Raw genomic sequence first — 132,664 nt, 5'->3', positions numbered from 1 at the left:
TCTATTCAAATTCACCGCTCTCTTTAAGTTGGTTGTAATTGTTTTATTGGCTGGAGTTTTTCATATTATTTTATATATTTATTTAAACCCTTAACAGGAGTTGGGGGTGTCGTTCGGGTGGTACTTTCCCTTGTGTACAGAAGACCCCGGGATCCATCTCCAGTACCACAAAACAAGCACCTTGAAAAAAAAAACCCTTATAAGATACACTCACCCATGCTGTAGGAGTAAGTTGTCTTTTCATTGTAGCAGGCTTTTACCTTTAGGCAACCAACCTGCTCCCAATCACGACACGGAGACTTATTATTCATTATAAATGCATGGCCTACCTTAGGCTCGTTCCTGGCTAGCTCTTTTAACTTGACTAGTTTCTCTTTGTCTACCTTTTGCCTCGTGGCTTTTTACCTTTTATTCTTTCTGTCTAGCTTACTTTCCTACTGTCTCCAGGTCTGGCTGATGGCTGCCTGACTTCTGCCCCGGGCCAGTCCCTCTCTTTCTCCCTCATTCTGTCCTGTCTTCTCAAGCCTACATTTCTCCTCGTACTTATTCTTTCTGCCCACCAGCCCCACCTATCCCTTTTCGGGCTCGGCCATTCAGCTTCTTATTAGACCAATAATCAAGTGCCTTAGGAAAGCAAGGTAGAAACAGCAACACATGTTTTCATAATTTAACGAATGAAGTATAAACAAATGTAACACAGCCTTACATTGTTAAATGCAGCAGAAATAAAAGTAAAACACCTTCACATAATATTCAAAGCAGAAACAAATGTAACACATCTCGGCCCAGTCAAAATAATATTCCACCATATTTCACTTATTGATAATACCCTTTGATGCACAAGGTGTTTTTTTTTTTTAAACCCTAACCCCCTTTGGGTTTTTGAGACAGGGTCTCCCTTTGTAACCCTAGCTCTCTGGAATTCGCTGGCCAGGACAGCCTCAAACTCACAGAGATCCTCCTGCCTCCACTTCCTGAGTGCAGGGATTAAAGGCCTGTGCCACCACTGTCAGGCCAGGTTTATTTATTTCTATTTTCTGTGTATTTTGCCTCCAGGTACCTATACACCAGGTGCATGCAGTTCATGGAGAGACCAGAAGAGGGCATGGGATTCCCTGGCACTGGAGTGACAAGTGGTTGTAAGTCACTCCATGTGATTGCTGGGAATTGAAGACAGGTCCTCTTCAAGAGCAGCAAGTACTCTTAACTACAAAGTCATCTCTCCAGGCCTTGCTTCAGGTATTACAGCGTACATATTTCCTTTATCTTTGTATTTAAGCGACATTATTTTACTTCACATAGAGTGTAGAACTCTAAGCAATAGTTTACTTCTTTTTTCCTTGTCTAATAGAAGCTTCTTGAATTTGCCATTGCTTGCTTTGTGGACCAGACTGGCTTCAAGCTCACAGAAATCAGGCTGCTTCAGCTTCTAGGTACTGATATTAAAGGTGTACACCACAATGCCCAGCCCTACTCCTTATTATTTTTTTTTAACTTTTGTTTTCTGGCTTCTAACCAGACACTACAGAGGAGAATCCTATACACAAAAATATATCCATCGTTTTAAACCTTCAACATCTGCCACACTCGTCTTGTTCTCAACACAGCACATCTAAACATCACGAATATTATACTGAGAACACTGTCACACAGTGATCACAGAAATGTATGCCTAACCTAGCACATCCTGTTTTCCACAGTTACACTCGGAGAAACATACACAAAGACACAGAAGGTCTGCTATTTATTCTCAAAATCCCAGTTGTGAGTTGTGAAAGGATTTTTTTCCTGAAGAAAAATGCTATGTGTTCAAATGAAGTGTAGAGTCAGATAAAAAAGATACTGAGGGCATGGCAGAGTGGCAAAGTGCTTGCCTGGTGTGCTTGGGGATCTGGGCTCCATCCCCCAAAAAAGATCTATGGAAGGACAAGAGAAATGGCTCAGCAATTAAGAGCACTCTGGGGACCGATGCCCTCTTCTGGCCTCTCCTGGCATACTCCTGGCGAACATTCATAAATGTAGGCAAAAACGCATGCAAAGTAAAAATAAATACATACATACTTTAATTTATTTTATGTGCATGGGTGCTCTGCTTGCATGGATGTCTGCATGTGGTTTGGCCGCGGAAAGCCAGTGATAGAGACATTGGGACTGAACCTGTCTGTGCAGAGAAACACCTTGGTGCTACTGCGCTTTCCGTCCGAACTACATTTCCCAATGGCCCCAGCGGTAGCTGGGCCGTCGCCCCTTTGTGTCCTCCAGGATCCCAGGCAACAGAGGTTCTTCTTTCCCGTCCCTTTCCCCCTGAGGCTAAATTCCCTCAACCTGAGGTCAGAGGGTTTGGAGATTCCAGAGCCTTCCAGGAAGAAACGGAAGGGAATCTTCCCGCAGTTGGTTCTGCCGGAGTGGAGTGGGCCGGGGAGTGGCCCGCGCGCGTCTCTCGGACACCGGTCATCAGGCACTCTGGGTGACCCTCGGAACAGGACAGTTTTGGCTATGGTACGGCGACACTGTCACCTGATGTGCGAGTCCACTCTGTGACGGGGTGCGAGTGAATCCACATCTGATACTTTTCTCTTTAATCCCTTGTGCACGGACGTGCAGCTTCTTTGTGACTAGAGCGTGAGACCTTGTTCATGATGCCAGCCTGTGGTACCCGAGTGTTTGAGAATTGGGAGTGTAGGAGAGGGTGAACATTTGATACTGTTTACACACAGGGCCTTTAACCGTGGCATATGTGTGGCAGTGGCTGGCAATGTCGTCTTTGAGACTTTGGGTATGTGAGGGTCTTGAGACTGTCAGCCAGTGTCTTTTTTGTCAAGCTAGTCAAGTGGTGACAGCATGCTACCAAGTTTCTGAATCACTCTCCTGTTGTGCAGAAGAATGGTCAAGTTCAGCAACTTCATTTAATCTTAATGGCTTATTTATTCGAGCTGTATCTTTAATCAATCGTATTTCTCTTTGTTTGTAATCTCTTCGTATTTGCTGCCCAAGTAACAAATTGGAAAGGACTTAGGCATGAATTATATTGGATGCAAATAAATTGCTAGGTCTCCATCAATGCTGTTATTGGAGGGAAGGTTGCAGCAGGAGGGAACAAACTCCTAAAATGGTAGGTAACTCAGGATGCTGAGAGGAACACCTGATTATTCACGTTCTTTCCCTATCTCAGTTATCGGGGCTTGCCAGTTCTTAAGAGAAGAGTCGAGAGGAAAAAAAGAATGGCTCTTGGCTTCTCAAGATCGTGTGTTAGGTGAGGTGGTGTGTTCTTCCTTTCATTGCCTTCCTGCTTTCAAAGTGAACAGGCATCAACTTTTCTTCCTGAACCCATTTCAGGAGCCAGCAGGTGGCATCCACAGCCCTTGGGTGGGATTCCCAATTCTCCGATCCCTGGCTAGCTCATTTGACCGCATCTAATTTCTTTCACTCTGTGGGAAATTCTTTCAGTCAGCTCACGCGTCCTTAAAATTTTTAATTTAAATTTTTCGGCCTTTTCAATAGTTTTTTTTTTTAAGTGTATGTGTGTTTATCCATGAGTGTGTGCCAGGTGTGTGGCACTGCCCGCAGAGCCCAGAAGAGGGAGTCTGATCCTCTGGTGCTGGCGGTACAGGCACTGGGAGGCGCTGACCTGGATGCTGGAAACTGAATTTGGATCCTCTGAAAGAGCTTACCAATGTTGTTAACTATGGCCCACCTCCCCACCCCTATATACACTGTGGGGAGGGGTTGAAACAGGTTTCTCTCTGTAGCCTTAGCTGTCCTGGAATGCACTCTGTAGACCAGGCTGGCCTCGAACTCATGGGGATCTGTTGTGGTAATTTTGTCAATGTGGTCTGATGTTCAGTGAAGTCAGACATTGATTCAAGAGGCAGGGTTCACAGAGAGTCCCCCAGTGGGGAGAAAGGCCTCCAGTGAAGTGGGCCTCTCTTGGCCTGGGGGTGGGGAGGACAGTGACGGTGTGTGTTGCAGTTGTCGTGTTTGTCTCAAGGTTATTCTTATATTTGTCCTGGAGTTTTATTATATAGTAAACAGCAAAAGAAATCACGATAGAGATCCGCCTGCCTCTGCCTCCCAAGTGCTGGGATCAAAGGTGTGTAGCGCTATATATGTTTTTAATGTGTGCTCCTACACATAGGTTCCCTCCTCCTAGCATGCCATTCCCCCACATACAAGATAAAGGCCAGATTAATTCTATTTACTTCCAAGCATTCACAGATCAACAAACTTTAAGTTCCTGTTGACATTGGGTACCGCAGGATGTAGTCTCGGGCCTCTTCCTCCTTCATCCACACTCACTGATTTGGTAATGTCATCTTGTCTCATGGCTTGTATATGAGTATGTGTATGTGTATGCCCACAGCTGCCAGACTATATCTAAACCTTTTTATTTTCATAAGGGGTTGCTCTGCATAGACCAGGCAGGCTTTGAATTCGCAGAGGTCCACCGGCCTCTGCCTTCTGAGGACTGTGACTGAAGGTGTGCGCCACCACACCTGAGTAGATTGCATCCCTGAACCCAACTTTCATCTCTGACTGCCTACTGAACGTGTTCACGAGGTTGCATAATCACCACCTCAAATGCAAGCATCTTTCAAACTGAGTAAAATCCACGAGTGGGAGAGTGTCATGGTCTGATTCTCAGTTTAGTAGGACCACTCTCCCGCTGTTGATGATAAACAGAATGGGTTGCAGATAAAATGGGGACGTGAACTCAGGAGCTCTTGCTCTTCCATCGCGGAGCGGTTTGTTCAGCCTTTGAATCATAGCTAGAATCAGCCAGCTTTCCGCTGCCGCCACTACTTCTGTTCTGTTCTGAACTGACATCTCTCATGTGGATAGCTGCTATATTCTCCTGGCTTGGCTCTCTACTTCCGTTCTTCCTGCTCCTTTTGGTTTCACCCCCTCTCTCTGACCGTGATTGACTCCTTAAACTTAAAATTCTCCTGCCTCAGCTTCCCGAGTGCAGTGATTGCAGATGTTACACGCCGTGCCCAGCTTCTCCTGATATTTTTATTTTTTTGGTTTTTCGAGACAGGGTTTCTCTGTGGCTTTCGAGCCTTTCTCCTGATATTTTGATCACGGTTGGTTGACTCTACATGTGTAGACCATGGAAGCACAGAGGCCAAGTACACTGTCATCATTTGTCAGGGGCCAAATTAATTTCCAATTTGGGATTTAAGCCCTCTTTGAAACTGCAATGCTGTTGCTCAAACCCAGGCCCTTGCACAGGGAGGCAAGCACTCTTACCACTAAGCTATGCCTGCAGTTGACCTTGCGATAATTTTTGTTGATTATATAGATGAACAGCCTGGGAAAAAGAGGGTGAGGGCTGGAGGATGCTCGGCAGTTAAGAGCATATACTGCTCCTGCTCAGGACCTAAATCTGGTCTCCAGTATCCATGTCAGGCAGCTCACAACTGCCAGTACTCCGGCTCTAAGAGGCTTGTGACAGCCTCTTCTGGCCTCCATAGGCACCTGCACTCGTATACACACACAGACATAGACACACAATTAAATCCTTAAAAAGATTTGAAGAACTATGGATGTCATATGTGCATTATTAGATATGAATTTATTTTATGTACATACGTGTTTTGTCTGCATGTATGTATGTGTGCATGTGGTATCTCCAGGTGTTGGAAGAAGGTGTTGGGTCCCCTAGAACAGGATTTACTCACAGCTCTGAGCTCCATGGAGGTGCAGGGAACCAAACCTGGGTCCTCTGCAAGAGCAACAAGGGCTCCTCACTGCTGAGCCACCCCTGCTTCCCTTTCTTTCTTATTATATAGTTTTATATAGACTAAGGGAAACTTCTTGGGGAGCATATGTACCTCACCAACCCAACTGTTAGCAGAAGCAGAACGGGAGCAGTTCCCTTATAACCTCGTGTATTTAAATAAGAGGACTGTTGCTGCATGTTGGGGCCTCTAGAATCCTTTCCTTTCTGAGACCATTTCTTTTCCTCTATTCCTAAACAACAAAAACATGGGCTTTTTATGTGCCCCAGGCTAGCCTAAAACTCGGAGTTTTCCTGCGTCAGCCTCCTAAATGCTGAGCGTTTCAGCCAGTGCCTTTCCTGTGCTGAGCATCACAGCCAGTGCCTTTCCTGTGCTGAGCATCACAGCCAGTGCCTTTCCTGTGCTGAGCATCACAGCCAGTGCCTTTCCTGTGCTGAGCATCACAGCCAGTGCCTTTCCTGTGCTGAGCATCACAGCCAGTGCCTTTCCTGTGCTGAGCATCACAGCCAGTGCCTTTCCTGTGCTGGGCATCACAGCCAGTGCCTTTCCTGTGCTGAGCATCACAGCCAGTGCCTTTCCTGTGCTGGGCAGGTCCTGTACCCCCTGAGCTGCATGTCTAGCCCTTGGTGTGTTGACATAAGGTCTTTCTGTGTACCCAGGCTGACCATAAACTTTCTGTCTTGTTTCTGCCCCTGGGGTGTTAGGATTTCAGGCCTGTGCTGCTCTGCCTGGTTTGAGACAGGTCTGTTGTTGCTGCTGCTGCTGTTGTTGTTGTTGTTTTCTTGGGTTTTACTGTTTTGTTTTGTTTTTTGAGACAAGGTCTTTATTGTTGTCCTTGCTGTCTTGAAACTGGATATGTAGACTAAACTGGCCTCAAAATCATAGTACTTCTACCACCTGAGTGCTGGGATTAAAAGTATGCGCCACCATACCCAATTTATTTTGTTTTTATGGGGACAAAATTGAATCAAATATGAAGAAGGTGGTGGTAGAATACTGCTTAGAATTCACAAAGCCCTTAGTTTGATTCTATGTTACACACACACACACACACACCATACAAAATGTGAAACAAGTCACATCCTTGTCTATTGCTTTGACAACAGGTCACACAGCTTTTGTTTTGGTGAGCTATTAACTTTTGTTTGAGAACACATACATGGAACATTTATTTGGTTCATCAGCAGCGGTCACATAAAGAAAACTGGAGTGCAAATGAATCCCAGCTTAGCCCCAGAGTTTTAAGAACTTTGCCCTGCTCCGGAGACAAGCAAAATTATGAATGAAACTTCTATTTCTCTACACAAAAACTATTTACTCTGCCCAGTCTAGCACAATTCTCCGAGTTGTAGCACGTAACTGTGGGCCATCTTTTATCGCCTTCTTGAAATGTTCAACCCTTCCTTCTTCATTCAAGTGGTCCAGGGAGTATTATTTGGTTTGATTTAGTTTTTTGTTGTTTTGTTCTTCGAGGTTTCTCTGTGTAGCTTTGGTGTCTGTCCTGGAACTCACTCTGTAGACCAGGCTGGCCTCGAACTCACAGAGATCCACCCGCCTCTGCCTCCCAAGCACTGGGATTACAGGCATGTGTCTGGCTGGATCATTGAGTATTTGAATGTCTCATGAGTACCAGTTCTGTTCCATTGTAAAGCGCAGCATCTGTTCTATACTCTACGGTATGTGAACCAGGGAACCAGGCTAGAGAGTTAAAAACACATGCACACAGACAGACAGAGACACGGGGACACGGGTCATTCTTGAAACAAGAATGCCAACTTTATTGTGCTCCAGGGAAGCTTATATAGGGATCCTTAATCGATAACCACACCCCAGCTCTCGGGATCTTTCAGCTGCAGGCCTCACCAGAATCCACTCCCCTGTCATCAGGGTCTCATGCTCAGAGCAGCTGCAGGCACAGGTAAACAAGTTGTTTTGCTCAGTTCACTCCAGCAGGCAAAGGGTCTGAGGAGGCAAAGCAAGTCAAGGGGCCAGGGGTCTGCAGCCCCCAACATCCCATCACTGGGAATGGAGCAGTGAGCAAAACACACTGAATTCGTGGTGCTTACATTTTAGTCATCAGGGGAGGGAACAGGAAATAAATGAAGCAAGCAGAGGGCTGAGTTGTAGCCCAGTGTCTGCCTAGCATGCACTAATCCCTGAGCTTAAACCCAGGACCTCAAAAACCTGGTGTGATAGTGTACACTTGTTATCCCAGCACTTTAGAGTTGGGGCAGAAGGATCAGGAGTTCCAGGTCATCTTCAGCTACACAGAATTTGAAACCAGCCTGGGATACATTAAACTATGTCACAAAAAATAAAGTACAGAGCTGAGGATGTAGCTTACTAAAGAACCTTGCTTCACACATGCAAAGTTCTGAATTCAAACCCAGCACCTCTGATCTGGGGCTGGAGAGATGGCTCAGTGGTTAGGAGCACTGGCTGCTCTTGCAGAGACTGACCACACCCACATTGCCGCTCAGGATATCCAACACCCTCTTGTGGCCTCTGAGGACACTGCATTCACGTGATGTGCAGGCAAAGCCCTCCCACACATAACTTACAAGTAAATATAGTGAGCATAGCCAGAGGAGTAGGGAATTGAGGTGGGTATGTTGTTCTGTGTTGCTCAAGGGGATCAAGAAAGGAGACTCACTCCAGGGTACAGTCTTGGCTCTCTGGCAGCAAGGAAGCCCAGCCTCTGATGGACTGAACCGCCAACTGCTGTTCAGAGCATATTATTGGTTGCCACACAAAGGCCATTTTTTTTGTGTGTGTGTCAAACGACGTCCCTTTGATCTGTGTGTTCTCTGAAGAAAATCACCACACCCCTTATTGTGTGCTGCTTGCCCTTGCTGTGCACTGTTTGCAGTACCCAGTAATTCAAGGTGCTCCAAGGGTGCCAGGCCAGTCTTGTGACCACAGTCATGCAACAGATGGGAAACGCCCTCAGAAAAACAACCTGTGAATCATAAGAAGCGACCGCTGTTCTCTACTGTGATTTCTTTCAGGTCTAAGCACCTCCAACTATCACATCCTCATGTTGTTAGATAGTGAGAAAGGACGGTTTCATTCTAATGTTCAGCCATGACACAATGACTCTGCTAGGTCCCCACTATGTTGGAGCACTGTTCGGAATGATCTGAGAAATATAGGGGCCCCAAGAGGGAACGTGGCTGATGTCTTTGGGGGTGTCATCTCAGAGAGAGCACACCATCCCAGTGCTGGGTAAGCGAGGTGAACGTGGTGAGGGAGGAGGTCATTTCCTTTCATTTCTTTCACTTCAGGAGATGGTGACCTTCAGAGATGTGGCAGTAGACTTCTCCCGGGAGGAATGGGATTGTCTGAATTCTTCTCAAAGGCATTTGTACAGCCACGTGATGTTGGAGAACTACAGGACCCTGGTGTCTCTGGGTAAGTATGTGCAATAGTTTTATGTCAACTTGACACAATCTAAAGTTATCTGAAAGAAGGGAACTTCAATTAAGAAAATGTCTCCATAAGATCAGACTGCAGGGCATTTTCTTAATTAGTGATTGATGGGGGAAGGAGCATCCCATTGTGGGTGGCGCCATCCCTGGGCTGATGGTCCTGGGTTCTATAAGAAAGCAGGCTGAGCAAGCCATGTGGAGCAAGCCAGTAAGCAGCACCCCTCCATGGCCTCTGCATCAGCTCCCGCCTCCAGGATCCTGCTCTATTTGAGTCTCTGCCCTGACTTCCTTCAGTGATGGGCTAAGATGTAGAAATGTAAGCCCTCTGTTTCAGTCACTGTTCTGTTGCTATGAAGAGACATTCTGTCCAAGTCAGCTATTATAAAGCTAAGCATTTGACTGGCGATTGCTTACAGTTCCAGAGGTCCCATTGACATCATGGCAGGAAGCATGGTGGCGCACAGGCAGAAATGGTCCTGGAGAAGTAGCTGAGAATTCAAAAAAAGAAAGAAAAACAAACAAATCAAGAACCTACCAACAGCAACAACAACAACAAAAAATCACAAAAACAAAAATCAAAATGAACAGACAAAATACCATAAGAAAAAAAGCAAAAGCAAACAAAAGGAAAGAAAACTGCTATTGCATTCATTTTGTGGTTGCTAACTCCTGGGCATGGGGCCTGCCCAGCGGTGTGGCTGGTACCAGACGTGCGCCATGGGCTGCTCTCGGCATAACCAAGTCATTTCTTTCCACATGCTTAGGACTTTGCTTTTCCAAGCCAAGTGTGATAGTCTTGTTGGAACAAGGAAAAGAGCCGTGGACAGTGAAGACCGAACTGACAGACAGTTTGTCCACAGGTGAGTGGGGGCCGGACTAGAAAGGCAGAGACCTTTGAAGGTGACAGCTGAATCAGACTCAAGAAAGCATCACTGGGTTCTTTTTTGTGGCATGTTCCTAAATGTTTTAGGCCTAAAAGAGACGTGGGGCTTTCCCGGATATTCTCCCCACTGGCCAACCTTGCTCTCTCCTCCCTCATGCTTCCCTTCTTCCTAATGACTTATTCCATCTGTTTTCCGACTTCTGTTGCTTCTCATTTCATAATTCGCGTCTAGATTTAAATAGTCTTTTCCTGATTTGATGAATGCCATACCGAGAGTAAATGAGGTACCAGGTTCAAATTCTGGTTCTCACGTGTGGTGAAATTCTAGGACAGTCACTTCATCTCTTTGTTTTGTCACCGCTATAACAATGCGTTTGAAGTACCGTGGACTTTTCTGCTGTGTGGTGTGACCTCCACCAGTGGTCTCTCCCCAAGTGCCTCATCTTCTCTATCAGTTCACGCATTCTCATTCCGCTAATCAACACCAACATTGCTCAGCTGCCCTTCAGACATGGTTACCTGCAGCGGCCTCCTCCCCGCCCCCCACCCTGGGGTCCTAGAGTGCTGCACGTGTGCACTAATAACAAGTGCCGGGCGAGCCAGGCGGTGGTGGCACACGCCTTTAATCCCAGCACTCGGAGGCAGAGGCAGGCGGATCTCTGTGAGTTCGAGGCCAGCCTGGTCTACAAGAGCTAGTTCCAGGACAGGAACCAAAAGCTACAGAGAAACCCTGTCTCGAAAAATCAAAAAAAAAAAAAAAGTGCCGGGCGGCAGTAAATATGTGATAGAGCTATAGATGCACAGACAAAAAGGAAACCCACAGAAAGGGTGAGAGAGGGGACTCTGGTAGCGGGAAGACGACAGTCTTTAACAACAGCAAAGATAAGCAGCTGGAGAATATTTGGGGAACAAAGGAATAAGAGCTTGGGTTTGTGGTGCAGAAAGGATTTGCAGACAGACAGGAAACACTGAGGAAACATGAAGGACAAGTATTCTGTCATCGTAAATCCTTCTCTCAAACCCACATCCCACACCGTCTCAGCCAGTGTTTTATGTCCGCAGTCTGTTTTCTGGGAAGACATTTTGATGGGTAACTGTAGTATCAAACGATACAGAATTAAATTTTATGTGTTATTATTAAAGAATCACTCACATAAAGAGACATTATCACATATATGGAGTCTAGAAAGTATTTCATTTTTAAAGTGTGCTTGTGTGTGTGCACACGTGTGTGCGTGCCTTAGTTCCTTTCCTCTTGCTGTGAAGAGACACCATGATCATCTGGAGTTGCAGGCAGTTGTAAGCCTGGGTGCTGGCAGCCAGTTTTGGGTCCTCTGGAAGAACAGTAAGTGCTCTTACTCACCTGGGCCATCTCTCCATCCCCTATATGAAGTTTAAATAGAACAAAAACCCATTTAGTTACTTCTTAGCTTAAGAAATGGATAACTGGGGCTGCTGAGATGTCTCCGTGGGGAGCAACACTTACTTTCAAGCCTGGCAATCTGAGTTCCATCCCTAGGACCCAAATGGTGGACAGAGAGAACTAACTCTAGCAAGTTGTCCTCTGACATCCACATGGTGAGTAGCATGGGCATGCATGTGCATGTGTGTGTGTGTGCGTGCACGCACACACACACACACAAAATAATTTTTTCTGTTGTTTTTTGAGACAGGATTTCTCTGTGTTAGGCCTGGTTGTCCTATAACTTGCTCTGTAGACCAGGCTGGCCTTGAACTCAGAGATCTGCCTGCCTCTGCCTCGAGTCCTGGGATTAAACACATGTGCCATCACTGCCCAGCAGAATAAGTTTAACAATGTAATAAAAATTTTAAACAAGGTAAGAGAAAATTTTATCTGTTGATTATTTTGTACAATTTAAGTTATAATGAAGTAAAACGTAAAATAGACAATTGTCAATGTCATTTTAGGACCTTGATGAACTCTGTACAGATACATGGCTGCTTACCCTTCCTTTTTCTGTAGCACTTAGTACATTCATGTTGGAGGCCTCCAACACATTTAACATGCAACTAAAGTTCCCTGATTGCTTTTCATCTCTGCTAAGGAAATAAGATCCATGAAAGCAGTGGTCATGATACCAGAAGCTTCCACAAGAGCGTCTTAAATCAGATAATTATTTTTCAATGAATGTCCTTCGATGAAGCAATTGTGGGAATGCAGACTATTTTAGTGTCCAGAATTACAGCCAAGTCCGGTTATAGCCGTTCTTTCTCACCCTGTGGCTTGCCGTGCTGCTGGTTTTCAAATTCTAGCCACTCCGCATAGATCCTTATGACCAATTTTCAGTTTGTTATATACTTCAGAACTGTGAGAATAAGTGTTCATTGGAGGTTTTATTTGATACTAAGTTTACACATTTCGCTTTACAAATGTTCTTTCATGATCCTATTTTCTTGATATATAATAAAGAAGACACTTTTTTATTACTTTTAGATTGGGAGTCTATGTATGTGAATGAAGGATTAATCCCAAAGCAGGAACTTTATGAAGAACAGTCATCCAGAAAGATAATTGAAGAACTTAGAAGTATCAGCCTTGATTGTCCCAGTTTGATGGGAGAATGGGACCATGAGCATCATTTTGAGAGACAATCTGAAAATCTAAAAGCATATTTCAAGGAAGAGACCATTGCTCTTGAAGCTCTGATTGATAACAGATCCTGGGGAGGTCTCTATCAGAACACATTGCTTCATACACGACAGACAACCTCCAAAGAGAAGAGTGCATTTAAACAAGACACACACAAGAAAAGCTTGAAGACTGTCAAGCCCAAGAGCACCTACACAGAGAAGAAACTTCTGAAATGCAGCGATTGTGAGAAAGTCTTCAGCCAGAGCTCCTCCCTCACCCTCCATCAGAGAACCCACACTGGAGAGAAGCCCTACGCATGCACGGAGTGTGGGAAAGCCTTCAGCCAGAGGTCAAACCTCCTTCAGCATCACAGGATTCATACCGGAGAGAAGCCCTACGAATGTAAGGAATGCCGGAAAGCGTTCAGCCAGAACGCGCATCTAGTTCAACACCTGCGAGTTCATACTGGAGAAAAGCCATATGAGTGTAAGGTGTGCAGGAAGGCCTTCAGCCAGTTCGCCTACCTCGCTCAGCATCAGAGGGTTCATACTGGAGAGAAACCCTATGAATGTATTGAGTGTGGAAAAACCTTTAGCAATAGGTCATCTGTTGTTCAACACCAGAGAGTTCACACTGGAGAGAAACCTTTTGAGTGCAGGGTGTGTAAGAAAGCCTTCAGCCTTCGCGCATACCTTACTGTGCACCAGAGAACACACACGGGGGAGAGACCCTACAAATGCAAGGAATGTGGGAAAGCCTTCAGCCAAAATTCCCACCTTGCTCAGCATCAGAGAATCCATACAGGTGAAAAACCTTATAAATGCCAGGAATGTAGGAAGGCCTTCAGCCAGATCGCCTATCTTGCTCAACATCAAAGAGTTCACACGGGGGAGAAACCTTATGAATGTATTAAGTGTGGGAAGACTTTTTGCAATGACTCGTCTCTTACTCAGCACCAGAGAGTGCATACTGGAGAGAAGCCTTATGAATGTAATATTTGTGGGAAGGCCTTCAGTTACTGTGGATCCCTTACCCAGCATCAGAGAATCCACACAGGAGAGAGACCCTATGAGTGTAAGGAGTGTAAGAAAACCTTCAGGCAGCACGCACATCTTGCTCATCACCAGAGAGTTCACACTGGGGAGTCACTCTTACCCCCCAATCCAGGCAATCACCAAGTCCTGTAAATCCCAGCTCCTAAATATTTCTGAAATCTGTGTTCTTTTCTGTCTTTAGTGATGATCACTGCTATATTGTTCTAATGGGTTTCCAGTATCTATTATTACTATCTCCAAGTGATTTTCCAGTAATGTACCCAAAATGATTTTATTTTGAAGTGGAATCTTGTGTTAAAAAAAAAAAGCTGGCCTTAGACTCATTATGTAGCCAAGGTTGGCCTCAATTCATTACCTTCCTGTCTCTGCCCCTCAAGTGCAAGTGCCGAGATTACAGAAGTGTGGTACCATACCCAGCAATTTTTTTAAGGTGTAAAGATTAACACATCACCATCTCCACCTAAAACTGTCCTTTCCTGCTATTGTTTTTAGACTAATCAACACCCTTAAAATTGTATATAAGACTCTTTTTTTGTATGATCCAAACATATCATTCAGCTTTATTTTCTCCCTGCCTGCTTTAGGCACTAGACTCTTCTTAACACTGTGAGCTTAGTTCTGGGAAATCGTAGCTCTGCCATTACTATGGCACTGTGTGAGTTTGAACAACTCATTTAACTTGTCTAAACCTCATGGTTTTAATCTTAAAATAGGGATATTAAAGGCTACTGTATTGTGGAAATGTATTACATGAAAGTATCTGTTGAAAATTAATCCATACTGAGATGAGGAATTTGCATGCAGAGCACTTAACATAGGACATCGACTCTAGCAGAGCCTCAGTAAATAGGTGCATGCCAGGACCTGGCACTGTTCAATACAGTTAGCATACTTTAGTTCATTTACTTCTCACAGCTGAGATAAGATTCGCTGAACCTCTTTGGGAAGCACCCGATCAGAATTGAAAAAAACTTAAATATTTTAGAACATAAATGGGAGTTTTCATCCTCTTGGCGAATAATCATTATAGACACAGGTAGTAAACAAAAATTGATTATTAGTGTTTTATCAAGTTTCTAAAGAGAATGGAGTAAATCAAACTGGGCTTTCTAGTGTATTATGAATCATTTTGTGGTGTTTTTTTTTAATGTGTGGCATGTTGGACCTTCATGAATCAGTTCCTTATGAAATTCCAATAAAATACTTCACTGAAGCTAAAATTTTCATAATGAACACACAAAATAAAAACCAAAAGCAATCATGGAAATTTTTTTATTGAAATTAAAGTTGAACTAGGAGCTGGAGCAATGACTCAGCAGTTAAGAGCAGTAGCTGCTCTTGCAGAGGACCCAGGTTCAGTTTCTAGCACCCACATGGCAGCTCACAACCATCAGTTGCTCCAGTTCCTGGAGGGCAGTGGCAGATGCACTCTGTTGGCCTCTGTGGGCAACATATGCATGTGGAGGCAAAATGTTCAGATAGATAGATGGGTAGATAGACAGACAGATAGATAGACAGACAGACAGATAGATCTTCGAACTTGTATTACTAAATCTTCGAGCTTGTATTCATGAAATCTGAATATGCAGAGGTAAGTGCTAGGCATGCTGCCACACCTTTAATCTTAGGATCAGGAAGTATATAGTTACAAACCAAAAAGAGTCACACAGTGAGCCCTGTCTCAGAGTAAAATGAAAAGGTGGTTGAGACAAGACTTAAAAATATGCTAACCGGGCTGGAGAGATGGCTCAGCGGTTAAGAGCATTGCCTGCTCTTCCAAAGGTCCTGAGTTCAATTCCCAGCAACCACATGGTGGCTCACAACCATCTGGAATGAGGTCTGGTGACCTCTTCTGGCCTGCAGGCATACACACAGAGAGAATGTTGTATACATAATAAATAAATAAATAAATAAATATTTTAAAAAAATATGCTAACCATTCTTCTAATAAAAGAGTGCATTGTTTTTAAAATTATCAATCATCATCATTATTTTTGAGATATCACCATACAGCCCTAGTTGCCCCAGAACTTGCTATGTAGACAAGGCTAGCCTCAAAGGGCAGCATTCTTTCTTAAAGGTTAAGATAGAATGCACATATAGCCACTGTTTTCTTGAAACAGAGTGTCACAATGTAGTTCTGGCTGGCCTGGAACTCTATATATAGACCAGACTGGTCTTGAACTCACAAAGATCTACCTGCCTCTGCTTCCCAAATGTTGGAATTAAAGGCATGAGCAACCATGCCCAGCCAGAACTTCTCTTTGAAATCCTAGCTAGCTTTGTAGGCTCTTTGTATGTACTTTTACATTTACAACTAGCCCAGGGAGTAATACTGAATCAGTGCTTGTCATGCCATAACACACTGAATCACCTGGGTATCTTCCTAAAATACAGGATCTGATTCAGTAGATTTCAAGTGAGTTCTGTCATTCAGTATATCTCAAAATTTTCCAAATAAGGCCAAAGTTGTTCCTTAAAGGCATTTCACATTGAATACCAAGGTGCTGTATTGTATTTGTTTAGAGTATTCTTTGTTAAAAGTAACAAGGATCAGCAAGTCACAGCCTTAGTTGGCCAACCATTTTTTATTGTTGCATTTGAAAACTGGTCTCTCTATGTAGCACAGACTGGCATGCAACTTACTGTGTAGCCCAGGCTGGCCACTAATTCATAAAGATCTACTTGCCTTTCCTTTTGGGTGCTGGGTTTAAAGGCATAAACCACCACATCCAGTCCATAACTACATTCTTTTTTTTTCTTTTTCTTTTCTTTTTTTTTTTTGGTTTTTCAAGACAGGGTTTCTCAGTGGTTTTGGAGCCTGTCCTGGAATTCTCTCTATAGATGAGGCTGGTCTCAAACTCACAGAGATCCGCCTGCCTCTGCCTCCTGAGTGCTGGTATTAAAGGCGTGTGCCACCACCGCCCGGCAATAACTACATTCTTATAGTTCGGTATTGTCTAGGTTTTCCCTCTACAATGGGAAAGCTGAATAACTGCAACAGTAACCACCTGGTTCATAAAACATAAACTATTTGGTCTTCCACACTCTTAAGAACAAGTCTGCCAGCTCCCGTTCTTTAGTGTCATCTCATCTTCTTTCACATTCTCCCTCTCCATGAGCCCTGAGATCTAATTCAATCCATTTGTGCCAGTGTTCTGGGTCTTCTCTTCTCATAGAACACTGTCTTCTGACTTATGCTTTTGGCTATGGTGCATCACCTTTATTCATGTACTGTGCACCCTTTAAATCTTGAAGTTGTTTCTTAAATCGCTTCATTCCAGATTATCATAATCATAAAGACTCATAAGAGATCATTGTAACTTTCTTCAGAAGACAGGCAGCAGGTTGATGTCTAGAGGAAAGGACAGCAAGACATGCTTCCAGACAAGATGACCTCACCAGGAAGAAAACATCGTCCAACGGGGAAAACTCAGGAATGTAATAAATTTGAGACAATATCATTTCTGAGTACTGATCCTTTTCCTTCAATTCAAAACCCCAATAACTGGGATCGTTGCGAAGAAAGTTGAAACCATCATTTAAACTCGATGGGTTTTAAGAGAAACTATGCAAAAAAGATGATGGTATGGATTTGGGAAGTGGTTACAGTATAAAAACCATAATAGAAAATCTAATGAAGAAAACATATACATAGTATAATGTAGTAATATGGGGCGGCGGCGGGGCTGCGTCCCCCAACACCCCAGCCGCCGGCCCGGCTAGCTCAGTCGGTAGAGCATGAGACTCTTAATCTCAGGGTCGTGGGTTCGAGCCCCACGTTGGGCGCCATTTGTAGTAATATGGAGTGGCGGGGCTGCGGGGTTGAGTCCCCAAAACCCCAGCCGCCTGCCCGGCTAGCTCTTGCCCCGAAATAATTACACAGACACTGTATTCATTTAAACGCTGCTTGGCTCATCTACCTAGCATCTTCTAGGCTAACTCTCCCACCTGGACTAGCCCATTTCTTATCATCTGTATAGCACCGGTCTTACCGGGAAGATTCTAGCCTAAGTCCATCCTGGGTCGGAGCTTCATAGCGTGCGTCTTCCCTGGAGCAGGTAGCATGGCGTCTCTCCTCCGTCTGCTCCCGAGAGGAGAGCTGCGGAGTCTGCCCTCACTTCCTCTTCCTCCCGGCATTCTGTTCTGTTTTCTCCACCCACCTAAGGGTGGGCCTATCCAATGGGCCTAGCAGTTTCTTTATTGCTTAGCCAATGAAATCAACAGATTGATATATGACACTCCCACATCAGTATAACAAATCTACCTTAAATTTGTACCAATAGATCAAGATCCATACCAATGCAATATATTCATCTCTATTATAACATATCCTCCTTTAAATGTAAACAAACATTTATAAACAATATTTGGGAATTTGGTGTAATTCTCTTCAAACTGCTTCCTGCTTTTTGTTGGGCAAAGAATTTCTTTGTGGGTTCACAGAGACCTTTCAGGAGATCTTGGTCCATTGAACCACATTGGTCTGGAAAGAATCCACATGTTCTTATCCTCTGTGGAAACAAAAGCAAAACCTCTTTTCCAAAGTAACATATCCTTACACCCAAATTTCGAGATCAAGATACTTTTAAAGTATATGTTTATTTAGCTTAGCAGCCCATACAATGAAACGTCTCTCTGCAGTCAAAACATGAAAAGAAAACATAATAATATACATAATCCAGATTCTCTGCGCACATTCCATCTTTACATAGCTTATTTTTCTTTACTCCATTAATCTATGACTGTCTTACTCTTTTATACTACTTTTTTCCTTTTTATTGTTTTTACTGAGGTATATACTTTTTCTCTGCTCTCCTCCCTTCTTATCCCCTCCCCCTCTACCCTCTCTCATGGTCCCCATGTTCCCAATTCACTCAGGAGATCTTGTTGTTTTCTGTTACATGTAGTTTAGATCCATGTACGTCTCTCTCAGTATGCTCATTGTTGCCTAGGTTCTCTGGAATTGTGAATTGTAGGCTGATTTTTCTTTCCTTTATGTCTAAAAGCCACTTATGAATGAGTACATATGATATTTGTCTGTCTGGGTCTGGGTTACCTCACTCAATATGATGTTTTCTAGATCCATCCATTTGCCTGCAAATTTCAAAATGCCATTATTTTTTCTCTGCTATGTAGTATTCCATTGTGTAAATGTACCACATTTTCCTTATCCATTCTTTGGTTGAGGGGCATTTCGGTTTGTTTCCAGGTTCTGGCTATGACAAACAATGCTGCTATGAACATGGTTGATTACATGTTCTTGTATGATTGAGTATCCTTTGGGTATATACCCAAAAGTGGTATTGCTGGATCTTGAGAAAAGTTGTTCCTTAATCTTCTGAGAAATCAGCGTACTGATGATAATCAAAGGGGCTGTACCAGCTTGCATTCCCACCAGCAATGCAGAAGTGTTCCCTTTACCCCACATCCTCTCCAGCATAAGTTGTCATCAGTGTTTTTGATCTTGGCCATTCTTACAGGTATAAGATTGAATCTCAGAGTTGTTTTGATTTGCATTTTTCTGATGACTAAGGATGTTGAACATTTCCTTAAGTGTTGTTCAGCCATTTGTGATTTCTCTTTTGAGAGTTCTTTGTTTAGGTCTGTACTCCACTTTTTTTATTGGATTACTTGGACTTTTGATGACCAATTTCTTGAGTTCTTTGTATATTTTAGAAATCAGCCCTCTGTTCAATGTGGGGTTGGTCAAGATCTTTTCCCATTCTGTAGGCAGCAGTTTTGTCTTGTTGACTGTGTCCTTTGCTTTACAGAAGCTTCTCAGTTTCAGAAGGTCCCATTTATTAATTGTTGCTCTCAATGTCTGTGCTACCAGGGTTATATTTTAAAAGTGATCTCCTATGCCAATGCATTCAAAGTACTTCCCACTGTCTCTTCTTTTAGGTTTAGTGTGGTTGGTTTTATGTTGAGGTCTTTAATCTGTTTAGACTGGAGTTCTGTGCATGGTGATAGATATGGATCTATTTTCATTCTTCTACATGTTGCTATCCAGTTATGCCAGCACCATTTGTTGAATATACTTTCTTTTTTCCATTTTATGTCTTTTGCTTCTTTGTCAAAAATCAGGTGATCTTCAGTGTGTGGATTGATATCTTCGATTCGGTTCTATTGGTCCTCCTGTCTGTTCTTATGCCAATACCAGGCTGTTTTCAGTACTGTAGCTCTGTAGTAGAGTTTGAAGTCAGGGATTGTGATGCTTCCAGAAGTTCCTTTATTGTATGTACAGGATTGTTTTGGCTACCCTGGGTTTTTTGCTTTTCCATATGAAGTTGAGTATTGTTCATTCGAGGTCTGTGAAGAATTTTGCTGGACATTGCATTGAATCTGTAGATTGCTTTTGGTAAGATTGCCATTTTTACTATACTAATTCTACCTACCAAAGAGCATAGGAGATCTTTCAATTTTCAGATATCTTCTCAATTTCTTTCCTCAAAGATTTAAAGTTCTTGTCATACAAGTCTTCCACTTGTTTGGTTAGAGTTACTCAAAGATATTTTATGCTATTTGTGGCTATTGTGAAGGGTGATGTTTCTCTAATTTTTTTTCTTGGCCCATTTATTATCTGTGTAAAGGAGGGCTACTGATTTTTTTGAGTTAATCTTGTGTCCTGCTATATTACTGATGGTGTTTATGAGTTGAAAAGTTCCTTGGTAGAATTTTTGGGGTTGCTTATGTAAACTATTATATCATCAGCAAATAGTGAGAGTTTGACTTCTCCAATTTATATCTCTTCGATCTCTTTTTGTTGTCTTGTTGCTCTAGCTAGAACTTCAAGTAGTATATTGAATAGATGTGGAGAGACTGGACAGCCTTGTCTTGTTCCTGATATCCATGAGATCGTTTTGAGTTTCTCTCCATTTAGTTTGATGTTGGCTATTGGCTTGCTGTATATTGCCTTTATTATGTTAGGTATGTTTCTTGTATCCCTGCTCTCTCCAAGACCTTTATCATGAAGGAGTACTGTATTTTATCAAAGGCTTTTTCAGCATCTAATGAGATGATCATTTTTTTCAGTTTGTTTATATGGTGGATTACACTGATAGACTTTCGTATGTTGAATCATCCATGCATCTCTGGGATGAAGTCGACTTGACTATGGTGGATGGTTTTCCTGATGTGTTTTTGGATTCAGTTTGCCAGTGTTTTATTAAGTATTTTTGCATCAATGTTCATGAGGGAGATTGGTCTGTAATTCTCTTTCTTAGTAATGTCTTTATGTGGTCTGGGTAATTGTAGCCTCATAAAGAGAGTTTGCCAATGTTCCTTCCTGTTTCTATTGTGTGGAATGATTTGAGGAGTATTGGTATTAGTTCTTCTTTGAAAATCTTGTTGAATTCTGTGCTGAAACCATCTGGTCTTTGGCTTGCTTTGGTTGAGATCCTTTTGATGACTGTTTCTATTTCTTCAGCAGTTGTAGGTCTTAATTTGCTTTTCTTGTCTTGATTTAATTTTGGTAAGTGATATTTTTCCAGAAAGTTGTCCATTTCCTTTAAGTTTTCCAATTTTGTTGAATACAAGTTTTCAAAATATGATTTCATGATTCTTTGGATTTCCTTCGTGTCTGTTGTTATGTCCCCCTTTTCATTTCTGATTCTGTTAATTTGGATATTCTCTCTCTGCCTTTTGGTAGTTTGGATAAAGGTTTGTCTATTTTGTTTATTTTCTCAATGAACCAACTCTTAGTCTTGTTTCTTTGTATTGTTTTGTTTCTATTTTGTTGATTTCAGCTCTCAATTTGATTATTTCCTGCTATCTAGTCCTCATGGGTACATTTGCTTCTTTTTGTTCTAGAGTTTTCAAATGTTCTGTTAACTCACTACTGTGGAGTTTTTCCAGCTTCTTTATGTAGGTATTTAATGCTATGAACTTTCCTCTTAACACTGCTTTCACTGTGTCCCATAAATTTGGGTATGTTGTCTGGTCATTTTTATTGAAATTTAGGAAATCCTTAATTTCTTTATTTCTTCCTTGACCCATTGATGATTCAGATGAACATTGTTTAATTTCAATGTGTTTGTGGGCTCTCTGGAATTAGTGTTGCTGTTAAATTCTAGTTTTGAGCCATGGTGATCTGATAAGATACATGGGATTATTCCAATTTATTTTGTATCTGTTGAGGTTTGCTTTTTTACTGAGTATGTGGTCAATTTTTTTTTTTTTTTTTTTTTTTTTTTTGTTTTTGTTTTCTGAGACAGGGTTTCTCTGTGGCTTTGGAGCCTGTCCTGGAACTCCCTTGGTAGACCAGGCTGGTCTCGAACTCACAGAGATCCGCCAGTCTCTGCCTCCCAAGTGCTGGGATTACAGGCGTGCGCCACCACCGCCCGGCTATGTGGTCAATTTTTAAGAAGGTTCCATGAGTTGCTGAGAAGGTAAATTCTTTTATGTTTGGATGGAATGTTCTATAGATGTCTGTTAAGTCCATTTGAGTCATAATATCTGTTAATTCCCTTATTTCTCTGTTCAAATTTTGTCTGACAGACTTGTCTAGTGATGACAGTGGGGTATTGAAGTCTCCCACTATTAGTGTGTGGGGCTTAATGTGTGATTTAAGCTTGAGAAGTGTTTCTTTTACAGTACTGAAAACTGTATTTGGGGCATAGATGTTCAGTATTCAGATTTCCTCTTGATGTATTTTCCTGTGACTAATATGAAATGTCCTTCTCTGTCTCTTTTGATTTTAATTTGAAGCCTATTTTGTTAAATATTAGGATAGGTATAGCAGCTTGTTTCTTATGCCCATTTGACTGGAAAATTCTTTGCCAACCCTTTACTCTGAGGCAATATCTGTCTTTGAGGTTGAGGTGTGTTTCTTGTATGCAGCAGAAGGATGGATTCTGTTTTCATATCCAATCTGTTAGCCTGTCTCTCTCTTTTTTTTTAATTTTTATTTATTTATTATGTATACAATATTCTGTCTGTATGTATGCCTGTAGGCCAGAAGACGGCACCAGACCCCATTACAGATGGTTGTGAGCCACCATGTGGTTGCTGGGAATTGAACTCAGGACCTTTGGAAGAGCAGGCAATGCTCTTAACCTCTGAGCCATCTCTCCAGCCCCCTGTCTCTTTTTTTAAAAAATATTTATTTATTTATTATGTATACACTATTCTGTCTGTGTGTATGCCTGCAGGCCAGAAGAGGGCACCCGACCCCATTACAGATGGTTGTGAGCCACCATGTGGTTGCTGGGAATTGAACTCAGGACCTTTGGAAGAGCAGGCAGTGCTCTTAACCTCTGAGCCATCTCTCCAGCCCAGCCTGTCTCTTTTTATAGGTGAATTGAGTCCATTTATATTAAGGGATATTAATGACCAGTGATTGCTAGCTCCTGTTATTTTAGTTTTCATTGTTGATTTTATTGTGTGTGTTTTTTCCCTTCTTTGAGATTTGCTGCTGTGAGATCATCTATTGTCTGTGGAGGCCCCAAAATGCCTATTTCCACATTGACCAAAGGTCAGACAGTTGGGACTTACCTCTAGTTCCTTCGAAGTTAGTGTGCTTCTACCACAGACAAAGGTCCCACCTAGTTGTAAATCAGAGGGTTCTCTCGCAAGGTAATTGTCAACAGGTGTGACTAATTGAAGAACTTGTGCTCCTAGAATAGAAAAGTAGATTGTTCTGACCTCAAACAAAAGTCTAAGGATCAAATAAGTTCCATTCCCCTTTATGGAGATAACTTGGGATTCTACCCAGGGAGTGGTTTGCCTACAGAGTGTTTTGGTCTAGGGCATGAGTGTGACTTGGCAACTTGTTTTGTTCTAGCAACAGAATACAACTATGAATGTAGACTTTCTATTGGTATGTTCATTTCCTTGTATCATGTTAATGCAGTCTTTTGTCTTACTCTTACCTCTTGGGGTCAAGGGTATTTTAAGCAGTTGAAAATTAAACAGCAGGCGAACTTCAGTATTCATGGAAATTCCCTCCCAAAACTATCGTGTATGTTTCTCCATTTTATTATTTTCATTCATGTCTTCATATTCTTTACGGTATTTCTAAATCCCCATGGCCTTACCCTGGCGAGAGGTATTTTTGTTGAGGCTTGTCCCTGTCAATTGTGTTTTTGTGAATGTAGCCAACTTCCTTGGGTTGGAGTTTTCCTTCTAGTAATTTCTGTAGGGCTGTTTTTGTGACTAATATTGTTAAATCTGGTTCTGTCATGGAATATCTTGTTTTGTCTGTCTATGGTGAATGAAAGTTTTGCTGTGTATATTAGTCTGGGCTGGCATCCCTGATCTCTTAATTTCTGCATAACATTTGACCAGGACCTTCTGGCTTTCATTATTTCCATTGAGAAGTCAGGTGTAATTCTGATACGTCTGCCTTTATATGTTACTTGGCCTTTTTCCTTTGTAGCTCTTAATATTCTTTCTTTATTCTGTATGTTTAGTTTTGAATATGTGGCAAGAGGACTTTTTTTGGATCCAGTCTATTTGGTGTACTGTAATCTTCTTGATTCTTCATATGCATATCTTTCTTTAGGATGAGCAAGTTTTCTTCTATGATTTTGTTGAATATACTTTCTGTGCCTTTGAGCTGGATTTCTTCTCCTTCTTCTATCCTGGTTATTCTTAGGTTTGGTCTTTTAATGTTGTCCCATATTTCCTGAATGTGTGTGTTAAGCTTTTGTTAAATTTAATGTTTTCTTTGACTGGTGAGTCCATTTCCTCTATTGTATCTTCAGCGCTTGAGATTCTCCCTCCCATCTTCTGTATTCTGCTGTTTATGTGAAAGACCTGGATAAATCCAGACCCCTGTAGCAGAAAAAAATAGAGCAAAAATTCTAAGCAGGAAGAGAAGAGCCAAAAATTTAGGTTAGCCAGTTCAGTGACTCTGTTTTAGGAACTAGCTGAAGATAAAGTTAGATTATAATCTTGAGAAACAGGGAGTTACCCCCTCATGATTATCATTGGTGTTTTCAGAATTTTTCAATGATTACTGGTATTTCAGGAATTTTCCAATGATGCCCTCCCTACCCCCTTTGGATTACTGGGCTGTGGTTTTTTTCTCTTAAATACCCCTTCTCCTACCTACTTGGGGTCTAACTCTCTACCCCTGTGTGGGAAATGAGTTTCAGCCCCAGGGCACTCGTTCCTGTCCTGTCAATAAACCTCGTGTGATTGCAGCAAGGACGGTCTCTTGTGAATTCCTCGGGGGTCGTGTTATCCTGAGACCTGAGTGAGAGTCTCCCCGCTCCAGAGGTCTTTCATATGTTTGTATTTTTGGTTCCTGATCATTTTGTCATAATTTCCATTTCTATAATTCCCTCATTTTCTGTTTTCTTTATTGTCTCTATTTTGGTTTTCAAGTCTTGAATCATTTCTTTCACCTGTTTGTTTTTTCTTGGTTTTATTTAAGAGATTTGTTGATTTCTTCCAATTTTTTGTTTGTCTTCTCCTCCATTTCTTTGAGGAAATTTTTTTTTGTTTCAAATATTTATTTATTTATTTATTTATTTATTATGTATACAATATTCTGTCTGTGTGTATCCCTGCAGGCCAGAAGAGGGCACCAGACCTCATTCCAGATGGTTGTGAGCCACCATGTGGTTGCCAGGAATTGAACTCAGGACCTTTGGAAGAGCAGGCAATGCTCTTAACCTCTGAGCCATCTCTCCAGCCCCCGAGGAAATTTTTCATTTCCTCTTTAAGGGCCTCAAACATTTTAACATCAGATTATATCCATTTAGATACTAATCATATGTTGGAAACGGTTCAAATACTTTACATTTTTTAATCTTTGTGACATACATTATAAATTTATATAAAATAAGTATATGAAGCAACTCTGTGTGTGTCTGTGTGTGTGTGTGTACATGTCATTATAGTAAAAGGACTCTATAAGGGAAAACAAATTGATAACAAGGGTTATAGTAAGGATTGGAAAGCTATTAGCCATACTTCTTTTTCTTTAGGAAGGAAAAGTTTATTGAGTATACTACAAGGAACTATGGGCTGGAAAGAATCTAGATTACTGCCTGTCAACTGGCAATGTTTTATAGGAAGAAAATGTTCATTAGTTATTAGTTCATTAGTTAATCACACACACACACACACACACACACACATTTGGCTTTTTTGAGACAGGGTTTCTCTCTGTTGTAATAGGAATGGCGGGGCTGCGTCCCCAGCACCCCGGCCGCCTGCTAGCTTATGCCTCGAAATAATTACACGGACACTGTATTCTTTTAAACACTGCTTGGCACATTAACTCTAGCCCTTACAGGCTAATTCTCATATCCCGATCAACCCATCTCTAATAATCTGTGTAGCATCAGTCTTACCGGGAAAGATTCTAGCCTACGTCCATCCTGGGTCTGAGCTTCATGTGTCTGCCTCAGAGAGCAGAACTATCGCATCTGCCCGGGAGAGGGGAGCATGGCATCTCTCTGAGCTCATTTCCTCTTCCTCCCAGCATTCTGTTCTGTTTACTCCTCCCACCTATGTTTTAACCTATCAGGGCCAAGCAGTTTCTTTATTGCTTAACCAATGAAATCAACAGATTGATATATGACACTCCCACATCATCTCTCTATAGAAACGTGGCTGTCCTGGAACTAGCTCCATAGATCAGGCTGGCCTCAAACTCACAGAGATCCGCCTGCCTCTGCATACTGAGTGCTGGGCTTAAAGACGTGTGCCACCACCACCTGGCTCAAAATATAATTTTTAAGGGTCTGTAGAAATGTCTCAATGGTTAAGAGATTAGCTGCTGCAGAAGACCCAGGCTCAATTCCGAGCACCCATATCAAGCAGCTCACCACTGTCTATAACTCAATTCCAGGGCAACTTGGCACACTCTTCTGGCCTCTATGAATACCTGCATAAATGTGGCACACATACATACATGTAGACACATACACATAAAATAAATTGAATAAATAAACTTTTCAAATATATATGTTTTAAAAGATAAAGGCATTGCAATTTCAATTAGAGGGTATTTATGTAGTTTGGGGTTAGAATTTTTTCTTCTAGGGGAAGGAGAGAGTTTTAATTTAGACTTTAAATTCACATTTTAAAATACATTTAACAGGCCTTGATCCTGTACCAGAAGATCCATTGGAGGGCAACATGAATAGTTTCCCAAGGCTTCAAGAAATGAAAGATCACCTGTAAACATCTTTTGAACTCACTACAAAAATAAGACATCAAATGTTGCTTTAAAATTTGTCTCTTCCTCGTTTTCTCTTGGATATGAAGTAGAAAAGACTGGTTTTCAGAAGAAGATGTAGTTTGGAGAACAAAGCCTGGGAAGCAGACAGGGGCCTTTTGTCAGGCTTCCTGGAACCTCTGTGAGAATGTCCAAGATGTGGAGAGGCTTCAAGCAATACCAAGGATGGCTAGCAGTACTTAAATGAATCTCTACCAAGGCAGATGCTATGAACACTTGTAACCAAAAACCAATAGTATCAAACAGCTTAATATTAGAAGAAATTAGCATTACAAATAAATGAAATTGGAGCATTAAAAATACACTTAACAAATTATATATAGAAGAAAATTATAAATATATTAGATAAAATAGTATTAATAGAATATAGTTTAGAACTGTACTATTCTTCTCAACCTCAGCTCTCTCTGAGAGAGATGAAGACATGATGAAGCCTTACCTCCTGGTATGAATGATAAGATTTGTCATGGAAATAAGGTTTTTGTAGATAAAGCCAAAATGATTAGGAGACCTTAATCCAGTATGACGGGTATCCATATGAAAAGAAATATTCCAAGAACAATGTGAGGATAGAGGCAGAGTGGAATGGTGCATCTACAGAAGTGTCAAGAATTGCTGATTGTTACCAGAAACTAGAAGAGTGGGGGGGTCCTTGCAAACACCAGGGCAGGCAGAGTAAGATCCTTGTGGGGCAAGGGAATCTGGCTCAACACGACTCAGTAGCCAGTGTTGGTCCAAACTTCTGGAGTCTAACATCAGGCAGTTTATGTGTGCAACTGTTGCGGCCACCCTCATCCCACAAGGAAGACGCACGACACACCGGAGCTCTTCTCACTGCAGTTTATTCCAGGACTTTATTCACTTTCTCTCTCTCTCTCTCTCTCTCTCTCTCTCTCTCTCTCTCTCTCTCCTTCCTTTCTCTCTCTCTCTCTCCATCCTTTCTCTCTCTCTCCCCTCCCCTCCCCTCCCCTCCCCTCCCCTCCCCTCCCCTCCCCTCCCCTCCCCTCCCCTCCCCTCCCCTCCCCTCCCCTCCCCTCCCCTCCCCTCCCCTCCCCTCCCCTCCCCTCCCCTCCCCTCCCCTCCCCTCCCCTCCCCTCCCCTCCCCTCCCCTCCCCTCCCCTCCCCTCCCCTCCCCTCCCCTCCCCTCCCCTCCCCTCCCCTCCCCTCCCCTCCCCTCCCCTCCCCTCCCCTCCCCTCCCCTCCCCTCCCCTCCCCTCTCCTCTCCTCTCCTCTCCTCTCCGGGCAAACCTCTCCCAGCCCTTAAAAAGGCACGGGCTGGACTATACCTTGCCGGGCGGTGGTGGCGCACGCCTTTAATCCCAGCACTCGGGAGGCAGAGGCAGGAGGATCTCTGTGAGTTCGAGGCCAGCCTGGTCTACAAGAGCTAGTTCCAGGACAGGAACCAAAAGCTACAGAGAAACCCTGTCTCGAAAAATAAAAAAAAAGGCACGGGCTGCCAACCCCGGACTGCCAGGTGGGCACCGCCCATAGGTCCACACATATGCAAGCAGCTGATAATCATTGCGTGATCAGGCCCCAGCCAATATTAGGAGCTGAGTATCAGGTGTGGCTTCACGCAGCTCGCTACATACAACACTGTTTAAGACATGTTAACACCGAAACTCCTGACAAAATGCAAATGGCCCCTTCCACGATGGGCTCTGTTGATTGAAAACAACGCTCAAGAAAAGGATCGAGGGAGAATGAGTGGGAGTTAGGAGCGGCCTGGCCCTACAGATAACACAGAAGTTACCTAGCCTGTGGTAAAGTACAAGTGACATCTCCTATAAGGATGTTTCTTATTGACCGAGAAAGAATGCTCAAAATTTAGGGAGGAAGAGTCTGGGATGCAAAAACATAATAGTCTAAGGGGATTTAGATGAGGGAGGCCTGACCTACAGATAGTAAAGATCACCAGGCTAGAAAATAAAACCATCCTCAGTTTTTCAGGCGTAAAACAGGTAAACATAGCCCTGCTGAAAAGAAAAGCCTCTGTGTTTAACATTCCTGGTTTCCTTAGTTGCCTATCTGTGGTCCCAAGCACCAAATACCCTCTACATAGAAGAAATACAGAAAACACGTGTAGACTTCTCAGAAAGGATTAACTTTGCCAGCACCTTCTTGAGATTCTGGGATCCAAAAATATGATTACAAATTTCTGTTTTTTTAATAAACCAAAATGATACATAGTTCTTTGTTAAGGTAGGCACAGAAGAACCTACACGTCCTCGTCTGCTTTCGTTACCTGCTTTGAAAAATCTGATTTTTAAAAGCACCTTACTTCCTGTTTACCTAGTGGGAATTGAAGTCAGGACCTTTGGAAGAGCAGGCAATGCTCTTAACCACTGAGCCATCTCTCCAGCCCCAGAAGGCCTTTCTATACTCTTGAAAGTCATAAGGTTTCTCACCAGCAGTGTGAATCCTCTGATGTCGGGTAAGGTTTGAACCTTTGTTAGAAGCCTTCCCACATTTATTACATTCATATGGTCTTTCATTTGTAGGATTCTCTGATGTTGAAGGAGTCTTGACCCTGAATAAAGGCCCTTCCACATTCTTTACATTCATAGAGTTTCTAGTGCGGAGCCACTACCGAAGGTCTTTCCACACTCCTGGCATTCATAAGGTTTCCCACCAGTATAAATTCTCAGATGTGGAAAAAGTTGTGAACTTTTAGTAAAGGCTTCCCCACAGACTCTACACCTATAAGGTTTCTCTCCTGTGGGGATTCTTTGGTGATCATTACGGTTTGAGCAGTAATTAAAGTTTTTCCACATTCTTTATATTTATAGGGGTTTCTTGCCAATGTGAATCCTTTGATGTTGGGGAAAACATAAACTACAACTAAGTGTCTTGCCACACTCTTTACATTCATAGGGTTTTTCACTAGTATAAACACGCTTATGTTGACTAAAGGCTTTCCCACACTCCTTACATTCATAGGGTTTTTCACTAGTATAAACACGCTTATGTTGACTAAAGGCTTTCCCACACTCCTTACATTCATAGGGTTTTTCACTAGTATAAACACACTTATGTTGACTAAAGGCTTTCCCACACTCCTTACATTCATAGGGTTTTTCACTAGTATAAACACACTTATGTTGACTAAAGGCTTTCATACACTCCTTACATTCATAGGGTTTTTCACTAGTATAAACACACTTATGTTGACTAAAGGCTTTCACACACTCCTTACATTCATAGGGTTTTTCACTAGTATAAACACACTTAGGTTGACTAAAGGCTTTCCCACACTCCTTACATTCATAGGGTTTTTCACTAGTATAAACACGCTTATGTTGACTAAAGGCTTTCCCACACTCCTTACATTCATAGGGTTTTTCACTAGTATAAACACACTTAGGTTGACTAAAGGCTTTCCCACACTCCTTACATTCATAGGGTTTTTCACTAGTATAAACACGCTTATGTTGACTAAAGGCTTTCCCACACTCCTTACATTCATAGGGTTTTTCACTAGTATAAACACGCTTATGTTGACTAAAGGCTTTCCCACACTCTTTACATTCATAGGGTTTTTCACTAGTATAAATTCTCTGGTGTTGTATTAGTTCTAAGTTCTGATTGAAAGTCTGCCCACATGTCTTACATTTATGTAGTGAGCCGGACAGGATCGCCATTACAAGATGGCACCGACATCCTGTCTTGTTGGAAATAAACAACTCCATATTTGGCTATGCCTTTGAGAGCTGCCTGTCCCCCGCTACCCGCATGCGTGGTGGATGAGGATCCTTGAGCCTATCCCGATGCAGTCTGGTGTCAGCTGTTGGTGGCAGCCAATCACAGGGCGACCCGTGTGCCAATTCCCTATTTAAGCAGCTGCCTAAGTGCCCTTCGTCCCTTCGCTTCATGCTGTCTCTCTCGCTTTCCCTCCTTCGCTTCATGCTCTCTCTCCCCTTAGCTTCCTGCCCTTCCCTTCCTGCCCCTCGTTTCCTGCCCCTCTCGTTTCCTGCTCCCCATCAATCAAGGGCACTCCAGTAAAGTGTGATCTGAGTAGAATCCTGATGTGGTGGTTGTTCTTCCTCGCTGGTCGAGAGGTCCGCCACACATTTATAGGATTTATCTTCATGGTTAGTTTTGTGTGGAATAAGAAATGCAGGTTGACTAAAACTGGGCATGTCTTTAGAATAAGTATACTTGACTAACATGTCTATTCTTTAGTGACAATATCTTGGTTTCACAATCAATTCCAGAGCTGAAAGAAAAAAAAGGCACATATTAAATTCTTCCTCTTCTGGGGAAGTTCAATTCTGAAAAAGAAACAGAAGGAATAAGCTAAATAATACTGAAGTGGAAAGGGACCCTCATGGGAACAAGAAATGGGCTAATTTGTAAAACCTTGGTTCCTTTCCTTATAAAAATTAAAAACTGTCCCTTCTTTCTCCTGCTGACAACAGATGGATCATGCCTTCCTATCTTACTGCTCTTGGCTCAGAGAAAAAAGCCTACTAGATGTCATAAAGCTTCCCCAAATAAACCATCCACTAAACTGTATCTTACATGAAAAAATTTTATAAATATACTATTTTATGTATGTGTGATGTTGGAGTCCCCTCTGTGTGTTGCTTGTATTGGTTAATGAATAAAGAAACTGCCTTCGCCTGATAGGGCAAAACTTAGGTAGGCGAAGAAGACAGAACTGAATTCTGGGAGGAAGAAAGCAGAGTGAGGTGAAGCCATAGAACCACCGCCAGAGATAGACATGCTGAAACTTTACTGGTAGGCCACAACCTCATTGTGATATACAGATTAATAGAAATGGATTAAACTAACATGTAATTGTTAGCCAATAAGAAGTTAGAGCTAATGGGCCAAGCAGTGATTTAATAAACGCAATTTCTGTGTGGTTATTTCAGAGCTAAACTAGCCAGGCTGCCAGGACAAACAAATGGGCCCCACCTTGCAACATATGTTTATGATTTTGTGTATATGTACATGCACCACATGTGTGTAGGTGCTTGTGGGAGTCAGAAGAGGGGAAGAGAGGGTCAGATACTCAGGAACTGGAGTTACAGATGACTGAGAGTCATCTGATGTAGATGCTGGGAACTGAACCCAGGTCCTTTGGAAAAGTAGCAAGTGCTCTTAACTGCAGAACCATCTCATCAGTACCCCATTCCTAATCTTTTTTTTTTAAAAAAATATTTATTTATTTATTATGGACACACTGTTCTGTTTGCATATATGTCTGTAGGCCAGAAGAGGACACCAGACCTCATTACAGATAGTTGTGAGCCACCATGTGGTTGCTGGGAATCGAACTCGGGTCCTTTGGAAGAGCACGCAATGCTCTTAACCGCTGAGCCATCTCTCCAACCCCCCCCCCCCATTCCTAATCTTAAGAGGGAAGAAACTTCTTTAAAATGCTATCCTCATGACTAGAAGATAATTACCTGACCCAAAATCACTCCAGAAACCTGAAGAAAAAATAAAAGGACCTATCACACCCATAGTCTCACCACTGGGAAAAAGATAAGACCCTGTTCTCAAAACTTAAGACAAAAACAGCCTGTTCTTTTCCATGATAGGCTAATGTCTCTCTTTGCCAGACCTGTTTCCACATCACTTTTCCATACCCTTTTCTTGTTTCCCTTCTCTTGTTCATGTGGGAAAGTCCCCATATTAAAGTTTCTGACTGTGTGCTCATTTTCTCCCTGCCTCTGTTTTAATGCCTGTCTTCTCTGGGATAGAAGTTACCACACATTCTATTGTTGACAGAGGTTTCTATCCCACCCAGTCCCTCAGCCATTTGGTTCAAAAGAAACACACAGAGGTCTACATTAATCATAAACTGGTTGGTATATTAGGTCAGGTTTCTTGTTAACTAATTCTTACATCTTAAATTAGCCCATAATTCTTATCTGTGTTAGCCACGTGGCTTGGTACCTTTCATCAGTGAGGCGTTCTCATCTTGCTTCCTCTGTGTTTGGGTGACAACTGCAGACTGAATCTTTCCTCTTCCCAGAATTCTCCTGTTCTCGTTGCCCCATTTATACTTCCTGCCTGGCTACTGGCCAATAAGTGTTTTATTAAAATAAAAGTGACAAATCTTTACAAAGTACAAGATCATTGTCCCACAGCATTCTATATCAATGCCTAGAGAATTAAATGCTTAGGTAGTTTTCAAATAAGACTAAGCAATTTTTAAAACTGATAAAGCAGACATTAAAAAGAGCTCATGAGAAAGCTAATCAAAGAAGCATATGATTTTTAAAATTTGGTACAGACCAAGACATTACTGAATTATTGAATTCTTGGCCAACAGTTGTATAGCTCATATCCAAGCACATTTATACATTTGTTTTTTTCCATAAAGACACCACACAGTCTTTTTTTTTTTTGGTATTTTGAGTCAGGGTTTCTCTGTAGTATTGGTGCCTATCCTGGAACTAGCTCTTGTAGACCAGGCTGGCCTCAAACTCACAAAGATCCACCTGCCTCTGTCTCCTGGTGTGTCTTCTTAGTCTTATCTTTGGAAATTGTTATCATTTTGCTGACCTTCCCTATCACCTGGGTACCCTGTCCCTTTAATAAACAAGTTCTTCCCATCCCCAATTAGGACCCGCTTCCTTCCCAGGCAAGCTGATCTTGCCTTGTTCTCCTCCTCAGCTCTCTCTCTGCCTGTTGTCTCTCTTCTAAAGAAGCAACTACTGCCTCTCCCTCCCCTCTCTCCCTGTCTCCCCCTTCATCTCTCTCTCTAGTTCTCTCTTCCTTCTGCTCCATAATCCCCTATCCATATACTCTTTCCAATAACCACTAAATAAACTCTATACCCAAGCTCTCTCCACATAGCATATCTGTATGTCTCCCACCCACCAGGGGACCTACCAGGGTCACGGCCGCCATGAATCTTTGAGAAATAATATAAGCACCCTAGCACTATATTTGGGCCATTTTGTCTATTTGTTTTTGTGGTGCTGGGGACTGAAGCAAGAGCTGCATGTGCTAGGTAAATGCTCTGCCACTGAGTTATATGATAACAAGTGTGAAGTGAGCGCTTTCATACAGTCATCACTGGGGACAAAAAAAAGACACAATTAGCATTACAACAACTCCCAGAACTCACTTCACACATTTTACCATGGTGTGTATGATAAAATGAACTGTCCAGCACCCACATCAGGTGGCTCACAGTCATCCTCAACTCCAGCTCCTGAGGGTCTGACACCTCTTTCCCTCTTCTGGTCCCTACAAGCACCTGCACATGTGGTGCACATACATATACTTAGACATAGAATAAGATAATAAATCTTTTTATAAAGAGAAATTTTCATGTAAGATACAGTTTAGTGGAAAGTTCATTTAGGTTCAGTCCATAATCATTTTATTTTCGGAATATATGTTACACTTAATTTTTTTTTCAGATAGGATCTCACTGATACAGTCCTGAGCTTAAAATCACAAGAACAGTTTTCAAATGACAGCCTTTGCTGGAGAGGCTGTGGAGAGAGGGGTACCCTCATCCATTGCTGGTGGGAATGCAAATTTGTGCAACTACTTTGGAAAGCAGTGTGGCGGTTTCTCAGGAAATTCGGGATCAACCTACCCCTGGACCCAGCAATACCACTCTTGGAAATATACCCAAGAGATGCCCTATCATACAACAAAAGTATATGCTCAACTATGTTCATAGCAGCATGTTTGTAATAGCCAGAACCTGGAAACAACCTAGATGCCCTTCAATGGAAGAATGGATGAAGAAAGTATGGAATATATACATATTAGAGTACTACTCAGCAGTAAAAAACAATAACTTCTTGAATTTTGCATGCAAATGGACGGAAATAGAAAACACTATCCTGAGTGAGGTAAGCCAGACCCAAAAAGAGGAACATGGGATGTACTCACTCATAATTGGTTTCTAGCCATAAATAAAGGACATTGAGCCTATAGTTCATGATCCTAGAGAAGCTAAATAAGAAGGTGAACCCAAAGAAAAACATATAGTCATCCTCCTGTATATTAACCTTCATCAGGCGATGAAAGGAGACAGAGACAGAGACCCACATTGGAGCACCAGACTGAAACCCCAAGGTCCAAATCAGGAGCAGAAGGAGAGAGATCACGAGCAAGGAACTCAGGACAGCGAGGGGTGCACCCACACACTGAGACAATGGGGATGTTCTATCAGGAACTCACCAAGGCCAGCTGGACTGGGTCTGAAAAAGCATGGGATAAACTGGACTCACTGAACATAGCGGACAATGAGGACTGCTGAGAAGTCAAGAACAATGGCACTGGGTTTTGATCCTACTGCACGTACTGGCTTTGTGGGAGCCTAGGCTGTTTGGATGCTCACCTTACTAGACCTGGAAGGAGGTGGGAGGTCCTTGGACTTCCCACAGGGCAGGGAACCCTGACTGCTCTTTGGGCTGATGAGGGAGGGGAACTTTATTGGGGGAGGGGGAGGGAAATGGGAGGCAGTGGCGGGGAGGAGACAGAAATCTTAAATAAATAAATAAATAAATAGAACAGTTTTCACCAGGTTGTGGCGTGTTTACATACACCTAAAATAAACAACTCAGTGTCATACTCCTGAAGTTCGAGCCAACACTGGCTTTGAGCCGTATTACACCAAACTGCCTTCTTCTCTCTCATGGCTCATCTCTCTGCTGCCTGTGAAGGCCAATGAGACCCCTCCAACAGGGGCAGTCTAAAGAGATAGTAACTGAGGATTTTCCTGTATCAACAGTAGGCACCTATCCGTAAAACTACAGAAAAAAAAGAGACAGTTCTTAAGACAGCAAGAGGAATCAAAGGCAGATTATATTCTGAAGAAGAGCTAACGTAATCTAGACTGGTATAGGAACACACAAATAAACCAATGGAAACTGTTTCTTCAGTTGTTCAGTGCTGGAGCTCGAACTCAGAGCCTTGGGTAAGCGAGGCAAGTACGTTTTCACCAAGCTCTACCCCAGTGCTTAGATCAATGGAATAGAATAACAGGCTCTGAATTATACTCATGCATATAGAGATACTACATGTATTTTCAGATTAATGAGAACCCAAAGGATTTTGCAATATCTGATTTGAAAAAGGGGGAATAAGATGGGGAGACCTGACCTTACTTTCTAACATACACAAAAATCAGATATAAGTAGATCATCCAAATAGGAAGTTTAACCTCATCGCTTTGGGAATCAATAGACAGTAGCTGCATGATCTTGAGATACAGAGGTCTTCTTTTTAAAAAAATTAGATTTTAAACTGTGTATGAAACAAAAACATTTTGCTTGCATATATGTGTACCCTGTACATGCCTGCTGGCTGTAGTCAGAAGAGGGTGTTGAATCTCCTGAGACTGAAGATGTTACACATAGCTGTGAGCCACTATGTGGGTTCTGGGAATCAAATCAGGGTCCTCTGCAAGAGCAATGGATGTTCTTAACCTCTGAGCCTTCACACCAACCTCTGACAGATGTTTAATATTTAAAGCTTGATGCAAGTGATCTGAAGAAAAGTATAAACTCTGGCTCTCTCATGCAAAGAAATATGTGCATTTTAAAATGGAACTTAGCAAAACCATTTGCTAACAGAAGATTCATGATTTATGATATTTTTAGTGAAATTGTAAGCTACAAATGGTACATGAAGCATAATCTGATGTTGGCACAATAATGAAACTCATTGAAATATTAATATTAGTCACTTGGTCAATTGTTCTTGGTAGTTTCTGGGTTTTGAAATGTTAAAAATAATCATTTATTTAAAATAACAAACTTTGGCCGTTGGCGTGTTCATCATGGTTCTGCTGGAGCTCTGAAGGGACTGGTCCTGTGGAACAATACCTGCAAGATCTCCAAAACACAGGACACCTCACGAGACTCTGGTGGGGATCCAGAGAGGATGGGGAACCAAAAACCAGAGGCCTTGAACCAGACCAATGGCTCACTGCAATGAACAGTTGCCAGTCAAGCTGATTGGACAAAGGGATATACTATATGTCACATGGAAGCCTCCAATGCCATCAGGACACATGAGGAGGTGACAGAGAGACAGAGCGTTGGGAGAGAAGGAGAAGCAGGGATTTTTCTGTTTCAGGTGTGGGTTTTGTCCTGTTTTGGTTTATTGAGGGTTTGTTGTTCTTGCCTTTGTTTGCTTACCTGCTTGCTTATGTTGTTTTGTTTTCTTTTGTGTGGGAGGGATGTAACAGGGATGAGGAGAGGAATATGGGGGGACTGGGAGGTGAATAGAATTGGGGTGCATGATGTGAAACCCCAAAAGATTCAATAAAGAAATTTAAAAAAAAAATAACAAATTTCGGGCTGGAGAGATGGCTCAGAGGTTAAAAGCACTGGCTGATCTCCCAGAGGTCCTGCGTTCACTTCCTAGCAACTACATGGTGGCTCACAGCCATCTGTAATGAGATCTGGTGCCCTCTTCTGTACTGCAGGCATACATGCAAGCAGAACACTGTATACTTAATTTTTAAGAAATTTATAAAAAAAACAACAAAATTTAACAATTTTCATACTTAAAAAGATGAATGTTCAACAAGCGAAAGTAGTGTCAGTTTTCCAACAAGTGAACATTAGGTGTAGGTTGAGTATTAGGAACTAGTAGGAGGCACTGCTATTCTTTTCTCAGTAGAGACAATATAAGGATCTATACCCAATTGACAAGTCATCACTAAGCAAACATTTCCAGAAGGCATATGAAAAGGAAAGCCTGACTATTATTTGTAGTTCATTGTGCACTCTGTCCCTTTTCTGGACAACTCACCTGGCAAAGGCTAAAACTGGGAGTAGAAAAAAACAATTGCGACAAGCCAGGTTTTTCTTGGTTAGGCCAGGGATCGTTCCCGGTCTTATCCCCGTTATCCATCATGCATCGGGAGTGGTGACCAGGGGAGAATGGGCATCCTGCCCGATTTGAGTGTCTAGACTCTACAGGAAAGGTTTCCTTTACTGCTGCCCCGGGTTGGAACCAGACCTCACCTCAGAGAGGGTTCCCGGGGACAGAGCTCCGAAGTCACCACCTGACGGGTGACAGGAATCCCATGGTAACACGCAAGATGCCACATACATCTGGGCACAGTCTTACTTCAGCCACAACTCCACAGGGACCAGACGTTTCATGTTCTCAAGAGAAAGCCTATCAGAATGTATTACAGACGACCCACAAAAACCATTCAGGGCACTGTGGCCGCATAGGCTTCGCCTGTCGTCACCGGAAGCCCTTGCAGTCGTCTGAGATCGGAACCTGTAGCAGAGGACAGAAACCTAGGAACTGCACAGCGCAGGGCTTTCTGCCTCAACGGTCCCGCCAGGAGAGTGGAAACGCCCGAGTTCCGGTGAGAGGCGTGACCAGCCGCTAGGCTTCCTGGGAAGTGTAGTCCACAAAGATACCTCAGCTAAGTGCCCCCAGCGCCCTCTGGCTGCCCCCGCAGCTGCTCACGGCCAATGCAGCTTCGCAGCCAGCGTCACCAGATCGCGGCGCTAACGGGCTCGACCACCAGGGCGCCCTCGGCCCGCTTTCCCGTCCCTCACACAGGACACGCAGCCAGAGCGCTGACCGGAAGTTGGATAGGGCCGCGAGGCCTTCTGGGAGCACCTGCGCTCTGGGACTTAACGGTCGAGCGCTGCTGTTGGGGGTCTATGGATATGTCTGTGGGGCTGCTGCGTGTAGCGTCTCGGAAAGGAAACTGCGTTTCGGGGGCTTGGGGCTCGTGGCGCTGCCGGGAACCCTCCGCGGGAAGCGAGGGAGCCGCCCGAGTGATCCGGTTTGCGCCGGCCGCGGGCTGCGAGCTCTCGGGGGGCTCGGAGCACCTCGAGTAAGAGCCGTGCCTCCGGGATGCTCTCCGCCAGCGGAACTGCCCTGTGAATGCTTGGAGTTGCAGCCAAAAAACTGGTGTGTGGGTGTGGGTGGGTGTGGGGGGTGTGATAGAGAGAGACTCTGGTGGTTTTGAGGGGGTGTGGTGGTGAGTGTGAGGGTTGTGTACCATGTACTGGTTCAGGCCCTCTTTGCTTGTCATAACTAGTAATTAACGAAAACATCCTGTATTTTTTTTTTAAGGATTCTTCCATTGCCTTTCCGCCTTGATCTTCCCCCGCCCCAACACTTTGTTCTCTAACTTTTCAGTTTTTCTTTTTATAACTTTCTAAGTTCATTATTATCTAATGGTTTGCTTGGCTTATTTATTTACTTATTGCAGCGTTGGGGTTAAATCTAGCGCTGCAGTCATGCCATGAGAAAGCTCTGAGCTACATTCCTAGCCCTGAGATTAGTTTAATAATGGTTTTTTTTAAGAGAGAGAGAGACAGAGACAGAGAGAGACAGAGAGAGACAGAGACAGAGAGAACGAGAACGAACTGTCTCTAAGCTCAGTAGCAAACATCAGCTGGGATTCATTCTCCAATCACCGTTGTTAGCAGGTTCACTGTTTTTAGCTGATCCCGGCTGCATTTGGGTGAAACGCAGAGCGGCAGGATGAATTCAGATCTGCCCTCCGTTTGTCTTTTCTGGGACAGCGGTTAAAAAGAACTGGTTCTGAAAACATTTTCTTTTCTCAGTGAGTTACTGGATCATTCAAGGGCTCTAAAAACCCCTGCTTCCAAATGTGTCTGTATTACATGAGCCAAAGAAAAGTTGTGTGGGTAAGCTTGTAACCCACTTACAGTCTGAAGATGATACAGTGTTACCGAAGTCACCATTTTCCTCATTAAGACGCATCAGTCTTAATTCTGGGGCTTACCTTTTAGTCCAAGTGATCTTGTTTGATAATACTGCTTTTTCTCTCTTTTTAAAATTGCATTTGTTGAGAATCTTATATTCCAAACCCTTTGTCTTTATGTTTCAGGTTTCTCATGAGAATTGTATCAGCTGAACCTTTTAATTCATTTATCTGGCTGGACTGTTAGTAGGTGAGTTTAATTCTGTTTTATTTATATTTACCATACCCCTTTTTTCCCTCACTGACTTGGTTTGTGTTCTTCTCCGTGTCTATTTAACAAGACCCACACTTAAATAAGACATTGAAATACTTGACTGCTAAGCCAGCTGGCCATCTCTTTCTGTTATTCTTGGGGAGTAAATCACATTCTCCTCCTTTAAAATTCTCAAGCTGTGTGTGGTGACACACGTCTATAATCCTAGCACCCACGAGGCTAAAGGAGGAGGTCACGTTCAAGGATGCTTGCAGCTAATCCAAGGTACAGTGAGACAGACACTGTCTCAGAACCCCGGGGGATAGCCCACATCAGCAGATAATATGCAATATAAAATTGATTGTGTTAATGTTTAATCATATACTCCAGTGACATGGAGTATACATGTTATGTTTTCATCATCACTCCCCACCCACAGCATACTGTTATTAAAGGCTCATAGATGGTTGACTAATATATTTTAATAGCCATTTCACTTATTTATATCTAATATGATTAACAAGGTTATAATTTTTATTTCAAATGAAAAGCCTTGAAATTCTAAATTCCAGTGCTCTTTTTACCTAAATTATAAATTGCCAAGGCAGTTCAGATGGAGAATGGTAAGAGCTGGATTTTTAATGCCGTTCCCTTTACTCTAACATGGGATTTCTATGACTAAGTATTACGAAAACTGCGTTATCATAAGCTTGTGGGATGCACACATGTCACAGCATGCGTGTGGAGGTAAGAGGACATCTTTGGAGCCAATTCTCCCTTTCCTCTTTTAATGAGTTCCAGGAGTAGAATTCAGGTCATCAAGCTCAAGCAATAAGTTTTGTTTCCCAGTGATGCATCTTGCAGCCCTGAGTTATCTGACTCAGCGTTCTCCCTGTTTCTGTGTTCAGAGATGTTTGAGCATCCCTGTGTTTCTAGACTCTAGTTGTCTCTGTTGAGCACTTCATGTAGCCTGAGGCACTGAGGTTGGCTTTATCTCTGAGCCCACCTGGGTTTTCATCCAGTAACCTCAGCCAGTACTGGGTCTGAGTTGCAGGCCAGGAAGTAAGTGTTGGGGGCAGTGCTAGTTATCTCTTGCTTTGTGTCCCGTTGTTTGAAAACGTCACATTTTAAACAGCAGTAATCTACTGGAAAATACTGACCGTGGGGGCTTTCTGAGGCTGGCTTTGACAGAGAGCCTGTGAGAACGCATGAGGCAATGTGATTTCTGGTCTGAACCTACAGGTCCTACCTCCCCCACACTGAGACAGATCTGTGGTATGAGTTTGAAGCCTGAGAACAGGTGTCTGCCATGGGAGGAGAGCTTCTGATCTGAGACCCACACTAAATCTTGAAGAATCCTGGCCAGGGGTGGGCTCTGCACCTGCAGGTCATCCTGACCAGTCCTTCCCAGAGCCAACAAGAACCAAATGACATCTCATCCTTGAAATACCAGCCACAGCTGTACAACATGGAGCAGTTGGCACAGACGATGCCTAGAAGAGGTGAGGTGGCAGAAAGGGCAGAGTGTAGGTTCCTTGGGAGAGCTTGGAAAGCTTGATGCTCCTGTCTTGAAATTTCACATGGGTATTACTGACTGTACAGGATAGATATATTTTATTTTGTTAGCTTGACTGTGTGTGTGTTTATATCTGTACATGTGCATGTGTGTAGGCTCACGCATGCCGCAGAGCATGTGTGGAAACCAGAGGACGACTTGTAGATATTGGTTCTCTCCTGGGGATGGAACAGGTACCTTCACCTGCCGAGCCGTCTTCCTGGCTCCATCCTTTCATAGAGAATATATTTTAGTATGCTTTAAAAGTGGTGCTAGAAACTAGAAATAAATAGGCCTTTCCTATGCCATCCCTTCTTGTCAGCAACAGCCACTTGAACATTTTTATCTGGGTACTTATTGCCATTTTTTCTGAATAACATCTGTATATTGCTAATTTTTGATTTACCAAATGTTTACGCCTTCTATAATTCACATCAGGACTTTTTCTCTTCCTTAGAGAAATACTGTATTGCTGTGTAGTCAGTAGAGTTATTGGACAGTTAACCTCCTGAAAATTCCATCAGTCCTCATGCATAACTTTAGTGTTATGCGTACGTTTCGGAGGCTCTGGAGATTGATGTGGTACCTAACAGTTCTCGTAATGTTGCAGATCAAATTTCTCGAGGATCTTATAACATCTGGTCATAAAGCTCTCCACATTCCTTTGTCTGGAACTCTGAGCAAATCTGTTTTGCTTCTCTCTCCTCAGCTTGGTGTTCCCAGGACTCTGCACTTTGCCAGGAAGAAGAGGACATGACCAGATCTTTTGTACGTTCTGAACATAATTCCCCCGCATTGTTTTGCAGTACAGTTGTTGTGGGTTACTATAATCTACCACTAAGCTGGGAGAAATGGAATGAGTGGAAGTGAAGAAAAATACAGAGTAAATAACTGAGAGCTGGGGGTGGGGAGTACGGCTGTGGAGATCTGAGTGCTGCAGAGTTACTCGGGTTGGATTCAAAGTCAGATATTATGGAGAGACTTGAAGTGAACAGACATAAAATCTGTTCCGTAACTTGTAGTTTCTGAGGAAAAAAAGCTACTTAAGGAAAGCAAAAGCTTTTTGTTGACACTGAAACCAAAAAATACATTCTAAAATAGTTCCATGATTTTTGTTACTTTAAGTTCAATTTTTACAAGTAAGTCTTGGCTAGAGAAAAATTATATAGAATAGTATGTAAAACATGCCTACCACTTTAAAATAATCCTACTCATATGTTTTTTGTTTGCTTCTCAGTTTGAACTTTTGATAGCAAGTTAAATTATTTGGATATTTTGTGGCATCCTTGCAGTTCTGTTGTTTGTAGCCTTCCAACTCTCCCCCCACACACACACTCCCCTCTCCCCTCTCTCTTAATAGTCTTAGAAAATGCGATAGTCTTTTATTTGGGGTTTTTTGTTTGTTTTTGTTTTTTGAGATAAGGTCTTACTTTGAAGCCTTGGTTTGTCTGGAGCTTGCTTGTAGAACAGGCTGGCCTCAAACTTAACGGTGCACCTGCCTCTGCCGCTCAAGTGCTAGGATTAAAAGCATGTGCTGCTATGTCCTGCCAGAATAATTTTAAACATTTTTTCCTATATTTATTTTGTGTGGAGTGTGGGCAGCAGTATGTATGCTGCTGTGTAACTGCGCAGCTCAGAGGACGACTTGTTAGAGTTAGTTCTCCTTCACCGTATGGGTCCCCGAGACTGAACTCAGATCATCAGGACTGGTGGCAGTGCCGTTACTCACTGGCTCAGTGTGGTGGTCATGTCTTACAGTGTTATCTCTTTACCTCCACTCTTGATTCTTTCTGTGTTTGAAGTTGTTCATTCCTGTGGTTTGAACATTTTTTTCTTGGCTGCATTTTTCTTCAGCTCTCATCATTGTGAAGCAGACACACACTCCTTTTGCTATATGATCTAGAGCAGAGGTTCTCAACCTTCCTGATGTTGTGACCCTTTAATACAGTTCCTCATGTTGTGGTGACTCCCAACCATAAAATTATTTTTGTTGCCACCACATAACTAATTTTGCTACTGTTATAAATCAAAATGTAAATATCTTTGTTTTCCAATGGCCTTAAGTGACTTCTGTGAAAGAGTCGTTCAACCCCAAAAGGTTCACAGCTCACAGGTTGAGAACCATTGATTTAAAGGCTCATGAGACATTTTTCTCTTGTTGGCATAGTGTTTCTCTAGCCCTAAACAGAGTTAAAGTTGAGATGACCGGTGGCTGTAAAGTGCATGACAGTGGATGGAGATGTCTCTTAATTTCTTTGTACCTCAGTTTCATGACCCAGATGGGTATAGTAAAGGAAGGCATCCCATAAGCATCCAGGGAGTCAAGGGCACCAGTGCTCCAGAGTTGATTGCCATCACTTACTCTCCTCAGCTGTGGAGTCTCTCCTTCCTGGGCTGCCCTTTAGAGGTGTATAACCTAGAAGATAGAGAAGTTTGACTGATTGGGTTCATACATAGATTTACTTCTTCAGTAAAACCACCATACCTACTATGACAAGGCAAAGCTAGGGATGTTTTCTTCATATCTGTGTATATACATGTATGTACATACATATCACAAACACTAATTCTCAAAAATCAATAATTAAGAAAAATGGACAAAGAAAAAATTGGATCAAGAATTAGAGGAAATACAAGTGGCCAATAAATACTTAAAATTATGTTATAAAAAGACAATTTAGGCTGGGCAGTGGTGGTACACACCTTTAATTGTATCACTTGGAAGGCATGGACAGATAATCTCTTGAGTTTGAAGCCAACCTGGTCTACAGAGCAAATTTCAGGACAGCCAGGGCTACACAGAGAAACCTAAACCCTGTCTTAAAAAACAAAACAAAACACAAAAACCAAAATCAAACAAGACAATTTAATAGAAGCAGTTTTTAGGTATATTTCCAATTAATAAATAGTAACCAGTTTCAGACTCACAGAATTAGGATATAGATGTTGTCCATGGTGGCTCTTAACTGTGTGTGACTAGATTACATGCCAGCTAGAAGAATCCTCTTCAGTATTGTCATAGCTTTGTGTTATCCCACTATAAGCTATGTATAGCTTAGTTCACATAGCCATTATCAGAACTTTGTGGCAGATGTTATTTTAATTTTTATAGATAAAGGAAGTAAAAACAGGGTTAAGAAGCTTATACAGTCAGGTACCAGTGTGTAATAAACTCAGGTTCAAACCCTTGACTTTAGTGCGCACACTCTAGTGTGGCCCTGAGTAAAGAAGTGCACAGGTTTGCCATTTGGCCTATCCCTATCATTTGTCCTTTTTATTTGTGCCTTAATGAGTCTGTGTTTTATTAAGTTAAAACCCCTGTTACTTGCTGTTAATATGGATTTTTATCTATGTATATAAAGGGAGTTAACAAATTAAGAAAATAGACTAAGTTGTAACGTACTGATTGTACATCTTATACAGCCTGTCCTGGAATGTAGACTAGGCTGGCCTCCAACTCACAGAGATCTGTCTGTCTCTGCCTTCTGAGAGTTGGAATTAAAGGCATGTGCCACTGCAACCAGGCCAGTTTGTCTTTTTTGTTTTTTTATGATTTATTTATTATATATACAGTGTCTGTCTGCAAGTATGCCTGCACATCAGAAGAGGGCATCAGATCTCATTTACGGATGGCTGTGAGCCACCCTGTGGTTGCTGGAAATTGAACTCAGGACCTCTGGAAGAGCAGTCAAAGGTCTTAACCTCTGAGCTATCTCTCCAGCCCTCAGTTTGTCTTTTTTAAATTTGTAATTTTTTAAATTTACTGTGTGGAGTGTGTGTGTATGTGGTGTAGGTGGATGAATGTCTGTATGCCACAGGGAGCACGCAGAGGTGACAGGACAACTTTAGGCGTTGGTTCTTGGCTTCCACACGTTGAGCAAAGTCTCTTTTTTCTGCTGCTGTGGTATGTACTCCAGGATAGCAATCCCACAAGTTTCCCCAGATTCTCTTATGTCTGCCTCCCATCTCACCGTAGTAGTGTTGGATTACGTGTAGTGATGAGGCAAGCGGGCCGTGTTCCGCCGCCCGGCTAGCTTTACCCGAAATAATTACACAGAAACTGTATTCATTTAAAACACTGCCTGGCCCATTATCTCTAGCCTCTTTTTGGCTAACTCTCACATCTTAAACCATTTCTAATAAATCTATGTATCACCACATGACTGTGGCTTACCGGCAAGATTCTAGCCTATGTCTGTCTCGGGCCGGAGAGCCATGGCGTTTGCCTGTCTCTGCTTTCTTCTTCCCAGAATTCTGTTCTGTCTACTCCACCTATCTAAATTCTGCCCTATCTAAAAGCCAGTTTCTTTATCTGACCAATGAAAGTAACACATAGAAGACCCTTCTACATCATTATAGGTGTGTACTACCACATCCAGCTTTTTGTATGGGGTCCAGAGATCAAACTCAGGTTATCAGGCTTGCTCAGCCATCTCCCCAGCACTAAATTGATTTGTCTTTTATTAAATTTGCAAGAGTTTTTTTTTTCATATCATGTCCAAGGAAACATGGCCTAACCTGACCTCTTGGTTTCTCTAGGCTCCATTGAATGAAGAATTATCTTGGACCAGACATTAAACACACAAACACTAATAAAAATGTATTAAAACCATGTATAGGGCAGATGAAAAGACTGAGCAGACAAGTGTTTGTTGTCATTATAGCTCGGGGTATATCTTGATAGAGTACTCTCTGTAAGTGGAAGTGTCCTGTCTCTGAGTCATTTCCCAAATTAGCACACAGAAGCTTAGTATTACTTATAAATGCTTGACCAATAAATAGGAGTGGGTGTGGCTGCAGTGACTTGCTCTGCCCCATTCCTTAGCTTCCTGAGAGTCTAGTTTTGTGTTGGATGCTGGCTGGAGTCACGTTTACCACTCCGACTCTGGGAAGTTTCTGAGTTCACACTGCTTATATGTAGTGTGCCACCCACTGCTCATAAACCCCATGAAATTGTTTGGTGGCAGGGCCTCTTAAAAGAGCCATGCCATTTTTGCTGCTAATGCTAAATCAGGAAGCCGTGCCTGTCCTATAAAAAGCAGTTACTCAGAAGCCAAGTTTGACTCCATTTGTGTGTGTGTGTGTTTAGAGTCATTTTTAAAGCTTTGTGAGGCTTTATGTGGAAATTCTTGCCTAACTTTTGGGTGCCATGTGTAGGTGGAAGTTTCTGTCCCACAGGCAGCTTCCCAAATTACCACATAGAGGCTTAATATTACTTAGAAATTCTCAAGCAGTAGCTCAGGCTTATTATTAACTAGCTCTTACATTTTAAGTTCCTTATTTATGCTCTGTCACGCTATGGTACCTTTCTCATTACTGCATGCCCATCTTGCTTGCTCTGTGTCTGGCTGACATCTCTTTACCCTGCCCTTCTCCTTCCCATCATCCTTAGTTTGGTTGCTCTGCCTTTATTTCTTACCTGGCTACTGGCCAGTCAGCATTTTATTAAACCAATTTGAGTTACAAATCTTTACATTGTACAAGATCATTCCACAGCAGCCCTCCTGTCTCTATCCCTGAAACCCACATAGTGGAACTTAAAAGTATCAAATGCTCATGATATTCTCCACCATAGATAGACAGCAAAAAGTAGTGCTCACATAGTCTTAATTATTTGGTGCCCTGCTCAAAGACTGTTAAAATCACCAAGCAGGTCCACTCGTGTTAGATATCTATAAGAAATAAAACTTCAGTGACAGGGTGTGCTTTTTATTATCAGTGTAAAAGAAGAAAGGGCGACTGACTTAAAACTACTGTGAGAAGCTAACACAGCACTCTCTGCTTTGATGGATATTTTTGAAGGTCTCAAAGTGTTCATCAGATATTTTGTTCTAATTTTACTCTTAGTGTGCTTCATTCTTGAAAGTAGTTTCTCAGAAGCTGGAGAAAGCAGCTAAGAGTACTTGTTACTCTTACAGGGGACAGGTTTCAATTCCTAGCACCCACATGGAAACTCTGACATCATTAATTTCAGTTCCAAGGGATCCAGCAGGCATGCATGTGCTGCATATACATGCGTGCAGATGAAACATTCATGAACATAAAATTTAAAATAAAATTATAAAAACAGAAGCCATTTCTTTAATTAAATTATAGTTTTGTTTTCATCAGTGTCTCCCGTAAAGGTGGCCCATAGAGCCACCTGGGTAGGATCAGCCCTGCCACCTACTGCTGAAGTGTACAGCTTCAGACTAGCGGCTCTGCTCTCCAGGCTTGTTTGATAGGCGTGCCAGTGTCTTCATTCACCTGCTGTATTCTGACGAGACAGACTGACTTTAGAAATAGCCCTTTTTTCAGGCCTGAGCAACAGTCTCCCCATGTTGCCTAATGACACCCCCTTAGTAAATTGTCTGTCTTTGTTATTAGGTGGCTGCCATGTAACTAACTAGCTTTTACAGTAGGATCTCAGATAGAACTTGAACATTATTTATTAGTGCACACAGAGGACAACTTTTGGGAGCTGATTTTCCCATCCTACTGTGGGCGCTTGAACTTTGGTCGTTAGGTTTGTATGACCAAAACAAAACAACAACATCAAAAAAAGCCAGTCATTTTCCCAGCCCTGAGTTGTAATTTTAAAAATAAATGTTGAAAAGATAGGCTGTTTTCCATGCTACTATTTTCAGCCCAGAACACAGTTCTTGAAAACCATGGAATTTGGCAACATGTTTTGCATGTAATGCCCTTTATATAGTGCCTTCTTAAATTAAAGTCTTTGCACTTACATAGGTTCCCTACAGAGTAATAAAAATATAGTCACCTACTGTTTTTTTGTTGAACAGTCTTGCTTCAGCTATAGCCTTTTTGTTGGTTTGTTTTGGTTTTTTTTGTGATGTTTTAAAAAAACATGTTGGGGTTTAAAGGGGAGGTATTTACTTTCATTATGCAAATTAACAGGAAAATACAAAGCAGGGTTTGGACCCTCCCTACTGTCATCTGGTGTGTAGCAGATTTGAGGTCAGCCTGGACTACAGGAGACCCTTTCTAAAACAATAAAAATGACTCACTATACTTGTTACATGCTCTCTTTAAACTCTAAGATTACTGAGTGTATCTTATTCTTGATTTAGGTTTGACAAATGTTTGTTTAATTTATTGAAAATATTAAGATACTAAGTTTTTACAAATAAGATACATAAGAATACAGATATATGTAAGTACACTTATAGCCTTTTAAAGTGTAAGATTAATTTATTTTTACATTGTCAGTTCTTAAATACCAAGTATTTGCACTAAAGGTTTTCCTCCTTTGAGCATTTTACTTACTGTTTTATATCTGTGAGTGTTTCTTCTGCATGTGTGTCACCTGTGTGTGGTGTCCCAGGTCTGGAGTTAAAGAGGGCTCCGAGTCCCATGTAGGTGCTGGGAAGTGAACGTAGGCCCTCAGAGGAACAACCAGTGTTCTTAACTGCTGAGCCATCTCTCCTCTGTCCCAGCTGAAGGGTTTTGTTTTTGTTTATTTCATTGTTTGATTTTAATTATTCCTTCATTCCCTCAGTCTAGAATCTCTTTTAGTTTTCATTTTGAGATCAGGTTTCCCTACATTGTCCAGGTTGGTCTTTATCTTGGCTTCATGTGTAATTACAGAGATAGGTCAAAATCGTCAGTAGTCTTGTGAGCCTTTAATGAGTTTGGTTGGTCCAATTTTGGGCAGCAGCAGCAAGAATGTTTTATGTGTACATTTGTGATGCAATGACTACCGCACCAAAGTTTTCCACGTCTGGTTTATCAGTCTTCTCTGCCAGTTCAGACTGTGTGCTGCAACACTCAGCTTTCATGGATGAGTCCGTGTTTTCCATGAAGCCCCGGCAGTGGAAAGGTTTTCAGGTCCAGGAGTTCTTGAGTGTCCAATTGACATCTTAAATTGCATTATTTGCGGCATTCAGAGACCCTTCCCTCTGATTTAGAGAGAAAGCATTGCATGATGGGTAAAAACCTGTAGCTCTGCAGCCACATCGCTTGAGCTAGAATCCTGGCTCATATCCCTATGAGAGCCTTGTGATGGGTGCATTGCTTTTAGCTACGGTACTCTTGCGTTTTAAATACTGTTAATACCTACACATAGCCTTGTTAGGAAATTTTTAAAAGTTAGTATGCACCTGGGTGTGGTACTGATCGCCTTTAATCCCAGCTCTCAGGAGGCAGAGGCAGGTGGATCTCTGAATTCCAGGCCAACCAGACTTACACAGCAAAACTGTCTCAAAACCAAATAAAGTTAATATGCCAAGAGAAATTCCAACATTGCCTCCATGTCTTAAATATGCTGTAGACGATCGTAATGCCAGTCAGGGTTGACGACAGGAATAGTCTAATTCCTAGAAGTGTTTTCAAAGCCCAGCCCTTTTGTAGTTGTCATTTATGTCATCACATTTTACTGCTGAGTAAATTCTTCCCAAAGATTGGCTATGAGGATGCTTTTCTTTCTTACAGATTTCTCAAACAAAATATTTTCCCTTTTTACTTGGGTATTAGACATTTTAAATAATTTAAAAGCAAGAACTAGTCATCAAGTTGCTTTCTTTTCCAGAAATACTTCATTTTTTTATTTCCATTATGCTATTATCATAGTATTATTTCTAATATGTTGATTGTAAATTAAAACTTGTGTCTCTTACTTGAATATTTCATTTGGTTCTCTGTAGTCCTGTTAGCACAATATTACATGTTTCTTTAGCCATTCACACTCACTGGCCATGGAGTTAGCTTCCAGGTCTAGGTTGTGACTCACACATTCTCTTCTTCCATCCTGTGTCTGACTTCATGCTGCACATTTTATCTGGACGTCTACTAGGAATTCAAATATTCATGCCTTTTCTTCTTGCCTGCTTCTTTCTCTCTCCCTTTACTCTGCCCAGTTCCCTTTCTCACTAAAACCTAACCACTGTCAGGTCTGAACTACTTACTCATCCCTGTCACAGTAAAGAGTCACTGGGTGCTGCTGTCAGCTAATAAAGGAGGAGGGAGAGTGCTCGCTGAGTCAGTGATCACAGACTCTTAGAGGTGCTGTCACTGCGGTGTATTACCCCGTTAACACGCGGACACTTGGTAAGGGTGAAGACCCTGTTTACTAGCTAATGAATTCTTACTTGTTTTGATCACAAGCCCTAATTTTGATGACTTTAGATTAATTGGGATTATGTTTTTATAGAAAACAGTGACATTCGAGGATGTGGCCGTGAACCTCACCCAGGAGGAATGGCAGCAAATGAAACCTGACCAGAGGAGTTTGTACCGAGATGTGATGCTAGAGACCTACAGCAACCTAGTAACCGTAGGTAAGGGAGCTGTCTACTTACCGTGGACTTCCTCCCTCTGCAGTGTGTGCCTCGCCTGTGCTCTGACCTTGAGGGTTGATACTAATAACTGTGTCCTTGTGCAAGTTCCTTGATTCTCCTCCTTCCTACGTCCTCAGGACCCCAGGACTCAGCCCCAGATCTGTATGATTGTCTCCAGCACTAACATGCAAGGTCTTTCCTGTCTCTGTAATAGGTGGTCCAATCCCCAAACCAGATGTGATCTTGAAGTTAGAGCAAGAAGAGGAGCCCTGGGTGGTGGAGGAAGAGATGTTCTGGAGACGCTCTGCAGGTGAATACGTGAGAAGTAGCTCTGAGTGTGAAAGCCACATGACAGTTGTCAGTGAGGATTGCTTCCATTTCACATTTCCCAAGACTGTGTTGTCTGTAAATGACAAAGGCTATGTGACGTGCTGTTTGTTAGGTTGTGTGACATTTCTATTCTAGGAATGACTCTGCCCTATTGGAGTTATGTTCTTTAATTTTTGAGGGGCAGTAACCCATGTGATTTCAGGATATGGGCGTTCTGGTGTATTTACAGCTTACCTTTATGATTTTTGTACCTATGTTTGATCTTCACCCCCTCCCTCATGTTCATAGTTTATTTCCTTACATATTCAACATTTCGTGGAGTGTGATATTTTAAAATCAGCTTTATTTTATACATGGGTTTCCTTTAATTTTTGGCTTCACTAGCCCCATGGTTGAGAAACTTTAAGTTCCTAGCTCAGGAATGCTGTGGTGGCCTCTTCCTGCTTTCTCACTTCTTCCCTTGAATGTTTTGAAAATAGAGCATTTGCCTACTTGGTTAAAAATGGAACCATCCAGAAGATACATTTAAACAGTGTCCTTTGTTTCTGCAGTTGCATTCACTCTTGTCTTCAGAGCTCTTGTTTATTTTGCATGTATGTTATAGATTTAACTGTCTTATTTGGAGGAAACCATACTGAGTTTTCCTAGGACTGTGCTGGACTTATGAGTTAACTTTAGCAGTTTGTCAAGCTCTTGTTTTCTTTCTATCTACTTTGAGAAATGGAACTTTCTAAATTTTCTTTTGTAGATCATGTAAATTGTTTGTTAGGTTTACCTAAGCTTTTGACAAGAAAGAAAAACAAGTTCTTATAGAACTAAAGAGGGATGCTTGGTGGTCGTGGCACATTTGAATTTACAGATACTGTATCCCTGAAAAATGCTAGACCCAACTGAAAAAGTATCCCACATTGTACAAGAGTCCAATGAGGTGCTAGGAATGTCTGTAACACATACAAAGCAGCTTTCATAAATATTTCACAACTAAGTGGATATAAATGAAAGAATGAACATTATAGTAATAGCGGTAAAGAGAAAATACTGTTTGGAGCATGGGCATGTAACTGCACAAAACAAAATCTACATGGGGCTTGGAATTTAGAGGATTTTTGTTTGTTGTTTGTTTTCTTTTGTTTGGATGAGTTTTTTGGTTTCTTTGTTTTAAGGGTGAATCTCTAGAGAACCCCATGCTGCCATTGAAATTCCTTGAAGTTGTGATTCTTCTGCCTCTCTCATACAAGTGCTGTGTTTTTGGGGTGCTGGGGATCAAACCGAGGGCTTTGTCCATGCTGGGCAAATACTCTACCAACTGAGCCACATCCCCAGCCCAACTAGAGAAATGACTCAGCAGTTACAGAGGACCTGAGTTTGGTTCCCAGCACCCACGTGGCAGCTCACAACCATCTGTAACTCCAACTCCAGGGGTTCTGAAACCCTTTTCTAGTTTGTTGTACGTGCATGTGGTACACATACATACATTCCAATGCACATAAAAATATTAAAGATATCAGGAAAATACCTTTTTATTTTTTTATTTTTTTTAATATTTATTTATTATTTATTATGTATACAATATTCTTTCTGTGTGTATGCTTGTAGGCCAGAAGAGGGCACCAGACCTCATTACAGATAGATGTGAGCCACCATGTGGTTGCTGGGAATTGAACTCAGGACCTTTGGAAGAGCAGGCAATGCTCTTAACCTCTGAGCCATCTCTCCAGCCCGAAAATACCTTTTTAAACTATTATATTTGACAAGATTGTCTGTATCTAAAGTTTTTAAGCCATGCTCTTTCCCAAACAAAGGCTTACTGTATTTTCTGTGAGCTTTAGGCAATTCTGTGTTATTTTCTACTTTTAAATATTGTTGGAAAAGAAGCTTGGTTGCTTTGTGTCATAAATCACTTGTTCTGTTTGCCCATACAAGTAAACCAGGGTTTACAGGTGAAGGCTGCTTTGTTGTATTTTCTTTAAGGCTCTAGAAGTCTTGCCAACTATGATCAGTGTTTCCTTTTGACTTGTGGTTCTTCTGTCCTTTGTCCGTTTGTTTGCTTTGTTTCTAGTGTTAGGAGTCAGCTTCCCCTTGTGTATTCTAAGCACAAAACACCAAATAGCTCCCCCAGCCCAAAGATTCATGGTTTTGTTTTTTATGCTGTTATATATAGATTTGATAGTGGTCCTGTTTTGATTATCATTGTTCATCCTTAAATGGAGGTATTTTCTACTGGATCCACTACAAAAAGAAATAAGAAATGTACTGAGCTAATAATAGGAAATCTTTGTGCTTCGTAGTGACCATGCAGTCAGGTTCAAAGTTGGGTTATCCATTGCCCCAAGCTGCAGAGATTATCATTTTTATGCTTCCTTTGTTGTTCAAAGTCCCGCTCACCCTCCTGTGCCAGTAGTCTATTAAAGTAGAATAAGGTTTATCTGCATCTGCTTACTCAGCTGTGCCTTCCTTGCCATTTGTCGGGACCAAGTGAAGTCCACTAGGTTCCTTCTACCAATGTCAGCACACCTGGATCTCAGAGTTGCATGACACATCTACGTTTTGCAGGACTCTCTTCCCTGTATATCTCATCCAAAATAAGAAATAGGTCTTGACTTCTGGGATTCTTCTCTTCCTTGACCAACCCATTTTCTATTTTTTTTCCTTATATTCTTGAGTTAAAGTTTCATTGAAGATGTATTTATTATTCTGTACTCTGTTTGTAGGGTAGTGGAGACAGGTGTTTATAACCACCATAAGCCTGGGAAGGCCTGTGTTTATCAATCCCAAGGCCATTTTGTGCTTGGTCTGTGACATAATTGAAATACCCTGTATTCCCTTGTGCAGCATTGCTTTGTAAGCTTCCTGCTGACCTCTCCCCGCTGTATGATAGCTTTCTGCTGCTTTGTCCCCTTTCCCCTGCGTCCATATAGAAGATGCTCCACTGCTTAATAAACGTCCTGGCATGAGCCATCAGCTTACACAGTCCTCCTGACCCCAGCATTTTGTCCTCTTATGTTCTCATTCCTGCTTTTCCTCCTTGGCACCACAGTTGAGGTTTAAAGCAGGTCTGAATTTCAAGTGACGCGGAGTTGACGGCACTGCAGAGGTGTGGAAACCATAGGATGAGCTGTTAGCAGCTGCAGCCAGAAAACCAGTGAGTGGAGATGGTTGGCTCTTGATCACTTTATACTTTAATTGGAAATGTGGCTTATTCATTAAGCATATATAAAAATAAATTATAACTAGATAGTTGACATTCTCTTCATATTTACTAAAAGTTTTGGATTGGAATTTAGTTTGGACAACCTGAATCTTCAGATGCTTTCATAATTATTACTTTATGAAACTAATAGACTTTGGGTATATAGAATGAACAGATTTACCAGGATTCTATGATAGTTCATGTAGGCAAAAGTAATGAGAACTTGTGGTTTCATGTTTCTTGATCTAATGGAGATGTTGTTTTCCTTTTATATAGTTTATTTCAGTATGTGTGCATGTGTTTGTGCACATGAGTGTGAGGGACACAGGACAATATCATCCTCAGAATTGCTATCCACTTCATTTAAGACAGACTGTGTCATTGGCCTGGAACTTGCCAGTAAGGCTAAACTGGCTGGCCATTGAGCTAAAAGGATCCTTCTGTTTCCATGTGAATGTTGGGAATTGAACTTGGGTCCTCCTGCTTGTAAGGAGAACTAAGCTATCTCCTTGGCCCGATTTCTCTGTATTTTAATATGCATTTTTAGTTTTCTCCAAAGTAATACTTGCAGTTGTTTTAAGAAAGTCAATAGAAATACAGATCTTGCCAGCCTGGTCTATAGAGTGAGTTCCACAACAGCCAGGACCACACAGAGAAACCCTGTCTCAGAAAACAAACAAACAAACAAACAAATTTTATAGTGGTATCCTATTCTAGCCTTACCTTTCACCTCCTTTGGTAAAATAATTTTTTAAAAAGGTAATGAAGATTTTGATGCTTTTTTGAGTACTAGACTGTACTGGTTAGATCAGAACCCAGAAGCTATGTTAATTGTCCCAAGTACCAGTATCTATAAGTCTTTTATTTCTAAACTTTCTCATGTCCTACCTGGAGGTACAGCCTTTAGGACACTAAGGGTTGGAGGTCTCACAATTCAGTATATAAATGTTCATATAATTCCTACTTTTTTGTTAACATGTATCCTTCTATATCTGCTTGCTTCTAAGTCTAGAGTATCTTTGGTTCATTTTCTCTAAAAATAAGCCTTTTTCTTGCCTGGGTTGTAAAGAACCAATCATGTTTTTGTATAGATAGTTAAGTGGTAGTATAGTCAAGTCCAGTTATAGCAAAGGAGATGTAATAGCTGCTATTTAAGGATGTGTGAGGATATTAGATGGCTCACAGAGCTTGAGAAGGACCAAAGGGGCTGTAGTCTGTGCATTTCCAGGAGTGAGTCACAATGGGTGTCTATAGGAGTGAACTGCTGAAGGCGTTCTTCTCGGAAAATAATCAAGGAAGTGCTTGCAGTTGAACTGAAGAAATGCTTTCCACTGTGAGTGCTTGCTGCCTGTTTTGGTCTCCTAAAAAAATGTCCATCTCCTCACTTAGTTCTGAATCTAATGTTCATGTTTGCAGGTGACAGTTCTGTCAACTGCATGTGAACCCTACATGCAGTTGTGCTTAGGAAAGGTAGTTTGAACTGCTTCATCCTTTTTGGAAGATTGAAACATCTTGTGGTTGGAAGAGATGTTATTATACTTAAGCAAATCTATATCGTCTGTCTCAGGGGTCTAATTGCTCTCTATTCAGATTTTAAAATCTCTTGTTTTTAGTGCAAGTTTTGCCCTATCTTTTTCTTTAAAATAATAATAAACAGATTTTTTTAATTCACTGGGGCAGATATCAAGGAGTATGGTTGCTGAATCATATGTAAAAATATTATTTAATTTTGCTGCCTAGTGAGATGGCTCAGAGCATTAAGGTACTTGCCTGTCAAACCTGACAACCTGGGCCCAATCCCTGGATCACATTATGGAAGTAAAAAACTGACTCCTGCAAGTTGTCCTTTGACTTCCTCATGCCCCTCCCTCAAATAAATAAATAAGTAAATAAAAAGTAGTAAAAAATTATTTTAAAATGTATTTAATTTTGAAAGAAACTTCTGGATTATCTTTAAAGTGAATGTAGCATCTTGATTCCCAGCAACAGTGTCTGTGAGTCCCTACTGTGCATCCTTGTCAGCTCTGGAGATGTCTGTGTTTAAGATTCCTGTACTAGCTGCTTAGTGTATGCCTTTGATGTTTTAATTTGCAGGAACCTCCCCAATTGCATACAGTGTTGAACATGGTTACATATGCTTAGTGACCACGTCTTTATATTTCTTTAAGTAAGGCTTTTGTTCAGGTTCCTGTTTATTTGTTTGACTGGATGCTTCGTCCTGGGGGTAGGGGAATTTCTTTGTTTTGGGTACACCAGTGAGTCGCCATACAACCCTGGCTGTCCTTGATCTTCCAGTCTTCATGCTTTGCCCTCCAGGTGCTGGAATCACAGACTTGTACAGCCACACCTGGCAAGGTTTTGTTTTTGTTTTTAATGTTAAAGTTTGTGTTCTCTGCATATGTGAGTGATCTTATGACATATTCTTCTGCAAGTACTTAGTATTCTAGCCTTATCTTCTCACTTGCTTGTTGGAATCTTTTGTACAGAGGGAGTTTTTAAATTTTCCTGAAGTTCAGCCTACTTTTTCATTGATCAGGCCTTTTCTTGTCCCCGCTCTCTCCAGCCCACCACCCAGACTTTGTCCTATGTTATCTTCTGTTAGTTTTAGAATTTTGTGCTCGACACTTAGCTCTCTGGTTTAAGTTACTTTTTTTTTTTTTATGAATGAGGCAATTTATTAACCCAACATCCTTTGTCCTAATGCTTCTTGTTGGCAGCTGCCACCTGTCCGGCAATCCTGTCCAGATCTCTCTGTCCCTGAGGTGTTAGCTTGCGGCCCCCATCCTGGTCCTTTTCCACCATTTTCAGTCCCTCCAGGGCTTGGAGAACGCGGCGGGCCACACTCTTGGAGCCTCTGCTGAAGTGGCTGGGCCTGACACCGTTTCTCTGCCGTCCTCCATAGATCTTGGTCATGGAGCCAACCCCGGCACCACCACGCAGGTACAGGTGCCGTGCTGTAGAGGCAGCTCGCGTGTAGAACCAGTTCTCATCATAGGGGGCAAGCTCTTTATGCTTGGCCAGCTTGACTGTGTCCACCCATTCGGGGACTTTCAGCTTCCCGGACTTTTTGAGGAAGGCTGCCAGAGCTCTGATGAACTCCTGCTGGTTAACGACTTTTACCGTAACTCCAGGTGCTAGCCAGGGGAAAGGGAACGACGGGATTTCCCGGGCGCACAAGTCGGGCGTCGAGTCTCCTTAAGTTACTTTTTGTGAAAACTTTATATCTAGACTGTTTATTTGATGCAGATGTTTAGTTATAGTGACTCTGTTTGTTGAAAAGGCTATCTATGACTATTTCCTTTGTTCCTTTGTCAAAGATTAATTGACGATATTTAATTTGAGTCTGTTTTCTGAGTTCTTTATCCTGTTCCATTGTTGTTTGTCTCTTCCCCTGCTTCCAGACTATATGATTGTTAGAACTTACTAATAAGTCCTGAAGTCAGGTGGTATCTATCTCACTGTCTTTCTCCTCTAATACTGTGTTCTCTCTTCTGGGTGTTTCACCTTCATGTGAGCTTTAGAATCAGTTTGTCTCTGTATGTGAACAGAGTAAAGTGCAAAATGAGATTACTTTGAACCTGGGAATCTAATTAAGAGCTAACATGCTGAATGCTGAATCTTCCTATCATCACTATTCAGTATTCACTCTTCTTTAATTTTAGTAGTCAGAGTTTGTGGTTTTCCCTTTATAGATCTTGTACATCTCTTATTAGATTTGTATTTCTTTTGAAGAATACTAATATAAATAGTGATGTATTCTTAATTCCAGATCCTGTTTGTTACTGATAAGCAATTTAGTTTTGCATGTTTACCTTGTGTCCTGCCACCTTTTTAATAATGATTGGTCACAACAGGTTTTAGTTGTTGATTCTCTTGGATTTTCTGCATGGATGACCACGTTGTCTTTGAACAGTATTAATGCTGCTTTTTCTGTCCCTCCAATTTGTACATCTTTTATTTCCTGTTCTTATCTAACTGTATTAGCCAAGAGCTCAGTGTGCTGTAGAAAGGTGGTAAAAAGGAGCGGCCGCACCATTTTCCTGTTGAGTTCGTGGTCTTGTCAATCTCATCCTCATGATGCTTTTGCTGTAGCATGATACATGTGCTCTCCAGCCAACAGTCCTCTGCCTGTTTTCATCGTGTACAATCGTCTTGAAATCTTTTGTCTGTTGTATATTCCTTCCCATTTCTCTTACCTTTAAGCTCTGACCTGTTTTTGGAAAGGAGGAGAAGTAAACTTACACATTTAGTCTGGCCCACTGTCTTTAACCACAAGTACTAATTTTATCTTATTGCTACTTGACTCCTTATCTAAGTCCTTTATGTGTTTACCCTTTCATTTTCATTCCATTCATTGTGCCGATTTCTTCATTATTGTATATCCTTGTATATAATCAGTGCTACTTAGATCTACAAATGTCAGGTTGTTGTTTTCCCATAATATTGTCTGTAGGTGTTAACTTCATCTCTAAGAACTAGGGGGCATTTGCAGTTTAGTTTCTTTTTTATTGGTGACTAAACCCAACTATAAAGATTCAACACCACATTAGCAAATTTCTAAATTGTTATGAATAGTTTAGTGATAGAAAATTTCACAAGTAATGATTTTTGGTCCTCCATTTTAGAAGTTTGGGAAGTTGATGAACAGATGGAGAAACAACAGGAAACACTTGTGAGGAAAGTCACATCCACCTCCGAGAAACCTCTGATTAAGGAAAATGTCATTGACTGTAAAGAGGTTGCAGAAATCTTTCTTCTGAGCTCAGATGTTGTTCCTTCAAGACAAAGCCTCTATGATCGTGACTCACTTAATAAGTGTTTGGAACAAAACTTAGATATTCTTAGTTATAATAAGATTTGTGTAAGAGACAATAACTTTGAATGTAATAAGTATGGGGCTCCATTTTATCATTGCTCACCCTGTGCCATAGCTCCCTTTAAATGTGATCACTGTGGACAAGACTTCACTCATAAACTTGACCTCCTCAGACATGAGAGAAATCATGCTGGAGAAAAACCTTATGGATGTAAAGAGTGTGGAAAGTCCTTTAGCAGGAAGGAAAATTTCATTACGCATCAGAAAATCCATACTGGGGAAAAGCCATATATGTGTAAAGAATGTGGAAAAGCTTTCATTCAAATGTCTAACCTCATTAGACACCAAAGAATTCACACTGGGGAGAAACCTTACGCTTGTAAGGATTGTTGGAAAGCTTTCAGTCAGAAGTCAAATCTCCTTGAACACGAGAGGATTCACACTGGAGAAAAACCCTATGAATGTAAGGAATGTGGGAAATCCTTCAGCCAGAAGCAAAATCTTATTGAACATGAGAAAATTCACACTGGGGAGAAACCTTATGCGTGTAATGAGTGTGGTAGAGCTTTCTCTCGAATGTCCTCTGTTACTCTGCACATGAGAAGTCACACAGGGGAAAAGCCCTATAAATGTAATAAATGCGGAAAAGCTTTCTCTCAGTGCTCAGTATTTATTATGCATATGAGAAGCCACACAGGTGAGAAGCCTTATGTATGTAATGAGTGTGGAAAGGTCTTCTCGCAAAGTTCTTCCCTTACTGTACATATGCGAAATCATACTGCTGAGAAGCCCTACGAGTGTGATGAGTGTGGGAAAACCTTCAGCCGGAAAGAGAATCTTATTACACATCAGAAAATTCATACTGGAGAGAAACCTTATGAATGTAATGAGTGTGGGAAAGCTTTTATTCAGATGTCAAATCTCATTAGACATCAGCGAATTCATACTGGTGAGAAACCCTATGCATGTACTGTATGTGGGAAAGCCTTTAGCCAGAAGTCCAATCTTACTGAGCATGAGAAAATTCATACTGGAGAGAAACCTTATCTTTGTAGTCAGTGTGGAAAAGCCTTTAGTCAGAGACAAAATCTCCTTGAACATGAAAAAATCCATACTGGAGAGAAACCATTTAAATGTAATGAGTGCAGTAAGACCTTTTCTCGAGTCTCATCCCTTACTCTTCATATGAGAAGTCACACGGGGGAGAAACCTTATAAATGTGATAAGTGTGGAAAAGCCTTTGCTCGATGTTCATTACTTACTATACACATGAGAAGTCACACAGGTGAGAAGCCCTTTGAATGTAATACATGTGGGAAGGCCTTTGCTCAGAGAGCATCCCTTTCCATACATAAGAGAAGTCATACAGGCAAGAAACACTCTGTACTAAATGAGGCAATGCCTTATCTATGCAATGCCTTATTTACTTGAAATGTCTGATGTAAGTGCAAAACCAAGATCTCTTTGGAAAAATAACAAAACTTTGGAGTTTATGAGCAAATGCAGAGAAATATGTATATAGATAAATACAGCGTAATAAAATTTTCAATTCTGAGAATCTGTAGATAATACAGTTCCAAATAATTGCATAATATTTTTCTATAATATTTTACAAAGTGATAATAAAATTCACATGAGATAGAAGTGTAAACCAGGCATAGTGATGCTTGTCTAAAATTCCAGCATTTGGATGACAGGAAGATTGCCACAAGATTGAGGCCAGCCTGGTCTACATAGACTGTGTCTCAATAAATAAATAAATAAAAGTCCATGAATTGCTGAGATGATTTTAGAAAAAGAATGGTATAAACATACTTATTGTAATCTTTATACTGTGGAGATCGAGTCACAGGAATCTAGAGTTTGAGGTCAGTTTGTGCTACATAGTGAGATCCTATCTCAAAACAAAACAAAAGTATAATCCTAGTAGTACTTAGACTAGCACTCTTTATAATATATGCTAAATTTACAGCCACTTCAAACTGTATAGTATAGGAACATAATTAGGTGGGTGAACAGGTTATAGAGTGCTCAGATACAGAGCTGTGGAAATATGTGAACTTGGTGTTTGTCAGACATGAAATTATGAGTTGGCAAAGAAAGAATAATCTAGTCATTTGTTTCTGGAATGTTTGACTCTTGGAGAAAATTAAAGTATAAACATTACTGCACTATAAACACTTCCAAAGGATTTGACCTTGAAACCATTGGATGCTGATGAGTATGATGGTGCACGTATCCTAGTGCTTGGGAGGCAGAAACAGGAGGATGAGGAGGTCAAGGCCAGCTTTGACTCCAAAGCAAACTGAGGTAAGCCTGAACTACATAAGACTATCTTGGTGCTGGAGAGATGGCTCAGCGGTTAAGAGCACTGCCTGCTCTTCCAGAGGTCCTGAGTTCAATTCCCAGCACCCACATGGTGGCTCACAACCATCTACAATGGGATCTGATGCCCTCTTCCGGCACACAGGTGTACACTCAGAGAGCACTCATACATAAAATTAAATAAAGTTAAAAAAAAAAGACTATCTTTAAAAGAAAAGAAAAAAACGCAGACTATTTGTCTATAACTCGAAGTCAAAAGAGTCAGTTTTGAAAAAGTAAAAAGATACAGTTCTACTTCAGATTATTTTCATTTCTATCAGAGGCTCTAGAAACTTGTAAATAATGAAGAGGAAATACATGCATATGAATTTAAAACCTGGATGCCCAGCAGTGGGCTAATGGATGAATAGAATACAACCTATCCCAAGGGTGGAATGGTGTGTAGTAGTTAAAACAAGGAGATTCATAGTGTGTAGCAGGTAGTTACCTAAAACAGTGTGGAGTGAAAAATAAGATGCCATGCAACATACTGTTTACTTTATCCATGTAAGTCTCAGTGAAACCCTTTACAAAGGATAGAACTGGGTTTTTGAAATTTATTGACTAGAAACTGGTTTTAGTGAAATTTTTATATATGTATGTATATAAAGTTATTTAAAATTGGTTAGAAAGATTTATGCTAAGACCTTTTTAGTTTTGTCTTTCACAAGACATTGGGACTGAATGTGGGGAGGGTGTTCTTGGGAAGGGGCCTTTTTTGTCTTTAAAGAGACCAGTAGAACATAAAATAAATCTTAAAAGTTAGTGACACATGGTAGTAATATGACTTGTCTTTTTTATATAATATCAAAATAGAACAATTCATGCAAGACACCTGAGTAGAGACTCCCTTTAAGCAAAGAAGCCATGACACAACAATGATTCCTTTTTTCCTCCCAGGTGCTGGTGGTGTTTCCTAGTTATTCTCATATCAACTCGCTAAGAGAAACTTGTTCCCGTTTAAAAAAAAAATTCTATAAATATAGGATTCACATGCTCTTTCAGATGCTGAACCATTTTATCTGAACTATTTCCATATGCCTCCCAACATCCCAGAGCCAACGCAGAGGGATTAAGATTTTGAAATCATTCTGCCTCCATAGTGAGACCCTGACTCAAAAAACAAACTTTGTCTTGAGGGAACAAATTAGTTGGTAAAGCCCGTCTCTTCCAAACATGAGTACCTGAGTTTGATCTCCCTCCCCCCCCCCAAAAAAAAATAAGGCTTAGTGGTTCACAATTGTAATCCCAGCCTTGGGGAGAGACAGTCAGATCCCTGAGCCCTGCTAGCCAACTAACCTACCTAGCCTATTTGGCAAATTCTTTTTTTTTTTTTTCGAGACAGGGTTTCTCTGTGGTTTTGGAGCCTGTCCTGGAACTAGCTCTTGTAGACCAGGCTGGTCTCGAACTCACAGAGATCTGCCTGCCTCTGCCTCCCGAGTGCTGGGATTAAAGGCGTGCGCCACCACCACCCGGCCCGTATTTGGCAAATTCTAAGCCAGTTAGAAATCCTTTGTCCCTGCTTCCCCAAAATGATTAGCTCCTGAGGAATAACACCCAAGGTGTCCTGTGACCTCTCTGACCTCCATACAGATGTGCACCAACTGAATACACACAAATACACATACCCACACAATCCTTAGAATGGTACTATATACTAAAAATTTGAAGTTAGTGTGTTTTATTCTTTGATATTTTGTTTCACATTTAACATTTTTGGTATTTGGATTCATCTTTCAACCAGTGAAGTATTAAATCCAAGCAAGTTTTTATTGTGGCATTGGAAATATAAACTCAACATTAATAGATGTACGATTGTTATTTTCTTTGACAAAGTGCTAAGTAAAGCGATTGTTTATTTGGACAGCTGCTCGACCCTGAGCCATATATATCCAATCTTTTATTAAATTCATCTTTGAAGCAGTGATGTCTTAGGTTAAGGAAATCTGTATCATAAGTTATTTACTTATTAGTTTGAGGCCAGGTCTCATGTTTCGCAGTCTGTCTTCAACTTGCTTTGTAGCTATGGATCAGTTTGAACTTCTGATCCTCCTTCCTTGCCACCTCCCAAGTGGCTGAGAATATGCACCACCCTGCCTTGCTTATGAATTGCTGATTCTTAAACCCAGGGCTTTAACTGAGCCACATTCTTAATCTAAATTATCCCAAGTTTGAAAATCTGAAGTTAGTGTAATGAAAAATGTGGTTTTTATTTCTTTGTGATGTTTTTGTATGTATGTGTGTAGTACTAGGAATTGAAACACTGCTCCTTCTCCCTACGTCCTCACCTTTGCTTTTCTCAGACAGGTTTTCATATGCAGCTCAGCATTGGCATTGAGCTCTGATCCTTCTCCCTCAGCCTCCCAAATTATTGAGCTCATAGGCATTGCTACTGTGCCCAGCTGAAAAGGTGTTTTATACTAGTACATACCCCTCTCTCAGTCTGCCGTTATTCCACTAAGGATTTGCTAGGCTCTTAACTAATTACTAATGTCTTTAGCATCTTACAGAAATAATAAGATGTTCTAGGGAATTTGCTTTGTGATATTGGTGTTCTAACTCTATGATTTTGCATATGGTTAACATAAACATTAATTTCATTGTTAATATATTTTGAAATGAGGAGCCTTTTTTATTAGGTGGCTATACACAATTTATTTGTTCAGTCTTAACCTGCAACCCATTTACACCCTTTCAAAACCATTGACTTACAGGTTTATCCAGTTTTGGTTGAAAGCAGTGAAGATCCCAAATTCTGAACAATGTTCTCTATAAGGTCCTCATTCTCCTAACATATAAGACAATCTTTAAGATAATTTTTAAAATTTTTGTCATCTTTACAGTATTATTTGATGAGCAAAAAACCACTAATACATTTTTTTAAAGACAAGAATTAAGGGTGTTGGTCAAAGGGGTCTTTAGATTTTATATTTGAATACTAATTTGTTTGAAGTTGACTTCACATAAGTAAAAATCTCTTTTGGATAAAAATTATTAAACTATAACAGTTTGTACTGTTATGGTACTTTGAATGTTGGACAGTAGCTTGTCATAAATAGCAGGGATTAATTTTAATGGAAACAATGTTTTACTAAAATATTAATAAAGAATTATCATCATTCTATATATTTTGTTCTTTGATAGGCTTCATGCTAAGTCTAGTTTTGTGAGCATACTTAATATTTATAGATGTAAAAATAATTTTCAAATTTATACATTGACGACATAAGAACCCTATGTAAATATTCTCAATTGTAATGCATTTGTTTTTGTTTGGGTTTTTTTGTTTTGTTTGTTGTTTTTTGACTAGACTCTTTTTTTTTCTCCCATTTTTCTATTCTTGTGTTTTTCTTTTTTACATTGGGCCTGTATTTCTTAAACTGCATACAGTTGTGTAAGGTGTATAAAATACAAGCTCTGCTGCCTCTTCCATTTACATGGATTTGAAGTAAACAGAGTTATTTTTCAACTGCAGATTGGAAGGCCCTCCTTAGGGTCCTCTTTGGTTCTCCCCTCCCCCCAGTAAGACTGACTAAACTCAATGAGGTGAAGTGCCTGGTTATAAATTGAATATGGGATCTAAGGGGGGGATTTCACTGATTGTGATTGTTTACCAGGGAGCAAATTATCTGTCCTCTGTAAATTCACACTCGCTTCCTCTGCCTTAAATGTTGGGACCAGAGATATACCAGTAGAAGTGAATTCACTAGGATCTTCTCATGTGAAAGATGAGAAAAACATAAGGCTCTTGTGCTTTCTTGGTGACCATGTGGGGTGTACTTAGATGTCAGCCCTTTTGAAGTACCATGGGGAGTGTTGTCTATAACCAAGCTCTACTCCCTATGCAGAAGACTTTCAATTTTATCTATAGGAGAAAAGAGCATGTGGCTACTAAACACCCTCTGTCTTGCCAAAGACAGTAAAAGAGATAGTTGTGCTTCTGAAGGCTGCATGCTAGGACTCATGGCAGTACAATGTGAGATTGAATAAAATTATAGAGGGTGCTTCCTCTCCTGCACACTGGAGCACCATAGCTGTGGGGCTGCTATACAAAACAGAATTACGAAGCAGGGCAGTGGTGGTGCACACCTTTAACCCCAGCCCTTGAGAGGCAGAGGCGGAGGCAGGTATATATATCTGAATTTGAGGTCAACCTGGTCTCCAGAGTCAGTTCCAAGACAACCAGGGCTGCTACCCAGAGAACCCTGTCTGGAGGGAGCAGAACTATGAGATAGACCAAGATCTTAGTAGATGAGAGGACCCGCAAGATGTAGACGAGACTCAAACCAGCTGCCAAACACTAAAATAGTCAAGCATAGTTACCTTAGTTTGCACTACATTCTTTGACGGATGTATTTTTTAACATTGGAAGGCATGTTAAAAAAAAAAAAGGCAAGGAAAATAGACGGAGTACACGAAGACAAACCAGGCTCAAATTTGGCACAGATTTATAAGAAAGAAGATAAGTATGGTTGAAATGTTAAGGAGTGTTGTAGAAAGCATAGTCAATATGCAAGCAGACAAGTAATGTAAGCAAAGAAATGGATACATTCCAAAGGCTCAAGAGGAAACAGTAGGAAAGACATCTCTGATATGTACTGAACACAGCCAAGGAAGATTCAGAAAGTTGAAAATTTCAGCTGAAATTTCTCAAGCTAAAATGCAACTCATAGTAGCTGAACTGAAGATCAATTAAAAAGATATAATTGTCACTGCAGTTTCAGAAGGAAAAGATAAATATGTTGACAACTAATGGCTGAGACTTTTCAAAATCGATAATGATAATCACAAAAATTGCAGATCCAGTAGGTTCAAAGGAACACCAAGCAGATTAAATATGAAAACTACCCGTGTATACCATATTAAAACTGCAAAAAAGGCGAAGCAAACCTTGAAAGAAGTCAGTTGGGAGGGCTTTTCAAAGACCCTCCTGTTGTAATGTCTATTATGGTTTCATTTTGTATTGTTACTATTCGATAGAAGAAGGGTTAAGAAGATTGGGTTTCTCTTCAGAAACCATGCATACAAGTAAAGTATTTAATGTGTTTTTAAAGTCTGAATTCTATAGTGAAGTGGTTAAGATGGAAAAAAAAATGTTAAAACTGTCTGAGAGCTAGACACCGAAGGAAACCTCTGTCCTGGTTTCCTGAGGACAAGACCTCTGAGGCTGTACCCAGAGAACCCATACCTTAACAGAAGTCACTGCAGAGGCAGGGTCCCATCCTTTAAAGTTTGAGATTCACCAGTCTTTGAGAAGTGAGAAGAGTTAGCACACTTGGTACTCAAAATATGTAGTTAGGAACAGAAACACCACTTTCTCAAACCTTTCCCAAAAACCTAAAGGGGAAGAAACACTTATCTCCTGTGAAATCAGCATTACCATGGCAGAAAAACCAGACAAACAATAATACAGACTAGTGCATCCTTATAAATACTCCTGAGGGCTGGGGAGGTGTCTCCGTGTTCTTGAGAGGACCTGGGTTTAGTTCCTGGCACCTCCATGGCAGCTCACGGCTGTAACTTCAGTCCTAAAAGTTCTAGCATCCTCTTCTGGCCTCTGTGGACACTGTACACATGCAGTGCACAGACATACAGCCAGGCAAGACACCACCCATATGATAAATTAATTTTTTAATTTAAAATATTGATTCAAAAACACCTTGGTAAAACACTAGAAAACAATTTAAATATATGTTTAAAAGAATCACACACCATAATAAAATGGTACTTCTGAAATGTAAGGATGGCTCTTCATCTAAGAATCAATAAATGAAGCCAATTGCCACGTTAATGTACTGAAGACACCATCAGTCAGCTGGCCTTAAAGGGGAGAATTGACAGAATTCAAGCCATTTCTTTTAGAAATTGAAAACCTGGGTGTTGTGCATAATTACAATCCTAGAAGTTGGTTAGTGAAGATGGGAGGATCAGGGGTGCAAGGCCAGTGTGTGCTACACCAGGGTGAGTCTAGGAAAAGAGAACAGAACTCTCTCGATAAAGTAATAAAAGGGAAGTAATCAACAGGTTGTCTCTACTCAAGGAAGAGACACTTAGCCATGTCATCTTTCTCTAGCTGGCTATCTCATTAAAGGATTAAGGGCAACATACAGAAGTTTCATTGAAAATCTTAATGGTAAAAGATGAGGTCCTCTTGACATGAGCCCATCAGTGGATAAAGAAAGTTCGGTCTGTACATAACAATGGAATATTATTTAACAATAAGAAATGACATCCTGGAACATATAACATGAAGGTTCTTTGAAAACATGCTAAGTGAAGTAAGCCGTTAAACACAAAAGGCTAATTTTCTATGACTTAAACTTACTGGAGTACCTAGAATATGAGGATTCAGAAGTTGGCATAGAGGCTACCAGAGATGGGAACAAGGAGAAATGGAGTGATGTTTAGTGGGTAAAACAAATGGTGAGAATTGTCTGGAGATCGTGGTCATGACTGCATAATAATGAAAATATACAGGAAAAATGGATAAAATGATAAATCTTCCCACTCAAGTTCAAAAATTCCTCTCATAATTTCAGTATCTATATTGTCTTTGGAGTCATTTTCTTGCCAGGTGCTTTTGGCACACGCATTTAATCCCAGCACTCAGGAGGCAGAGGCAGGCAGATCTCTGAGTTAGGGGCCAGTGTGCTCTACAGAGTGAATTCCAGGACAGCCAGAGCTATACAGAGAAACGCTATCTTAAAAAAACAATTTTTTAAAAAGTCATTTTCTTCAGTGTATTTTCTTGTTTTCTTCACTATATCCTTGATGTCTAGTACTTTTGTTTGTGTAGTACACATGACATTGTCAAGATGCTAGACGTTTTTCATATTTTTAAAAATATTTTAACTGAAGTAGAATTATACCATTTTCTGCCTTCCCATTCCTCCTTCCAATCCTCCCATGCCCCCACTCTCAAGTTGATAGCCCCCTTTTCTTTGATTATTACTATTACATACACAGTGTAAATGCGCACATACATATATATGCACAAGTAATTAAATATAACCTGTTGGGTCTGTTTTTATTGTTTGGGTGTAATTGGACAACCCACGGAGGTGGTTTATCCCTCAGAGAAGCTAATTCCCCCAGCAGTTGTTAGTTGCCTGTAGTTCTTCATCTAGGGATGGGACCCTTGGAAAATGTTCTCTTCCACACTAGTTACATTCATTGATTCTGCCGTTGTCCCGGCCTTGTTTATGTATCCATTTCTAAGAGAGGTTGTTTCCCAGCTGACTCCTTGATATTCTAACTCTCACAATCTCCGCATCCCCTCTTCATTGGTGTTCCCAGAGCAATCGCTGCAGGAGCAGTGGGTGCAGTACAGGTGTACCTTTGGAGCTGGGTTCCCTTCAAGTCAGTTGATCCCTGCACTGTGTCTAGTTGTGGTTTTCTGTGATGGTCTCCATTTACTACAAAGAAAGGCTTCTTTAAATGAGGAGTGGTAGCTACGGTTATCTGTGGGACTGAGGTTAAGATTTATAATGTAGTAGAGAATTATGTTGAGGCAGCAAAGGGTGGTCGTAGATTCTTTTCTAAGGTCCATGACCTCACCAACCCTGGACAGCTGGCTAGGTTTCCAGTACCAGTCACGATTTCCCTCTTGTTGAGTATGCCTTAGGTCCGGGCACCGCCATGTGAGTGCCATTTATTACATCTTTACAGAAATCTTGCCGTCATAGTCATTGTCGTGGTTCATGGGTGTTGCAGTTGGGTGGGACTGTTTAATTGCTTCCTTTCCTTGGCAGCTTGCATGGTATTTTTTGGAAACATAGAAATTAGATCCAAAGGAAAGAGGCTTTTAGGCCAGATCCAATCTGAATTATCCAAGACCTGTGTCTAAAGTGGGCAGGGTCTTTAGTACTTGGGACCAACCCTCAACCCCAAGAGTCAACCTAGACTATGCTGATAGTCTCTGTTGTTTGGGGAGTCACTTGGACTATCCTGACCAATCCTTTAAAAGGTTTCTCATGCCTAGTACTGGGGAGGTGGTTAGTCTATCGGGAAGCATTGTCAGCCCAAATGGCATAACTTCTTTTAATATATATATATATATTTATGTTTTACACACACATACACACATATATGTATCACATATAATATACTTTTAGGTAAATATAAAGTAGTAGTATTCCTTGAGCCTTTATCAAACAGCCTTGGTGTTATTTGTCTGTTGTCCCTCCTCCAGCAGTGTGCATAGCCACTGCACTCATTACAGCCAGGAAATAGCAACAATATAATGTCCTTCACCAGATGAACGGATAATGAACATGTGGTACATAAACACTGTTATGCTGTCCAGCTGTAAAGAACAATTAAATCATGGACTTCACAGGTAAGTGACTGGACTTTGAAAAGTTTATAGTGAGTAAGGTAACCCAGATCCAGAAAGATAAATGCCACATTTTCTCTGTCATCGCAGTTTGTAGATCCAAATCCTCAGGTGAGATAGGACATGGAGTAACCGCAGACAGCAGGGAAGTATAAAGGTGAGATAGGACATGGAGTAACCGCAGACAGCAGGGAAGTATAAAGGTGAGATAGGACATGGAGTAACCGCAGACGGCAGGGAAGTATAAAGGTGAGATAGGACATGGAGTAACCGCAGACGACAGGGAAGTATAAAGGTGAGATAGGACATGGAGTAACCGCAGACGGCAGGGAAGTATAAAGGTGAGATAGGACATGGAGTAACCGCAGACGGCAGGGAAGTATAAAGCTGAGATAGGACATGGAGTAACCGCAGACGGCAGGGAAGTATAAAGGTGAGATAGGACATGGAGTAACCGCAGACAGCAGGGAAGTATAAAGGTGAGATAGGACATGGAGTAACCGCAGACAGCAGGGAAGTATAAAGGTGAGATAGGACATGGAGTAACCGCAGACGGCAGGGAAGTATAAAGGTGAGATAGGACATGGAGTAACCGCAGACAGCAGGGAAGTATAAAGGTGAGATAGGACATGGAGTAACCGCAGACAGCAGGGAAGTATAAAGGTGAGATAGGACATGGAGTAACCGCAGACAGCAGGGAAGTATAAAGGTGAGATAGGACATGGAGTAACCGCAGACGGCAGGGAAGTATAAAGGTGAGATAGGACATGGAGTAACCGCAGACGGCAGGGAAGTATAAAGGTGAGATAGGACATGGAGTAACCGCAGACGGCAGGGAAGTATAAAGGTGAGATAGGACATGGAGTAACCGCAGACGGCAGGGAAGTATAAAGGTGAGATAGGACATGGAGTAACCGCAGACGGCAGGGAAGTATAAAGGTGAGATAGGACATGGAGTAACCGCAGACGGCAGGGAAGTATAAAGGTGAGATAGGACATGGAGTAACCGCAGACGGCAGGGAAGTATAAAGGTGAGATAGGACATGGAGTAACCGCAGACGGCAGGGAAGTATAAAGGTGAGATAGGACATGGAGTAACCACAGACGGCAGGGAAGTATAAAGGTGAGATAGGACATGGAGTAACCGCAGACGGCAGGGAAGTATAAAGGTGAGATAGGACATGGAGTAACCACAGACGGCAGGGAAGTATAAAGGTGAGATAGGACATGGAGTAACCGCAGACGGCAAGGAAGTATAAAGGTGAGATAGGACATGGAGTAACCGCAGACGGCAGGGAAGTATAAAGGGACCACAGGTGCAGGGGAGGCTGAGAGGGGACACAGGTGGTATGCAGTGGGATATAGAAAGATGCTAGATTTTGTTACACTTAGAAGAGTGTAGGTTTTTTATCCTCAAAAGCAGAACTTAACTAAACTTAAAACCCAATCTGTCTGTCCTGAAGGAAGCAGTAGCAGACATTATTTTTCCCCTTCTTTAGTCATCTAGCTGTTCATTTCCCTGGGCTCTTTGGAGTTTCCCTAATACGCATGGCTCGGGCATATCTTAAAGACTTGAGATGCTCAGCCAGCAAAGGCCTCTGTGCCAAGCAGGATAACATGAATTTTGTTCCTGGAATCCACATAAAATAACTCAAATGCTCAACTAATAAACTGACAAATTGGGCTTAATATCTAAGATCTACACCTGAAAATTCAAGACATTACATTCCTTAATACAAAAGGAGGAGGAGGTAGAAATTAGCCATTTGAAAAGAAAGCCAAATAGGATGAGCTTCCAGTGTTGAGCTGCATCTACAACAGGGCAGTTAAACTGGGCATCCATCATGAAAGTCTGAGGCTTTAAGTGTCAAGAAGCAAGAAAATTACCAAAGACTTCGAAAGATGAGAAGAGCCCTTGAAGAGACTCTTAGTGACTCAAAAGAAGATGCCTTTGATGATAATATTAATAACTGCAAATTAATGTCAGCTTAAAGTATCTAAATGTGTAAAATATGAAAATATGACCAGGCAGTAGCTGTGCACGCCTTTAATCCCAGCACTCAGGAGGCAGAGGCAGGTGAATCTCTTTGAGTTCAAGGCCAATCTGGTCTACAGATTGAGTTCCAGGATAGCCTCCAAAGCTACAGAGAGAAACCCTGCCTCTAAACTACCCCCCCCCCAAAGTATAAATATGCACAAATCAAATGACCTTGGAAAAACACAAGGCAATAAATCAATACTCGTCTTTTGCTGTGACTAGTGTACCAACTCCAAACTCTGAAAATAAGGGGTTAATTAAAAATATACCTCCCCTTTTTGAAGGTTTATTTTTTTGGCGGGGAAGAGAAAGAGAGAGAGAGAGAGAGAGAGAGAGAGAGAGAGTGTGTGTGTGTGTGTGTGTGCAGTGCCCATGGAGACCAGAAGAGGGCATTGGATCCCCTGGAGCTGGAGTTACAGGGAGTTGTGAATTGGCAGAGCCCTCTGGAAGAGCAGGAAGTACTCTTAACTGCTCAGCCATCTCTCCAACCTCCTAGATTACCTTTTTCTTATGTTACTCATTCCCTAAGCAGCTTCATGTATGAAATGCTTGTTCTAATCTATTGCCATTTGCATTTCTCTATTTGTTGTGTATATGTAGGTGTGCATGTGGCCAGCAAACAGTTTGTAGAAGTCTATCATTTGGGTCCCTGGCCTTGAACAGCTTGTCAGACTTGGGCAAGCACCTTTATCTCTCTGGCCTCTACTGCCATTGTTTATTGGACTATATGTGTGTGCAGCTCAAAGAACGGCTTGTGGGAGGTGGTTCTCCTTTTATTATGTGGGTCCCAGGTTTGAACTCGGGTTCTTAGGCTTGGTGGTAAGTATCTTTACCCACTAAACCATCTTGCTGTTCTCTTGAGAGGATTTGTGTGTGTGTGTGTGTGTGTGTTTATGGGAGATGATTCAGTTGATAAGGGTTTGATGTGTAGGCCTGAAGGCCTGAATTTAGACTTCTAGCCCAACATAGAAAAGCCATGGGAAGTGGCACATAACCTGCAGCCCCAGTCCTTCCTTCTTGGGGACCAGAGTCTGCCACTGTAGCTGAAGTGAGCCACATGTTCAGGAAGACAGACTCTGATCCAAAGATCATGTGGAGAGCAGTAAAAGAAACAAAATCCAGCTCTATGCCGGGCGGTAGTGACGCATGCCTTTAATCCCAGCAGAGGCAGGCGGATCTCTGTGAGTTCGAGGCCAGCCTGGTCTACAAGAGCTAGTTCCAGGTCAGGAACCAAAAGCTACGGAGAAACCCTGTCTCGAAAATCAAAAAAAAAAAAAAAAAAGAAAAAGAAACAAAATCAACCTTCCACCTCTACATGTGCACACATGGGTTTTCACACAAATTGTGTTCATCACAGAATTTTGTCATGGATTTTTTGGCTATCTTGATATGATTATGTGATTTGCTACTTTAGCCTATTGATACGCTGGATTACATTAATAGACTTGGAGTGTTGAACAATCGTACAGATCATGGTTGAGGTATATAATTTTTCTTATGTCCTCTTGGACTTTGATTTGCTAATATTTTGTTCAGGATCTTTTTTAAAAATTTTTTATGGTTTATTTAGCTTTATTTTATGTATGTGCATTGGTGTGAAGGTGTCAGATCCCTTGGAACAGGATTTTCAGACACCTGTGAGCTGCCATGTGAGTGCTGGGAATTGAACCTGGGTCCTCTGGAAGAGCAGTCAGTGCTCTTAACCACTGAGCCATCTCTCCAGCCCCATTGTTCAGGATCTTTTCTTGTAATTGTCTTTAGGAAACAATCCCTCAGGATTGTTGTAGTTTCTTCCTTGTTTGGTAGAATTTATTAGTGACTATTTCTGGGCCTCGTGCTGTTTTTAAAGTTAATGGTCATTGATTTCGTGTCTCCTATTTTAAGCCTTTTACACTTTTTCTATAGTTAGATTTTCTCTTCCTTGTTTTCAGTCCTTTTTATTATTGGTTTTAGAAGTTTCTATTGAAACATACTCAAGCTCAGGGATTTCCTCAGTAAACGTGAGTTTTAAGTCTGTGCCCACACATATCTTTCTTTGTTTCACAGTGTTTCTGACCTAGGTTTTTTTTGTTTTGTTTTGCTTTGTTTTTTGGTAAATTTCACCACTATTAGTAGCCTTTGGCATGCTACTGTTTTGGTTTGGTTTGGTTTGGTTTGGTTTGGTTTGGTTTGGTTTGGGTTTGGTTTTTCAAGACAGGGTTTCTCTGGCTACTCTGTTTTAAATTTGTCTGTTTAACTACAGTGATCTTGTTATACCTGAATCAGGTTATCAAACTTGGGTTTTATTTTTACTGTGCCTTACAATTTGTTTTTGTTGTTGAAAACTGGACCTTTCTTGGCAAAAGTAACTCAAGCAAGCAGACCTCTAGCGGTGTGATCCGTGTAGGCAGAGATCAAGCAGCCCAAGTCCTGGAAGACCCTGGGAATCTCGTCCTGGCATCTCCGTTCTCAAGTTACTTCCCTCTTGTGCGTCTGGTCTCAGTCATCCAGTGAACCCCCATCCTCAGGCCAGTCAGTGCTGTATGAAACCCCACTAGGTTAGGCTCTTGCTTAAGGCTCCTGGGGTGGACTTTGTGAAGAACAAAGAGTGCTCTGGGTGTGTTTCAGAAGGTGGCTTTCCCCGCCTCCCCTAGCTGAGCCCTCTAGATAGCAAGCAGAAGCTCCTAAGCCCACCACCTGGAATAGGCCTGCTCCCAGATGCCTTGTTTGTGCCTCGGTTGTTTCTTTCAGATACACCAGCCAGGTGTATCTGACAGGCTTGGGTTGAGGCTCAGGGAGAGAGAAGAGATCTATAATGAATATAATGTATTATTCCTCAGTGCTACCCACTTCTGTCCTGCGTGCACCGCTTAGCTAGACAGCAGACAAGACCTGCTTGAAGCAGATGGAAACAAGACTGCACACGTGTTTGCTGTGTTTGTTGCAGGGGAATGCTGGCAAGTGCTGTTGCAATGGCTGTAGTGGAGAAGTGGAAACTGACTGCCCTGGTCATGAGCTCAGGCCACCTCTTTTCTACTAGCCTTGGTTCATGGGCTTTTCCATCGTCTCCATGTTTGCCCTTAGTTATTTGTACCACTTTGGAACTGAGAACTGACACAGGTATATTCTGTCTGTTCTCTGTCCAAGCTTCTCCATTCTGAGTCTTAGGTACATTTCTCAAGACTGTAGTGACCACAGTCTGGGAAGACGTCGGGGCAAGTGTGAAGAAAGTTCCATCAGCCCAGCCACTGGTCTGCCATAGGTGGCGGCTGGCTCTGTCAGTTACATTGGTCAGTTTGCTCTTTTTCCCCCCATTCCCCGCAACTGTACTCTTGAGATGCCGAAACTTCAACTGCCCAAGGGATTTGTAAAGAAAGGGAGGGAAATAGCTCAGTGTAGTGTTTCAACTTCCCAAACTAAGCAGTCGGTTTGCTCTTGTATTTAGCATTCAGAATGCCCTTAGCATGCCAGTCTGTGTGATGGCATTAAAGTCCTTGAGACCGATTTTATTAACCAAAATGGATACCACCCCTTATATTTTAAACGAAACCCACTTTATTTTTATCAAAAAAAGAAACTCTTAAGAGTGTGTGGAGCATTTACCCTGGGACCGGGACTTTAGCGCTAACACTGTGGGAGCATCAGCTGTGATTTGGGCTTTCCTCCCCCTCTCTTGTCTGCTGTGGTTCCTGCTCCCATCAGTTGTGACTCTGCTTCTGCCCGGGTCTCAGAATGGGATTGGGAGGGTAGTTTGTCCCAGGACCTCACTGTTCAGATGGGGCTGAGAAAATGTTGGTTTTTAAATAGGTTTTTGGTTTGGTTTGGTTTGGTTTGGTTTTTGGATTTCCGAGACAGAGTTTCTCTGTGTAACCCTGGCTGTCCTGGAATTCACTCCGTGGACCAGGCTGGCCTCGAACTCACAGACACCTTGCTGCTGCCTCCTCACTGCTAGAATTAAAGGCTTGTGCCACCACCGCCCAGCTTATATAGGATTTGACTTGGTAGGGGAGTGACAACTTCCAAGCTTTGTGCACACTGGACTAGAAGCCAGAGGGTTGATGCTCTATACTGAAGGAGTCCGCATATGTCAGGATGTTTGCCTACTGTTCCTTCTTGCAGTTCTTTACTAACCCTGGTCTCTGAAAATTCTTAATTTTTTTAACACTAACAATTTTCATTTTTAAAAATGGAAACATTTTACATAGAGTATTAAGTCTTAAGTATGTATCTTGATACATTTTCAAAGACCTGTCTCTACTCCTAAAAGAGAAAGTGGAGTAATCCATTTCCACAGTGTCCTCTGCTCCTTTCCTCAGAAGACCCGGTTCCCATCTAAAATCACCAGTTCCAGCTTCTGTCTGCAAGGATTAGTTTTCACATTCTGGAGTGACAGATAAGTGGAGCTGTCACTGTCTGTGGCAGCTGGCTTCACTTGCTCAGATACCATGGGCTTTAGCCACATTGCTGTCTCCGTAGCTTCTTTAATTAGTAAGGCCCCACAACTAGCTTATCCCATCACCTGTCAATGAAGAGTTGGACAGCTTCCAGTTTGGGGGCCGTCAGAAAGAAGGCCTCCATGGATGTGTACACACACTTTTTATAGATAAGGATCCTCATTTTTCTCAGGCAGATGAATACTGAGGTGAGGCCAGCGGGGTAATTAGTGTGAGACATGTGTTTATGGAAAGTCTTAATTTACAGCGCTACTAAAGCACATTAACGGCCAGCTGTGGAAATGCGAGTCACGGTGTAGTTTTGACTGATGATGGCGTCAGCAGATAACAGATGAGTGCCAGCTGCACTAGGCCTTGGGCAGAGTCTGTGCCGAACCCACGGGAGCGCAGCAGCTGCTTCGGGAGCATAGCTGATGCTTGTTCCCGTGGAACTTAGCAGCTGCTGCGCTCCAACTAAATTTAACAACTACGGGCAACTAAAAGCCATTTTACAAAGTATTCCCCATATAGTCTCTGTTGCAGAGCTTGGCAGAGGGCTGTGCAGGGACTGGTTCCTCCATGATTCACAAAGCCCTGGGCTTTTCTTCTTGTGTATGAGATTTATCAAAACTTATTAATGTTATAAAGGAACAGGCAGATAGTAACATGGTATGGGCTTTGAGGAGAGTTCAGCCCACGGGGCAGAGTAGCTTTCTGTGAGAATCCACATGTGACTCAGTTTCCATCTGGGGCCTATTTTTATTTATACGTCATTTCAGTTCAGGCTTGCCTACTCTGCTTTTCCAGTGACCTTGAGGTCTGTGAGAGACTTCTGATTTAGTCCGTGAGAAAAGAACACTCTATCTAGAAGAAAGTACTGTTGACGACAAACCTCAGGAACATGAAGACAGAAAGTAAGGCTGCTTCCGAGCAGCAAGCACATGTTGGAGAGGAGGCTGCTCACTCAAGGACAGGAATGGTCTTGTGGTTAGATGCTGACTGACCATCTGTGCCTTGCTTTGTTCTGCTTTTGTATATAAGCAAGTTCTGAAATAAACTCTGGGTTCTTTGGCTGTCTCATCATAACCAAACAAACCTCCCGATTCTATCCTGTATTTTCTGTCTCTGTTCCTTTCATCTGATATTTCCTCAGCCTTGATGACCCCGACCCAGGAACCGTAGCCGACTTCGTAGGAGTGGGCTCCTACGCTTTCCCTTCTTTTCTTTTCTTTTTTTATGTGCATCGGTGTGAATGTCTGTATGAGGGTGTCGGGCCTCCTGAAACTGGAGTTACAGACAGTTGTGAGCTGCCATGTGGGTGCTGAAATTGAACCAGGGACCTCTGGAAGAGCAGTTAGTGCTCCTAACTGCTGAGCCATCTCTCCAGCCCCGTGCTGTCCCTTCTTACAGGTCTCAGAGGAAGGGGAAGGTTCTACCACATGTTTGATGGTAGTCAGTGTTTTCAGGCAGGCCATCCCTGGGAGGGTAGAAGAGCAAGACTCTAGAAAAACAAGTGAATAGAGGACCTTCAGGCACTGGCATGCCCCGGGGAACATTCTTTTTTGTTTTTTTTAATTATTTATTATGTATACAATATTCTGCCTGTTTGTATGCCTGCAGGCCAGAAGAGGGCACCAGACCTCATTACAGATGGTTATGAGCCACCATGTGGTTGCTGGGAATTGAACTCAGAACCTTTGGAAGAGCAGGCAATGCTCTTAACCACTGAGCCATCTCTCCAGCCCCCGGGGAACATTCTTGAGAATTTTTATAGCCAGGTGAAAGGGGAACACACTTAAGATTTTAGCAGTTCTTTCCTGCTGGTCAAAGGTGAAATCCTCATCAGCGGAACCTTGGGACAGTCTCTAGCATGCGAAATCCTGGAGGAGAAGGGGTCCTTCCCAATGGCCTCCAAGCCTGCTAATATCTAGCTACCTAACATTTTCCCCTCAAGAGTCAAGACCATAAAATCATTTAAGTTATTGTAATGGACACTGAGTCACCCTGTCCTCTTCCAGCTAAAAATGGAACATAGATGTGTTTAATCTCCGTTCTTGCTGTCAGGCATTGCAGGCCAACCAAGAGATCCAGACATGAGATAGTTGTCACAGGACCACATGAGTGTGGATGGGCCGTTCTGAGGGACTGAGACGTGGAGGTATGGTGGGTTTCTCACTGAGAGGCAAGACTGGTTCCTAAGCCTGTGTTTTTAGAGGCAGGCACTGGCTGGTCAGCAAGTGTTCACTTCCACCCAGCTTGGGCAAGGAGATGGAAAGTGAGGGGGTCTCCAGAGAAGAAAAACTGGTGTTCCCCTGAGAAGCTGGGACTGATCACAGCAGGGAGGAGAGCTGGGAAAGAAAGCAGGCTGATACTTCACACCGGGAAGAGCTGGAGCAGATGCCAGCTGGAATAGAGGGTGTTGTTTTGTTTTCGTTTATAACAAGACTGACAGAGGGAAGGCAGTTTTCAAGGCAGAAAAAGCTGCAATGTAGGAACCATGTCCATTGCTGTCCTACTGTGTGAAGTTATCCACATATGTATAGTTTGAACCCACTAAGAAGTTTTGACAAATTAATCAGATCCAGTTGAATCCTCTAACTCACTTCCTGGTGTGTGAAAAATTTCACAAAGATAAACCAAGGGAAAATAAGTGACCTCAGATTAAAGATAATAGGTTCTGATCCAAGCACAGGAGACATTCTGACCCAGTACTGGGATTTTCAAAAAAGTTCACTGGCTTCTAGAAGGCCCAACAATGGTTAGTTAGTGCACACACCTTTAATCCCAGCACTCAAGAGGTGGAGGCAGGAAGATCTCTGAGTTGGAGGCCAAGCTGGTCTACAGAGTGAGTTCCAAGACAGTCAGGGCTACCCAGAGAAACCCCGTCTCTATAAAAAGCATCAATAAAAAGCCACTAATGCTTAGAGAGGACAGCCAGCTGCACAGCGAGGGCTCTGAGGAGAGTTCAGGCCCGATGGTACATTTTACCCTGGAGAAGCCCCGCTCTCACACGGGTATATTAGCTTCTGAATATTTGCCGATGCTAACTTTTAGTTTATTTTGTTCTGAGTTTGGGGAACGGGGCTGGTTTTGAGCTTCTGTCTCAGCCTTCCAGGTACTGGAGTTACACCCAACTTTGGAGTGCTACTTTTTAAAATATATATTTTTTTATTTTATATATATATATATATAGTATATTTATTGTGTGTGCACATGTGTACACATGTACGTTCCTGGGTGTATGTATGTGCCCCACATGTGTTCAGGAGACGACAGAGATCAGAAGAGGGTCTCAGATCCCTTGGAACTGGAATTATAGGAAACTGTGAGCTATATGTGGGTGCTGGGAACCAAGCCTGCATCCTAGAAGAGCAGCCAGTGCTCTTAATGCTGAGCCATCTCTCCAACCTCCCAAAATGGTACTTTCTTTTTTGTTTTTAGTTTTATGTGCATTGGTGTTCTGTCTGCATGTATGTCTGTGAGGGTGTCAGTTCTTGGAGTTACAGTTGTGATCTGCCATGTGGGTGCTGGGATTTGAACTCAGGTTAGGGGAGATTCAAGAGTAAAGGAATTAGCGGAAACACAGATTAATTTACTATTTGGAGGGACTGACTCTGAGTCCTATGACAAACGGGATTGCTGCAGTAGGGCTGTAGAGCCCAGGAGGCTCTCTGGCTTGTGTGCTCCTTAGTGGGGGAAATGAATGGGGGTGATGGAGAAGTCAGATTCTAACTGAAGGTTTAGGTTACTCTACTTGTAAACTTAAGGACACGGATAGCCCTTTAATGTCCTGAGAGCCCCAGAGTGTGCAAGATAATTAGTAAAGTGGTACAGGACACATTGTTGCATTAGGGTATAACTCCTGTCCCATGACAACATAATGGCTGCCGGGAACTCGGCATGTTCTGTCTTGTTTTGTGTTTATATATTACCTATGTTTTTTAATTTTTAAAAAATATTTTATGTACATATTTTTATATGTAGTTTTAGAACTGTGGGGAGGGTTTTTGGTTTTTTTTTTAGTTTTGGGTTTTTTGAGGTAGGGTTTCTCTATGTTGTCCTGGTACTCGTTATGTAGACCAGGCTGGTCTTTAACTCACAGAGATCCTCATGCCTCTGCCTACTGGGACTAAAGGTGTGTACCACATGCCCAGCCATAACTTACTCTTCAGATAAAAGGCTGTTGAGTGTAGTGTAACTGAACTTGAAAAGTAGTTAATACAGTCTGGACAGTTAGTATTCATAGCCAGCTCTGAGGAGCGAGCATCTTCTCATCTGCATAGCTGTAGAGTTGTCATAAGGAGCCGCCGTGTGTCAGGTGGATTGCTTTTATTAGACATGGCTGTTCTGAGGCCTGGTTAATATGATTTAATATGCTCTTATCCTCTTATGGTTATGACAGATGGCCTATAGGTTCTGAGTAGCCAGAGGGAAAGCTGACAATTACAGTTTATTGCCTGATGATTGAAAATTTAGCCTCTAATCCTTGGTATGAAATGTGATTGGCCTCTTAACAGTGAGTGCGACGTTAAGCTTTGTCAGCAGAGGGTGCAAGAGGGACCCTGGTGGAAGGAAGCGTCTGTTGGTCCAACTGCAGCTCTGTGACCATTAGGACCATTAGTAGACGTGTGTGGGGGACACTCGGTGCTGCCCAGCACCAGCAGTGCCCCAGGCATGCAGTCTTTTCCTTCTGCGAGCACAGTGGGCTCCTGTGTGTGGGAGCTGGGCAAAGAGAGGTGCCTGTGCACAGACATGGTCTAACTGACTGAAGTCTGCCTGGCTTCTACTTCCAATCCCAGCTGTGTAGAGAGCCTTTGTAGCTCCTGGTGTGTTTTTGAGTTCCAGCATCAAGGACCACAGCTCCCATTCCTCACTCCGCGAGCCTCCCCACTCAGTTCTCTAGAGCCAGGAATGCTGTTCCGCTCAGACTAGGTTAGAGGGTGGTGGGAGTGCTAGGACCTTCAGATTCCCACTTCCCTGTTCCCTATTGATGCCACAGGATGAAGGGCAGCAGTGCATCCGCTGTTTACAGCCAAACTTGGGCCTACTGTAAGATGCTGGAACTGAAGACAGTGGAGTAAGGTTCTCCCTCATCCAAGTACTAACCAGGCAGGCCCAGCCGTGCTTACTGAGATGGCTGAGATTTGACTAGTTAACAATGGAGACTCCAGTTTTGGTTTTTTTGAGACAGGGTTTTTCTGTGTAGCTCTGGCTGTCCTGGAACTCTCTGTAAAACAGGCGGCCCTCAGACTCAGAGATCCGCCTGCCTCTGCCTCCCAGGTGCTAGAATTAAAGGCGTGCACCACCACTGCCTGGTGCTTTTTCTAAAAAAAAAAAAAAAAAAACCTGGATCCTGAGGTCAGCTTTTTACTAAGTAAGGATTGGAGAGGGTGGTGAGGTGTTGCGTGCTGGAGGTGGGGTGATGCAGGAGTGAACTACCTGAGCAGTTTCTTAACCATTGCACACCTTTTTCTTTAAGAAGCCAGAAGAGGAGGAAAGAAGACATTTGCATCTAAAGACATGGCCAAGGTAAGCCTCAATTGCCACTTTTGTCATGAAAGCTCCTTGGTCTCTAAATGCTACTGTAGTTCAGGGGTCTTCTCTAGAGTCCCCAGTGCTGTGGAAAAGAAGATGTGTTTGTGGAGTTCCCCCAAGCAGCCTAGGCATCTGCTTTGTACAAACTGTTACCTAGAATTTCTGTTCCCCAGGCTTTTAATCAGTATGGAACAAGATCTTGTCAGTGAATCTGGCCATTTGCAGGGAATTTGAGGTTATTTTAGCCCAATCTCTGTTGTCCCTGCTAGAGTCACCGTAGTGACCTTCTTGCCTAGAAATTATAACAGCAGTGGGGTCTGCCTGGCCTCTTCCATTCATTTTTCCCCAGAAGACACTCAGCTGTTGGCGTTTTCAGATTATTTTGTCTGTGCATATGATTGGCCCTGTGTTTCTGTTCTCAGTGCAGGAGGCACTGATAGAAACAACTAGCTCCAATTCTTACTCTGAGTCACTGTAGTTTGAGGTTCTTCCCAGATGTCACCTTATTCAGTCCTCGTCATAGCCCTGTGCGACAGCTGTGACTGCTTCATTAGTTGTGTTGGGTAGTCTTTTAAAACGGGTATCTTTATTCCTTCTTTGACAGTTTCACACCTGCAAAGTACACTGATCATGCGTATCCCCAGCTTTCCCCTCATACTTCTTCCTGATACCCCTGTGTCCCCCTCCTTATTCATGCCTTCATGTCATCATCATCTTCCTCTTTCGCCTCTTCCTCTTCCTCTCTTCTTTCTCCTCTTCCTCCTTTCCGATTAGTGCTCCCTGTTGGAATGCTACCAATCTGCAGTGACCATGTCACAGCACTCCTCCCGTCCTTAAGATCACATTTGTATGGTAAATTTCATTCTTTTATATTTTTTAAGATTTATTTTATTTTATGTGTGTGGGCTTTTGCCTGTATGTATGTCTTTGCAGTACATGTGTGCCTGACATACTTGGAAGCTGGAAAAGGGTGGTGGATCCCCAGAAACTGGAACCACAGATGATAATGGACCGCCGTGTGGGTGCTGGGAACTGAATCTGTGTCTTCCAGAAGAGTGGCCAGTGATCTTAACTGCTGAGCCATCTCTCCAGCCCCTCTTTCTTTGTTGATGTTGTTGGTTTGACAGTTTCATACTGGTATAGAATGAATTCTGATAACTCTCTCCCAACCCTCTCCTATCTTCCTCCCATGCCAGACAACACCTCCATCTCTACATGTCCCTTTCCCAGATTCATGACATTTGGTTCTGTTGTGTGACCTGTAGAGTTTACCCAGGTTTCTCTGTGCAACCCATGGATTGGTTTGTTTGCTGTAGGACAAGATTTTACTGTGTAGCCTTGGCTGGCCTGGAACTTACTTTGCAGACCAGGATGGCCCAAACTCAGAAAGATCCTCCTGCCTTTCTTCCCCAATGCTAGAACTAAACGTGTGCACCACCACACCAAACTGTGACATGGCACTTCCCACGGGTGCCCGTTAGGTACCAGTGGGTACACAGCTGACAACAATGATCCCCTTTTCCTTTGTCATTGTTTTAAACATACGACTCTAAAGCTTTTCTCAGACATTTCTGCTCTCTCGAGAGTCTGGCTTCTCTTCTCCAGGAGTTGGGGTCGGGTGCCTGTTGTGGTAGCTGTATTGTCTCCTAATCATGTGTGTCTCTCTGTTGTGGTTTGCACATCTGTGGTGATGGATGTGTCTTTTTTTTTTAACTCTTTCAAGGGCAAGTTTTTTTGTTTGTTTGTTTTGTTTGTTTGTTTTTGGTTGTTGTTTTTTTTTTTTTGTGAAGCCTTCTAAAAATGATGTCCTCAGTAGAAAATACATTTCCTGCTACTATGAGGACAGATTGGAGTGGTGACCCTAATAGTTTATCAGCAGTTTTAGCCTTTCCTTTACTATAGAAGACTTGAGTATCACACTGTAGAAGACTGTATTACACTTGAGTATCACACTGTAGAAGACTGTATCACACTTGAGTATTACACTCTGGAAGACTGTATTACAGTAGAGTATTACACTGTGGATGACTGTATTACACTTGAGTATTACACTGTAGAAGACTGTATTACACTTGAGTATCACACTGTAGAAGACTGTATTACACTTGAGTATTACACTGTGGAAGACTGTATCACACTTGAGTATTACACTGTGGAAGACTGTATCACACTTGAGTATTACACTCTGGAAGACTGTATTACACGAGTATTACACTGTGGAAGACTGTATCACACTTGAGTAGTACACTGTGGAAGACTGTATTACACTTGAGTATTACACTGTGGAAGACTGTATTACACTTGAGTATTACACTGTAGAAGACTGTATTACACTTGAGTAGTACACTGTGGAAGACTGTATTACACTTGAGTATTACACTGTGGAAGACTGTATTACACTTGAGTATTACACTGTGGAAGACTGTATTACACTTGAGTATTACACTGTGGAAGACTGTATTACACTTGAGTATTACACTGTGGAAGACTGTATTACACTTGAGTAGTACACTGTGGAAGACTGTATTACACTTGAGTATTACACTGTGGAAGACTGTATTACACTTGAGTATTACACTGTGGAAGACTGTATTACACTTGAGTATTACACTGTGGAAGACTGTATTACAGTAGAGTATTACACCGTGGAAGACTGTATCACACTTGAGTATTACACTGTGGAAGACTGTATTACAGTAGAGTATTACACCGTGGAAGACTGTATCACACTTGAGTATTACACTGTAGAAGACTGTATTACACTTGAGTATCACACTGTAGAAGACTGTATCACACTTGAGTATTACACTCTGGAAGACTGTATTACAGTAGAGTATTACACTGTGGATGACTGTATTACACTTGAGTATTACACTGTAGAAGACTGTATTACACTTGAGTATCACACTGTAGAAGACTGTATTACACTTGAGTATTACACTGTGGAAGACTGTATCACACTTGAGTATTACACTGTGGAAGACTGTATCACACTTGAGTATTACACTCTGGAAGACTGTATTACACGAGTATTACACTGTGGAAGACTGTATCACACTTGAGTAGTACACTGTGGAAGACTGTATTACACTTGAGTATTACACTGTGGAAGACTGTATTACACTTGAGTATTACACTGTAGAAGACTGTATTACACTTGAGTAGTACACTGTGGAAGACTGTATTACACTTGAGTATTACACTGTGGAAGACTGTATTACACTTGAGTATTACACTGTGGAAGACTGTATTACACTTGAGTATTACACTGTGGAAGACTGTATTACACTTGAGTATTACACTGTGGAAGACTGTATTACACTTGAGTAGTACACTGTGGAAGACTGTATTACACTTGAGTATTACACTGTGGAAGACTGTATTACACTTGAGTATTACACTGTGGAAGACTGTATTACACTTGAGTATTACACTGTGGAAGACTGTATTACAGTAGAGTATTACACCGTGGAAGACTGTATCACACTTGAGTATTACACTGTGGAAGACTGTATTACAGTAGAGTATTACACTGTAGAAGACTGTATTACACTTGAGTATTACACTGTGGAAGACTGTATTACACTTGAGTATTACACTGTGGAAGACTGTAATACACTTGAGTATTACACTGTGGAAGACTGTATTACAGTAGAGTATTACACTGTGGAAGACTGTATCACACTTGAGTATTACACTGTGGAAGACTGTATTACACTTGAGTATTACACTGTGGAAGACTGTATTACACTTGAGTATTACACCGTAGAAGACTGTATTACACTTGAGTATTACACTGTGGAAGACTGTATTACACGAGTATTACACTGTGGAAGACTGTAATACACTTGAGTAGTACACTGTGGAAGACTGTAATACACTTGAGTATTACACTGTGGAAGACTGTATTACACTTGAGTATTACACTGTGGAAGACTGTATTACACTTGAGTATTACACTGTGGAAGACTGTATTACACTTGAGTATTACACTGTGGAAGACTGTATTACACTTGAGTATTACACTCTGGAAGACTGTATTACACTTGAGTATTACACCGTGGAAGACTGTATTACAGTAGAGTATTACACTGTGGAAGACTGTATCACACTTGAGTATTACACTGTGGAAGACTGTATCACACTTGAGTATTACACTGTGGAAGACTGTATTACACTTGAGTATTACACTGTGGAAGACTGTATTACACTTGAGTATTACACTCTGGAAGACTGTATTACACTTGAGTATTACACTGTGGAAGACTGTATTACACTTGAGTATTACACTGTGGAAGACTGTATTACACTTGAGTATTACACTGTGGAAGACTGTATTACACTTGAGTATTACACTGTGGAAGACTGTATTACACTTGAGTATTACACTGTGGAAGACTGTATCACACTTGAGTATTACACTGTAGAAGACTGTATCACACTTGAGTATTACACTGTGGAAGACTGTATTACACTTGAGTATTACACTGTGGAAGACTGTATCACACTTGAGTAGTACACTGTGGAAGACTGTATTACACTTGAGTATTACACCGTGGAAGACTGTATTACACTTGAGTATTACACCGTGGAAGACTGTATTACACTTGAGTAGTACACTCTGGAAGACTGTATTACACTTGAGTATTACACTGTGGAAGACTGTATTACACTTGAGTATTACACTGTGGAAGACTGTATTACACTTGAGTATTACACTGTGGAAGACTGTATTACACTTGAGTATTACACCGTGGAAGACTGTATTACACTTGAGTATTACACTGTGGAAGACTGTATTACACGAGTATTACACTGTGGAAGACTGTATTACACTTGAGTATTACACTGTGGAAGACTGTATTACACTTGAGTATTACACTGTGGAAGACTGTATTACACTTGAGTATTACACCGTAGAAGACTGTATTACACTTGAGTATTACACTGTGGAAGACTGTATTACACGAGTATTACACTGTGGAAGACTGTAATACACTTGAGTAGTACACTGTGGAAGACTGTAATACACTTGAGTAGTACACTGTGGAAGACTGTATCACACTTGAGTATTACACTGTGGAAGACTGTATCACACTTGAGTATTACACTGTGGAAGACTGTATTACACTTGAGTAGTACACTGTGGAAGACTGTATTACACTTGAGTATTACACTGTGGAAGACTGTATTACACTTGAGTATTACACCGTGGAAGACTGTATTACACTTGAGTATTACACCGTGGAAGACTGTATTACACTTGAGTATTACACTGTGGAAGACTGTATTACACGAGTATTACACTGTGGAAGACTGTAATACACTTGAGTAGTACACTGTGGAAGACTGTATTACACTTGAGTAGTACACTGTGAAAGACTGTATCACACTTGAGTATTACACTGTGGAAGACTGTATCACACTTGAGTATTACACTGTGGAAGACTGTATTACACTTGAGTATTACACCGTGGAAGACTGTATTACACTTGAGTATTACACTGTGGAAGACTGTAATACACTTGAGTAGTACACTGTGGAAGACTGTATTACAGTAGAGTATTACACTGTGGAAGACTGTATTACACTTGAGTATTACACTGTGGAAGACTGTATTACACTTGAGTAGTACACTGTGGAAGACTGTATCACACTTGAGTAGTACACTGTGGAAGACTGTATTACAGTAGAGTATTACACTGTGGAAGACTGTATTACACTTGAGTATTACACTGTGGAAGACTGTATTACACTTGAGTATTACACTGTGGAAGACTGTATTACACTTGAGTATTACACCGTGGAAGACTGTATTACAGTAGAGTATTACACTGTGGAAGACTGTATCACACTTGAGTAGTACACTGTGGAAGACTGTATTACAGTAGAGTATTACACTGTAGAAGACTGTATTACACTTGAGTATTACACTGTGGAAGACTGTATCACACTTGAGTATTACACCGTGGAAGACTGTATTACACTTGAGTATTACACTGTGGAAGACTGTATTACACTTGAGTATTACACTGTGGAAGACTGTATTACAGTAGAGTATTACATTGTGGAAGACTGTATTACACTTGAGTATTACACCGTGGAAGACTGTATTACACTTGAGTATTACACCGTGGAAGACTGTATTACACTTGAGTATTACACCGTGGAAGACTGTATTACACTTGAGTATTACACTGTGGAAGACTGTATTACACTTGAGTATTACACTGTGGAAGACTGTATTACACTTGAGTATTACACTGTGGAAGACTGTATTACACTTGAGTATTACACTGTGGAAGACTGTATTACACTTGAGTATTACACTGTGGAAGACTGTATTACACTTGAGTATTACACTGTGGAAGACTGTATTACAGTAGAGTATTACACTGTGGAAGACTGTATTACACTTGAGTATTACACTGTGGAAGACTGTAATACACTTGAGTAGTACACTGTGGAAGACTGTATTACAGTAGAGTATTACACTGTGGAAGACTGTATTACACTTGAGTATTACACCGTGGAAGACTGTATTACACTTGAGTATTACACTGTGGAAGACTGTAATACACTTGAGTAGTACACTGTGGAAGACTGTATTACAGTAGAGTATTACACTGTGGAAGACTGTATTACACTTGAGTATTACACTGTGGAAGACTGTATTACACTTGAGTATTACACTGTGGAAGACTGTATTACACTTGAGTATTACACCGTGGAAGACTGTATTACAGTAGAGTATTACACTGTGGAAGACTGTATCACACTTGAGTAGTATACTGTGGAAGACTGTATTACAGTAGAGTATTACACTGTAGAAGACTGTATTACACTTGAGTATTACACTGTGGAAGACTGTATTACACTTGAGTATTACACTGTGGAAGACTGTATCACACTTGAGTATTACACCGTGGAAGACTGTATCACACTTGAGTATTACACTGTGGAAGACTGTATTACACTTGAGTAGTACACTGTGGAAGACTGTATTACACTTGAGTATTACACCGTGGAAGACTGTATTACACTTGATTATTACACTGTGGAAGACTGTATTACACTTGAGTATTACACTGTGGAAGACTGTATTACACTTGAGTATTACACTGTGGAAGACTGTATCACACTTGAGTATTACACTGTGGAAGACTGTATTACACTTGAGTATTACACTGTGGAAGACTGTATTACAGTAGAGTATTACACTGTGGAAGACTGTATTACACTTGAGTATTACACTGTGGAAGACTGTATTACACTTGAGTATTACACTGTGGAAGACTGTATTACACGAGTATTACACTGTGGAAGACTGTAATACACTTGAGTAGTACACTGTGGAAGACTGTATTACACTTGAGTAGTACACTGTGAAAGACTGTATCACACTTGAGTATTACACTGTGGAAGACTGTAATACACTTGAGTAGTACACTGTGGAAGACTGTATCACACTTGAGTAGTACACTGTGGAAGACTGTATTACAGTAGAGTATTACACTGTGGAAGACTGTATTACACTTGAGTATTACACTGTGGAAGACTGTAATACACTTGAGTAGTACACTGTAGAAGACTTTATTACAGTAGAGTATTACACTGTGGAAGACTGTATTACACTTGAGTATTACACTGTGGAAGACTGTATTACACTTGAGTAGTACACTGTGGAAGACTGTATTACACTTGAGTAGTACACTGTGGAAGACTGTATTACAGTAGAGTATTACACTGTGGAAGACTGTATTACACTTGAGTATTACACTGTGGAAGACTGTATTACACTTGAGTATTACACTGTGGAAGACTGTATTACACTTGAGTATTACACCGTGGAAGACTGTATTACAGTAGAGTATTACACTGTGGAAGACTGTATCACACTTGAGTAGTACACTGTGGAAGACTGTATTACAGTAGAGTATTACACTGTAGAAGACTGTATTACACTTGAGTATTACACTGTGGAAGACTGTATTACACTTGAGTATTACACTGTGGAAGACTGTATCACACTTGAGTATTACACCGTGGAAGACTGTATCACACTTGAGTATTACACTGTGGAAGACTGTATTACACTTGAGTAGTACACTGTGGAAGACTGTATTACACTTGAGTATTACACCGTGGAAGACTGTATTACACTTGATTATTACACTGTGGAAGACTGTATTACACTTGAGTATTACACTGTGGAAGACTGTATTACACTTGAGTATTACACTGTGGAAGACTGTATCACACTTGAGTATTACACCGTGGAAGACTGTATTACACTTGAGTATTACACTGTGGAAGACTGTATTACAGTAGAGTATTACACTGTGGAAGACTGTATTACACTTGAGTATTACATGTGGAAGACTGTATTACACTTGAGTATTACACTGTGGAAGACTGTATTACACTTGAGTATTACACTGTGGAAGACTGTATTACACTTGAGTATTACACTGTGGAAGACTGTATTACACTTGATTATTACACTGTGGAAGACTGTATTACACTTGAGTATTACACCGTGGAAGACTGTATCACACTTGAGTATTACACTGTGGAAGACTGTATTACACTTGAGTAGTACACTGTGGAAGACTGTATTACAGTAGAGTATTACACTGTGGAAGACTGTATTACACTTGATTATTACACTGTGGAAGACTGTATTACACTTGAGTATTACACTGTGGAAGACTGTATTACACTTGAGTATCACACTGTAGAAGACTGTATTACACTTGAGTATTACGCTGTGGAAGACTGTATCACACTTGAGGATTACACTGTGGAAGACTGCATTACACTGTAGCACAGGATTACAGTTAGATTTAGAAAAGTAACCAGTTAGAAAAAGCAGTTAAAATATTAAAATGTTTGACAGAGCAGACACACACAGACAGGCGTCTGCAGAGAAGGAAGAGTGGAGGCAGTGATGAGGAGATGCTGTGTACCTGCACGTACAGTTCCATTCAGTTGAGAAACACCACTTACATGAGCTTTACTTGAAGTGCCAAGGAGGAGGCGTGCTCAGACCGCATTTGTGCACCTTTGTCCCACACTGGCCTGTGCATATGGAAGGGTCTAGCCAGGTTCTCCAGGGAATTGTCATCTCTGCTGTCCTTTCTGTTGAAGTTTTTATCTTGATTTCACAAATGGCATGTTTGTGTGTGATTCCAGGGCTTGCATTTCAAAGACGTGGTCATCTACTTCTGTCGAGAGGAATGGAAGTGCTTGCACCCTTCCCACCGGAATTTGTACCAGGATGTAATGTTGGAGACATACAGCAACCTGATCTCACTAGGTAAGGTCATTCACCCTCCAAAATCCAGAATTGCCCTTCAAAATTTTCAAGTTCTTTATGATGAGTGTTGATTTTTTTTTTATTATTTTATTATGTGTATGGGTGTTTTGCCTGCAGGTATGTCTGTGCATGCCTGGTACCCACAGTAACCACAGGGGACACCGAATCCCCTAGAATTTTAGGTACAAATGGTTGTAAGCCACTGTGTGGGTGCTGAGAACTGAACTCCAGTCCTCCGGAAGAGAGGGCAGTGCTCTTTAACTGCTGAGCCACCTCTCCAGCCCCTGTTGATTATTTGAGACAAAGTCTGCTATGCAGCCCAGAATAGTCTGAAATTCATGACAATCCTCCTGCCTAGCATTACAGGTGCTGAGGGTATAGACCTTCATCAAAAACTTTTGTTGAATTTTTCATGAACACTTTTCAAGTACTGAGCTAAACTAATGATGTTTCTTACACACGTACATACATACACACACACATACCCACACACGGAGAGGAAGGGAGGCGTCTTCTCTTCCCCAGCCCTCCAGTGTTTATTCACTTTGATCCCTAACTTATTTCTTCCTTATTATTACTGTTGGGTGGGGAAGGGCATGCACATAGGGTCAGAGGACAACTCTCTGGAATCGGTTCTCCATCTATCTCTACATGGGTTCTGAGGATTGAATTTAGGTTCCAGACTTGTATAGCAAGTACCTTTACAACTTATTTTGGTTGCTTTTCCCTTTCCCCTAAATCTGCCCAGATCCTTTCCACTTCCCACCACCCAAATCCACACGCTTCCTTTCTCTCATTAGAAAACAAACCAGAATAAACAAACCTAAATAAACAGGAAAATAAACCGCAAAAGCACAGGGAGCACATGCAGAGAGGAAGATGCACACAGAGACGACCATAGTCATAACATACAAGTAAAGATCTGTAAGCTGTAAAAGAAAGAAAGGAAAACAAAACCCCAAACCCAGCATTTTGAGACAGGCGCTTCCAACAGTCCCATCAAGTTCATGTTCCAGCTACTGCTGAGCCTGGTCCTGCCCTAAGGGGTGGGACCTATCCCCAGGAAGGACCCTCTAGAGAAAACTTAATTTCTTCCTTGCTGGTGGTTGTCAGTTAGAGATAGTAGCTTCTGGGTAGGAGGGAGGCCTCTGTCCACTTCCCCTCTCAGGTCTGAGACCCTCCTTTTCTCTCTTGACAGTCTTGGACTTATTTTACTGTAGTTTCACTGTGTGGCCCTGGCTGGCCTTGAACCCACAGAGTCCTCTTTCCTCTGCCTCCTGAACTGACACGGATGCTGACGTGCACAACATAAGCTTCCCTTTTTGTCTCTGGGCAGGTATTGCTGACACTAAGCCGAGTGTGATCTCCCTTTTAGAGCAGGGGAAAGAGCCCTGGATGGTGATGAGGAATGAGACGAAAGAATGGCATCCCGGTGAGTGCTGGTCCTGGACCTGGGGAGGCCTGGCAGGTTGTCACCCAGGCAGCCTGTGAGAAGGCAGCACTCTAGGTGCTGCTGGGAAAGCTCCCTGGCAACCAAAGCCAAAGGCTGGGAGAAAGGATGTTCTAGAGCTGCGGTGCTCGGCCTTCCTGATGCTGCGACCCTTTAATAAATACAGTTCCTCATGTTGTAATTTTGCTCTGTTAAGACTTGTAAATAGTTTGGGAAATAGAGGTTTGCCAAAGTTGAGAATCACTGTTAGCACAAGGCTTTGGATTTTTTTGGTTTTTGGTTTTTGTTTTTGTTTGTTTTCCAAAAGAGGGTTTCTCTATAGCCCTGGCTATCCTGGAACTCTGTACAACAGGCTGGCCTCGAACTGAGAGATTCACCTGCCTCTGCCTCCTGAGTGCTGGGATTAAAGGCGTGCACCCTCTGCCCAGTGAGGCTCTGAGTCCTCACTCTCCCTGTCTCACCACGTTCCTGTCACACTTCCTTCTTGTTCCAGAGAAGAACCCTGTGACAACCGTTTTATCTGCATTTTGAGTCTAGTTTTCTCTTGGCTTCTTAAAGCAGCTCCATTGAGGTACAACTCATGCGCTGTAGACTCATCCATTTAAAGTGTGCAGTGGGCAAGGCTTTAGCATTTGTGGACTTGGGTGTTCATCAACAGCCTTCAGAGATTTTACCACAGGCAAACCTGGTAGCAGTCTGTCCACACCCAGCATGCTCAGCCTCTGACTGACTTCCATGGCCGGCTTCTTCACGTCACGCTACATTTTTAGGGCCATCATTCTTGTGTGCTGTTGGCAACATAGGATAGTATTGATGGTTGGACACACTGCGTTTTGTTTTTCCACTTACTGCTGGACGTGTGGGTTGTTTTCACATCTGCACTAGTATGTGTAGCCTTGTCATTAAATGGTTTTAGAATTCTTGTATCAAAGCAGAACACCCAAAGAAAACTGTGGATAATACTGACCTCAGAGCTAACTGGGACATGTTCTTACCTTTTCTGACTTTTGAAAACTTATTTTTTTTTTTAAGAATTTGTGTTAAGGGCTTGGAGACAGCTCTAGTCAGTAGAGTACACTCCTTACAAGCATGAGGGTCTTTGAAATTTTTTATATTATTGGGAAATACCAAATGGCATGTAATAACTGTGCTTTACAAAACCCGAGTATGTAGAACAGTGAGCACCCTGCGCTGTAAAGGTCATCAGGCCCAGGAAAGCAGCCGAGTGAGCCGTAGTGACATCTTAGGGAATGGATGCCAGCAGACTCTAAAGAAAGGCTGTGCTGTACAGCGTAAAGAGCATCCACCGGCAGTTAGCTAAGGTCAGAAACAGGTACGAGAGGGCAGGCTTTCAGAAGGTTCTTATGTGCGTGTGTTTGCGTGCGCATGCCACCTGCTGTCTGTCTGGGCACCATGTGCATACAGTGCCTGTGGAGTTCAGTAAGTGAGAGTCCCTGGAGCTCCAGTGCTGAGAACCAAACCCGGATCCTGTACAAGAGCTGCAAGTATGCCTAACTGTTGAGCCATCTTCTCTCCAGCTCCACTAAGATACTTGGGCAATCTGTTCATTTTGTGTCTGAGTGTCTTTGCCTGAACACATGCATGTGCACCACTTATCTCCTTGGTGCTTGTGTAAATCAGAGGAGACAGTAGGATGCCTGGATCTGGAATTATGCGTGGTTGTGAGCCGCCTTGTAGGTCGTGTGAGTTGAACCCAAGTCACCTACAAGAGCAGCAAATATTCTTAACTGTTGAGCCATCTCTCCAGGAATAGATTTATTTTTAATTTTGTATGTGTATGCACATATAAGTGTTGCAGCCAAAAGAAGCATTAAATCTTCTGAAACTGAAGTTATAGGTGGTTGTAAGCTACCTGGGTTAGATTCTAGGAATCAAACCTGGGCCCTTTGCAAGAGCGGCAAGTACGTGTAACCTCTGAACTGTCTTTACAGCCACCTTGTGGAGGAGTTGGTTCTAATAGAAGGTGCTATGATCTCCCTATCTTATTTTATTTATTTGTTTGTTTTGTTTTTGAGGCGGGTTTTATTGTGTAACAGTTCTGGCTGTCCTGGAACTTTGTAGTCTAGGCTGGCCTCTTACTCACAGAGATTCACTTGCCTCTGCCTCGCTAATGCTGGGATTCAAAGTGTGCGCCACCGCCGCCCGGCTGATCTCTCTATTTTAACAGCGACATTTGAACCGCTGTGCACAGTGGACATGAGGGGGTGCGGCAGGACTAGGAGGATAGATAGCATGCTGTGTGGATGGCATGGTGTGACTCGTTAGCAATAACGGTTCTGAACAAGACTGCTGAGATACAGGAAGGAAACGGAGCCATCTGCTTGTGATCTGAGGCTAGAGGTGGGAGCTGTTGCTGCCTGTGCCTGTTTATCTTCTCTCTCAGTTTTCTTAGGCAGTTCCTGGATAGCATGTTTGGGGTAAGATTCCTGTCTGATTTGGGTGCCCACCAGAGTGGGAAGAATGTGGCCTTTACCTTCCTTTCTGAGCTCTCTTCACTGTGTCTCATCCCATACCCTCTCCGTCTTCAGAGTTCAGTGTCGTGTTGTGAGTTGTTTCTGTTTTCATTGCCTTAGCTGTCACTTCCTGCAATATTCCCTTCTGGCATGTGAAAACGACCTTCGCTCTCTTATTATCTTACAGATTGGGTGTCTAGAAGAGAAGGCAAGAACTTCCTTCCAGAGGATGGCTACAGAATTATATCATTGCAACAGAAGACGGCAAAAAACCGTACACAGTCCAGCCATGAGAACAACAGAGGTAACCGAGAGATCACAGGCCAGCTGGAGATGCAACAGGACCATCAGGAGGGACATTTGAAAGAAGCTGTGGTGACCTCTGTCAGGAGGCCTAGTTCCTTCCAGTGCACAGCCCATAAAGAAGCTCACTCTGGAGAAAAACCCCATAAATGTAAGAAATGTAAGAAAACATTCATGTGCTGGCCATGTCTCACTGAACACGAGCAAATGCACAATAAGGAAAAGGGCACCAAGTGTGCACAGTGTGGGGAAGTCTTTAGCTGTAGGTCAGACTTGACTATGCACCAAAGACTTCATGAAAGCAAAAAAAGCAATGAAAATAAGAAAAGTGCCCTTAATTGTGGTTCTGACATTTCGAAACCTCCGAGTACTCACAGTAGTGAGAAACCTCATAAGTGTAAGGAATGCGGGAAAGGTTTCCATTCTACCTCACAGCTCAGTCACCATCAGAAGCTGCATATAGGTGAGAAGCCCTACAAGTGTAAGGAGTGTGGGAAGGCGTTCCCATCTGTCGCACAGCTCAGTCTTCACCAGAGGGTTCACACTGACGAGAAGTGCTTTGAGTGCAAGGAATGTGGGAAAGCCTTCACCCGGCCCTCACATCTCCTTCGGCACCAGCGAATCCACACTGGTGAGAAGCCGCATATGTGCAAGGAATGCGGGAAGGCCTTCCGTTACGACACTCAGCTTAGTCTTCATCAGCTCACTCACGCTGGGGCGAGGCGCTATGAGTGTAAGGACTGTGACAAGGTGTATAGTTGTGCCTCACAGCTCACTCTGCATCAGATGGTTCACACCGGGGAGAAGCCCCACAAGTGTAAAGAGTGTGGGAAAGGCTTTATCTCTGATTCACATCTTCTTCGACATCAGAGTGTTCACACTGGTGAGAAGCCCTATAAGTGTAAGGAATGCGGCAAGGGCTTTCGTCGTGGCACAGAGCTTGCCCGACATCAGAGAGCCCATGCTGGTGATAAACCCTATAAATGTAAGGAATGTGGAAAGTCCTTTACTTGTACCACAGAACTCCTTAGACATCAAAAAGTTCACACTGGTGAGAGACCCCACAAATGTAAGGAGTGTGGGAAGGCTTTCATTCGAAGATCAGAACTAACGCATCATGAAAGAAGCCACAGTGGTGAAAAACCCTATGAGTGTAAGGAGTGCGGGAAGACCTTTGGCCGTGGCTCAGAACTTAGTCGACACCTGAAAATCCATACTGGGGAGAAGCCCTATAAGTGTAAGCAGTGTGGGAAAGCCTTCATTCGTGGCTCTCACCTTACCCAACATCAGAGAATTCACACAGGGCAGAGGAGTGAATGAGGAAACGCTGCCATCGGAAAGTCCTGCAGTTAGAGCCCCTAGGATGGCTAACGGGTGGGACAGCAACATCCTCATCCACACTAGAATTCACACGCACACCCAGTTAAGGCCAGGAACGACTGGACATTTGTCACCAGTAGGAAACCTTACAAGTAGAGAAATTAGAAGTGACTTAATTGTTGCAGAATTTATCGTGAGCTTTAGCTAATGGAAAACTGGAAATTCCCATGAATATAAAGAAAGTAGGAATGCCCTGTCAGTGGCCCAGAGCCAAATAGGCCTCAGGGAATTCACACCAGAGAAATTCACACTGAGGAGGCAGTAAATACATCAGAGGAGTTAGCCATTCCCCTGGCTACAGATGTGATCTTTCGTACTTAAGGTCACACTTACGTTCAAAGTGCAGCACATTCTCCCTTCATCTCAGTCACATTCTATGAAATATTTGCAGGTTTATCTATAAAATGAGCTTGAACTGAGGAAGTGTGGAAAGGACTTGACCATGTTTACCTTTTACTCAAGAGTCGGAGCAGGGTAAATTACTTGCTGACCTTAAAATTCTTCTATAAATTAGCAATGTTAGCATCGTATGTCTAGTTATACTGTGAGGCTGTGTACAGCTTGCAGACTAGCATCTACCTAGTTTTTAAATTGCACCAACTGCATCAGGGCATTGTGCTGCACACCTGTAATCTAAGCACCTGGAAGCCAAAGGCAGGAGGATCACAAGTTTGAGGCTAGCTTGAAGGATATTCCAAGAAAAAGTATACCAAAGATAGCTGCTTTCTTGTTATTTTCAAACTTGTGAACTTTTATATAACAATCTTATAAAAGGAAAGCCTTACATGCCCAGTGGATGGAGGGACATTTTGCATTGTCCCCTAGACTGTTAGAGAACACAGGTTCCTTTTGAAGAAAAACTGCAGGCTTTCATCCCCGTGTGCCCTTCTGCTGTCAGGAGGCTCACGGTTTGAACGCAGACCGTTATTTTGATGACACAAGAGTTGTGTGGGCTGAAGATGAAAGGTTTCTGGGCTAAGGCCGGTTGGACAAGCAAAGTGTAGGCTTTGCCTATCTGTTGGCATTACCATTTCCCTCTGCCATGTCGCCAACCACATACGGTCTGGTCCTCCTCGCTGCACACTTGGTCTCACGTGTGCGAAAGGATCTGAGCAGAAGTGCACGTGGGCTTTAGTAAGAAGACAGGGAAATCGTCTTCCCACCTGCAGGGAGCACATCTGGGCGCCAGGCGGCGCCTGATCTGTGTTGCAGTCCAAAGGGCCAGAAGCTGAGTCTGTCCTAGGCAATGTGAGGTTATTGACGTTGTGGCTTCAGGAAACCATGAACTGCAGAATAAGGAATGCATATGTTGAAAATTCAGCTCTTTACAGTGTACCTCTTAGAAATTACCATTTAAAATATTTTATATATATATTCAGTTTCAGTAAGGTAGGGTGTTTATATAAAATTTTAGCTTTTATAGTATATCTGACATAGAGAAGCAGTATTTTTAAAGTACTTTTAGCCATATTATCAAAATATATATTCAGCTTTGACTTAGTAATATATAGGCTGTTTACTTAAAGCATTTGATGGTGTCTTTTTATATCCTGGAAATGTATTGTTTTCTTGAATGAAGTGAGAGCCAAAGAGAACCTGCTTAAGCAACTACACTACTTCCTCTACACCTAAGTCATCTGGCAGCTAAAAATCTTCTACCTCTTCAGGATACAGTGCACTCACAGCTATGCAGGAGCAAACATTTTACCAAATTTGGAAAAGCACAGCATCTAAAATCAAGTCGGCTATCTACAAATCCGATGTTTTACTTAGAGTAGAGGGTATTCTGACTAGACAGCAAGTCCTGTCTGAAGCCCAGGGAAAAGGAAGGAGGTGCTTTGTTCAGATGTTTGTAGGTGCTGCTGAGCAAAGAGAAACTCACAGCAGCTGCTGTGAAGGGAAGTTACCTCCCTGCCTGCGGGCTTCCACTTGGGAACAGTGCCCTCTAGTGAGTCCATCCGGCTCACGCTGCTAAGGGTTAGACAGACTACTGCAGACAGTGCAGGCAGAGTCCAGGTAGGGAGTGCCTACTATCCACTTTGGTTTTTTGATACAGGTCCTCATGAGCTGGGGCTGACTAGTGAACCCCAGGGACCCACTTGGCTCTGTAGCCTTAGCACTGGAGTTAAAAGCAAGTGCCACATCACCTGACTTTTTTATGTGGATTTTTGGGAGATGAACTCAGGTCCTCATGCTTGTACAGCAAGCACTTTACTGACTGAGCATCTCCAGCCCATCAAGTATTTTTTAAATGGGAATTTTAATCTGCACTGGTATATTAATAAATCTAAAATTTTAACTATTCTAAAAATAAAACTTGCACACATTTTATAAGAATTAATAAAAGCAGGATTTTAAATGTGATATTAGTACTAATTTCAGTGTTAGAAGGATAGCTCTTTACTTTTCTGCTCATGTGTACATACTTTTCTCAAGACTTGAATGTCCTCTCCCAAATGTGTGTGTCATGATGCACCTGAAAGCAAGAATAGACTGCAGTGCCTTCTTTAGGGAAGCAGCGTTGCGCACACTGTTGTCAGTGGACGCCGTGCTCCGTGCTCACTCCGGCTGGGGCACACCCTTTGGTAACAGGTTCTGGGTGGGAAGGCTATTGAATGGACTTGTGCAAGCACACAGAGGAGTGCAGCCGCCTTTCCTCGCGTGGTGATCTACTATAAACCTCTTCCTAGTCAGCACAGATCTAACCAGCTTCACGTACTCACACAGCCCGTTCTTCACCATCATCGATGAGTTCAGGACCCAGATATTGCCGTATGTTGGAGTTTCTGCTTCTGTAAAGCAGGTGAACTCCTGCTATTTGAATCCTTGCCTTAACATAGTAGATTTAAAATATACTCGGTGCCTTATTATTTTTGTGGGAAGCTTGCCATTATCTCAACAGCAATGTGTGTGTTTCCCAGCAGTGTAAACCAGGACTGAAAATGTGCCTTCCATTTGCACTTCTAAACTGCCAGCAAGGCCGAGCATCTCCTGTGCCTGTGGACATTTGAGTTTTGTTTCTGTGACTTGCACATTGCTGTCAGTCTCCCTTTGTAAATCTGGAGTTGGGCCAGGCGGTGGTGCAGTGGTGTGCAGGCCTTTAATCCCAGCACTCGTGAGGCAGAGCAGGAGGATCTCTGTGAGTTTGAGGCCAGCCTGGGCTACAAGAGCTAGTTCCAGGACAGGCTCCAAAGCTACAGAGAAACCCTGTCTCCAAAAAACAAACAAACAAACAAAAACTGGAGTTGGGTTTGTTTTTTTGTTTTTTGTAGAAACATGGCTAGATCATATTACCACATTAGCAGTTTATGGTCTTAATTTGCCCTTGTTTATATTAAAATAATAGTTACCAAATGTTGTTTTATGAAGGGCCAGGCAGTATTACAGGCTTTGGGAGCCTGTTTCCATGCACCCTTTGCAGCAGGGAAACGCATCCCGTTTGAGCCAGGGGTTCTCGGCCACTTCTGCCGCATCCCCAGTAGACATCTATCTGCCAATGTCCGCAGGCATTTTGTTTGTCACTTTAAAGATGATTGCTGCTTGTGTCTCGTGGGCAGAGGCCAGAGATCTTCTCGGTGTCTTGTGATGCACAGCACAGCCCAAGCAAAATAATGTCGCTCTCCAAAGATGTCAGTTACCTTTCTGGCCAAACTGGATATACTGTGTCAATCAAACCTTCACAGAACGGCAGCTGGTGGATTGTGCCTGTAGGTGTAGTTTCCTCGCCCTTATTTTAAATAGCTTTTGTCTGTATGCTGTTTTACTGGTTTTGTTTCTGAATTATCTTTTATGCCAAGTAGTTTTCTGTATTTTATTGCCTTAAGTCTTCTTTCCTAAAAATTGAGAGACTCAGTAGCGTGTGTAAGGATGGCCCAGTATTTTTTAAGCATGGATTTTTGTTTGCTTAGTTTTGGTTGAAATTATATAAAATAAATCATTTCAGAAAAATATAATGAAGTCTTGCTTTTCCTTCATGGAGCTCTGTGTCCTGGGCCTGCAGAGGAAAGAACCTAGTCCACTGGGTCTGCAAGATCAAACTCAAGTGTACACGTGGGTGACACATAGCCGTTTAGACTTCAGAGTCAGCTCCTGCTCTGACATGGACAGTGTGTGGGAGAGACAAGGACAGACCTAATTCTTGCTGGGTCTGCTTTTTCCCCATTTTTATGTATTATGGTCACAGAACAACAGAAGTAGATAACATCTATATATTTTAAGCACTGAGGGATTTAATAAAAATTTTTCATTTAAAGAGCATTTAGCAAAACTCAGGAGCCATGCTTAACTTAGGAAGAAAGTCTAACAGCTATAGGCCTGATGTACTATGGCATATGTAGGGAAGTGCCACACTAACTCTGTTCCACTGATGAAGGATGAGGGTCTAAACACTGGTCACCTCGAGAGGAAAATGTCTGCTACCCCGATATGTGCCAGCTGAAGAATCTAGGTTGCATCTGCCAAAAGCAGTGGAGTCCCAGTAAAAAGTGACTGTTTATGACTAAAGGCATGCAGGGAGTTGCAGAAATCGCAGTGAAGTTGCAGGTCCAGAGAGGAAGCCTGAGTCGTCCAGAGGATGGTGTCTAGGCCCAGGGAGTTGCACAGCCTCAGCACTAGCTACAGACCAGGCAGGAGGCACACTAGGGCTAGTCTCTAGCCCTAAACATCAGCCCCACAAAGGAAAACAGCCCCTCGGCCCCTTGACTAAGTCCTGTCCTGAATATTGTACACTACGCTGGATTAAATAAAAAAAACTTGAATTTTTAGAAAAAGAAGGAAAAGCAAAACATAAAGTCCAGATGCCAGTCCCATGGCAGACACAAAGGAAATACACAGGTCTTCCCAAAAATTACTAAAACCATACTGAGGCTCCCAATGAAAATGACTTGGAAGAACTTCCAGGGGAAAAAAGACAAAACAAAACTGAATATAGTTATATATCAGGGAGCTCTGAGATCAGCCTCAGTGTCCCCCCAGTCCAGAGGAAGACTCACAGCAAGCATGGGACTTATAGCTGAGGGCGAAATGAACTCTCCACAATGTACTTTTCTGCATCAGCATCTTTTTCTCCTGCTGTTCTCTTCTTATTCTGTAAAGTTTCTAGTTTATACACACACAAAACAAAGGCAATTTTCTGAGCTTGGACATCCCTTTATCTTTTTTTTGTTTTCTGAGACAGGGTTTCTCTGTAGCTTTAGGTTCCTGTCCTGGACCTAGCTCTTGTAGACCAGGCTGGCCTCAAACTCACAGAGATCCGCCTGCCTCTGCCTCCCGAGTGCTGGGATTAAAGGCGTGCGCCACCACCGCCCGGCCATCCCTTTATCTTTGAAGGTCCCAAATGTGATCTATATGAAAGGCTCCTCTTTTCCTGACTACATCTCCTGCCAAATGGAAGATGGTGGCAAGAAGGTTATATCTAACGTATCTCAGGGAATGAGGCAGAGATTAGACTGTGGGGACCAAGGTTGATGGAGGAAGGTCATTGGCTAATAAAGGAACTGCTTTGGCCCTGTGGGTGGAGTAAACAGAACAGAATGCCGGGAGGAAGAGGAAGTGAGGTCAGACCCAACAGCTCTCCTCTCGGGAGCAGACGCCTCAGGAGAGACGCCATGCTCCAGGCTCCTGGGCAGACACATGCGATGAAGCTCTGAACTAGAATCTTCCCGGTAAGACCGGTGCTCACAGATTGTCAGAGATGGGTTGATCGGGATATCAGAATTAGCCAGTAAGGGCTAGAGCTAAGGGCCAAGCAGTGATTAAAAGAATACAGTGTCTGTGTAATTATTTCGAGGCATAAGCTAGCCGAGCAGGCGGCTGGGGTGTTGGGGACGCAGCCCCGCTGCTCTTATTACTACACAAGGTTATTGACTGTGTGACTAAATTTCCCACAGGAGGTCCCACGAAGTGGTTGGGATGGCCCAATATATCAGTACATGGGAAAGAATTGTGCCCAGTAATCCGTACTCTGCTGAATCTTGCCCCAAGGGTGAATGCTTATGGCTTCACAAGACATCTACTGAAAGAATCAGCTTATATGCAAAAGGTGGTAGGGCCAGCACCTTATGAACCCTACTTGAGGATTCCACTTTAGCTGAGTGGAGATCTCTACTCTTCAAGCTGGTAGCTGCGCTATGCTCTGCCTGCCCACCAACACCGACTTATCAAATCTTCCTGCCACCAACACCGACTTATCAAATCTTCCTGCCACCAACACCGACTTATCAAATCTTCCTGCCACCAACACCGACTTATCAAATCTTCCTGCCACCAACACCGACTTATCAAATCTTCCTGCCACCAACACCGACTTATCAAATCTTCCTGCCACCAACACCGACTTATCAAATCTTCCTGCCACCAACACCGACTTATCAAATCTTTCTGCCATGCAAACAAAAACGGTGCCAATTGTCTTCTAATTTGTGGGGAGGGAGCTCAAGAACCTTTCTGGTAAAACTCATATGGAGGTAGCCAATCTCTGGCACTGAGATTTTGTTTAATAACCTATGGCTTCTGAGAGTGACTTTGCCCTCAAGGGAAATCCTTGAAGTGATGTGTTAGCCTAGTTTTTCTTTCCGTTAGCATTGCTCTGCTTGTAAGACAGACGAGGGCTCTCCCCCTTCTGATCTCTTCTCCCCTTCTCCTTCCCCTCCATAACCCACTAACTAAACTCTATCCCCTCCCCCCAAAAAAAAGACAGGTGGAGGTGGCACTGGCCTAGGTTGTCTTCCAGCCAGTTCTAGAGTCTGTGCTTGTAAAACAAGCACCCTGTCACAGTTACTTCTCTGGGATTCCCATGCCTAGCAGAGCTGAGAAACCTTTGATGGTAGACTGACCTGTTGGTCCTGGCGTGGAAATGCTTGCAGGAGGCTTGTGGCAGTGTGCACACAGGTGAGGCCACAATGACATCCCTACTGACAGTCACAGGCCCTACATAGCATACCTGCCAATATCACAAGAGCAAGTAGATTTTTAAAAATATTTACTTTCTAATTTATTTGTGGGTTTTTTTTTTTTTTTGAGACAGGGTCTAAGTCTCCCTTGCTGGTTTGGAACTCAGAGACCCACCTACTTTTGCCTCCTGTGTACTGGGATTAGAGGCACGTGGTACCACACCTGGCAAGCTTTATTTTTCAGTTGTTTTGAGACAGGGTTTCTCTGGGTAGCCCTGGCTGTCCTGGAACTCTTTCTATAGACCAGGCTACCCTTGAACTCGTAGAGATCCACCTGCCTCTGCTTCCCAAGTCCTTTCTTTTTAATTATGTGTCTGCATGGGGATTTGCACATAAGTGCAGGTATCTGTGAAGGCTGGAAAGGGCAATCAGAACCCTTGAGCTGGAGTTACAGGCAGTCGTGAACAATCTGACATGGGTGTTGGGAACAGAATTCTTTCTGGTCCTCTGTAGGAGCAATAAATGCTCTTAACTGTTGAACAATCTCTTGAGCTCTGCCCCATCACAACATCCATCCACCATGGCCACAATTCAAGAAGCCTATGACTCTAGATAGCATGTAAAGTATTAAAATATGTCACAGACATGCTGGTGGCCTGAGTCATCTTCTATGTTAGCTCTGCTGTGTCCAGACTCTACGTGAACTCAGAAAGCAGCCTCCAGGAGTACCTGAGGGCAGGCCTAGATCTTATTAAAGACATCTGGGGACGAATGGGCTGTGAGCTGTCACATGGAACACTGGACCAGGGAATCTATACCAGTTCCCTGAGATTCCTACCTCCTACCCAGGTACCTGTAGCTGCATGCATTCACAGGCACGCGCTGTTGGAAGGATTTTCCCACTAAGCTTCTCGGGTATCGTGGGTGTCCTACTTGACCATACTGCCCCCGAGAGTGAGCAACTGTGCTGGCCCCTGCACCCTGAACAAATGGGCTTCCCGTCCTCAAACAATTAGCAGTCAGATGCTTTTTCAAAATGGTACCACAGGCAGCCTAGCCTGACTCCATTGTCTAGATGCTCAATGTTCTGGTTAGTTTTATGTCAATTTGACACAAGTTAGAATCATCTGAGGGGAAGGAGCCTCAGCTGAGAAAGTGCCTCTGTATGATTTGGCTCCTGGCAAACTTGTGGAGTATTTTCTTAATTAGTGATTGATGGGATGGCCCAGCCCATGGTGGGTGGTGCCATCCCCGGGCTGGTAAGTCCTGTATTCTCTAAGAAAGCAGGCTGAGCAAGTCATGGGAAGCAAGCCAGTAGGCAGCACCCCTCCACGACTTCTGCATCAGCTCCTGTGTCCGTGTTCCCGCCCTGCTTGAGTTCCTTCAATGATGAAGTATGGAAACGTAAGCCAAATAAACATTTTCCTTCCCCACCTGGTGTTGGTCTTGGTGTTTCGGCTCAGCGACAGAAACCCTGACTAGGAAACGTAATAAGCCTAACGTAGTACAGTGAGATCTTCTTACTGAGAACAGGCAGGATCTCCCAGGGCCCACCACCATCCAACTGGTCTTGGGATTCAATGCAACAAAAAGCCGTCTGTTTTTAAGTTTGCAAGGCCCACTAGAGCATGAAAATACCCATCACTCCTGCCAGTGGTTTCCTCAAAAGAGCACATTGAGCACACTGGGCTACTGGGCACCTCCCAGCTCCAACTGCTGGGTCTCAGCCGAGCAAGAAAGCCTCTGTGGAGACTCCCCAGGTCTGACAGGCTCCAGGCCAGCATCCATGGCTGCCGTGTCTCCATATACCCACTCTCCAAGGAGAGAAGTGGATACAGCATACTCTTGGGGGTAGGGGCAAATGCCCAGTCGTGGCACAGTCTCTTGACCTACACCCAGTGCCCTGGCCATCTGCTGGAGCTCTGTTCCTGGTGGCCGCCTAGAGTCAAGGCACACCGGGCTCCTGACTCCACCCTAGCCCAATACCATTAAATCCTCAGTCAATGTGGGGCCTCTCGTCACCCTGCACGTCCGCACCTGCAGGCAACCTTGGCCATTTTTAGGGAAGCAGCGGTTGCACTGTGCTCCCCATAGCTCCTCCCTCTCAGTGGCTGACACAGAAATGACCACTGCTGCCCCTCTAATGTCCACCCCTTCCTTGGGAAGCCTGGCCGGACACTAGTGTTTGTTTTAATCAAGCTCATTTGAAAATCTTGTTAAGGATTATTTCCTAAAGCTTTTGCTTGCTTTAGTACATCTATTTCACAGTTCTTGATAGTCAACACCTATTTTGTGTGTCAAGTTCACAAAGAACTCCCTTGGTGTATCAAAGGATGTCACCTGCCTCCTTGTCAGTTTGGTGGCCTTTAGCCAGCTTAAATATGCAGGCATCTCACAGTTTCCTATTTGTTTTGGTTGTTAAGACATTGGAATCAGATACGTACTAATGTGAAATGGAACAATGGCCCTCCATGATCAAATAACCACAATCGGCCACTAGCAATGCTCTGGCACTCTAGACTCATTTTGCCAACACCATTTTTTTGAGAAGGGATTTATCTTTGTTGCGCTGGCTGTCCTAGGACTCACTCTTTAGACCAGGCTGGCCTCAAATCCAGCAATCCACCTGCCTCTGCCTCCCGAGTGCTGGGGTTAAAGTTGTGCAGCACTAGGCCTGATTTTGTCAACCCCCTTCCTTTTGCCAGATTTTTGTCCATTTCATTTTGGACCTAGTCCTGCTGTGGCCCAGATTATCCTTGAACTGGCAATCCTGCTGCACTAGTCCCGAGCCCAGCGTCTGGACACATGTGCACCATCACGCCGGCTCTCCAGTGATGCGCATTGGTCTATCTTGTTAAGAATGCATCTCTAACAGTCAGAACCCACCTGCCACTTCCTCCTGTTCCCAGCATTGTGCTTACACTTTTTCTTCAAACTATTTCAAAGTGACGCCCCATACTTAACTCAGTTTTGTTTTTATGGGGCCTCCCCTTTTCTTCTTCATGCCACACAAAGCTGTAGAATTCCGGTGAGTTGTTCTGAGAATTTTATCAACTTTGGTCAAAATGGATGCTTCCTTGTGCTGAATCTGCTCTGTCCATCCATTCCTGGAGCTCTTGATTTTAAAGAATTTGAAAAGTTGAGAGAGCCCATGTGTGACTCAGTTTCCATCTGGAGTTCATTCTGATTTATAAGTCATTTAAGTTCAAGCTTGTCTGCTCTTCTTTTTCCAATAACCTTGAGGACTCTGAGAGACTTCTGATTTGGCCCAAGGAGAAGAGCACTTTGCCCATAAGAACACTCTATCTAGTAGGAAGAACGCTGCTGACCACAAGCCTCAGGAACATCAAGGTAGAAAGTGAGGCTGCTTCTGAGCAGCAAGTGCAGGTTAGGTAGGAGGCTGCTCACTCAAGGGCAGAAATGGTCTTGTGGTTGGATACTGACTGTGCTGTGCTTAGTTCTGCCTTTGCATATAAGCAAGTTTTAAAATAAATTCTCGGCTGTTTGGCTGCTTGTTTGACCAACCGCCAAACAGACCTCCCGATTCTATCCTGTATCTTATGTCTCAGTTTCTTTCATCTGACATCCTTTGGCCTTAAAGATCCCCATTCCAGGTACCTTAGCTGACTGTAGGAACGGGCTCCTACAGCAAGTGAGCTGCTGGGTCACCTTGGCAGGCCTGCTGCACCCTATCGGGAGGTGGCTAATGTCTGAGAGTCACAGTTTTATTGAGGTCAAAGTCAATGAAGGGATCAGAAGTGGTCACATCTTTCACATAAAAATTCTAGTGATGGCGCACGCCTTTAGCCCCAGCCCTTGGGAGGCAGAAGCAGGTAGATCTCTGTGAGTTCAAGGCCAGCTTGGTCTACAGAGCAGCTCCAAGACAGTCAAGGCTACATTGAAAAACCTGTCTCAAAAAAATAAACAAAAACAACAACAACAACAACAAAAATCCAATATTCACTGAAGTTTGTTTTCTGAACCCACTATTCCCCTAGAGTCTGGAAAATAGTGACAACTCCCTCCCCCCCTTTTATCTCTGTTTTTCTGCATTTACTGGTGAAATCTGCTTAGGGAAAAAAAACAAAAACAAAAAAAGCCTGAATTTGATGAACACTTGTTGACACTGAAAAGTGGTTCACATGGAAAAGAAAAATCAATGTTCATGTTGCTTTCCTCTGCTAATGTAAGATGTTAGCCAGGCATGGCGGCAAATGCTTTCATCCCAGCACTTGGGGGCAGAGGCAGACAGATCTCTGTGAGTTCTGGGCCAGCCTGGTCTACATGGTAAGACTCTGTCTCAATAAATAAATACATTTCTAACTAACACGACGAGTTGGTGTCCTGCTATCATCTACTGCTGACTGGATTGTGCAGTCATCAACACGATAAGGACCAAAGTCCTAGCAGGGTCATGTCAAGAGGCCCAGCGTGAAACACAGGTTGAAAATGCAGTGACCTGAGTAACAAAAGGTTACAGATTGTAAATCTTTTTACTATTGTGTGAATGCGGTATGCATTTGCATGTGTGTGGGCTCGTGTGAGTAACAAAAGGTATACTGATTGTAAATCTTTTTACTATTGTGTGAATGCGGTATGCATTTGCATGTGTGTGGGCTCATGTGAGTAACAAAAGGTATACTGATTGTAAATCTTTTTACTATTGTGTGAATGCGGTATGCATTTGCATGTGTGTGGGCTCATGTGAGTAACAAAAGGTATACTGATTGTAAATCTTTTTACTATTGTGTGAATGCGGTATGCATTTGCATGTGTGTGGGCTCGTGTGAGTAACAAAAGGTATACTGATTGTAAATCTTTTTACTATTGTGTGAATGCGGTGTGCATTTGCATGTGTGTGGGCTCGTGTGTAGTGAACATGCACACAGGTGCATGTGGAGGTCCTAGGTTATCTGAGGAGCCATCTTTGACCACTCTTCCACTGTAAGCACTGGGGTAGGGTCTCTCAATCCAACCCAGAGCTCAGCGATATGCCCAATATGGTCTTACTAGCCAACTTGCTTAGGACATCCAGGTTCTATCTCCAGAGGCCGGAACCACAGGTGAGCCACTCCATCTACCTGGCATTTAACATGGGTTCTGGGATCCAAACTTGGGTCTTCATGCTCACACAGCATGCACTTCAACTACCAAGCCCTTCCCCAGCCCCAGCCTTTACATGTGTGTACACATAAAAGCCAAATCCCCAGGTGGCTAGCTGTCTTTGATGCTATCCTTGAGATTGTGTGGCTCATCCCGAATCTTGTCAGAGAGGGGATTAGAAATGATCTGCTTTTTTGTTTAATTTGAAGATGTCACTCTCTCTGATTCTTTAACGGTTAAGTTTTAACAACATACATTCATGAAATTCAGTCATGAAGTGACAAAAATCTCCCAATTACTATAACCTCCAAGATCTTACCTCGAAGAGGTTATACTCTGAGGTTTGTAAATGCAGAGATGTAAAAAGAAGCATTTTTACATGTATTACTTCCATAGGATCATCTTCCTTTTATACGAACTGACAATACTGCCAACAATCATGGACATCACTTAAGGGATGCATGCTATCATGACTGCTCTCTGTCAAGTCTTAGCTACTTTATTCTTATCCATTCTTTACTACAGCTCTAAACTTCCATCACTGGTCCCTGTCTTGTAATCTTCAGCTTCATCTTGAGTGTGAGAACTTATTTTTAGCCAGCAGAAGGTGGTAAAATGGTGGGATGTGTACACAGATTATAACCTCAGTCTTGCTAGCTGATGTCCATCCTGCTAGCAACCACCTTTCTTGGATTCCACGATCTCATTAAAACAGCAGCTATGCCTTTTATCCCAGCACTTGGAGACAGAAGCAGGTGAATTTCTGTGAGTTCAAGGCCAGCCTGGTCTACAGAGTGACTTCCAGGACAGTCAGGGATATACAAAGAAACCCCACCTAAAATTAAAAAAAAAAAAAAACAACAAACCAACAGCCACACTGGGATGGTCAATGTGGCCAGGAACTTCACTCATCTCTCAGCCAATGGTCATCCAGAAACTGAGGATTTCAATGTATCTGCTCTCAAAGAATTCAGGTGCCTCAGGTGTCTAACCTGTTACCTTCGATGTGGGTACTTCTCTAGTTAAGCCTTCAGATGAAAGCCAGCCTCAGTTGTAACTTCAAAGACCCAACTAAGGCTTTCCTGGACTCTTGAACTATAGAAATCTTTAGATACTAAATATATATTATTTAAACTACTGTTTTCTAGTAATTTGTTACATAACAATAAATAACACATATAGGTACTATCATCGCCATTCCAACAGTGCGAGAAACAAGGCATTGATATTTAGTGTCCTGTCCAGAGTCACAGTGGGAAGAGTGTAGCTCGAAGGAGATGGTGACAGATAAGGCTAAAGATTTTCCTACATTCATCAAATTAGTCTTTCATAGGAATTTCCTGAAGATAGGTAACACGTAAGTGAGAATGGAGGATTTTTAAAGCAACACCGTCTTTCTTATGCTTACTTATAAGCATGAAACAAATTATTCTCAAAAATGGGTTTCCTGCTGATTGCTCTTCGAGCAGATGAGGGAGGGTGACTTGATCGGGGGAGGGGGAGGGAAATGGGAGGCGGTTGCGGGGAGGAGGCAGAAATCCTTAATAAATAAATTAATTTAAAAAAAGAAAAAGAAAAAAAAACTATAGTATCAGCATCACAGAATGGTAAAAAAAAAAAAAATGGGTTTCCTGATATTTTGCAACCTAACACAGAACTGAGGTTTTAAGTTCCACTGTGGATCTTCTGATGCTGGGTGAGGTGCGAGTGCTGTCTGAAGGCCTTCTTACACTCCTTACATTTGTAGGGCTTCTCTCCAGTGTGGATCCGCTGGTGTTGAGAGAGAAATGAGTAGAGCCGGAAAGCCTTCCCACAGTCCTTGCACTCGTGGGGCTTCTCGCCCGTGTGGATGCTCTGGTGCTGAGTGAGCTGGGAGAGCAGCCGGAAAGGCTTCCGACACTCCTTACACTCATAGGGCTTCTCGCCCGTGTGGATACTCTGGTGCTGAGTGAGCTGCGAGTACAGTCGGAAGGCTTTTCCACACTCTTGGCACTCGTAGGGTCTCTCGCCCACATGAATGCTCTGGTGTGAGATCAGCTGGGAATAACTACTGAAGGTCTTCCAACACTCTAGACATTCGTAGGGCTTCTCACGGGTGTGGATTCTCTGATGGCGAACAAGCTGTTGCCTCAACCTGAAGGCCTTCCCGCATTCCTTACATTCATAGGGTTTCTCCCCAGTGTGGATGCTCTGATGGACAGTTAGCTGTTGGCATATCCTGAAGGACTTGCCACAGTCCTTACAGGCATAGGGCTTCTCGCCGAAGTGGATCTTCTGATGGACTCGAAGGTCTGGGCCGCACACGAAGGCTTTCCCACACTCCTTACAGTCATACAGCTTCTCGGAAGTGTGCAGTCGCTGGTGCCGGGTGAGGTGTGTGCACTGTCTGAAGGTCTTGCCACAGTCCTTGCACTCGTAGGGCTTCTCCCCGGTGTGAATCCTCTGATGCCGCGCCAGCTGCTGATGCACCCGGAAGGCCTTTCCACACTCCCTGCACTCATACGGCTTCTCCCCCGTATGGAGCCGCTGATGCTGAGTGAGTTCTTGGAGCACTGTGAAGGCCTTCCCACACTCCTTACACTCATGGGGCTTCTCACCGGTGTGCAGTTTGTGGTGTCGGATAAGGTGTGCACGCTGTCTGAAGGGCTGCCCACATTCCTTGCATTTGTACGGTTTCTCACCAGTGTGGATTCTCAAGTGCTGACTAAGCGTTGAGCGGCGGATAAAGGTCTTCCTGCACTCTTTACATTCGTAGAACTTTTCTCCACTCTGAACCTGCTGGTACTCGGTAAGGAAACGGTGCTTTCTGTGCGTGCCTTTCTCAGAGGTCATTTTCACCTGCCCCAGATAACCTTCCTGTGGTTCCTTTTGTCGCTCAGCCCTGCTTTCATATTCCCAATCATCTCTAGGACCAGAACCTTGAAGGCTGTAGCTTTTAATTTTCTCCATCAACTCCCACTGTAATGAATATATTCCATAGATATCCTTGTCTGAAGATGAAGTCTTGGTCTTGAATCTGGACACCAAATCTGAAAAAAAAAACAAGAAAGAAGTACGCTGCATCCCTGTTCCAGGAGGAGGAAAACTTCTACCGACAAATTAAAGGACCTAAAGTCATGCCTACTACCCTTCCTGTAAACAGGTATTTCTGAAAAAATACTACCCAGGTGCACCCCAAAACCCATATCCTATACAAAATCCTGCACCAAAAATCCATGGAAAAAACAGCACACATTAACATGCAACTGGGTACAATTTTATTAGTAAAACACTAACAACACTACAGTTGCTATCTCAAGGGGTAAAGGTGCTTAGTGTGGCCAAAGTCATTTCATGAATATTAAAATGCATAAAAATTAAGCAGAAGTCCTGTTTTGGGTGCCAAGACAGCACATGTGGAAATAAAGCCAAGTAGGCTCACATCCACAATCCCAGCACTCAGGTGGCGAATGCTGGACACTGCAAATTTAAGGTCAGCCTGGGCTACACCAAGTCTCAGAACAGCTTAAGCTACAAAGTAAGATAATCTCTAAAACTAAAAAAGAAAACTCAACTAGAGAAGTAATGTATGCTTATATTCCCAACTTTCAGAGAGGATAAGGGAGAAGGATTCTGGGGGAGAAATTGACCCTGAGTTAGAAGCCAACCTGAGTGGCATAGGATCCCATCTCAAAAATAAGAAAAAAGTTAAAGACCAAACTGGGTGTGGTGGCGCTTGACTGTAATCCCAGCACTCAGGAGATGGAAGAAGAGGACCAGAAGTTACAGTGATGCATAGTGAGTTCAAGTCTAGTCCGGGATATGTAAGAGTCCTTGTCTCCAAGATGAAGGAAGGAGGGAGAGAGGGAGGGAGGGAAAGAGGGATCACCGACAGGTATGGTGGTGCATTCAATTCCAGTACTCAGGAGACAGAAGGAGGTGGATCTCTGTGAGTTCTGGGCCAGCCAGGGCTATACAGTGAGATCCTGACTCAGAAAAAGAGAGGAAGGAGGAGCTGAGGCAATGACTCAGTTAGTAAAGTGCTTGTTCTGAAGCAGGCAGACCTGAGCTTATATCCCCAGCACCCACAGAAAAAGCCTGGGGTAGAAGTGCATCCTTAATCCCAGCACCACACAGGCAGAGATGGAGGAACCCTGGGGGTTTGCTAGCCAGTCAGTCTAGCCAATCAGTGAGTTCCAGGTTCAGTTCAAGGCTGTGTTTCAAAAAAATAAAGTGAAGAAGCCATTGAGGAAGGTACTCCACATATACCTGCACACGCACACACACATGTGAACAAGCCACCAAACACTTGCACAGCCTCACACAGAAACATCCTCTCCCCAACACACACGCAAAAAGAAGCTTTCAGATAGGCAAGCTACCATTAGGGTGGATGAAATGTAGCCTGTCTCAGTGAGGGGCCGAGCCTCCACCCCTGACTGCTAAGATGTCAGGCATGCACCTCCATACTGTGGTGAGCCCACAAGATTATGCAGTAATGTACAGCTGACAGATCTAACGGACTATCCACAGGAAGTGCGCACACATTCACCTGGACTAACCTGTTCCTGCAGAGCTACGGGGACACCTGGCCTTTCCGTAGAAATCCTGTGAAATCATGGCATTTCTCCCTTCTACAGTGTCCCGCAGTGTATAAACCTGACTTTCCCTGTAGGGCAGCTGGATTCCTCCCCCCACACCAGGAATCCTTGAAGTGAAAAGGATTCACTCAGTCAAGCCTTTGTTCCCACAGCCAGAATCTACATAAAGTAGTCCCCCACACACTTTATTAGCAGGACTGTACTCCTTGATAAAAAGGAGCCTCGCACAGGAGGTAGTATGACACTCACAAAGGTGTGATCTACTGGTCTTCTGCTCTGACCTAACAGGCTACTAATATTCTGTAATTACCCTTCACCTTGCTGTCAACTAACACAGGATCATAGCCCAGGAAATTAACTGTTTATACAGGAAAAAGGCCTTAATCACTAAAACTTGCTTCAGAGAGAAAAATTCTCACCTGGGCATCCCCCAGAAGAGATTTCTTTTTAACTCAACCAGCTAGATGCTAATGTGGAGGCCCAAAATTATGAGCCTATTTCCACACTGACCTAAGGTCAGAGAGTTGGGCTTAGCTCTAGCTCCTTCAAGGATACAGTGCTTCTACCTCAGACGAAGGCCCCACCTAGATGCTGACCAGAGAGTTTTACTCTCTCAAGGTGATTGTCTACAGGTGTGGCTAACTGCCAGACCTTGTGCTCCAGGAATAGAGAAGTAGTTCTGTTCCCACCTCAAACAAAAGTCTAAGGACCCAACTAAGTTCCAGTTCCCTTTATGGAGATAACGGGATTCCACCCAGGGAGTGGTTTGCCTACAGAATGTTTTGGTCCTATGAATGTAGCCCATGACTTTCAATTGGTATGTTCATTTCCTTGTATCATGTTAATGTAGTTTTTTGTCTTACTCCTATCTTTTGGGGTCAAGGGTATTTTAAGCAATTGGAAATTAAATGCAGGCAAATTTTCAGTACCCATGAAAATCCCCTCCTGATACTATCCTATTTATTTCTCAGTTTTATTATTTTCATTTGTGTCTTCAGATTCTTTACTATATTTCTAATCCCATGCTTTTACCCTGGCGAGAGGTATTTTTGTTGTGGCTGGTCCCCGACATGCTAATGCAAATCAAGCCCACAGGTCAGTATAGCTACCAATGCTGTGTTCCCAGCCACAGGGGAACTTCATAACCACACTCCTAGACATATGGTACCTCCTTGTCGATTAACTGGTTTTTGTGACTCTTGTGAAAATGTATGTTTGATACTATTGTTACCAGCCTGGTCTACAGAGCAAGTTCCAGGATAGCCAGTACTCCACAGAGAAAGCCTGACTTTAAAAACCACCACCAACAACAAAAAAAGGGCAATTTTGCTACTTCAGGGTTAAAAATGGGAATTTGGGCCAGAGAAAGGCTCAGCAGGGAACAGTGCCTGCCACGCCAGCCTGCCAACCTGACTTGATGCCAGGACCCATGGGAAGATGAAGGCGAGAACCAACTCCACGCGGTGGTCCTCTGACCTCCACGCGTGCCGTGGCATACATGCCTATCTCTCTCCCACCCCTCTTTCACATCCACACATATTTTTTTTTTTTTAATTAGCTTCAAGTCTCAAGCTTGAAGCCAAGACTTTGGAAGAGAAATCCTCAAAAATCTCTCAGCAAGGACCCCACCTCATTGGCTGAGCAACTAGCTGTAGCAACAGCCCTCACGCCAGCTCATCCTCACTCACCGGGACAATGTCTTCTCCCTTCTTTCACAGCTACCTCAGGCTCCTTCCCGTCTTCATCTCTCTTAGAAATGGAAGGTCCTGCTTAATAGAAAAATGTCAAATCGAATTATAAACCTGAAATCTTTACTCTCAGATTTCACTGATTTTAAATTAATTATAAGTCAAATGGTGCTGTTTGGAGGCAGGGTCTCACTCTGAAGCCCAGTCAGCCTGGCACTCAGTATACAGTCCAGCCCAGCATTCAGGTGGCTATCTTTCTGTCTCAGCCTCTTGAGTACTGGGATCACCACCTTGCCTGTCTCCAAAATGGCACTTCATAAACTAAAGCATTAAATCCACACTATGGAGCTCCAGAGTAACCATTTTAGGGAAGCCTTGAGATCACAAAGAATAAACACCAGATGACTAAGGACATGCTTCATGTAACTTAGCCTGGATCTGCAGAGTGGCCACACCGTGTGAAGACTACAACCACGGACAGGCTACTTCACATCCGACCTGTTTCCTAGACCACCTCAGTAACCAGTGTGTGTGTGTGCATATTTGTGTGAGTGGATATACACATGCCATAGCACACATACAATCAGAGAACCTTAGAACTCCTAGCTCTCCACTGTCGGAAATGAGGTCTTTTGTTGTTCATTTCTGTGCTCATCAAGCAGGCCTGAGTTTCCAGGAATCCTCCTGTCCTTGCCTCTTCCCTCACCACAGTAATGCAAGACTACACACAGGCACTACTGCACGTTACATGCGTTCTGCAGACTTGAATCGGGTCCTCACATTTGCACAAGTGCAAAGTGTCATCTCCACGGCCCCAACCTCTTGTGCCTGAGCACAGAAGAGGATGATGCCAGCATCTCTCAGGAGTGGTTGTGAAGCTTGATGGGCCACATAACACCCGGAAAAGCACCTAGGCACTAAGTGCACAGAACACACATGCCTTAGCTATGATTCTCACTGTGCTCACCGGGCTGAGAGGATAAGAAACAGTCAGACCCTTCAGAAGATACAAAATGCTGAGATTTTAAGTATTTTGTGGTACTGGGATTAAATCCAGGGCCTCCCATGCCCTAGGCTACAGTCCCAGCCCAGGTTTTAACTTTCAAACGTGAAGCAGGTAGACCGTTAGAGGCTGTTACCCAGAAAAGAGCATGTTCCCTGAGTTTTAAGCTTATAGCCATCCCACATGCATTGCCTTTGAAACTAGAGAGGAGCAGGGAGTGTCTACAGCGATTCTGGGCTCTCATGTGGTATACAATCTGCTTTCTTAGAAATACTTCTGCCATACCAAATCCAGATGCCTGGGAAACCTGAACACGAAGGAAGCCAGGAATCAGTCTGAGAAAATGAGAAGGTGCCCCAGACCAAGAATGGCTACATGTTAAATGGAAGAACCTATTTCCAATCTACCGAGAAGAAAGTAAGAGCGAAGGGAAAGCTAACCCTCCGGGGCAGAGCACTCACCCAGAGAGAGGAAATTGCTGTAGTTCTCCCACATCACGTCCCTGTACAGGCTCTTCTGAGCAGAGTCCAGGAACTCCCACTCCTCCCGTGAGAAATCCACAGCCACATCCCTGAACGTCACTGAACCCTGAAAAGAACAAACTCGTGGTAGTGCATGGGAAAGTCTTTTCTTCTTTAGGAGAGAGTGGAGATGAAGGAGGAGCACACAGCACTCAAACAGCATGGGCTGAACACGACACAAACACAGACAGCAAGAAGTCAGTGCCTCAGTGACGGCATGCTTCTACACAGTCCTCGTTAGGGTTTTAAAGTACATGTTTCTTTCATTTTTATTTAGAGAAAGAGAGAGAGAGAGAGAGACAGAGACAGAGAGAGAGAGAGAGAGAGTGTGTGTGTGTGTGTGTGCGCGCACGCACGCGCGTGCAGTGGGCATACCATAGCACATGTGTGGAGGTCAGAGGACAACCCATAAGAGCCAGTTCCTTCTACCACGTGGGCCCCGGAACTGAACTCAGATCATCATCTCTGCCTCCTAAGCCATCTTGCCAGCCCAAGGTTAGATTTTTTCATTCATTCTGGAAATGAATACAACAAGCACCATGGATGAACCAGACTGTATAGCATACTGTGTGCTCCCATTATGAGCTCTACAGAAATAGCGACACTCAGCTTCACTGACAAAAACACAGTGACCACATTTTCTTCCAAAAAGAAAACAATTCATTACAGATCCACTACAAAATATCTGAGACAGACTGATTCAAGTTCTCTACAAAGTTAGATTCTATTTTATTTTTATTTATTTATTTTGGTTTTTTTTCGAGACAGGGTTTCTCTGTGGTTTTGGAGGCTGTCCTGGAACTAGCTCTTGTGGACCAGGCTGGTCTCGAACTCACAGAGATCCGCCTGCCTCTGCCTCCCGAGTGCTGGGATTAAAGGCGTGCGCCACCACCGCCCGGCTAGATTCTATTTTAAATTTGTTCTTTGTTACAGTCAATTCTTCAGTTTTAATTTTTGGTAAATACTTGTCCTCGCCTTGACTACATTAGATCTAGTATCTCTTTCTAACGTGTAGACATATGAGCCTGTGATGGTGGCGCATGCCTTTAACTCCAGCACTTGGAAGACAGAAATGGGTGGATTTCCATGACTCCAAGGCCAGTCTGGTCTAAATAGTGAGTCTAAAGCCAGCCAATCATGTCTACACAGTAAGACCCTGAAACAAAACAAAACAAATTAGATCTTTGAGCCTGGCACAATCCCAAAAGCCGACCTAGCTCTTGTTTAGAGTATCTGACACTATGAATGGCAGGCAGTCTCAGAAACATCTTTCTGCCCCAGAGTTACAAGACACTAGTCATGAAAACACTGGGAAGCTAGCACCCCAGACACGAAGGGAGGCTATTTCCTCCCTTCTACCTCTATGTAGTTATTTATTTTACATGTATTGCTCAGAGGACAACTTATGAGAATCATTATCTTTCCACCACATGAGTCCCAGGGGTTGAGCTCAGGCCAGCCTTAATCCTCCACGTAGGCAGGACGATTACAGTGATGCTCCTGCCTCACCTCCCAAGGGTGAGATTACAGGAGTATTCTCAACATGCCCCACAGGACCAGCATTTTTCAACAAAGAGCAATTGTGTTCCCTAAAAGGCCATATCTGGAAACAATTTGGTTGTCACAACAGGGGGTGTGCCAGAGTTACAGGGACCTAAAGATAGAGGCCAGAATTAGCTGTCACACAGGCTATAGTGCACAGGTGATTCCATACCATTAAACGTTTTCTGGCTCAAAACGTCAACGGCAGCAAAGCTGAGACTTCTTGCTCAAATCAAGTGCATCCCATAAAAGCGCACAAGGGGCTTTGTTTGGGGTTCTCTCTGGAAGAAATTCATCTTTTCTTTTTGAGGCAGGGTGTCACTATGGAACTCAGGCTGGCCTCTGCAACTTTCCAAGCGTTAGGATTACAGGGACGCCCACTATGCCCAGTGCTGGGATGGGTCTTGGTCCTTCTGTGTGTGTTCCTGTTCTTATCATTCTTTTTTGTTTGCTTGTTTTTTGTTTTTAGAAACAGGGTTTCTGGGGCTGGAGAGATGGCTCAGAGGTTAAGAGCATTGCCTGCTCTTCCAAAGATCCTGAGTTCAATTCCCAGCAACCACATGGTGGCTCACATCCATCTGTAATGGGGTCTGGTGCCCTCTTCTGGCCTGCAGGCATATGCACAGACAGAATATTGTATACATAATAAATAAATAAATAAATAAATAAATAAATAAATAAATAAATAAGTATTTAAAAAAAAAAAGAAACAGGGTTTCTTTGTATAGCTTTGGAGCCTGTCCTGGAACTCACTTTATAGACCCAGGCCCAGAAGTGTCAGAGAGAGAGGGGTCACGGAGGCAGCCTTGACCCCAGCCTAGAAATATCAGAGACAGGGAGAGTGGTGGCAGCCGGGCTCCAGGCTGGAAGGGGCTTCCAGAAACAATATTAAGAAGTCCCTCTGGGAAAGAGCACCTGTGACACAGTCAGTATCCAGTGCCATTCTCTGCAAAAGATACACCGCCGCATAAACACCCACCAGAGCCACAGACCCACCTGCACCAAGGAAGTGACCACCAGAGCCATGACCCCATATGCATCTGGAGAAGTGACCAATGTAATACAGCCACCAAATGCACCAACTGCACCAAATGAAGGAAGAGGGACACCTTGAAGCACAGGCTCCACCTATATCGACTGGAGGGACAGATGGGTAGACAAGAGTACAAGATACACTCAACAACATAAAGGGCAATATGGCGCCACCAGAGATTGATGGTTCTACAACAGCAAGACCTGAACATCCCAACACAGATGAAGCCGAAGAAAACTACCTTAAAAATAACTTCATGAGGCCGGGCGATGGTGGCGCATGCCTTTAATCCCAGTACTTGGAAGGCAGAGGCAGGCGGATCTTTGTGAGTTTGAGACCAGCCTGATCTACAAGATCTAGTTTCAGACAGGCTCCAAAGCTACAAAGAAACCCTGTCTCGAAAAACCAAAAAATAAAAAATAAAAAAAATAACTTCATGAAATGATTGAGGCCCTTAAAGAGGAAATGAACATCTTCTTAAATAAATGGAGGAAAACACAAACAAAAAATTGGAAGAAATCAACAAATCCCTTAAAGAAAAGGAACAATCAAACAGGTAAAAGAAATGGTTAAAGACTTAAAAACTGAACTAGAGGCAATAAAGAAAATACCAATCAAGAGAATTCTGGAAATAGAAAATTTGGGTAAATGATCAGGAACTACAAATACAAGCATAAACAACAATACAAGAGATGGGAGACAGAATCTGAGGCATTGAAGATACAATAGAGGAAATAGATTTATCGATAAAAGAAAATGTTAAATTCAACAAATTTTTAACACAAAATATCCAGGAATTCTGGGATATCATGAAAAGACCAAACTAAGAATAAAAGGGATAGAAGGAGAAGAAGTACAGCTCAAAGGCACAGAAAACATATTCAACACAATCATAGAAGAAAACTTTCTCAACCTAAAGAAGGACATGCCTATGAAAGTTCAAGAAGCTTACAGAACAGCAAATAGACCAAACCAAAAAAGTCCCCTTGCCACATAATAATCAAAACACTTAACATACAGAATAAATTAAGAATATTAAGAGCTACAAAGGAAAAAGGCCAAGTAACATATAAAGGCAAACCTATCAGAATTACACTCAACCTTTCAATGGAAACAATGAAAGTCAGAAGATCCTTGACAGGTGTTATGTAGACATTAAGAAACCACATATGCCAGCCCAGACTACTATACCAGCAAAACTGTCAATCACTATAGATGGAGATAACAATATATTTCAAGACAAAACCAGATTTAAACAATACCTATCCACAAATTCAGCCTTACAGGAAGTACTAGAAAGAAAACTCAAAACCAAGGAAGTTAGCTACATGCACAAAAACACAGGAAATAGATAATCCCACATCAGCAATTCCCAAAGAAGGGAAACTCACACACGATGCCACCACCACCAACGAAAACAAAAATATGAGGAACTAGCAATCATTGGTCATTAATATCCATTAACATCAACAGACTCAAGTCACCTATAAAAAGACACAGGCTAACAAATTGGATACAAAAAACATAATCTATCCTTCTGCTGCATACAAGAAACATAGATCAACTTCAAAGACAAGTATCACCTCAGAATAAAGGGTTGGGAAAAGATTTTCCAATCAAATAGACATAAGAAACAAGCTAGTGTAGCTATCCTAATATCTAACAAAACAGACTGCAAACTAAAATTACTCAAAAGAGCTGAAGGATGCCATTTCATATTCATCACAGGGAAAATTTATCAAAATGAAGTCTCAATCCTGAACATCTATGCCCCAAATACAAGAACACCCACATCTGTAAGAGAAACATTACTAAAGCTTAAATAACACATCAGTTCCCACACACGAATAGTAGGAGACTTCAACACCCATTCTCATCACTGAACAGGCCTGCCAGACAGAAACTTAACAGATTGGTTGGTTTACCTACTTCAGTTGTCCCTTTTACCATACAAGAAATCAAACTACCATTTTTCACGGATAATATGATAGTATACATATAGTATACATAAGTGACCCCAAAAGCTCCACCTAGGAACTCCTACAACTGATAAACACCTTCAGTAATGTGGTAGGATACAAGAGTAACTCAAAAAAAAAATCAATAGCTCTCCTATACACAAATGACAAATGGGACAAGAAAAAAATCAGAGAAACATCACCCTTTACAATAGCCATAAATGTAACAGGATGTTACTGACTCGATGTCTCAAAGTACTGAAGCAAGTACCTGTTCTGGCACTGTGGTTTCACGTTCAAGCCTTTGTCTTCTTCCCCTTGTGGTATGGGGTATAAAAACGTATGGAAAACTAAACGCTGGGGATTTTCAGTATTCACTGTACTACCTTCCCAGTACTATTCTATGGTTTGTGTTTTATTATTTTTAAATGCATTCCCTATTCTTTACTTATATTTCTAAATACCCATGCCCCTACCCTGGCAAGTGGCATTTTTGTCGAGGCTGGTCCCCAACACAAAATACCAAATAATCCAATTTTTAAAAGGCATGGAGAGCTAAACAGAATTTTTTCAACAGAAGAAACTCAAATTGCCAAAAGACATTTAAGGAAATGTTCAGCATCCTTAGTCATCAGGGAAACGCAAATGAAAACAACTCTGAGATACCATCTTACACCTGGTAGAATGGCCAACATCAAAAACACTGATGACAACTTATGCTGGAGAGGTTGTGAGGAAAAGAGAACACTTCTGCATTGCTGGTGGGAAGGCAAGCTGGTACAACCATCTGGAAATAAGTATGACCATTTCTCAGAAAATCAGAAATCAATCTACCCCAACCAGTGATATCACTCTTGGGTATATATCCAAAGGATGCTCAATCATACCACAAGGACATGAACTCAACAATGTTCATAGCAGCATTTATGTAATAACTAGGACCTGAAAACAACCTAGATGCCCCTCAACTGAAGAACGGATAAAGAAAATGTGTACATTTTCAAAATGGAGTATTACTTAGTGGTAAAAAAAAATGACATCATGAAATGTACGGAACTAGAAAAGACCATCCTGAGTGAGGTAACCCAGATGGAAAGACAAACACGGTATGTACTCATAAGTAGATAGATGATATAAAGCAAAGAATAACCAGACTACAATCCACAGTTCCAGAGAAGCGAGAACCTTCTTCCAGTAATACATGGATCCAGATACAGAGATCCACAACCAAGCACCAGGCTGAACTCAGGGAGTCCAGCTGAAGAGAGAGAAGAGGGATTATATGAGAAAGGGAGATGAAGGTCATGATGGAAAAATCTACAGAGATAGCTGAACCAAGCTCGTGGAAACTCATGAACTCCGGACAGCTGTGGAGCCTCCATGGGTCCACTAGGACCTCCCTATGCGGGAGACAGTGGTGAAGCTTGGGTCACCTGAGGGGCCCCTGGCAGTGGGACCAGGATCTCTCCCTGGTGCAGGAGCTAGCTTGTTAGAGCCCATTCCCTATGAAGGGATGCCATGCTCGGCCTTAATGCAGAGGGGAGGGGTTTGGTCCTGCCCCAAATGAATGTGTCAAACAGTGTCGATTCCCCATGGGAGCCCTTACCTTTTGGGAGGAGTGCATGGTGGGTGGGCTGGAGGGAGGCAAGGGGGAGTGGGAGGAGGGATAGGAGGGAGAACCTTGGTTAGAATGTAAAATGAATTAAAAAATAAATAAATGTTTTTAAAATGTATTGAAGTACATCTTTCCACTTAAAGCTTAAAACTAAAAATTAAAGCTGGGCAGAGTTGGCATATTCTGAAATGGACACAGGAAAATTTCAAGCTCAAGGCCAGCTTGGATTACACAGTAAGACCCTGTCAAAGAGAACAGAGGAGAAGAAAAAAAGAGGAAGGATCAGGGGAAAGAAGACAGGAAGAAAAATAAAGAACAAAAAGAAAAAGTAAATTGAAATTAGGTAAAATTAATGTGGGTGTTTGAAGTGAGCCCTGCTCTTCGTCTGGGCTGCCTGGATGGGAGCTGACTTGAGGGGACAGCTAAAGAGCTCGTGCATCCGTTTCTTGATGTGCAAGTAAAGGAAACTCAATTTCTGAAAATTTATTCAGCTACACATGTATAATTTGCACACAAACTTCACTGGACAGGTTGTTAAGTGTCATTTGGGGACTAAGGAGATTGCTTAGTCAGTGAAGAACTTGCCACAGAAGCGTGAGGGCCTGTGTTTGGGATTCCCAGCAGGCATGCAAAAAGCCAGGCATGTGCCGATAATTACACGCCTGTACGTGCATGGGGGGAATGGAAACAGAAAGACTCCTGGGCCTTGCTGGCCAGCCAGTCCAGCTGAGTGGGTGAACTCCATGTCCAGGATACTCTGTCTCAAAAATAGTTGGAAATCAAACTGAGGAAGACACCCAGAGTCAGCCTCTGGTCTCTGCACACATGCACAGATGAACACAGCTTTAAAAATAATAATAAAATGGCATACTGTATATTGGCAATACAAATCTTTTCTGTATGAAACAAAATTAAAAAAAAATCATCAAGCTGGGCCACACACACCTTTAATCCCAGCACTTGGGAGGCAGAGGTAGATCTCCGGGTTCAAGGCCAACCTGGTCTACAGAATTCCAGGAAAGCCAGAGCTACACAGAGAAACCCTGTCTCAAAAAAACAAAATAACTAAACACTATACTAGGACAAGATTTTCCTCTGGAATTTAAGAGCTAGAAATCAGTACTGGCAATATGACTCAGTAGGTAAAGCTGAGTTTGATCCCTGGAGCCCACATAAAGTTCAAAAGAGAAAGTCGATGTCCTCTGACCCCCACCCCCCACGTGCACATGTACCCTCAAACACACAAAGATAAAATTTTGAAAAATATTTGATCCCACTGGAAAACATTAGAGGAACTCTGCAGAGCTCATAAGGTTCTTCTCGTGGCATTTTACCCGGGCTCTCTGGGGCCCTGGAGGGAACAGTGGGGGGGCTGAGCCTGGGGGGGACTGAGCGTGAAGGGGCTGAGCCTGGGAGGAAGCGTGAACAGCAATGGACTGTGTCTCCAACCCTCTGCAATGAGAGCGGGGTGGGTGTGGCATAGAGCATCATGTCCACAACCATCTAGAAACTGATGCCCAATGTGCTGTGCACACTGTAGTCCCAGCACTCGGGGGGTAGACAGCAGACTCGTACATCTGGGGGGAAAGGAGAAAAACATTAACCTACCTGGGCTAGGGCCATAGTGTTAGAACTGCAGGAGCTGGTTGGCTCTTCGCTGTTTCTCTACGGAAAACTGTGGGGTACAGAGAAGCAAAACTGGAATAAAAAGAACTCATGAGTCCAGATGTGCCTAAAAGTTCCCAAATTAATTAATGTTAGTTAATAAGAGCAGCTGTCCCCTCTCCCACCGCCATTCTTGCTTCTGAATCATTCCTCATTACTGTACCCATCCCCAAGCCCACCCCAGACCAGAGATTTCTACAGAAAGTTCTTGAGGCAACCCAACACGAGATGGGCATGGTGGGGGAGCCCAGGTACCCCTAAAGGATTCTGACTGAGGTCAAACACCGCATCATAAACACAAAGAAACACACACACACACATTGATAAATATAAAAAGAGCATTTGCTCTTGCAGAGGACCCAGGTTCAGTTCCCAGCACCCACACATCTATAACGCCAGTACCAGGAAATCTGACACCTTCTTCATACTTCCTCAGGCACCAGTCATGAACGTGGTTCAGGCAAAACACTTGCACACATAAAATAAACTCAAAGAAAAGCTGTTCCACCATGGGCAGCTGGCCAGCAGTCCTTGTTTGTCCATGGATAAAGCAAATGTGCCACACTACTCCTGATTCCTGGACACAGGAGAGGAGGAAAGCCGGAATTATTGTAACAGATAGCGGACCACACCGAACCATTAACTACACTGCCAAGTACTACCTACGGGTTTTACAATGTTTTTCTTCTTTGTTTCGGGGAGGGGAGCTGTCGCTGTCACACTGAGGACAGCATCTAAGGCTTTAGATACGGTAGGCCAACAGCATACCCCATCCCCAGCCCTCAGTTAACCCATCTACTCAGAGCTACCCTATATAGTAGGCCTCATCTTTCACATGAGGGAACTACATACAGCGTGAAGGGATAAATCAAACCAGGACAAAGCAGCAGGTTTCAGTGTCATACCCTAGCAATTCAGCCGCAGAACCCACACCACTGTTACTACATTCCTCCCTAAGACACGAATCAGTGGACTACGATGAGCTCACTCTGACGACCCAGCCAGGTGGTGGTGGTGCAGCACTCGGGAGGCAGAGGCAGGATCTCTGTGAGTTCGAGGCCAGCCTGGTCTACAAGAGCAAGTTCCAGGACAGGCTCCAAAGCTACAGAGAAACCCTGTCTCGAAAAACCGAAGGAAAAAAATAAAAAGAAAAGAAAAGACGATCCCTCTCATCTTTCCTCTCCTCATGAGACTCAAAAGCAGAGGACTCTTGGGAGATGACTTGGGGTTAGAGTGCTTGCCTCCAACACACAAGGCCTTGGACTGGAACCCCAGCACTAGAAACGGGGGTCTGAAAGCAAAAGACCCTGTTACCAAGCAAACTGGTTTACTCGCAGACATCCTAACACAGCTGGGAAAACGCAGCTCCGGAGGGAAATGTCAGGCGGCGCTTCACACTCTTTCATCCCTTGTGTGAGTAAGCACTGGGAGGAGGGTGCAGAACCTGCCCCGTTAGTCACTGAGGCAGAAGGCCAAAGCACCAGGTTAAGAGGTCACTTCGGGTGTTAAAGCTGGAGACGAACCGGGAAAAGCCTGTAGCCTGTTACAAAATCGTGACGGACACACTGAGGACAGGAGCTGCACTGGAGCAATTAGAATGGGAAGGTGAGACGGGGGTGTGAGCCCCTCCTGCCCCACAAAGTGCTGTTGATAGCCCCAACTTGGTGTATGCTAGAACAGCTCTCTAACAGTGAGGAGCACAGCCAGCCCCCAGACAAAAGGCTTTGAAGGGGACTGGTGATGCAGGAGTTTGAAGGGCTGCCACTGCTGAGATGGGATTAGAAGAGACACATATTAACTGAAGATCAATGCTACTGTGGCTGGGTACAGTGGCACGGTTGGCAGTGCAGCCTGGAGGCTGAGGCAGGAAGATCACCCACAAATTCAAGGTCAGCTTGGGTTACATAGTGAATTCCTGGTCAGTATGGATGCAAACTGAGCCTCTGTTTAAAAAAAAAAAACACCAAAAGTGCTATTTATAGATAATAAGAGTGGTTTAGCAAATGAATCTTCCCCAATAATTAAAAACAAACTAGCAAAGCAAGCCTCAAGGGTAGGAAAGCTGCATCCTGGAACGCAGAGATGGATCCGCAGGCAAGCCCCCAGACTGCTCCGCAGAGGACCCCCAACACCCTCCTCAGACACCAGTCACACAATTCCCTGCACAGACGTAAAAGCAGGCAAAACACCAACGCATGAAAACGAAAATTAAAAAAATATATATATTTTAAAAGAAACCTGTGGGGCTGGAGACATGGCTCAACGGTTAGGAGCACTGGCTGCTCTTGCAGAAGATCCAAGTTCAATTCCCAGCACACACATGGAGGCTCACAAACATCTGTAACTCCAGTTCCTGGGAACAGGACACCTTCTTTTGGCTGCCACCGGCACCTGTACTCACATAAATATACACATAAATAGGAGAAGTATAAATTTAAAAAGAACCCTGCAACCTCACAAAGAAGGGACGGGCCTGAATTTAACAACAGAGGCATAACCTATGAGTGATGGTTTCTATTAACTGCATGAATCCGTCCCTTCTCCCTGGGCTAATTAACACCAAACTGCCCCTTCTTTTCAGGCCAAGCTGATTTTTACTCTTTCACAGTAAAGAGTAGTAAATGTCTCCGCTCGGAAAAATAAGAATTACAATTCATAGGAAAGAGAAAGTAACTTGGCTAATTTTTTTCCACACATATAACAGGAATGTTGGGTTTCTACGTAACGCAACGACGTTTCCTCCATCCATTTGACTCCCTCGCCTTCCAGAAGAGGAACAAGATCTGGATAAAGGACGAATCACGAACCGGGAATGCGGGGTTAGGCGGCCTCGGGACACACCCCCGAGACCAGTCACTCCCACCACTTCCACACACAGCCTGCTGGAAATGGAAAGCCGCGGACAGAGACACTTCTCGCCACCGGAGGGGCAAGCCTGAGAAGCGACGGCCACCCCGGGCAGCCTTAGGGGCGCGCGGACAAAGCCGCTCTGCCACTGCGGCTGTGCCGGTTTTTTGTTCGGGGGGGCCTTCACCCTGGGGCTCGCACACGTAACTCGGAGCCATGCTGGGCCTCTGAGCCCTGCAGCGGGAGGACGGAGGACACGGCGGGGCACCCGGTGTCCACTCAGCGTCACCGACGCCAAGTCTCTCAAACTAACGGAAAGCCAAATCCGCGCCGCCCCCACTCCCATTTACTCAGTGCGGGCGACCAACTCACCTCTCGCAACTGCCGGGCGCTAGGCAGCCGGAAAGATGCCGCGCGGAGGCGGGTGGGAAATGTAGTCCAACGTGGGAAAGACTGTGTCTCCAGCCGCGGAGTGCGCAAGCGTGGTCGGGGTCGTGAGGGGGCGGAGGCCTCTGGGTGTGATCGAGGACCTGCTGGAAGAGCTGGGAACTCCTCCTAACCCCCACCCCACTGAGCAAGCCTGGATCTCCGGGATGGGTGGGGTTTGTGTTGTTGAACTACTGGGGTTAAGAACTTGCGCTCCCATCATCAAAGGCTCAATATGTGAGATAATCAGAGTAGGTACTCAAAATACACATCCCAGTGAGGGGGTGTAGGCATATACCAGGGCACTCAGTAAAAACATCCTCGAGGGGTTGAAGAGATGGCGTTAACAGCACTGCCCTCTCTCCCAGAGGACCTGAGTTCAGTTCTCAGCACCCACATGGCAGCTCACAACTGTCTGTAATTTCAGTTCTAGGAAACCTGACACCCTCACACAGACATAGGTGCGGGCAAAACGCCAATGCATATAAAATAAAAAATAAGCTACTTTTAAAAGACATCCTCTAAAAGAGGCGCAGTGCTGTCTATCCATGGAAAGGTTGCTCAGGCTCCTCGGTGTTCTCCCTTTCCTTTCTTTCCACTGTTCCTTCTAGCCATCCCTTCCAGCCAGTGAGTGTATTGTTGTATTGGTTGATATTGCTGGAGATGAAGTCAAGGCCTCACAACGACTAGAAGAAAAATTCTGCTTTTTTTCTAACATCTTTGTATTTGTGCCAGACCTCATGGCACAAATCCCAACTTCAGGAGGCTGAGGCAGGAAGACTGCAAATTCAAGATGAATAAAAATAAATAAAATGAGGACATTATAAGCACTGGAGCTTACGAAATGGCTTTGTAATGGGTGCAAGAAAAGGTTCATGTGAGGTGGCCATGACACCACCCTCGGATCACAAAATACCCTTGCTTTCTCTTGTCCTGACCTGGACACTCACATTTCTACCCAGCTCACTTGGACAGTCCCACACCAAGGGTTCGGGGACAGCCCACATTTATTTGGCCAAAATTTGAAGACTGATTGTTGTAATGGCCAAAATCGTTGTAGCTTCCACCACCAAAACTGCGTCCATCATTACCAAATCTATTATAGCCATCCCCACTGCCACCATATCCACCTGGTGGGAACCACAGACCATCAGACCCTGAATTTTCTATTTTCCTGCTGGAGTAAACAGCTTAGTTTCCTGTGCTCTGAGCAGGAGACCCTGAGGCAGGGGAGTGGTTTATTGTGGCTAGCAGCTGAAGGAACCTGAGAGCTAGGGCGTGGCCATTGGTCAGGGAAGACACTATATAAGCTGCCCTGGAACACAATAAAGTTGGCGTTCTTGGTGTTCTTGTTTTAAGGATGGCCTGGTCTCTGTCTCTGTATGTATGTGTTTCAATCTCCAGGCCCTAACCCAGCTCCGGAATTGGAACCGTTTATAGTGCAGGCGGTACCTACAGGCGTAGTACGGGTGCTACAGGACCATGATACATGTAGTGGTACAGATGTTACATCCACCACCACCATGACTGCCACCTAAGTCATCACGACCACTGAAGTTTTCCCCTCAAACAAAATGTCACTGCTGCCAAAACCGACTCCACAACCACCGCTAAAGTTTCCAGAACCTCTTCGACCTCTTTGGCTGGACGAAGCACTAGCCTGCATTGATAGGGCTTTTCTTACTTCAGATTTGTGCCCATTCACAGTATGGTCCACTGAGTCATGCTCACCAAAGGTGACAAAAGCAAAACGTCTTTTTTCCACTGCCTCTGTCAGGATATCAGTAACTTCAGTGTTCCCATACTGCTCAAAATAATCTCGCGGGTGATATTCTTTTCCACAGTGAAGCGGGCACCTGGTCTCTGAGAACCCTCTCTTGACACGGCGCTCTTAGGTTCCACAGCTCTTCCTTCCTATGCGGTCTTCATTCACAGCGGCATCCACTTCCTCCACAGTGGCGTGTGTAACAAACCCAAAGCTCCTGGATCGCTTGGTGTTTGGATCTTTCATTACCACGCAGACTCTCGTCGGTTGTTTCGAAGCTCAGCCCTTCAACGAAGAGCTTCGGCAGCTGTTCCGTCTCCCTGGGAGACTCTGACTTAGACAAATGTATCCCAAAACCAATCATTTTTAGCTCCAAAGAAGCAAGTAGCTTGTTCCCTAAGTGATCAGTTCATTGGATAAAAGGAAGAAAAACAAGACAGATGGAAAAGCTCTTCAACAATGACCATGGTGGCCAAGATAAAAGGACACAGGAGTCAGGATTAGAGGAGTCTCACTAGCTAAAACACTTGGTACATTAAAAAATACTACAGTACAGTGATTTTTTTAAAAATAGGAATTATATTGTACATTATTAGTTTCTTTTTTGTTGTCTTTATTAAATATTGACTGAGACTACAGAATGTATACTGTTTTATTATTATCAAATTGCAAAGAAGTTCATACTCTGAATATTCTAATGAGTGGACGATGGAGCTATTCAGTGAGAGGCCCTGGGTTCAACCCTCAGTAGCACACCACCACCACCACCACCAAACACACACACACACACACTGGAAGGGATGATGCACACCTGTTAATGCCAGCAATCAGGAGACTGAGGCAGGAGGACTTGGAGTTCAAGGTCTGAGCTAGTCTGAGTTACACAGTAAGACTCCATAAACAACAAAACCAAACACTTAACAAGAATCAGATATCTAAAATCAAGGAGGGATAAATGGTGGAAGGTGTTTCTGTGTTCATCACACCTGTAGTCTCTCACATGCATTCTCAAGAGTTAAGTCACTATCATAAATTCAGTGGCTCTAAATAATGACCACTGCATTATTTTATGATTCTGTGGCCAGCTGACTCTTCTGTTCTGCATGGTGTCAACTGAGGGCACTTAGTGGACTTGGGGCGTTGGCTGGTCTGAAAGATCCCGACTATTCCTAGCTGACGTCTAGTATCTTAGGGTCATATCCAGAAGCCCAGCTTCAGCAAAGGAGCTACATGTCTGTGGTCCCTTCAGCCACATTTTCAAATACGACAGTTCAGGCCTTGAGAGAATATTCTGAGATGGAGCAACCCTGGTAATAAAGCATGGGCCCTGACAGTGGTACGGACATGCTTCTACTATGTTTTCCTGGGCAAACTGGCATCTGCCCATATTTCAGGAGGATGAGGATTGCACAACTTGGTGGAGTTTTGAAGAGCTTGCAGCCATTTTTGCCAGTTTTATATCATTTTGCCAGTTTTATATCATTTCACAAGTTTTATGTCATTTCACAAGTGAAAAAAGCCGCAGCACAGGAGCTGAGTGTTTTAGTATAACTGGAGTGATGGACTAGAGACCTGAGTGTTTTAGTATAACTGGAGTGATGGACTAGAGACCTGAGTGTTTTAGTATAACTGGAGTGATGGACTAGAGACCTGAGTGTTTTAGTATAACTGGAGTGATGGACTAGAGACCTGAGTGTTTTAGTATAACTGATGGACCCGAGACCTGAGTGTTTTAGTATAACTGGAGTGATGGACTAGAGACCTGAGTGTTTTAGTATAACTGGAGTGATGGACTAGAGACCTGAGTGTTTTAGTATAACTGGAGTGATGGACTAGAGACCTGAGTGTTTTAGTATAACTGGAGTGATGGACTAGAGACCTGAGTGTTTTAGTATAACTGATGGACTAGAGACCTGAGGGTTTTAGTATAACTGATGGACTAGAGACCTGAGTGTTTTAGTATAACTGGAGTGATGGACTAGAGACCTGAGTGTTTTAGTATAACTGATGGACTAGAGACCTGAGTGTTTTAGTATAACTGATGGACTAGAGACCTGAGTGTTTTAGTATAACTGGAGTGATGGACTAGAGACCTGAGTGTTTTAGTATAACTGATGGACTAGAGACCTGAGTGTTTTAGTATAACTGGAGTGATGGACTAGAGACCTGAGTGTTTTAGTATAACTGGAGTGATGGACTAGAGACCTGAGTGTTTTAGTATAACTGATGGACTAGAGACCTGAGTGTTTTAGTATAACTGATGGACTAGAGACCTGAGTGTTTTAGTATAACTGGAGTGATGGACTAGAGACCTGAGTGTTTTAGTATAACTGATGGACTAGAGACCTGAGTGTTTTAGTATAACTGGAGTGATGGACTAGAGACCTGAGTGTTTTAGTATAACTGGAGTGATGGACTAGAGACCTGAGTGTTTTAGTATAACTGGAGTGATGGACTAGAGACCTGAGTGTTTTAGTATAACTGGAGTGATGGACTAGAGACCTGAGTGTTTTAGTATAACTGATGGACTAGAGACCTGAGTGTTTTAGTATAACTGATGGACTAGAGACCTGAGTGTTTTAGTATAACTGATGGACTAGAGACCTGAGTGTTTTAGTATAACTGATGGACTAGAGACCTGAGTGTTTTAGTATAACTGATGGACTAGAGACCTGAGTGTTTTAGTATAACTGGAGTGATGGACTAGAGACCTGAGTGTTTTAGTATAACTGATGGACTAGAGACCTGAGTGTTTTAGTATAACTGATGGACTAGAGACCTGAGTGTTTTAGTATAACTGGAGTGATGGACTAGAGACCTGAGTGTTTTAGTATAACTGATGGACTAGAGACCTGAGTGTTTTAGTATAACTGGAGTGATGGACTAGAGACCTGAGTGTTTTAGTATAACTGGAGTGATGGACTAGAGACCTGAGTGTTTTAGTATAACTGGAGTGATGGACTAGAGACCTGAGTGTTTTAGTATAACTGGAGTGATGGACTAGAGACCTGAGTGTTTTAGTATAACTGATGGACTAGAGACCTGAGTGTTTTAGTATAACTGGAGTGATGGACTAGAGACCTGAGTGTTTTAGTATAACTGGAGTGATGGACTAGAGACCTGAGTGTTTTAGTATAACTGGAGTGATGGACCCGAGACCTGAGTGTTTTAGTATAACTGATGGACTAGAGACCTGAGTGTTTTAGTATAACTGGAGTGATGGACTAGAGACCTGAGTGTTTTAGTATAACTGGAGTGATGGACTAGAGACCTGAGTGTTTTAGTATAACTGGAGTGATGGACTAGAGACCTGAGTGTTTTAGTATAACTGGAGTGATGGACTAGAGACCTGAGTGTTTTAGTATAACTGGAGTGATGGACTAGAGACCTGAGTGTTTTAGTATAACTGATGGACTAGAGACCTGAGTGTTTTAGTATAACTGGAGTGATCGACTAGAGACCTGAGTGTTTTA

At 42.8% G+C, this 132,664-nt stretch overlaps 3 protein-coding genes, 1 long non-coding RNA gene and 2 pseudogenes across 7 annotated transcripts; 3 read left to right on the top strand and 3 right to left on the bottom strand.

Moving 5' to 3' along the window:
* The first annotated feature begins 2,246 nt into the window (after positions 1-2,246).
* Znf570 (zinc finger protein 570) lies at positions 2,247-15,665 on the top strand. Its single transcript, XM_075985924.1, has 4 exons — positions 2,247-2,499; positions 9,023-9,149; positions 9,931-10,026; positions 12,505-15,665. The coding sequence occupies exons 1-4, from the start codon at positions 2,497-2,499 to the stop codon at positions 13,827-13,829; spliced, it is 1,551 nt and encodes a 516-aa protein (XP_075842039.1). The 5' UTR covers positions 2,247-2,496; the 3' UTR covers positions 13,830-15,665.
* A 6,540-nt stretch (positions 15,666-22,205) lies between these two features.
* Positions 22,206-24,844, top strand: LOC142857593 (uncharacterized). Its single transcript, XR_012911836.1, has 2 exons — positions 22,206-22,571; positions 22,972-24,844. It is a non-coding gene; the product is annotated as an uncharacterized LOC142857593 (long non-coding RNA).
* Positions 24,845-38,371: 13,527 nt separating this feature from the next.
* Positions 38,372-100,498, top strand: LOC142857474 (zinc finger protein 568-like). 3 transcript variants are annotated; one of them, XM_075985769.1, is made up of 10 exons: positions 38,372-38,763; positions 39,713-39,776; positions 41,022-41,281; positions 42,044-42,102; positions 50,483-50,609; positions 50,824-50,919; positions 81,574-81,623; positions 90,825-90,948; positions 92,285-92,380; positions 95,060-100,498. In XM_075985769.1, exons 3-10 carry the CDS (start codon positions 41,248-41,250, stop codon positions 96,493-96,495), a joined length of 2,022 nt encoding a protein of 673 aa, XP_075841884.1. In that variant the 5' UTR covers positions 38,372-38,763; positions 39,713-39,776; positions 41,022-41,247; the 3' UTR covers positions 96,496-100,498. The 3 variants fall into 3 exon arrangements, with proteins under 3 accessions (XP_075841884.1, XP_075841893.1, XP_075841902.1); XM_075985778.1 differs by having other exon boundaries at positions 41,048-41,281; positions 95,060-100,490; XM_075985787.1 differs by having other exon boundaries at positions 81,577-81,623; positions 95,060-100,490.
* On the bottom strand, positions 56,783-58,484 carry LOC142837202 (small ribosomal subunit protein eS19 pseudogene; annotated as a pseudogene).
* A 9,156-nt stretch (positions 100,499-109,654) lies between the features above and the next one.
* Positions 109,655-127,572, bottom strand: Zfp14 (ZFP14 zinc finger protein). Of its 2 annotated transcripts, none has more exons than XM_075985909.1 (6): positions 127,373-127,572; positions 126,392-126,544; positions 124,097-124,163; positions 116,281-116,407; positions 114,817-114,894; positions 109,655-111,577 (listed from the first exon to the last, which is right to left on the bottom strand). In XM_075985909.1, the coding sequence occupies exons 3-6, from the start codon at positions 124,109-124,111 to the stop codon at positions 110,214-110,216; spliced, it is 1,584 nt and encodes a 527-aa protein (XP_075842024.1). In that variant the 5' UTR covers positions 124,112-124,163; positions 126,392-126,544; positions 127,373-127,572; the 3' UTR covers positions 109,655-110,213. The 2 variants fall into 2 exon arrangements, with proteins under 2 accessions (XP_075842024.1, XP_075842016.1); XM_075985901.1 differs by having other exon boundaries at positions 114,817-114,897; positions 127,373-127,416.
* Positions 127,573-128,389: 817 nt separating this feature from the next.
* LOC142853502 (heterogeneous nuclear ribonucleoprotein A1-like 2) lies at positions 128,390-129,817 on the bottom strand (annotated as a pseudogene).
* Between the last annotated feature and the right edge of the window lie 2,847 nt (positions 129,818-132,664).

Source organism: Microtus pennsylvanicus, chromosome 1, assembly GCF_037038515.1.
Source record: "Microtus pennsylvanicus isolate mMicPen1 chromosome 1, mMicPen1.hap1, whole genome shotgun sequence".
Classification (NCBI taxonomy): Eukaryota; Metazoa; Chordata; class Mammalia; order Rodentia; family Cricetidae; genus Microtus; species Microtus pennsylvanicus.
The sequence above is the reverse complement of the archived record's forward strand: the minus strand, read 5'-3'. Positions and strand labels throughout refer to the sequence as shown.

Excerpts from the sequence above, each read along its gene's own strand:
- Znf570 (XM_075985924.1), top strand. Across the intron at positions 9,150-9,930 it reads CAGGACCCTGGTGTCTCTGG|GACTTTGCTTTTCCAAGCCA; the intron begins GTAAGTATGTGC and ends CCACATGCTTAG. Across the intron at positions 10,027-12,504 it reads GACAGACAGTTTGTCCACAG|ATTGGGAGTCTATGTATGTG; the intron begins GTGAGTGGGGGC and ends TATTACTTTTAG.
- LOC142857474 (XM_075985769.1), top strand. The coding sequence starts at position 41,248 with ATGGAGCAGTTGGCACAGACGATGCCTAGAAGAG. Across the intron at positions 42,103-50,482 it reads AGGACATGACCAGATCTTTT|AAAACAGTGACATTCGAGGA; the intron begins GTACGTTCTGAA and ends ATGTTTTTATAG. Across the intron at positions 50,610-50,823 it reads CAGCAACCTAGTAACCGTAG|GTGGTCCAATCCCCAAACCA; the intron begins GTAAGGGAGCTG and ends TCTCTGTAATAG.
- Zfp14 (XM_075985901.1), bottom strand. Across the intron at positions 114,898-116,280 it reads CAGCAATTTCCTCTCTCTGG|CAGGACCTTCCATTTCTAAG; the intron begins GTGAGTGCTCTG and ends TTTTCTATTAAG. Across the intron at positions 111,578-114,816 it reads AGGGAGAAGACATTGTCCCG|ATTTGGTGTCCAGATTCAAG; the intron begins GTGAGTGAGGAT and ends TTTTTTTTTCAG.